This window comes from Haliotis rufescens, unplaced genomic scaffold (assembly GCF_023055435.1).
Source record: "Haliotis rufescens isolate VD_foot unplaced genomic scaffold, xgHalRufe1.0.p SCAF_1, whole genome shotgun sequence".
In the NCBI taxonomy this organism is placed as follows: Eukaryota; Metazoa; Mollusca; class Gastropoda; order Lepetellida; family Haliotidae; genus Haliotis; species Haliotis rufescens.
Genome location: NW_025963779.1, coordinates 19,180,185 through 19,324,363, shown reverse-complemented (window position 1 = coordinate 19,324,363; position 144,179 = coordinate 19,180,185). Strand labels below are relative to the sequence as shown.

The 144,179-nt window shown below is 42.8% G+C and overlaps 7 protein-coding genes across 9 annotated transcripts in view; 4 read left to right on the top strand and 3 right to left on the bottom strand.

Annotated features, from left to right (window-relative positions):
* The window catches only part of LOC124113383 (beta-hexosaminidase-like), a 16,224-nt gene extending 2,865 nt beyond the window's left edge, over nucleotides 1–13,359 (top strand). The window contains exons 4-12 of one of the 2 annotated variants that reach the window (XM_048392567.1): nucleotides 2,158–2,434; nucleotides 2,853–3,012; nucleotides 4,205–4,323; nucleotides 5,313–5,931; nucleotides 7,215–7,455; nucleotides 10,257–10,509; nucleotides 11,786–11,892; nucleotides 12,128–12,170; nucleotides 12,303–13,359. In XM_048392567.1, the coding sequence (XP_048248524.1) occupies nucleotides 2,158–2,434; nucleotides 2,853–3,012; nucleotides 4,205–4,323; nucleotides 5,313–5,931; nucleotides 7,215–7,455; nucleotides 10,257–10,509; nucleotides 11,786–11,892; nucleotides 12,128–12,170; nucleotides 12,303–12,360 (1,877 nt within the window). In that variant the 3' untranslated portion in view covers nucleotides 12,361–13,359. Of the gene's footprint in view, nucleotides 1–2,157; nucleotides 2,435–2,852; nucleotides 3,013–4,204; nucleotides 4,324–5,312; nucleotides 5,932–7,214; nucleotides 7,456–10,256; nucleotides 10,510–11,785; nucleotides 11,936–12,127; nucleotides 12,171–12,302 lie in introns of both variants that reach the window. The other variant, XM_048392561.1, reaches the window with a different exon arrangement.
* A 6,067-nt stretch (nucleotides 13,360–19,426) lies between these two features.
* LOC124113382 (protein fem-1 homolog B-like) lies at nucleotides 19,427–24,259 on the bottom strand. Its single transcript, XM_046473686.2, has one exon. The coding sequence runs from the start codon at nucleotides 24,164–24,166 to the stop codon at nucleotides 22,259–22,261; it is 1,908 nt and encodes a 635-aa protein (XP_046329642.1). The 5' UTR covers nucleotides 24,167–24,259; the 3' UTR covers nucleotides 19,427–22,258.
* Nucleotides 24,260–30,528: 6,269 nt separating this feature from the next.
* LOC124113361 (arrestin domain-containing protein 2-like) lies at nucleotides 30,529–54,385 on the bottom strand. Its single transcript, XM_046473658.2, has 7 exons — nucleotides 53,539–54,385; nucleotides 42,232–42,378; nucleotides 36,924–37,147; nucleotides 35,058–35,237; nucleotides 34,177–34,356; nucleotides 32,383–32,659; nucleotides 30,529–31,252 (listed from the first exon to the last, which is right to left on the bottom strand). The coding sequence occupies exons 1-7, from the start codon at nucleotides 53,654–53,656 to the stop codon at nucleotides 30,879–30,881; spliced, it is 1,500 nt and encodes a 499-aa protein (XP_046329614.2). The 5' UTR covers nucleotides 53,657–54,385; the 3' UTR covers nucleotides 30,529–30,878.
* A 7,033-nt stretch (nucleotides 54,386–61,418) lies between these two features.
* LOC124113381 (protein rolling stone-like) lies at nucleotides 61,419–71,097 on the bottom strand. Its single transcript, XM_046473685.2, has 4 exons — nucleotides 70,908–71,097; nucleotides 64,121–64,328; nucleotides 62,879–62,989; nucleotides 61,419–62,328 (listed from the first exon to the last, which is right to left on the bottom strand). Exons 1-4 carry the CDS (start codon nucleotides 71,058–71,060, stop codon nucleotides 61,922–61,924), a joined length of 879 nt encoding a protein of 292 aa, XP_046329641.2. The 5' UTR covers nucleotides 71,061–71,097; the 3' UTR covers nucleotides 61,419–61,921.
* Nucleotides 71,098–75,415: 4,318 nt separating this feature from the next.
* Nucleotides 75,416–92,513, top strand: LOC124113380. Its single transcript, XM_046473684.2, has 6 exons — nucleotides 75,416–75,566; nucleotides 78,655–78,851; nucleotides 79,197–79,378; nucleotides 81,209–81,303; nucleotides 82,020–82,146; nucleotides 85,825–92,513. The coding sequence occupies exons 1-6, from the start codon at nucleotides 75,427–75,429 to the stop codon at nucleotides 85,885–85,887; spliced, it is 804 nt and encodes a 267-aa protein (XP_046329640.1). The 5' UTR covers nucleotides 75,416–75,426; the 3' UTR covers nucleotides 85,888–92,513.
* Nucleotides 92,514–93,563: 1,050 nt separating this feature from the next.
* On the top strand, nucleotides 93,564–108,431 carry LOC124113379 (angiogenic factor with G patch and FHA domains 1-like). 2 transcript variants are annotated; one of them, XM_046473681.2, is made up of 13 exons: nucleotides 93,564–93,634; nucleotides 94,633–94,945; nucleotides 95,730–95,782; nucleotides 97,078–97,215; nucleotides 99,598–99,816; nucleotides 100,358–100,964; nucleotides 101,930–102,090; nucleotides 103,241–103,342; nucleotides 103,591–103,747; nucleotides 105,481–105,563; nucleotides 106,441–106,571; nucleotides 107,341–107,440; nucleotides 107,587–108,431. In XM_046473681.2, exons 2-13 carry the CDS (start codon nucleotides 94,660–94,662, stop codon nucleotides 107,854–107,856), a joined length of 2,307 nt encoding a protein of 768 aa, XP_046329637.1. In that variant the 5' UTR covers nucleotides 93,564–93,634; nucleotides 94,633–94,659; the 3' UTR covers nucleotides 107,857–108,431. The 2 variants fall into 2 exon arrangements, with proteins under 2 accessions (XP_046329637.1, XP_046329638.1); XM_046473682.2 differs by lacking the exon at nucleotides 100,358–100,964 and adding an exon at nucleotides 100,234–100,318.
* Nucleotides 108,432–117,260: 8,829 nt separating this feature from the next.
* On the top strand, nucleotides 117,261–130,938 carry LOC124129158 (multiple epidermal growth factor-like domains protein 10). The gene is made up of 15 exons (XM_048392498.1): nucleotides 117,261–117,307; nucleotides 120,332–120,416; nucleotides 120,825–120,929; nucleotides 121,103–122,668; nucleotides 123,634–123,727; nucleotides 124,342–124,442; nucleotides 125,065–125,306; nucleotides 125,581–125,668; nucleotides 126,385–126,461; nucleotides 126,732–126,768; nucleotides 127,447–127,544; nucleotides 127,662–127,787; nucleotides 128,739–128,890; nucleotides 129,286–129,421; nucleotides 130,320–130,938. Exons 2-15 carry the CDS (start codon nucleotides 120,344–120,346, stop codon nucleotides 130,401–130,403), a joined length of 2,979 nt encoding a protein of 992 aa, XP_048248455.1. The 5' UTR covers nucleotides 117,261–117,307; nucleotides 120,332–120,343; the 3' UTR covers nucleotides 130,404–130,938.
* Nucleotides 130,939–144,179: the final 13,241 nt, after the last annotated feature.

Sequence of the window (144,179 nt, the reverse complement as noted above, 5' to 3'; positions counted from 1 at the left end):
TTCCAGTTTTAGTGAGATATCTTTGGTTTGTTAACAACCACTGCTAACCAAAAACACTTTTGTAAAGAATAGGAAAATATATTTTTAGAATCTTGCAATACAGTAACGATAAGGGGCAGTAAATCACAGGGACAATGGCGGAAGTTTGTACATTCAGATGCAAATCGTTTCCTTTTCAGACCAAAGTGCAAGGAAAAGAAAATTTGTCAGAGTTGAAAAACATTGTTTTTTCCTACCGAGCTTAATGTTTTTGGGAAAACTCCAAAAACTGACGGAAAAGTAGGCCTAACACTCCAGATCTCCAGATCAGCTGCATATTTGCGTAAAATACTAAATAAAAAATAACCATTACTCAATTAATTTTGAGTTGCTTGAGTAGAAATAAGGTAGAAACAAACCAAGTTTTAAAACTTATTCTATCACTCACTATACATTTCTTCCTTCTTCTTTCCATACTGATGTGGAAACGTGCTTGAACAGTTTCCAGCTTCAAAAAACATTACACTCAGACACATCACAGCATCACCATGGTCACCACCTACACAAATGGGTCAATCATTAAAATCCTGTGCATGTGACCTTTCACGACTTTATCACCTGTCTATCCCTGCACATCATTCCCTTTCTTATTGCAACCCTGTGGAGACGTGTATTGAGTTCTGGAAAATACATTTTTATTTTATGGCGTAAGCTACCTCCTCCTTTGTTATAACATCTATGACACTAACTGAAGAAGAGGATGGAAACGGAACATGAATAATGCCTAACCTGTATATATTGCAGCCGTACTTACATAGGATCACTGCTGATCCTCATGATCAGTGCTGTGATTGTCGCGGCCTTTGCTCCAAGGACCACAGATGTTCCCAGTGTTCTCATCTCTTGGAGGAGCTATTCGTTTACAGTTACGCACATGCCACAAGCGTAATGTTGACCGCCGGTCTAAATCTAAGAACTGGAACACAGGCCTTCATCTGCCAAGAAGCCCAAACATGTCATCAAGCCGTCTGTCCCTTCCAGCATAGCGGTAGCTAAACCACCTCCTACGTCTATCATACCATCCTTGTCGGTTGACGGCAACATCAATCCGGCTGTTATGCTTCCAACGATTGCAGATAGACTTCAGTTGAAGAGTAGTACTTCCGTATTTTGTCATACCCAGCGCCGGTTCCTAGGCCAACAGGCTGCCTCCCAGAACCCTCCTGTCTGATGTTGCTAGTAATTTGGACAAGGCCTTTGCTACCTTTTGACGTTTACGAGATTGCCTTCAAACTCCTCCATTTAACTCATGATTTGTCTTCTACTGCCGAATGGGATGGTGATATTGCTACTATCTGCCCCAAGCGCTACATCTTCTGTTGTGGATGATCAAGATCTCGCCCATTTGGATCCTACCATCCCGCTTATTACAACCATCCGGTTGGCAACAGAAGCCATCGCTGCATCTGTGTCGCACACCAAGTCCTCCGAAGTGCCCTTATTAGAGGTTCCATTGCGCTGATTCACGAGAAGTTTATGGGTATCATGGATCTCATCTGGCAACGTCACAGCTCACTGCTGCTATGACACCATCCAGCATCTACAGTTTATAGGGGCTCGTCAAAGCTACAAAGTCTGAGACGACTTCCAATCAGTGTCTTCATTTCATCGGCTGTGTTGACGGGGGTGCGCATTGTACACGCCATAATGAGTTTTGATTGGTTTTACCCCCCCCCCCCCCAAAGACTCCAGCTTAGTTTACGAGAAAGTACATACGCAATCTCAATCTCTGAATGTAAAACAATGCCTAGCAGAACAGAAAATACAATTTAAATGGTAAATCAACATGTCTGGTGATTTTTATCTCAAATTTCAAATTTGTACTAACCAAATTTCTTATCGCCCGTTCGTTTACCTGAAGGGGTATGGTGTAGTTTTTTTCTGTGCATAATACTCGTAAAATCTTCATTCTGAATTAATGAATACCCTAGAGGGGAATGTGCATTATACTTCGGTGCGCACTATACTCAAGAAAATAAGGTATATCAATGACTTTGATTTCAGATTTTGTAACCCAGTCCGATTTTGTACTTAAAATAACATGTGATATAACTATGATAACTGAGAAAATTTCAAGGCAGAGTTAAACCCAGCTCACTCACTCATGGACTGTTACAGAGTCACTTGGCCTGAACTTGGTAGAGTGTAGTGAGGTGGAGGTAGCTGGGCGTGACAGAACTGTGTTAGTGATGCTGGGCTCCGTGGCTCCTCCGGATCCCGAGTCTGCTGACAACCAGGAGGCCTACAGCCTGGACATTGGCTCCAAGTGTGTGAGACTCCTGGCTCCAGCATCAGCAGGGATCTTCTATGCTGGACGGTCTCTCCTGAGTCTGCGGAGCTCTGATGGAACTCTCCCACTTGTTTCTGTGGTGGACTTTCCAAGGTTCCAGTACAGGTAGGTCCTAGAGTAGTTGCCTCAGCCAGCAATGACTCCCCTGATGCTGGAAGGCTATGTATTTCACTTCATGTACATTGGGGGCTTGGGTAAAGTTGGTAAAATGCTTGTCAAGCTGAAGATCTCACACATGGGTCTATCCTACATTCAGCAAGGGAATATTTTGGAGCTTTATGGCTAATAATTAATAATCATCTGTTTGCTATATATATATTCATATATTCAAATTATTAAAGGAACTTTAAAATTGTCGTATGTCTATTTGTATTTGACTTTGGTAAATCTTTCTGACATTTTATCAAATATGAGGCAAGAGTATTTTTACATTATATTTCCGGGGATTTTCTTCAATGCATTTTTAAAATGTATAACACATTATTCATTAGAACCTGAATCATGGGATGTGTTTCATGTGCAGGGGGATGCATGTTGATGTGTCCCGCAACTTCCACACCAAGGACGAGGTGGTGGCCCTGCTGGATGTCATGAGCTGCTACAAGCTGAACCGGCTGCATCTCCACCTGACAGATGATGAGGGATGGAGACTGCAGATTCCCGGACTGGAGGAGCTCACTCAGGTGCCTCAGCTCTCTCAGGCTCAGATTAGAGGACTTCTTGTCTTGTGATGTAATCAGGCTAGGACTAGTGGACTTCTAGTGTTGTGATGTAGTCAGGCTACGAATAGTGGACTTCTAGTGTTGTGATGTACTCAGGCTACGACTAGTGGACTTCTAGTGTTGTGATGTACTCAGGCTACGACTAGTGGACTTCTAGTGTTGTGATGTAGTCAGGCTACAACTAGTGGACTTCTAGTGTTGTGATATATGCAGACTAAGACTAGTGGACTTCTAGTGTTGTAATATATGCAGACTAAGACTAGTGGACTTCTAGTGTTGTGATATATGCAGACTAAGACTAGTGGACTTCTAGTGTTGTGATATATGCAGACTAAGACTAGTGGACTTCTAGTGTTGTAATGTAGTCAGACTAAGACTAGTGGACTTCTAGTGTTGTGATATATGCAGACTAAGACTAGTGGACTTCTAGTGTTGTGATGTAGTCAGACTAAGACTAGTGGACTTCTAGTGTTGTGATATATGCAGACTAAGACTAGTCATGTTCACAAGTAATTGATTCCATGGCCCTTGAGTACCTGGTATTCACATATGGTATCATGTTGATAGGGTAATATACATGTTCACATTCAAAGTGCATTGTCTGATCCACATGAGCATCAGAGCAACCAACCAGCCAATTACTGCGGAAATCATGTCCGAGGTACGAGAAGTATGGTTGCAGGCAATGTGGTTGATAACCTTCTAGCGCCTAACAGGCACCTTGGGTTGTATACTCCCCAGGGAGCTGAGAATGATGTTTGAGTGCACACTGATCAGTTGACCAGGGAATTAATGTCTAAGCGCATAGAGCAAGCTTATGCATGGAGTACATCCATATAAATGGATTATTATTATTATTATTATTATTTCTGGTGACCCCCACCGTGATATTGCTGGAATATTGCTAAAAGCGGCGTAAAACCATACTCAGACAGGATATTATTATTATGAATGAGATAACTATGCAGGGAGTATCCAATACAACTGTAGCGACAAGAACATGTTCGTCATACAACTGTTTGATATGTATAAACATGACAGTGGAAACAGAAGGATGTATGGATCCCAACTCAAGGAAGGGAAGTTGGTTTCTAAACACTCATGTTGGGTGATGGTTTGGAGAAAAATCATAACAAGCAGTTTTGCTCCGCAGGTCGGAGGTCGGCGAGGTCATGACCTGGAGGAAAAACAGTTCCTGCTTCCCGTCCTGGGCTCCGGTCCTGCTCCTGACCTGTACCCCGGCTCGGGGTTCTACACAGTACAGGACTACAGGTAGGAGGGTGGGGATGAGTCCAAATTCACTAGCCGGGCACACGACCCCCTATTACCCGACCCTACCCGGGTACCCGCTGTAGGTCTCGAGTTGGGATCAAAATGTCTGATTGGGAATTGTTATACTGCAGCCATGGCTAATACTATTTAGATACATGTATCAAACAATCAGATAATGCATACACTGAAGGTGACTGAAGCTTTACCTTTACTCAAACAAAGACAAGTCAAAGGAATGTGTGCATCGTCAGAAAGAATTGCGAACATTAGCGACTTGTGAGATTTTGTAATTAAACAATATTTCATGCAATCTCAGTAAAATCAGATCTTAGTACTTGCTTCCACTAAACAAGTGGTAGCGAGAACTAAGATCTGATTTTAATGAGATTGTATATCACGTGACTAACCATGGGTCCGGGTAGTACAGTGGGTACCCGGGTCCTACACAGGGCCCACCTGACCCAAGTTACCCGTCCCTAGCCCCAACAGGTAGGGTTGAGCTATGTTGGTCAGATCTGATTTCATGTGTGCATCATCACGTCACGTCACCTATCTTGGGTCAGATAGATCAGCAAGTACGCTTCATGTATCACCATTCTAAACAATCCTTGAAGTTTTTCTATTAACTCCATGTCTGTTGACCAGTAATCTCCTTTATTACACTTTAAAGATTTTATTTGTCTTTCCCCTTCAACAAAAATCTATGAAATATGGTAATAGGAACACTCCAGGAATCATGGTAAAAAATGAGACAGTTTGTCAGCATCACACCTGTGCTCGGTGGGTTTCACCGAAGTGGTAAACGTCTGAGATCTGCATCACTTCGGGCTTTCCTCCCACATTAATCTGACATGCCGTGATATAACTGGAATACTGTTAAAAGCGACGTTAAACCCAACCCAACTCACTCACTCACTTGTGATGATGGTAGATATATCTTCAGCGGTGGGATGAGGCATCTGACAGTGTTTTGAAATGTGGTATTACAGAGAGATCTTGAAGGAAGCGGCACGTCGACACATCGAGGTCATTCCTGAGATTGATATGCCTGGACATAGTCATGCTGCAATTGTTGCCATGGCAGCCCGATGTCGCCGTCTGAGGAAAGAAGGTAGACCTGAGGAAGAAATTTGTCAGTATTTGCTGTCCGATATTGAGAACCCATTCAAGGTTCAATCGGTACAGATGTTCTCAGACAATGTCCTTGACCCCGGGCGTGAATCAACATACGCATTCATTGACAAGATTGTGAAGGAAGTGAAGGCGATGCATGAGGGTGTTTCCCCTTTGAAGATGTTTCACCTTGGAGGAGACGAGGTTCCGTATAAAGCGTGGCTGGAATCCCCGGCCTGTCAGGCAAGAATCACAGCGGGGGAAGTGTCCTCGGTCACAGAGCTCATGGGATACTTCGTGAAGAGAGTGGCTCAGATTGTGAAGTCTCATGGCCTAGATGTTGCTGCGTGGCAGGATGGGATTGTGATGAAGAAGACGGAGCTGTTTGATCGATCCGATTTTGACAATGACAATGTTGTGGTTTATGCTTGGAAGAATGTTTGGGAGACAGGCATGGCCTCGGACACGGTAAAGCTGGCCAATGCAGGCTACCAGGTAGGTGAGCAGGGTGTCCTCATCGGTCTCCACTGGTTGGTACTGCTGATGTCATAACAACTGTCATGCTTTGTCTGTTACATTTACTTGTGGTTATAAATATCTATAAAATCAGTTATGGAGTGGTAAAGGTTTATGTATATTTGTAGGTAATCTGCCACTAAACTTTTAACCACCAGCTGATACTTTGCATGATGATCCCAACAATGTCCTGTACTCATAGCAGGGTAAAGCTAAGGCTAAAAAAATAATAGTCTTGGTTCTCAGGCACCGCCCACATCATCAAAGTTTACTGCACGTTTCGTTTTTATTTCCATTTTTAAAAAACAACCCCAAATCCTTAAATATTCCAATGGTATTCAAATAATGTATTCCACATGCCATTGCCCCCCTTTTCTGACTCTAGCACCTTTTGAAGTTCACTTCCAGACCCTAAAATTTTCTTTTAAAAGTCCCATCGCGAAATAATGCAAGTACGCTGTATTTGCTAGTTGTGCTGAAGAACAAGCCAATGAATTGGCCACATGTTCGCTGGCCTGTATCTGCAAGGGAGGTAACAAAAGTAAAATAGTAATTGTCAATAGCACTCCCTCACTTGGTGAACACTCAGTTGTGAAACAGACATGAAGTCACACTGGAATGCTATGACATCACGATACAATGCTTTGACATCACGATACAATGCTATGAAATCATGCTGTAAAGCTATGACATCACAATATAATGCTATGAAATCATGCTATGATATCACGATACAATGCTATGACATCACAATACAATGCTATGACATCACAATACAATACTATGAAATCATGCTATGACATCACGATACAATGCTATGACATCACGATACAATGCTATGGAATCATGCTGTAAAGCTATGACATCAAAATACAATGCTATGAAATCATGCTATGACATCACGATACAATGCTATGACATCACGATACAATGCTATGAAATCATGCTATGACATCACGATACAATGCTAGCTTCCATCATGCTTAAACCCACCTGGTTAGCAGAATGTGGTAAAAAACAATAAATTAAAGTTATTCTGGTGAATATTGATATAATATATATGGCATCCATTTCTCCTAACCAATTATTTCAAATTTGGAATTGAGAAAGAAAAGGATACCAATCAAGAAAAGTGTTCATATGCAGTGAAAAGTGTGAAATATTTTCAGGATCCAATCCCATTAAAAAAACAATCAGATTACAGCAACACTACGCTTTGTTTTACAATAACCTTTCCTGATGTTGTCGTGTATCTGTCCCAGGTGGTGATGTCCCAAGCTACACATCTGTATTTTGACCACCCCTATGAGCCCCACCCCGAGGAGAGGGGTCTGTACTGGTCAGGGCGCTATCTGGACACGCACAAGGTGTTCAGCTTCATGCCCGACACACTGTATGCCAACGCTGACCGCAAGATGACCGGGGAGCCTTTCACGGAGGCGGAGCTGAAGAAACTCTCCCTTGAGGATGAGTGCATGCTTACAAGACCTGAGAATATCATTGGTAAGAAGTGTGTTGGCTGGATGATTTCAACTTGATTTGCACATTTTGTGTGAAAAAAATGTGGTCGGTAGAAGGGAAAAAAATAGGAAAGACTTTTCAGATTATCTTTTTATAGTGTTTTGTCTCACTGGCTAACCTATTGAAAAGATAATTTTTAAAGTTCTCCTATCTCACACGATGCATTTCTTGCTTCTTCTTTCAATCCTTATGCTTGAACAAAGTTTCCAGCTTCTAAAAACATTTTGCCGGAACACATCCCAGCATCACCTAGTCACAACCACAAGAAGAAGTCCACAGTACCCCATGCTGTTTCTATAACACTCCCTCCCTTGTAGAAGTCCACAGTACCCCATGCTGTTTCTATAACACTCCCTCCCTTGTAGAAGTCCACAGTACCCCATGCTGTTTCTATAACACTCCCTCCCTTGTAGAAGTCCACAGTACCCCATGCTGTTTCTATAACACTCCCTCCCTTGTAGAAGTCCACAGTACCCCATGCTGTTTCTATAACACTCCCTCCCTTGTAGAAGTCCACAGTACCCCATGCTGTTTCTATAACACTCCCTCCCTTGTAGAAGTCCACAGTACCCCATGCTGTTTCTATAACACTCCCTCCCTTGTAGAAGTCCACAGTACCCAATGCTGTTTCTATAACACTCCCTCCCTTGTAGAAGTCCACAGTACCCCATGCTTGTTGTATGACACTCCCTCCCTTGTAGAAGTCCACAGTACCCCATGCTGTTTCTATAACACTCCCTCCCTTGTAGAAGTCCACAGTACCCCATGCTGTTTCTATAACACTCCCTCCCTTGTAGAAGTCCACAGTACCCCATGCTGTTTCTATAACACTCCCTCCCTTGTAGAAGTCCACAGTACCCCATGCTGTTTCTATAACACTCCCTCCCTTGTAGAAGTCCACAGTACCCCATGCTGTTTCTATAACACTCCCTCCCTCCCTTGTAGAAGTCCACAGTACCCCATGCTTGTTGTATGACACTCCCTCCCTTGTAGAAGTCCACAGTACCCAATGCTGTTTCTATAACACTCCCTCCCTTGTAGAAGTCCACAGTACCCCATGCTTGTTGTATGACACTCCCTCCCTTGTAGAAGTCCACAGTACCCAATGCTGTTTCTATAACACTCCCTCCCTTGTAGAAGTCCACAGTACCCCATGCTTGTTGTATGACACTCCCTCCCTTGTAGAAGTCCACAGTACCCCATGCTGTTTCTATAACACTCCCTCCCTTGTAGAAGTCCACAGTACCCCATGCTTGTTGTATGACACTCCCTCCCTTGTAGAAGTCCACAGTACCCAATGCTGTTTCTATAACACTCCCTCCCTTGTAGGAGTCCACAGTACCCAATGCTGTTTCTATAACACTCCCTCCCTTGTAGAAGTCCACAGTACCCCATGCTGTTTCTATAACACTCCCTCCCTTGTAGAAGTCCACAGTACCCAATGCTGTTTCTATAACACTCCCTCCCTTGTAGAAGTCCACAGTACCCCATGCTGTTTCTATAACACTCCCTCCCTTGTAGAAGTCCACAGTACCCCATGCTGTTTCTATAACACTCCCTCCCTTGTAGAAGTCCACAGTACCCCATGCTGTTTCTATAACACTCCCTCCCTTGTAGAAGTCCACAGTACACCATGCTGTTTCTATAACACTCCCTCCCTTGTAGAAGTTCACAGTACCCAATGCTGTTTCTATAACACTCCCTCCCTTGTAGAAGTCCACAGTACCCCATGCTTGTTGTATAACACTCCCTCCCTTGTAGAAGTCCACAGTACCCCATGCTGTTTCTATAACACTCCCTCCCTTGTAGAAGTCCACAGTACCCAATGCTGTTTCTATAACACTCCCTCCCTTGTAGAAGTCCACAGTACCCCATGCTGTTTCTATAACACTCCCTCCCTTGTAGAAGTCCACAGTACCCAATGCTGTTTCTATAACACTCCCTCCCTTGTAGAAGTCCACAGTACCCCATGCTGTTTCTATGACACTCCCTCCCTTGTAGAAGTCCACAGTACCCAATGCTGTTTCTATAACACTCCCTCCCTTGTAGAAGTCCACAGTACCCCATGCTGTTTCTATAACACTCCCTCCCTTGTAGAAGTCCACAGTACCCCATGCTGTTTCTATAACACTCCCTCCCTTGTAGAAGTCCACAGTACCCCATGCTGTTTCTATAACGCTCCCTCCCATGTAGAAGTCCACAGTACCCCATGCTGTTTCTATAACACTCCCTCCCTTGTAGAAGTCCACAGTACCCCATGCTGTTTCTATAACACTCCCTCCCTTGTAGAAGTCCACAGTACCCCATGCTGTTTCTATAACACTCCCTCCCTTGTAGAAGTCCACAGTACCCCATGCTGTTTCTATAACACTCCCTCCCTCCCTTGTAGAAGTCCACAGTACCCCATGCTGTTTCTATGACACTCCCTCCCTCCCTTGTAGAAGTCCACAGTACCCCATGCTGTTTCTATAACACTCCCTCCCTCCCTTGTAGAAGTCCACAGTACCCCATGCTGTTTCTATGACACTCCCTCCCTTGTAGAAGTCCACAGTACCCAATGCTGTTTCTATAACACTCCCTCCCTTGTAGAAGTCCACAGTACCCCATGCTGTTTCTATAACACTCCCTCCCTTGTAGAAGTCCACAGTACCCCATGCTGTTTCTATAACACTCCCTCCCTTGTAGAAGTCCACAGTACCCCATGCTGTTTCTATAACACTCCCTCCCTTGTAGAAGTCCACAGTACCCCATGCTGTTTCTATAACGCTCCCTCCCTCCTGCAGGGCTACAGGGGCAGCTATGGAGTGAGCTGGTGCGGACGCCAGGCCAACTGCAGGAGATGATCACACCTCGCATCATAGCACTGGCAGAGCGGGCATGGCACAAGGCATCCTGGGAGGACGTCACAGACCGATCCCAACTGGAAGTTCTAAGACAGAAGGACTGGGCAGATTTTGCTAGCACCCTGGGTAGCAAGGAGCTGCTTACACTGGAGGACATGAACATCACTTACTATCTGCCACCACCAGGAGTTAGGTAGGTTCCCTCAACTGTTTAGATTGAAGATAGGATTTGGTTGGTTCATTTGTTGTTGACCACGTGGATATATATACCTGATGGGGATATAATCATGCAGAAGTTCAATCTACGTAATGGTTGGTTGGTTTGTTGTTTAACGCCGCACTCAGCAGTATTCCAGCTATATGAGGGTGGTCTGTTACTAATCGAGTCTGGACCAGACAAACCAGTGAATAATATCATGAGCATCGATCCACGCAATTGGGATGGATGACATGCATCAACCAAGTCGGCGAGCCTGACCATCCAATCCCGTTAGTCACCTCTTATGACAAGCATAGCTGCCTTTTACGGCAAGCATGGGTTGCTGAAGACCTATTCTACCCCGGATCTTTACGGATAATATGTATGTACAGTGAAGTGAGGGAAATATCCTGTAACACAGGGCTGCTACATCAACAGCATTTAATGACAAACACAATACAACTGGAATTCAAGGAAGCTGATTTGTCAGTATTGGGTTGTTTTTAATAATTTGAACATGTTAAATTGCAGCTTTTATTCTTGGTATGGACATAATCAAATGAAACTTGTTCTACTGTGACTGTAGTTGTCTGCAAAAGATGAACTTCTTATCAGTCTGGTTTCATTTTTCATTTCACGATTGTCTAATGATTTTTGTTCCATGTTTGTGGTAAATGTTTTGGTATTAGGTTGATGTTTACGTCAGTGGCTTGATGGCTGCTTTGACTTATTGTTTGATTGAAAATAAAAATGCTTGCTACAAAATTGTTGCATAAGAAATTTTTCAATATGCCAGTATCTGTTTGGCAGATGAGTTAGGGAATTGCTACAATGGCAGCTAAGGATTTCAATAGATGAATACTTACAATTCTGTTTCATGAACAGAAGACCTGTTAAGATCCGGGTAAAGAATATTTTTCAGCAACCCACGCTTGCAATAAGAGGTGACTATGCTTGTAGTAAGAGGCTACTAACAGGATCGGGTGGTCAGGCTCACTGACTTGGTTGATGCATGTCATCGTATCCCATTTGCGTAGATCGATGCTCATGATGTCAATCAATGGATTATTTACAGACCACTGGAATATTTCTGAGTGCAGCATTAAACAGCCAACAAACAAAAAACAAACAATCATGATCAGAAATTGGATTGTCCCTGGGACTGCCTCCCTCAGCATATACAAGGTCATGGTGTTCTTGCTAATTCAGTAACAGAACTTGGATAACCTCGGGTTCAGCTGTAAGAGCTGATGTGTTTGATGTGTTGCAGGCTGTTGGAAGCTGGTCGAGTGATGACAGCCAACTGTGCCTACCCTGGCCTACCCATGTACTACAGCTGGGACGGCCGCAGCACCTGGCACCGCTACTCACAGCCAGTTGATGTGCCCCCCGACTCCACGGAGGTCACCCTAATTACAAGGTGAGAGATTGATAGGACAGACACCTCCCTGGCTGGAAGTTAAATACTTACTGTAAACAGCTACTCACAGCCAGTTGATGTGGCCCCCGACTCCACGGAGGTCACCCTAATTACAAGGTGAGAGATTGATAGGACAGACACGCTCCCTGGCTGGAAGTTAAATACATACTGTAAACAGCTACTCACAGCCAGTTGATGTGCCCCCCGACTCCACGGAGGTCACCCTAATTACAAGGTGAGAGATTGATAGGACAGACACGCTCCCTGGCTTGATGTTAAATACTTACTGTAAACAGCATGACAGGAGTGGATGTAAGGAGACTCAATCGTAGTTAGTGTCAATAGTCACTACATGTTTCTGTTTCAGGTCCTTCAATGGGCAGCGGTCAAGTCGTGAGGTGACTGTGAACCTGCTGAAGCCTTGATGAGTGAAATGGACGCCCTTCCAGTTCAAGAGCATCTTCCCGAGACAAGGGTGTTAACTGACTATAAAAGTCCAGTTTCTACCCTTGCCGAACTAGGCTGGAATTATGGAGTTATGTTTTGGCTGGACTAACAAATCTGTGCATAGTCCAATCAAAATTGCGTAAAAAAATCAACATCCGGTTTGTAAACTGCTGTGCAGACTTCGGTCAATTGCGAGATTTGCAAAGGATGGGTACCATCAACTAAGCATCAACAGTTATTGTCCAAATCTTTTCATGTTTTTAATTAAGATGCTCAGGTGATTTGATGTGATTTTGCAAAGTAAGATCTGTCTCATTACAATATAAATTTTAATTATCGATCAGATTGTCTTCACTGGGCAATGCCATTTTTTTAAAGCAAAAGCAAGTTATGTCAGAGGGGGTATCTGATTGGTCAATAGGAGGAGAGACATAGAAGGGACTTAACTCATAATAGCCTCTGTTGGCGCTACGATCAAACCAAGAAATTCCGGCCTAGTTCGGCAAGAGTGGAAACTGGACTTTTACAGTCAGTTAACTCCCTTGCCTCGGAGCTGCTTCAAACTGATGCGTCCACCTCAAGGTTCAGTAGTCCAGTGACAACATCAAGAAGCCAATCGGTCACTCCAGTCAGTTGATGCATCTACTTGCACAATGGTCTCAATTCATTCGCTAACATGGTCACAATGGCTCAATCTCAACTACTTGTATCCCAGTGATAACCCCAACATGCTTGTTAGTGTGTTATGTTGAGGTATGTTTGAACAGTGTGTTCCAGCACTTAACAGTTGACACAACCAAAGAACTTGTCAATGCAAGGATGTGATCCATTAAAGACAATGCTACATTTCCAGTTATATTTCAATGTACCTGGGGTACGAGTTTCAAGAGTGTACATGTTGATTGACAAGATGAAATCAATAGTTGCTTTGGCTGAATAAAAAATGTTCTTTTGCTATACAAGGAACATCACACTTCTGTGGGGGTTTGTTGTGAAGATACTGGAGTAAGTTACACAGAAGGATTTATTTGTTCGTGTACATCAATATGGTTCTGTAATATCAAATCATTTTGCTCGCTACCGCTACACAAATATCTGAGGACATCCCATTACAGGTCACGCCAGAACAACCTTTCGTTAACTGTGACCAACCAATGAAATTACTGACAGGAAGTCAATGGTCAGTTAGAAAGCAGCTTTCTCGAGCATTACGGCACTAGTTTCAAAGAGGCGACTACCATTACATACTACTTTTTAAAATATATTTTGACAAAGTTCTCTATGCAAAATTTGAAAACTGAACAAACAAAAATTTTGGAATGTCTAATTGAGATTGTATGGCAGTACTTCCCATGGGTTATGGAAAGTCCCTACCGTTTCAAATGTTTATCCCATTGAACCGAGATATATGAGGATTTTTACGGAATTAGTTGTGCTGCCTGTAATTGTCGTTTGGAATAACTTGAGTCAATCTTTTATGAGGTTGCATGATTAAAAAACATTCTGAAGTGACCTTTAGTTGGGTTGTCCTCAGATCAACGCGTAACATTAGCGAGCACTAAGAGCTGATTTAATGAGATTGTGAAACATCAAGTTTCATATACTGAACAAAATAAATATGGGATAATGAATAGTTTGGGATATGTTTATGAAATTGTGTGCTCAGCCTTCACTACAAAAAATATATATCCCAAAAATATTCATTATCCCTAACTTATTTTGTCTGCAAAGTAGAAGTAATATTTTCGTGAACTCTTTGATGCACATGATACCACAATACTGAGGGCAGGCTCACCACGAACTAATTTCACACATCCTAACCACATGGGAAATCAGACCTGGGTCACCCTGACACGCCCACAAGTATGTTATTATACATCTGCAGCATGACAGACTCACTGGATTGTTTTATCCCACAGGATTCCATGGGACATAAGAAGTACTTATCACCACTGTCAGTGGTACATCATGTCATGTATTGCAACCTGCCTACAAGATCTTGGAAGACTGCCAAGATTCTTTCTTTTTTAGTCTGCTGCATGTCTTAACGTTGTAGTACAATACATATCCAGATTAAAAACCTAAAAATAAAACATTTCCAACTACAGGATAATGCTTGCAGACATAACCAGGTAATGCTTGGATGTAGTTGATGTGTATTTTGGACATCAATGATGTTTTACCGTGCTTGACACAGAGTTTTAGCTGTACCCCCGGGCCAAGTCACCCCTTATACTAAAAATAAATGCTCAGTCCCTTATCCTAACAGCTGAAGCAACAACTGAAATAAACAATTCATTCATAAATATTTATTTGTTTATCATCATTCTCCAGTAACAAAAGAAGTATAAGCAAAATATGAGCATCACAGAATCACTTGGATGTAAATGTTATTGCAGCAGGTGTTCACAAACCAGTCAGTTACTAAAGCTACAGCTCTTGGAGACCCCCCATGCGGAGATGACAGGGAGGGTGGTACCACACTCCATCAATACAGTATCTACACAACAGGACTGCAGACATCATATTATGTGTCATCTTAAAGCGCAGATATTCCCATAATTGTCTCCACATTATTTTATATTAACTGAAGTCATGGTGGGTGGTAAGTGCATTTAAAGATATATGTTATTGGTGTAGATTCATTCATCTTCATATCTTTATCAATTAATAATAAATATACTACTCAAAAGAAGTTAAGGATCACCTGATTCTTTCATATTACTATAGTTAATCTCATGTCATGACAGATTAACTTTACCATTATGAAAGAATCGGGTGATCCTTAACTTCTTTTGAGCAGTATACTTAATAAATTCTGATTAACTCTGCCCAATTCATGATGACTTAACGGTGTGTCCCTTTCATTATGATACAAATGGTGCCGACATTTTGAAGGGCCATTCCGATCAGCTGGTTAGAGTATGTCATAAATACTTGAACCTGTGCAATTTCATTAATAGGTTAGAAAGTTTCACACTTCTTGAAGTTCACATAACTGAATCGTTAATTACTTGTATATACAAAGGCTGACAATGATGTAGCATCAGACTACATATTGTATCATTATACGCCATATTCAGTGATCAAATTGTAGGCTGATATACTGAACTCCCCACACAACCTATGACCAAGCAGATATACAGACATGTAGCATGTCGATGAAGTTGTGACATCAGGCAATATATCATATTTTAGTTGGGTTAGGAGACTGACCGACAAAAAATATATAACTTTGGACAATGTTTTGGAGATGACTGTCTTACAATCAAATGAAATGAAAAAACACTAGATTTTTTCTATCACTGCTGTTTGTAAGGAATGATGAATAACATATAAAAATCAATATATTTCAGTATTGCTTTGCAATCTTACTTCTGTGATTGTGTGACCTACGAGTTTGTTTTTCATTCACTAGTAGCAGTACTGATCTGCAAGTTGAAAATTATTCCGAAAACTTTTTCAACCTCCTACATTGACTATTAGGCTAAAGAATTGGTAAATAATAATAATAATAATAATGCCTGAGCCACAATTTGCTCATCTCAGCTTCATGCTGTCACCTAGTTTACATCATGATGCAACTCGTGAAGATCCGGGGTAGAATTGGTCTTCAGCAACCCATGCTTGCCGTAAAAGGCGACTATGCTTGTCGTAGGAGGCGACTAACGGGATCGGGTGGTCAGGCTCGCTGACTTGGTTGATGCATGTCATCGATCCCAATTGCGTGGATCGATGCTCATGATATCAATCACTGGATTGTCTGGTCCAGACTCGATTACTTACAGACCACCGTCATATAGCTGGAATATTGCTGAGTGCGGCGTTAAACAACACACCAACCAACCAACTACATCATGATGCAGATGGACAGATAGAAGTACATATTTGTGTTTTACACCAGTTGACAGATGCTGGATTCAAGCCGGGGCTGGACCATGTGGACAAACTAGTGGTTGATACAATGTACTTCCTTCTTACAACAAGAGTGGTGGAAACCTATTAGTTTTTTGTTAGTTTGTTTGTTGTTTAACGCTGCACTCAGCATTATTCCAGGTATATGATGGCGGTGGACAAGACAATCCAGTGGTTGACATCACGAGCATCGATCCATGCAATTGCATCAACCAAGTCAGCGAGCCTGACCATCCGATCCCGTTAGTCACCTCTAACGACAAGCATAGTCACCTTTGGGTTGCAACATGAGTTGCTGAAGACCTATTCTACCCTGGATCTTCACAGGCCGAGATACCTATTCGTAAACTCCTTGACATAAAGTTAGCTGTGCACTCTAACATGCTGATGGATATCACTGGTTTTCATAATACTGGTAATTGAGTCACTGAATTTGTTTCAACACTGCTTTGAACAGTATTTCAGTTCAATCATGGCGTGTCAAAAACTGATGCAGGTCACCATTTGGGTGAAAAACACGAACGTGACTATGGTGCCAACAATAAAAACACACGATCAGAGCGAAAATGGAATTCAAACGCCTGATCATAGGTTTCTAGGGGGTGGAACTGAACTGCAGCACCTCGGACGAGGCGGCCTACCGACTCCCAGTGTTGGCAATAGGTATCATGGATCAACCCTTGATAGAACTTATCAGCCGTAACTTCTTGTATTAACAGCTTCGTTTGCAGAGATGTTCATGTATTTGAAGAGTGAGTGAGTGAGTATGGTTTTACGCCGCTTTTAGCAATATTCCAGCAACATCACAGCAGGGGACACCAGAAATGGGCTTCACACATTGTACCCATGTCGGGAATCGAACCTGGGTCTTCGGCTTGACGAGCGAACGCTTTACCCACTAGGCTCCCCGACCGCCCTGTATTTGAAGAGATACGTTTACATGATACATGTATCACAAACTAGAGGCAGCTGACCAACCCCAGCCAATGAAAACTAAACAATTACGAATCTTAATTAGGAAGATTCTGCCTTAAACTCCTAGCTACCAATATAGTAAAACTTAAGTCAATAGATTGGAGACATTGAAGATGCTTGTTATTATCTTAAAATGTGATAATCATGAAAATCATTTCTACATATACCACTACTCCCCTATTCAAGGTAACAACATTACCAGGTAATTTTAACCTGATCAGTCTGGAAATACTGCCTTCCAGGAAGGATGGTGATTCAAAGGAAGGAACAAGTTCTCTATTCTTCCAAACCTGAATACAGAATTGCTCAGACAATGCAGTCTGGAGCCACGATAACCACAAACTTTTTTAGCAGGCAATAGTAATACTGGTCTGGTTGGGGCCAAATTCATTTGTGTGTTAGCACCATGAAATTGGCTCAAAGATAGCTGCTCAATACAGTTGAACTATTTTGTGATATTGAACACTTTTCATTTAGAGTGAGTGAGTGAGTTGGGTTTAACGCCACTTTTAACAGTATTACAGTTATATCGTGGCATGTCAACTTAATGTGGGAGGAAAGCCCGAAGTGATGCAGGTCTCATCTCTTCGGTGAAACCCATGCGCATGGGTATGGTGCTGACAAACCTAGAAACATAATCCAGTATATGAACCCGCAATCATAGGTTTCTGGCGTGCCCAAGGGACGCAACTCTGCACAGCGAATCGCAGCGCCTTAGACAACTGGGCCACCCGTCCCCGTTTCATTTAGAGCAAAGTGGTGACAATGGTGATAATTACCCTATACACAGGGTCTTTAAATGCTTTAGGAACCCACTTGTACCACTGAACAGGTACAAAACATGCCATATGTTCAAATGTCAGTAATGTGAGGCACGACTCTCACTCTCATCATGGGAGAGTGAACGAGACAAAAAGAGATGCAGTCCTGGAAAAATCATGGAGAATCAGTCGATAACAGTCATAACAAAGACTGAGCAGGAACACGAGAGCAGAGCTTGAGCAAAGGTGGATATGTAGGAAGTACAGTCAGTGAACACATACAGACACTTATACCACACACCATGAATGATCATGAGTGAGGAATCATTGAAATGCATTAACATGTGGATCTGTCAAATTTAACATGCACAGGACTTCCATTATCATCAGGCATGAAGAACATCATGTATGATCATCAAGAACATCAACTTATGTACACTCAACATACCGTATTCGACGTAATAAGCGCCCCGCTCTAATAAGCGCCCACGGCGATATTTGCTAATATATTGGCTAGTGAACAAACCCAATTAGCATCCCTTCCGATTGATCAGTGTACACAAGACTTATTTATTTGCGTATAATACGCACTCGTGTGTTATATGCACCTTAAATATGGGCAATTAAATTCTGTTGTATATAACCATTTCAGGCTGTCAACATAACCAACGAAATTTATCTTTCAACTCTGTTTTTTTCCACCAAAATAATATTCTAATAAGAGCCCCCATATTTCAAATTTTGAGAGCGCCCTGGGTGCTTATTACATCGAATACGGTAGTTGAGGTTTGGTTTCTACTCCATTCTACATTCAGTTTTCTAATTGTAAATAACTGCAACACACAATGATAAATCTGTAACAAATACAACATGGCCAAACCTCTTCTATGGTCTAATCCAATTATGCTACTGTAAAGTGGTACTCAATGATTCATAAGGTCAGATAAACAAACACAACAAACTATGTCTTTTTGCTTCCCTCCTAAAGAAGGCTAATGACTATGACATGTACGCACTGGCACTAGACATGTGAGAAGTATTGACAGCTTTTTAACAAGCCATATGCCTGCTACCTGAGCATGTCGAACTTCCTCCTCAGAGGCTGCAAGCACTTTCCATCTCACACTGATGGTTAATTCTTGTGAACATGATGAAAACCAGCTACCGTATTCGACGTAATAAGCGCCCCGCTCTAATAAGCGCCCACGGCGATACTTGCTATTATATTGGCTAGTGAACAACAATCCCAATTAGCACCCCTTCCGACTGATCAATGCACAAAAGACTTATTTATTCGTGTATAATATGAACTTGTGTGTTATATGCACCCTTAATTATGGGCAATAAAATTCTGGAAAAATATATCTGTCGTATGTAAACATTTCAGGCTGTCAGCATAAACCACGAAATTTATCTTTCAACTCTGTATTTTTCACCAAAATAATATTCTAATAAGAGACCCCATTTCTAATTTTGAGAGTGCCATAGGCGCTTATTACGTCAAATACGGTATTTCTTGGAATATGAAAGACTCACTGTCCAAGCTTCTAGTGTCTAGGTTCCAGGCATTCAGCACAGTAAGACAATGGCTGCATACAAACAACAGACCAACATCACTATCTGCCATCATGGACATCAACAACAAGATATTTTGTTTCAAATTACATTGGAATGGGTAAATAATAAGTAGTAATGACATTGACAGATTGTACCTACTGTAATGACTCACTGAAATGTGAATAGGTCTGATACTTTCTGCCACATTTTGTGTCGGGTATTTCGACATGGTCAAGTCTCATAGCACTCACCACTGAACAGTACCGGTATGTACATGTTCAGGAAGACAAACACAATAAAGGGAAGACATGTTTCAATGGCATACAGATATACACTCAATATTCTGTGTAAAGAACTAGACAAGCATTGCAAAGAAGTTATCCAATTGACAGTCAATACTTATTAAACCCAGTTTTCAATAACTCTCGGAAAACTGCACCTTACAACCAACAAGGCATACATTTTTTGTTTTCAATTAGCACTGCATGGAGGATTCAACTTGCAGTGCCAGCTTGAAGCCCAGCTAGACTAATGAGTAATCTAATTAGCCAACACTTTATCACACTATCACAAATAATTAGTGACTGTTTACATAGTAATTAGCACCCAATTGATTACCAAATTATTTTTGATTAATTCGTTAAAAGAGTTGAGATAGTTTACCCACACCCCAATCAATTAACCACTAAGGATCATAAAGGCGTGTTTGGCAATGTGTGGCCAATCCTAAGGATTGTAAAGGCATGTTTGATTGGCTATGTGTGGCCAATCCTAAGGATTGTAAAGGCATGTTTGATTGGCTATGTGTGGCCAATCCTAAGGATCGTAAAGGCGTGTTTGATTGGCAATGGGTGGCAAATCCTAAGGATTGTAAAGGCATGTTTGATTGGCAATGGGTGGCCAAATCTAAGGATCACAAATGTTGTGTTTGATCAGAGCTATACCTAACACAACTAACCCTAAGGATCGAAGTGGCATGCGAGTTCCACAGCCTGCACCCAGAGCCAATCAGCATTAAAAGCTGCTGTGCCCAATAAACAGTCTTGCTCAACTTTCATAATCAATCATATTGTATTTGGCATCATGCAAACAACAAGCCTAACTGGACCTGTACAGTATGTAGAATGTGTGTCTAGACAATCATATTGTGATGATTTGCAGACATATCAAATACAGCATGGAATCAGATACAGAGAACCTCTGGTTCAATACTTAGACAATTGAACTGGAAAACTTCATAATTCAGTTACAACTTACAAATATAATGAATGTATATTCATACATGTAAATCTACATCTCAATTCATGTGTATCAAATGAGAAAGTTGTTCTGCTTGGAGCAATATAATAGTCAAGTACAGTAAACTTAATTGAACCAATAATCCCATACTTCAGGTGAGTGAGTGAGTATGGTTTAACGCTGCTTTTAGCAATATTCCAGCAATATCGCGGCGGGGGACACCAGAAATGGGCTTCACTTATTGTACCCATGTCGGGAATCGAACCCGGGTCTTCGGCGTGACGAACGAACGCTTTAACCACTAGGCTACCCGCCCGCCCCTCCATACTTCAGGTGGTCCAACTAGCTAGCAAATGGGCTAGTGGAAAATATATGAATTGTCCGTCTCATCGTCAAGCTTATTGCTGACACATAACAGAATGACAGACAAAAATTGGTAGGAAAGTGTAGGAAAAAGGTGTGAAAACTTTGCATGATGTTTTGTAGTCTAGCCAATTATTTGTTGGACAAGTGTTTTAGCAAAGCATTGTCATGTTGGCTTCCTGAAAAAATTAGCTTATTGAGCCCTGCACTACAAGGGTCTTGAAACTGTAACCATGGTAACAACAATAAGCACCGTTTCTCTACAAGACACGGCAGAGTAATGCCAAACAATGTATTTAATTTCTTGTCCAATTTTGTCTTCTGTTATGTCCAACATTCATATCATCTGTCTATATACAGCTAGCACCATCCATAAACCAAACATGACAACAACATTGACATGAAATCTATTAGACTGTGGAAATATACACCATGTACACTCTGGTCATCTTCCTGAGGCAAGGGAGTTACATGTGTTAACTGACTATAAAAGTCCAGTTTCCACCATGCCGAACTAGGCTGGTATTATGGAGTCATATCTTGGCAGGACTAAAGAGTCTATGCAGAGTCCAATCAAAATCCTGTAACGAAATTGACATAGAAGGGACATTAATCATAATAGCAACTGCCGGTGCTACGATAGAGCCAAATAATGGAAATTGTGGAAACTGGACTTTTAAGTCAGTTAACTCCCTTGCCTTAGGAAGATGCACTCTGGTTTAACATTTATATTGGAGTGTCAGATTCATATTAAAATTTTAAAATTCAATATGAATCAGAAAAAGATTAGAAAGTTGGAACAGATTACATAGTCCATATACACTAAAATTAGACTCTGTCAACAACGTCAACAAACTTTCCATGACATTAGGAGCACTCAGATATGCTAATGACTAGTTGCATTCACATGTGTGTAAAGTGGCAATAACAGCACATGTGCAGAAATCAACACTGTCTGTTTATATTGTAATTCATGGCTATTTTAACAAACTAAACAGTCAAACTAAAGCAGTCACTTTCAGCTACTACACCAGTATCACAATATGAAGACAGTCATTCCGAAGTTTCAATGCAGTTCAATAAACTCTTCCAGAAACTGAGGAATAAGACCCTTGTAACAGATGTTGTGAACCCTTACAGCAGTGGCTGCTAAACATTTGAGAAATATCTGATTGTGTTGTCTGAGAATCACCTCTGCCACTCCAGTTGTGGAACACTGCATTGGTGTTTTCCTTTCCGAATTACGCATATCTAGATGAGATCCTCCACGAATCAGAGACAGTATTATCTGGTGAAGCGTGTCAAAGTCATCTATTGGGTCATTGTAGCGTACTATAACATGGAGAGGTGTGTTGCCTACATGATCCTGTGCATTGATTTCCGCTCCACAGCGAACTAACAAAGCTGCTAGTGGTGAATTTGGAAAGGACACAACATCGTTGACATGGAAATCATCAACAATGCTTGCGCTATCAACAACCATGTGAAGAGCTGAGTAGCCATTCTTGAGAGCAGGTTTCAGTCTCAAAAACCTGTACACCAGTTGGTGGAGCTGATGTAATTCTTCTTTGGTCTTGGTTACTTTCAGTGCTATTACAAGCAGATAGAGGCAAGTATGGATGTTAGTTTGATAAATTTCAACCAGGGCCAGATAATCTTCATCCTCTTTTCCCATTCTCTCCATATCTCGCTCAATCTCCTTCCCTGCATGGTCTAGCACTTCCAGGATGGGGGAGAACTCAAGTCTTACTCCTATATGGACCATCTGTGAAAAGACCTGGGAGAAACGAAGTAGATCCTTCGGAATGGCTCTGTTATTTCTCTGCCTTAGTTTCATGGCATGCATCCATAATGCAATACACCTGTCAAATCTGGCGCTGTCTGCAAATACAGCTCCGCGAAATATCACTGGATGGGGAACCTCTGGGTTATCTGCACCAAGAATTCTTTCACGGATGGCCAATGATTCCATGTGAAGGGCTCCATAATTTTTTTCTATCGCCTCAAGTGCATCCATTGTTTTGCATTCTACCCAGTTGTCATATGCTGGGACAGGAGGGTAGTGTGGCTTATGAACAATATTATGTGGATATCTGTACCTTTCTTCCATTGCTAATTTAAGATAATGATATGCTTTTGATATATCATAATTTTCTTTGTCATTAGCAAAAGATGCACCTAAAACCTCTAAAGCATCTATCTTATCTTTCTTTGAGCACTCAGGTAAAGAGATGAGATACTTCACAACTTGACTCTTTCCACATTCTGCAGCAACAATAAGAGGGGTCATTTTATGGTCATTTTCAGTTATGGATGCCCCAAACTTGATGAGCTCTTTAACAATTTCCAAGTGACCACATTCAGCAGAAAAATGTAAAGCGGTTGCCCCACAATGAGCCTTGCAGTCTGGGTTTGCCCCTTTCTCCAGCAGGAACGTCACAACGTCACGGTGGTCCTTGTAGCAACTGATCATCAAGCAAGTGTTATTGTACTTGTTAGCTATGGTCAAATCGGCACCATGTTCAACCAAGTACCGAACTATGTCGAGGCGACCATCAAAACATGCTGCACGCAGTGGCGTTGAATTTGTAAGCGTTGGGTGATTCACGTCGGCTTCGTGCTCCACAAGAAACTTTACGACGCCGAAATGGCCTGCACCAGCTGCACACCATAACGCTGTCGCACCTTCGATCACATAACCTTCGAACTTGACAGTTCCCGTCTGCTCGTGATCTACACGGAAGTTGCTGAGAAGAACTTGTACAACTTTGTCCTCACCGTTTCTGGCTGCTATGATGAGGGGCGTTGTTTTCTGCCCGTCCTCTTCTGTGTAATGATTGAGAACCGTGTCGACGATCTTGGCATCCAGATTCCACAGCATTGCGAAAATGCTGATAGCCATTCCATCTCTTGCAGATGTAAATACCTTTTGTTTCAGAGACTTCACCATCTCTGGCGAAAATTCGGACGCCATTTTAGTGTATATGTATAACAACAAGCCTTTCAATGTCAAGATAGGAGGCAGTTTGACAGGCTGTTTGTTATGCTATCGGCCATGATGAATGAAACGCATGCGTACTCATTTGTGAACGGTAACTCTAAATATTGTAAATGCACACCGCTAAAAACTGTTTAGAGTTGTTTGAAGCATTCATAATATACTTTCAAAAGCGATTATGAGGTCTTGACTTGTATTCGACCATCTTTGACTCAAGTGTGTCAATAAAATTTCATTTTCATCGCGTCGTCAATTTATCCATGTTTTGTTTATGTCGTTCATCGATCTTATACTGAGTGTTGTTAAAGATATTTTGTAATAAATAATTAATGTATTTGAGGTTTCGATGTGAAATGGGGTGTAACGTCGCGTTCAAGATTATTGCATTAATATAGCGACGTGAAAGCACGCGTGTATTTGCCCGTTTGTACTAGTAAGGACTAATCTCGGTTGACGCACCAGTCAATTCAGGGTAACAGGTACCGCTTTTAAAGTCTTTTGGCATGACGCGAACGGGCATCGAATCCCCGACCTCCCGCTCCCCGGGCAGACGCTCTATTCATTCGACCAAAGAGGCGGTCTAATGCATTTGACCTTATTAGGATACATACGTGAATGTGAGAACGGTTCAATGGCTCAATTTGGCTCAATTACCGTTTGTTTTGTAACCTGAAGCGTTTTGTATTCGTTCAGGGGGTCTATACAGAGAGTTTTACAGTGTTATATATTCTTCATTAATCCCCCGTGTTGGGAGATTGCAATAACATGATTAGGAGTTTATGTAGTTATGTACAAAATTGGATGTGACTTATCTTACTGGCACATTGTGTCAATGCTTTTTATTTTGTATCAGTGCAGCGAGTTCCTCTACACATCAGTTGTACGTAACTCACCAAGGCCGTAGTAGTTTTTTGACAGGGGGGAGGAAGGGGGGCAAATATTTGTTCAAGTATCACTTGTCCCCAACTTGTATTTTCATGATTCAAATAAAACTGTTTTCTATAAAAAAAAATCCTGGGGGGCCAACTGCCCCCCCCCCCCCCCTACGGCACTGCTCACGTACACAGAGATGAATTGTTCAGGCTCGTCTTCGTTCAGTCCGTAGTCAGGCCTTACAGGACAGAGGCATAGCACAAGCTGAATAACAGAGGGGCTTTGGAGATATACACTAAAGCCTATCGGTCCAATACCGATCAGTTCACACGGAAGTTGATCACGTATATCATTAAGGTCATCACAGTAAACAACTGCCTGGACATGGGTCTGTGTGGGTTCTACCACATTTCTCACAAAGGAGTGTCACGTCGTTAAGATTTCATATAGAGGCACAGATATGGATCAGGAAGTCAGATATGGAGTCCTGCAGGATTTGCCTGGGATTTGCCTGGGCCAGCTCCCATGCTGGGTGAACTATAATTTTCTTGCGCATCAATGAGAACCAAAACAGTTCTCCACCCTTTGCAATTCGTTCACACCAAGCTGTCTCATGGAACCTTATAACAGCAGCTTTTACACTTTGTTTCCGCATCTTTTGACTGGGAAAGGCGCCCGTGGACAGGCACTGGACTCATCTAGTACATTACGCAGGACCCGTGAAGATCCGGGGTAGAATAGGTCTTCAGCAACCAATGTTTGCCGAAAATGGCGACTATGATTGTAGTAAGAGACGACTAACGGGATTTGGTGGTCAGGCTCGCTGACTTGGTTGATGCATGTCATCGATCTCAATTGCGTGGATCGATGCTCATGGTATCACTCACTGGATTGTCCGGTCCAGACTCGAATATTTACAGACCGTCGTCATATAGCTGGAATATTGCTGAGTGCGGCGTTAAACAACCAACCAACCAATCATTACGCAGATTGGACTTCTGCGTGACTATCCACCCATCAGGTATATATATCCACGTGGTCTCTCGCATAGGCTCAGCACATAACATAGTAGTCTGATAATGAATACCTGATGAAGACGATATGTCTGGTCCTTATTGATGAGGTTATCAACAAAAAGAAAAGTTTGCATTTATCAATCTCGGCCTTAAAGGGTAGTAGTCCCAACAGGCAAATGCATGCATCAGTCCATATTGTCTCACGGTGACTTTGGTCACATGTTGATGGGATCACTCAAGTATAAGGATTTCAGCAGAACTGGTAGAGTCCCACAACTGGCATCCAAAGAGATACTTCAGTAGAGCCACAGTCTTGATAAGTCTCAAACAAGACTGACAAAACTTGGACCTAGTCCTTTGCGTGACATGGAATACACACAAGACCTTAGCTTATTGCTCGCTTCCAGAGTCCTCTCAATAGAGGTGAAGTCATCAGTCAGTATAACACCAACATGCTTGACTGACTTGGCTGTAGGTATAGGGTACCCGTAGAGCATTATTTCCGCCTGATGCTTGCGGAGACCAGTATCGGCCAACCAGTCCTTGTTTAATGCCCCCTTAATGCCGAGCGCCAGGTGATGCCAACGTTGCAAGTACCGCTATTAACACCTTTGGCATGACGCGAACGGAGATCGAATGTCCGACCTTCCGCTCTCCGGGCAGACGCTCTAGTCATTCGACCAAAGAGGCGGTCTAATGCATTTGACCTTATTAGGCTAAATACGTGAATGTGAGAACGGTTCAATAGCTCAGATAGACTCTTTACCGTTTGTTTTGTAACCTCAAGCGTTTTGTATTCGGTCAGAGGGTCTATATAAAGATTCTTTATAGTGTTATATAATGATACTTACTATTGGTTACTATTTGGCTTATAATATAGATCGAAACAACATATTGTAGTCAACGAGCCAATATATATATATATATATATATATATATATATATATATATATATATATATATATATATATTAGAAATATGTACTTTAGAAAATATACATACACTCATGTGTGGCCTATATCATCTACTAGGAATATAAAATACGTATAATTTCGCCGCATGTTCGCATAATACAACTTATATCCCTAATACGTCATAGTCATGATACGGAAACACACTCAGCTAATCACAGAGAGTGTCACGCACACACGCGCGCATGCACACACGCACAGTCATACACACAGACTTACACATACACATACTGACATAGTCTCCCTCTCTCTCTCTCTCTCACACACACACACTGGCAAACACACACACGCAGTCATACACACAGACTAACAAATACACATACTGACACAGTCTCTCTCTCTCTCTCTCTCTCTCTCACACACACACAGAGTCACACAGCAGTCAGACTCATTTATCTTCTTCGAGTTCTTTTTCCATTACATTATTGATTTCAATATTCTCTGTTGTCATTAAACTGGCCTCTTTAACTCCGCGCAGAAACGAAACACTAAATGAAATACGAAATACCATTTGGAGAAAAGCATTATGCAGTAAGAGAAATGTTGATAACATTGAATGAAAACTTGACTATTTCCGACGTGATCAAAATTTGGCTCGTCCGTACGTATGGGCAGGTACGGTTTAACATGTGCGCCCTGTCTGTGTGTATTGACAGGCATGCACTGTTTAACACGATCAACGCGTCCCGTCTGCATGCTGTGCATGGAACTATTTCACCTTGTTACGTCAAAGTAGGTTTTGTGTAAATATATTTATTTGTTGTAATTGTTAGTGGCAGCAAAATATTGAAATACTAGTACAAAATATCAAAATCTGTGGTGGCCAGATTTGAACTGCAGCCAACAGCGTCGGCGAGAGAAGCGTCCAGATGTCATCTTTCCCTTGCTGATTACCTGACACAGCAGACTTGATCGATGGAGACGTTTCGGGTTGGGGCAGTTTCTAGAAGGCTAGCTGTACCTATGTAAGAGCGACACGATAGCGTTTCGAGGCTTTTCCAATCTGCCAAATGTAAATTTTGGCATAAACGATGGAATTCATCTACCGTATCAATATCAAATTATAGAGATATATGCCCGCAACTGAGTTACAATTTAACGTCGCATCGGAATTATTTCAGCCATATAACGTCGAGGTAAATGACAATACAGGCCAATTATGTACTTAGTAAATCGAGTGAGAGTGTCTGTCGCGGTCTTCTTGTCTGAACCAAAAGCGTATTTAAGGATGATAAACCATTTATTGGCCATTTGCTTGATAAAAGGCAGTACCCGGATGTTCCCATTCTTAAAAGCATCCGCTGACATACGAGCTGTGTGTGGCTGGGCGTCTACGGTCAACAACCCACCGGGCAGACGGTACCATCACTGGTGTCCAAACATCGTCATGGTAATATGACCCCTCTGTGAGTCGACTATCACAATAGATGAGGTCTGTCCCATAGCTGTAAGTAAGTTATGCCACGCCACCGATGCGCCGCCATATCGTGCTGTGTTTTTGTACTGAATTCTGGTAACTGCCTGACCATTAAGGGTATTTTTTTTAGCCAGGATAACGCCAGTGTTCAAGGTTATATTGTTTTATGGTGTTCTGTTTGAATCATTTAATAAACAATTAAATTGCGACACATCCAGTGAAGTAGCTAACGAGACTACATTTGTTTACCACACAGGGTAGAATAGGTCTTCAGCAACCCATGCTTGCCGTATAACAGGCGTCTAGGCTTGTCGTAAGAGGCGACTAACGTTAACGGGATCAGGTGGTCGGACTCGCTGACTTGGTTGGTGCAAGTCATCGTATCCCAATAGTCGGACATCAAGCGTTCCTCTTCCTTGTATATATAATGGGTCATTTGGTTCGTTTGTTGTTTAACAATATTCCAGGTTTATGAACGGCGGTCTGTAAATCATCGAGTCTGGACCAGACAATCCAGTGATTGATATCATGAGCATCGATCTACGCAATTGGGATACGATGACATGCATCAACCAAGTCAGCGAGCCTGACCACCCGATCCCGTTAGTCGCCTCTTACGACAAGCATGGGTTGCTGAAGACCTATTCTACCCCGGATCTTTACGGATTTAATATGTATGTACAGTGAAGTGAGGGAAATATCCTGTACCACATGGCTGCTACATCAACAGTATTTAATGACAAACACACTACAACGTATATGTACAAATAATTCTACACACACACAGTATACAATGTATGAAACATTTGCCTCTGTAAACACGGAAAATCAGAAAGGTATAGATTACAAATTTCAGAAACATTGCCATATTGTTCATTGCATAAGAAGGTTCTTCCACCATGACAGGAGCAAATCTGTTATTAACACTAATAAAGGACCCGTAGATAGTGTGTGGTTTCAAATGTATTGACGATTCACAATAACAAGTAAGATAAAATGAGTACTGTCATTAAACTGCCAGTTGCGTGTCCATGCAGTACTGCCCCTCTGAGCCACAAGACCGCCTCCGTGGTCTAGTGGTAGAGCGTCCGCCCGGAGAGCGGAAGATCCGGAGTTCGATCCCCGACCGCCACATACCAAAAGACGTTAAAAGATGGAACTTGTTGTTACCCTGTCTGGCGCTCGGCATTAAGGGGCTAAAACAAGGACTGGTCGTCTCGGAGTCAGTATACTGTGTCTGAGTAGGGTATTCATGTTAAACTTCGGCATGGTATCTCAGTGAGCTAGCACTATAAATCGGCATCAGTCCGGTCTAGTACAAGCACACACACACACACACACACACACACACACACGTGCATGCACGTCGCTATATAAGTGCAATAATCTTGGACGCGACGTTAAACCCCATTTCACCTCAACTCATATCTGAGCCACAAGGCAATGAGCAGCACATACTGCGGAAGCCACATTTGTTTGTGGTTTTATGATGCCGTCGTTGTCCCCAATGTGACGGCGGCCTGTATTTAGTCGAGTCTGGGCCTGTGGTGTATAGCATGACCAACGCCCCGTGGAGTCGGGGTGCAATGACACACAATCAGCCAAGCCTGACCACCGAATACCCATTTTAGAAGTATGTCACCTCAAACATGAGGTACTGAGGGCCAATTCTGATCCTGAATGGTAGGTCAACTTCCAAGAAATAGAGAGGCAAGGAAGATGTTGGTTTACTTGGTTTTGGCCGCTATAATGCAATCCATTTGTGTTTAGGCTCGCCAAAAAGCTTTTTTGAAAACAACACTGTTCCGACATAATCATTGTCATTGTCGTTACATTGTTGAAGAACTATACGAGTTTTGTTTGTATATTGTTTAACTCCGCACTTAGCAATATTCCAGCTATATGACGGCGGTCTGTAAATAATCGAGTCTGGACCAGAAAATCCAGTTATTGACATCATGAGTATCGATCCACGAAATTGGGATACGGTGACATGCACCAACCAAGCCAACGAGTCTGACGTTAGTCGCCTCTTACGACAAGCATAGTAGCCTGGGCAACTGAAAACCGATTTTACCCCGGATCTTCACAGATCTTCACAGTTCCTGTGAGCTCCGAATGCAAGCTTGTAATTTACTGGGGTGGTGGTGGTGGGAATGGAGGTTGGGTGTGTTGGTTTCATTACAAAGTGTTGCGTACGTTGGGTAACTGTGACACATAACCAGCTGCTGATAACATGATATTGCATGCTGTCCGATGAGAATAGAAATAAACTCAACCGTGTTGACCTTCATGTTGTACGACCACAATCACTGGACTATGATTGTTAAGGTAGTTGACTGGGGAGCGTTTTTTACTCAGTCGTTTTCATCCTCATCTTTAGGTCACAGGGAAGACTTAACGTGTCCACCCTATACTCTCCCATCGTCATCTGCGTGTAGTTCATTGACACTAGTGTCAAACCTCACGGTCATGTTTGTGCCTTGTCTCGCGTTGAGTGTAACATTTACGTCACTTTCTGTAGTCCCAGAATCCTTAGGCTGTTCCGGTTCCGGTGTTGCGCCGTTTTCAATAACGACCTGAGTGTTGACATTGCCGTCTGTCTCGTCCCTCTCCATCATCTGGTCACGTGGTGGATGATGCGCCTGCTCCTTCATCCGTGCCATCAGCTGCTTCCAGTTGTAGAACGTGTACTGAGGCGTGAAGGCGTCTCCCGACGTCGCTACGTCGTCGTCATCAAGCTTGCTACCCTTGATGTGGACGCATTTAGCATACACAGGGGGTGCTGCGTTGTAAACAGAAAAATAATGTTTATAAAAATATATCTGTATCAATTGTAATTATCTCCCCTTTGACGTTATGTGTCAGCGTTAGTATAAGACGTATACGTTTAAATGTAATCTTTTTAACTAACCTTTTTAACACATTTAGCATTTACTACGAAATGAACAAGACGCGTATCATGCATTCCACTTCACATTGCAGGATCTCGTCCTGCTTCGGGAAGCATACCATTCGAATCTTCGTCAAGTAGCGTCACGTCATCTTACCGTAACGTCCCCATTCTTTCCCCTCGCCTTTTCCCGTAAATTACAAGGCTTGGATCATCTTCCCGAGGCAAGAGCGTTAACTGACTTTAAAAGTCCAGCTTCCACCCTTGCCAAACTAGGCTGGAATTCCTGGGCTCGATCGTAGCGACACCAGTGGCTATTACGAGTTATGTCCCTTCTATGCCTCTCCTATGGACCAATCAGATTCCACCTCTCGTATCACTTGCTTTTGCTTCAAACAAAATGGCGGCTTACAGTCAAGACGATCTGATCGATAATCAAGGTCTATAATGTGATAAAACGGGTCTGGCATCGCGAAGTTCATCAAATCACGTGAGCACATTGATTAAAAACATGAAAAGATTTGGAAAATATCTGTTGACAACGAGTTGGCGGTGTACATGCTTTGCAAACCCTGCAATCGACCGAAATCTGCATTTCAGTTTACGAACCGGATTTTGATTTCAGTGCGCGATTTTGATTGGACTTTGCATAGACTCGTCAGTCCAGCCAAAATCTAACTCCATAATACCAGCCTAGTTCGGTAAGGGTGGAAACTGGACTTTTATAGTCAGTTAACTCTCTTGCCTCGGAAAGATGGGCTTGGATCGGAATAACACAAGTTGGTCACAAATGTTCACCATTGGTCGTGTGTTCGAATCCAAAATTCTTTCCGAATGTGACATTTTGTTAGAACTCTTGGATTTCCCCCCAAATAGTTAACGCCTGCACTCTTCACTTAGGGTTTTCCTCTGACGCTGTCGCGCCATGAGATAAGTGACGTAGTGTTGGGAGAGGTTTTAACACTAACACTCATTCATTTTTCACACTCATCATGTGCTCCAGACATGAAGATGGGTCTTACGCATTGCTATGCTGGCGAGACTCGATGTTGCTGCTGGCACAGTTAGAGAACCTGGGTCCTGGATGGGCGTGGCTCCCGGCCCCGATGTGCCGTTACATGGAAAGGGCGTGGCGCCCGGTGAGGGGATATCGTTTTGCTCCCGGCCACCAGTAAGGTTGAATAATCCTTCTCCACCCAACATCCGGACCACCACGTGTCGTAGTGGGATTGTGCCGATGAGGATCTCGTCGTGGAACTCGATGCTGTCACAGTTGCAGCCGTCAGGGACTATTTTCAACTATAGAAGGCAATAAGACAATAGACAATGATAAATAATCTGTTGTAATTTGAGTAGAGAACACAGTATAAGACAACACTAAAATAATTCATTCAAAGCTGATACATATACTATAACAAAAAGGTAGGGGTGTAACGATACGGTGGGGTCGCGATACGATACATATCCCGATGCTATGGTTGTGATACGATTCGTATCCCAATACAGTACTGTTATGGTTATAGTAGATATCGTTGATATTCTTTCTTTTTGCAAGTGAATCACAACCCTGAAACATTTGTTATTACATTTCAAGAGATCAAAGATGGGATATTGTAAGGCAGAAACATATTGGTAGAAGGCCTTGTGAATGTTATGCTTTGTATGTCCAACTATGAAATACTAGAGACTGTCACCATGCTGTGTTTCGGAGCTTGATTTCCTCTGAAATATTCTTGCCATATAAATCACTTTCTTCATTGCCAGACATTTTTGTGTGTGTATTTTTCTGTAGTTTCACCTCAAAACAAAATCCCCCCCTACCGTTTTTGCATAGTATATAATTCCTTTACATCCTTATTGCGTTTCCATATTCCTTCTGTGAGGCACTACGTATTTTACTATTGTACGCTTACCACTTGTTATTTAACGCCGCAATCAGCAATGTTCCAGCTGTATGACGGCGGCCTGTAAATAATCGAGTCGGGACCAGACAATCCAGTGATTGATATTGAGTGCAACGACCCACGCCATCGGGGTAGGATGACAAGCCATTAACTGTGTCACCGGCCACCCGATCCATTAAGTCCATCACAGCATAGAATGTTGGGGACCTATTCTTACCCGGGTCAGGTTAGATCCCCAGCACCCAAAGAGGAGACTACTTGGGAACCTGGGAACGGCGGTTCATGCATCCCGTCAATGCTACTACTACTACTACTACTACTACTACTACTACTACTACTACTACTACTACTACATCATTTCTACTGCTACTATTACATTACTGCTACTATTACTGCTACTACTACTACTGCTACTATTACTGCTACTAATATTACTACTGCTACTACTATTACTACTGCTATCAAAGCTACTACTACTACTGCTACTATTACTGCTACTATTACTGCTACTAATATTACTACTGTTACTACTACTGCTACTATTACTGCTGCTATTACTACTGCTACTACTGCTGCTGCTACTATTACTGCTCCTACTATTATTGCTGCTACTTTTACTACCGTTATTACAACTACTACTACTACTACTACTGCTACTATTACTGCTACTACTACCACTATTACTGCCACTATTATTATTATTATTATTATTATTACTACTACTACTACCACAACGACCACTGTTACCACTTTCACTGCTTCTGTAGTTATGCACCATCACTGTGTATTATATGTATTAATTTATTTCAATCAGCATCAGAAAAATATATTGTAGAGGAGATGCTGCTTCTGCAACCCCTCAGCCACCTTCGGCATTACAGCTCTGACTTGCTAGTCTACAAACGACCGTACCCTGATGATGTAGTCCACGTCGATGATGTTGCAGCCCATGAGATGAGAGGGTGGTGTAGGTGGGATGTCTACCGTGGTCTTCAGCACCCCCGAGCTGTGGGCGGTCACCGGGTCCATGTCGAACCTGTCCAGTTCTTCCTCCTGTTTCTTGGAGTCATCGTGGGCGAAATACGTCGTCACCTAGCAACACGCAGTTTATGTGCAGTACACTGTCGTACACGGACACCCCGCTATCCGGACAACTGTATTGTATTGTTTATTCGGTAATGGGGACACCGGCCCATTGTACAAGTATATATTCACATTATATATATGACAACCACTGGAACGTCGCCACACAACCACTTATCGTTAATGTGGACGGGGTTTCAGTGTATACGAAAACAGTCAGAATCATTTTGGTGACGTCAAATTGTACGTATGTATGACTCAGTTAGTGAGTGAGTATAGTTTTACGCCGCTTTTAGCAATATTATAGCAATATCACGTCGGGGGACACCAGAAATGGGCTTCATCAGAGACCATACGGTCTCTGGCTTCAAACATTGAATACCTATGTAGGGTATCGAACCGGGTCTTCGGCGTGATGAGCGAACGCCTTAACCACCAGACGACCCCATATACGACCTTGTGAGCCCTTGAAGGAGCCAGCGTAATTCCTATATAAAGAAGATTATACTTGAGCGTATACTAGCACATTAAGTAGTTTTAGGAGCCTTAGAGCGCAAAATCATAAACCTGTTACTTACACAACGCTGAAGACGCTCAAGATGCTGGATAGCGCTATCGCAAAGGGCAGTAGGGTAGAGTGGATAACACAGCGAGTCGTATCAATACTATTCACTTACACTATTAATCATACTGGCGGTCATAGTACAAACCATTTTGAACTTGACCTCTGACAGGAGTCTGCTGTTCGACTTGTTCTTCACCTCCACTGTGAGGGGGATCTCCTCTCCGGGGACGAAGCCGCGGCGGTCGATGTGGTAGTTGAGCGAGAAGTAGCCGGCCCTGCAGCACCCGCAACACACCGTCTGTTCCGCAGTGTGAACGATGGGCTCCTGCAAGTTGGTAGATATGTGCTTAGAAGGACTTGAAACCAAAACTGTGTTCTACAGGAGATATCATCTGGGTGAGATCAAGCGATATCCACTAGGAGATATCACTACAATGAGTGAGTGAGTGAGTATGGTTTTACGCCTCTTTTAGCAATAGTCCAGCAATATCATGGCGGGGGACACCAGAAATGGGCTTCATACATTGTACCCATGTCGGGAATTGAACCCGGGTCTTTGGCGTGACGAGCGAACGCTTTGACCACAAGGCTACCCGATCCCCCTACTACAATGAGATTGCATCATAATGCTTTGCAGAATATTGTGATGTCATTGATTACCATGACAATGAAATCTCTCTGACACTGAAGCTGGTTATCTGTACGTTTTACACTAAAGACTATTGTTTACAAATTGAAAAAACTTGATTTTAGATACTTAATAGAATCTTTACCTCGTATCTTTTGATATAAACATATCAACATTCGTTGAAAAAAGGTTAAAATCCTCGGGTAGCCTCGGAGTTTTTAACTTTTATCGATTTTTACACTCGGATGCGATTCTCTATTTATGTTTGTGTTGTGGATGCGGTGTTTCGATGTTAAATACTGTCAATATTGGAAATAATTTTTCTCCAAACGTTGGCTCTCAAACAGTGTGAATTTAACCATCTTCCCGAGGCAAGGTAGTTAACTGACTATAACAGTCCAGTTGAAACTGGATTTTTACAGCCAGTTAAGTCCCTTGGCTCGGGAAGATGGAATGTATCTGCATGATTCAATGAATTAGTTTTTTTGTTTTGTTTGTTTGCTTGTTGTTTAACGCCGCACCCAGCAATATTCCAGCTATATGACGGCGGTCTGTAAAATAATCGAATCTGGACCAGACAATCCAGTGATTGACATCATGAGCATCGATCTACGTAATTGGGGTCGATGACATGTATCAACCAAGTCAGCAAGCCTGACCACCCGATCCCGTAAGTCGCCTTTTACGACAAGCATAGTCGCCTTTTTACGGCAAGTATAGGTTGCTGAAGACCTATTCTACCCCGGACTCTTCAGGGGTCCAATGAATTAGTACCGGGGCCGGGCTAACTCATTGGTTAAAGCGGTGGTCGGCACGCCTTCCGTGAGGACGACGGATATTGCTTGTGTATTGCTAAACCCGGTGTAAAACAGACTTAACAAACACATATGCCATGGCTGAATAAAGAAATGTATGTCGCCTGGCCGAGGCATGAGTAGGTTAACGTCATGTTATCACACCACCATACAGATTACTGGAGTTAGTGTCTCTCTATAGCAGGTTGGGCCCATATATGGCATTCTATGTGTTTCCGTGACACGTGATAACCCCCAAAAGCTAGCCATTACCGGAACCGGAAGTCGTACCTGAGACAAGCATCACTGGACACGCTTACCCTTTTCGCTATCTCTTGTTTGTCAGTGATCTCTTCATATAATTTTCATCGCTATTTGATTTTTACAGCCCTTGTTATCTTTTTTCGGCAGGTTCTTTTTCAACGTTGACGTTTTAATTTTATATTGGTTAAGATTAAAAACTTAGAAGTCAAGTTATTAAACGCCGTGGATTCGTAGCTGCATTTATCGAGCGAGCATTGATGGCATTAAACACCATGGAGTACAAATTTGGTGATTAGTGAGAGTAAGGATAAACGTGATTACTGACGCTGGCGTGGGGGTCGTCGTTGAGGTCGTACATGCCGAGGACGGTGAAGAATATCTTGACGTTGTGGTCTCTCTTCCACGGCTTGTCTATTGTGGCCTTGACCTTGTAGTTGACGCAGCCATGATCTCCCTCAAAGGAACATGGGAGGTTTTTAGGAAGGGGGACACTGAACGGGAACTCGTAATGTCCGGCGGGGAGATGTGCCGAGAAGTCCTTGTCAGAATCTGGAATGGACGAGTGACCATTTGATGGCTGCTGTCACACAAGCAATGAATGTATGTGTCTCCCCACGGCTGTATCATATCTGCTAGAATACACACTGCTCCGGCTAATGACGTCATCACATCACATCACAGATGTACCTGCCCCGTCCTATACATATAGTTATATGTTCTTTCCATCACATATGTACCTGTCCCGTATCTATCTAGTATCATCATCCTCTCATCATTGATGTACCCCGTGATGTATCTAGTTATATCTTCTTCCCATCACAGATGTGCCTGCCCTGTGATATATGTAGGTTTATCTTCCTCCTATACAGATGTGCCTGCCCTGTGATATATCTAGTTATATCTTCTTCCCATCACAGATGTGCCTGCCCTGTGATATATCTAGGTTTATCTTCTTCCCATCACAGATGTGCCTGCCCTGTGATATATCTAGGTTTATCTTCTTCCCATCACAGATGTGCCTGCCCTGTGATATATCTAGGTTTATCTTCCTTCTACACAGATGTGCCTGCCCTGTGATATATCTAGTTATATCTTCTTCCCATCACAGATGTGCCTGCCCTGTGATATATGTAGGTTTATCTTCCTCCTATACAGATGTGCCTGCCCTGTGATATATCTAGTTATATCTTCTTCCCATCACAGATGTGCCTGCCCTGTGATATATCTAGGTTTATCTTCTTCCCATCACAGATGTGCCTGCCCTGTGATATATCTAGGTTTATCTTCTTCCCATCACAGATGTGCCTGCCCTGTGATATATCTAGGTTTATCTTCCTTCTACACAGATGTGCCTGCCCTGTGATATATCTAGTTATATCTTCTTCCCATCACAGATGTACCTACCCCGTGATATATCTAGGTTTATCTTCCTTCTACATAGATGTGCCTGCCCTGTGATATATCTAGGTTTATCTTCTTCCCATCACAGATGTACCTACCCCGTATTATATCTAGGTTTATCTTCTTCCCATCACAGATGTGCCTGCCCGTGATATATCTAGTTATATCTTCTTCCCATCACAGATGTACCTACCCCGTGATATATCTAGGTTTATCTTCTTCCCATCACAGATGTGCCTGCCCTGTGATATATCTAGTTATATCTTCTTCCCATCACAGATGTGCCTGCCCTGTGATATATCTAGTTATATCTTCTTCCCATCACAGATGTACCTACCCTGTGATATATCTAGGTTTATCTTCTTCCCATCACAGATGTGCCTGCCCTGTGATATATCTAGTTATATCTTCTCCCCATCACAGATGTACCTACCCTGTGATATATCTAGGTTTATCTTCTTCCCATCACAGATGTGCCTGCCCTGTGATATATCTAGTTATATCTTCTTCCCATCACAGATGTGCCTGCCCTGTGATATATCTAGGTTTATCTTCTTCCCATCACAGATGTGCCTTCCCTGTGATATATCTAGGTTTATCTTCTTCCCATCACAGATGTGCCTGCCCTGTGATATATCTAGGTTTATCTTCTCCCCATCACAGATGTACCTACCCTGTGATATATCTAGGTTTATCTTCCTTCTACACAGATGTACCTACCCCGTGATATATCTAGGTTTATCTTCTTCTCATCACAGATGTGCCTGCCCTGTGATATATCTAGGTTTATCTTCCTTCTTCACAGATGTACCTACCCCGTGATATATCTAGGTTTATCTTCTTCTCATCACAGATGTGCCTGCCCTGTGATATATCTAGGTTCATCTTCCTTCTACACAGATGTACCTACCCCGTGATATATCTAGGTTTATCTTCTTCTCATCACAGATGTGCCTGCCCTGTGATATATCTAGGTTTATCTTCCTTCTTCACAGATGTACCTACCCCGTGATATATCTAGGTTTATCTTCTTCTCATCACAGATGTGCCTGCCCTGTGATATATCTAGGTTCATCTTCCTTCTACACAGATGTACCTACCCCGTGATATATCTAGGTTTATCTTCTTCTCATCACAGATGTGCCTGCCCTGTGATATATCTTGGTTCATCTTCCTTCTACACAGATGTACCTACCCCGTAATGTATCTAGTTATATCTTATTCCCATCACATATGTTTGTGCCCCTATCTAGTATTACTATCCGCTCACCATTGATGATATAACTAGCTTTATCTTCCACCCATGAAAGATGTACATTTCCCGTGATATATCTAGTTTTATCTTCCTCTCACCCCAGATGCACATACCCCGTGATATACACTGTATCTAGATTTCCCCTCTTACAGATGTACATACCCTAGCGCTGTGATATGTCTAGTTTTGTCTTCTTCCAATCATAGATGCACCTACCCGTGATATATCTAGTTTTATCTTCCTCTCACCCCAGATGCACATACCCCGTGATATACACTGTATCTAGATTTCCCCTCTTACAGATGTACATACCCTAGCGCTGTGATATGTCTAGTTTTGTCTTCTTCCCATCATAGATGCACCTACCCGTGATATGTCTAGTTTTATCTTCCTCTCACCCAAGATGCACATACCCCGTGATATATCTAGTTTTATCCTCCTGCCATCACAGACGCATCTACCCCGTGATATATCTAGTTTTATCCTCCTGCCATCACAGACGCACCTACCCCGTGATATATCTAGTTTTATCTTCCTCTCACCCAAGATGCACCTACCCCGTGATATATCTAGTTTTATCCTCCTGTCATCACAGACGCACCTACCCCGTGATATATCTAGTTTTATCTTCCTCTCACCCAAGACGCATCTACCCCGTGATATATCTAGTTTTAACTTCCTCTCACCCAAGATGCACCTACCCCGTGATATATCTAGTTTTATCCTCCTGTCATCACAGACGCATCTACCCCGTGATATATCTAGTTTTATCTTCTTCCCATCATAGATGCACCTACCCGTGATATATCTAGTTTTATCTTCCTCTCACCCAAGATGCACATACCCCGTGATATATCTAGTTTTATCCTCCTGCCATCACAGACGCATCTACCCCGTGATATATCTAGTTTTATCCTCCTGCCATCACAGACGCATCTACCCCGTGATATATCTAGTTTTATCCTCCTGCCATCACAGAAGCACCTACCCCGTGATATATCTAGTTTTATCCTCCTGCCATCACAGACGCACCTACCCCGTGATATATCTAGTTTTATCCTCCTGCCATCACAGACGCACCTACCCCGTGATATATCTAGTTTTATCCTCCTGCCATCACAGACGCACCTACCCCGGCGTGATATATCTAGTTTTATCCTCCTGCCATCACAGAAGCACCTACCACGTGATATATCTAGTTTTATCCTCCTGCCATCACAGACGCACCTACCCCGTGATATATCTAGTTTTATCTTCCTCTCACCCAAGATGCACATACCCCGTGATATATCTAGTTTTATCCTCCTGCCATCACAGACGCACCTACCCCGGCGTGATATATCTAGTTTTATCCTCCTGCCATCACAGACGCACCTACCCCGTGATATATCTAGTTTTATCCTCCTGCCATCACAGACGCACCTACCCCGGCGTGATATATCTAGTTTTATCCTCCTGCCATCACAGACGCACCTACCACGTGATATATCTAGTTTTATGTTCCTCTCACCCAAGATGCACATACCCCGTGATATATCTAGTTTTATCTTCCTGCCATCACACACGCACCTACCCCGTGATATATCTAGTTTTATCCTCCTGCCATCACAGACGCATCTACCCCGTGATATATCTAGTTTTATCCTCCTGCCATCACAGACGCACCTACCCCGTGATATATCTAGTTTTATCCTCCTGCCATCACAGACGCATCTACCCCGTGATATATCTAGTTTTATCCTCCTGCCATCACAGACGCACCTACCCCGTGATATATCTAGTTTTATCCTCCTGCCATCACAGACGCACCTACCACGTGATATATCTAGTTTTATCCTCCTGCCATCACAGACGCACCTACCCCGGCGTGATATATCTAGTTTTATCTTCCTCTCACCCAAGATGCACATACCCCGTGATATATCTAGTTTTATCCTCCTGCCATCACAGACGCACCTACCCCGTGATATATCTAGTTTTATCCTCCTGCCATCACAGACGCACCTACCACGTGATATATCTAGTTTTATCCTCCTGCCATCACAGACGCATCTACCCCGTGATATATCTAGTTTTATCCTCCTGCCATCACAGACGCACCTACCCCGTGATATATCTAGTTTTATCCTCCTGCCATCACAGACGCACCTACCCCGTGATATATCTAGTTTTATCCTCCTGCCATCACAGACGCACCTACCCCGGCGTGATATATCTAGTTTTATCTTCCTCTCACCCAAGATGCACATACCCCGTGATATATCTAGTTTTATCCTCCTGCCATCACAGACGCACCTACCCCGTGATATATCTAGTTTTATCCTCCTGCCATCACAGACGCACCTACCCCGGCGTGATATATCTAGTTTTATCCTCCTGCCATCACAGACGCACCTACCACGTGATATATCTAGTTTTATCCTCCTGCCATCACAGACGCACCTACCCCGTGATATATCTAGTTTTATCCTCCTGCCATCACAGACGCACCTACCCCGTGATATATCTAGTTTTATCCTCCTGCCATCACAGACGCACCTACCACGTGATATATCTAGTTTTATCCTCCTGCCATCACAGACGCACCTACCACGTGATATATCTAGTTTTATCCTCCTGCCATCACAGACGCACCTACCCCGGCGTGATATATCTAGTTTTATCCTCCTGCCATCACAGACGCACATACCCCGTGATATATCTAGTTTTATCCTCCTGCCATCACAGACGCACCTACCCCGTGATATATCTAGTTTTAACTTCCTGCCATCACAGACGCATCTACCCCGTGATATATCTAGTTTTATCTTCCTGCCATCACAGACGCATCTACCCCGTGATATATCTAGTTTTAACTTCCTCTCACCCAAGATGCACATACCCCGTGATATATCTAGTTTTATCCTCCTGCCATCACAGACGCATCTACCCCGTGATATATCTAGTTTTATCTTCCTCTCAACCTAGATGTACCTACCTTCCCCCCAGAGCAGCTTCCTGTGGTTGATGTAGATCTCCTCTGCGTTGAAGTGGACCACGACGGTCTTCTTACTGTCGTCGTCGTCCTGATTGGCCGTCTCCTTCCAGTTGACCCCTGCCTTCCCTTGAAAGGTCACTCGTATCCCTGAATTGTAGAGGGCTCTTGTCTCTTTTACACTTGTTACCTACTACTATAGACTAACAATTAGTCCCAGAAATAAAGTTATCTGAGTTAAAAAATATGTATCTACAAAATAAAAATATAATCCAAATGAACTTGAGTTGGATTCCCTTTTTTAGATTATTCTCTAGGGTCTGGAAGACATACTACCCTAATGCTGCGTGGACCAATACTAACTTGGACAGTCCTTCCTGGAAATATAACAGCTGCTTCTTGGTACTTTGTATGTAAATAGCCGACACAATCGGCATCGTGACATATTCCCATAATAGACAAGAAGACAATAAATGTCATAGTGGACATATATGCCAGATAATAATGTAGGATTTATTTAGAAACAACATTCTTATATTTGTGTACTAGTGTTTTAGGACTATAGCCAAAGGCGACCTTACCTTGAAAACAGCCCCACCTTCATACATACTACTATCTGTATTACTAACAGTCACCTTGAAAACAGCCCCACCTTCATACATACTACTATCTGTATCACTAACAGTCACCTTGAAAACAGCCCCACCTTCATACATACTACTATCTGTATCATTAACAGTCTGTCTGTATTCGCATATTGAATGCGACGTCTAAACGCTTTAAATGGTACCTGTCTTGAACAATTACATGTTTTAAATGATATACACCTCGAGAGAGAGAGAGAGAGAGAGAGAGAGAGAGAGAGAGAGAGAGAGAGAGAGAGAGAGAGAGAGGGAGAGAGAGAGGGAGAGAGAGAGGGAGAGAGAGAGAGGGGAGAGAGAGAGAGGGAGGGAGAGGAGAGAGAGAGAGAGAGAGAGAGAGGGAGAGAGAGAGAGAGAGAGAGAGAGAGAGAGAGAGAGAGAGAGAGAGAGAGAGAGAGAGAGAGAGAGAGAGAGAGAGTTCTTTCTGTGGGCAAAGAAGCCGTTATACCCTGGGCACACATGGCAGTTTTTTGTCAGTCTTTAAACGGTATCCGAGATTCTGTCAATCAGAACACGTTCACAACGAGCTGGTTATTACCGGAAGACGTGTTATTGGCTGAGTGCCCTATACTTGTGTAGTAGCGATAAGGGGTTTGCTATCGGATGTTTTCAGTAGTAAAGTCTGATATCGGAATAAATCTTACTCGTATTTATGTCATGGATATAGGACGCTATCTATTTAATTGATGAGTGATGAGAAACTGAATCAGAAGTCCAATCAAGTTTTAGTCCGGTCCACTAAACGCCATGACCTGAAGCTTCCTAATCCATATTGTATATATTCGCAGGCAAGGGGAAAACAGTACATGGGATAGAAATAGATGTCTACACAATTGTTAAATATTGTCTTTTTTTATTCTGTTGAGTTGATCTGTGATAAGGTTTATATATTATGCTGCTATATTGCTCCCTGATGTCCGCTGATACCGGTGTGTGGTGGCGTGCAATTATGTGGTGTTGAGATTGTGACAGAGTGGTGATTTAATACCTTAATAGCGTTCTCCTGAGAATACACTCGATAAACACTGGCGTGACACACTAAACACGGGGGGCTGGCGTTAACAGGGCTTGTAGATTTGCTTTTATTCTATAAATGATTCATGTTGTTATATAGTGAATCTATGGATTAACGCACAAACTTCTACTTCAACCATTCGCCCGACAATAATTCACATAAACCATAACTACAGTAAACTACGCTTAAAACGAACTCAAAGGGACCACTAATTTTAGTTCGTTATAACTGTAGTTTGTTATAAGCATGCATACAGCATATATGAAACAAATGGCAGGGACTAAAAATAAGTTCGTTATATCGATCAGTTCGTTATAAGCGTGTTCGTTATAAACGTAGTATACTGTATTTCTCTGTTAGACGATGAATCTACGTGTTTTTTTTTATCTGAGTGGTGTTATTCACTATGGTACTATCCAGCTTGAAATATAATCAAGAAATTCTTTAAAAGTTAATGAGTCAGTGTGAGAGCAAAGGGTACTTCATATTTTCAACTTAAGCTCAATCAAACTGTGACATCGGCTGTAGTGCTCAATTAAAACGTTGCCAGGACTCACTCCTAACACCCAGCTTTTATATCACTTTATCGTTTTGGCTTTCGGAAACGGCATCCAATGTACAAAGCTCCAGCTTGCGACCTACCGCATCGGTGCTACCTTTCAGAACCCAGCGATCAGGTGGTACGTCTGTAACAACGCTTATTGTGGCGGGGTTGGGTCGTGGGAGAGGGGGTAGATAGGGGGGGGGGGGGGTATTTGGGTGCAGTGTGTTTTGGCTCCAGTATGTCTTTGCTCCAGCCAAAAAGCTATACACGCTACCTACACAGACGCACCATGGATCTCGACTAAAGCACATGTTTTGCAATAACTACAGTTTGCAGAATCGTGGCTGATATGATCAAATGTGTAGTATTTTTTGGCAATATATGCTCAAAATAATCAGCAGTTCCACAGATTATTTTCTTAAAATATTTACGTTCATGATGCGTTGATAAACATTGAAATGTTTTGGTTTTTTTTCAATAAACTACTCAAAAGAAGTTAAAGAGCACCCGAATTTCTTAAATGACTGTACAGTTAATGATTCATGACAGATTTACTCTATGAAGAAAGGCTGTGTTCTTTAACTGGTAGAATAGGTCTTCAGCAACCCATGCTTGTCGTAAAAGGCGACTATGCTTGTCGTAAGAGGCGACAAACGGGATCGGTTGGTCAGGCTCGCTGACTTGGTTGATGCATGTCATCGATCCCAAATGCATGGATCGATGCTCATGATATCAATCACTGGATTGTCTGGTCCAGACTGGATTATTTACAGACCGCCGTCATACAGCTAGAATATTGCTGAGTTTGGCGTTAAACAACCAACCAACCAACCAACCAACCAACCAACCAACTTTAACTTCTTCTGAGTAGCATATTTAGAATAACTGCTAGTTAAAGGGCAAGAGTAATCTTCATTATTAACAGTCAAGTGATTTATAAATGTTTACAAATAGGCCATTTTCACAAATCAATAGCGCTTTGTCCTGGGCCTATTGCTGAGTGAATGAGTTAAAGGCCTGTACGTCACACCTAGCTGATTTGGGTCGCCGGAGCTATACCGGAGCACAAATTTGGCGATTTTAGGGGATCGGTACTAGCACGGCAGCGCAACGGTATCATATCGCTAAGAACGGTAGTACATCCTCAGGACATCGTCGGAACATCGGCAAAAAAATTAGCGACGGCAAGCGACGGTAGTAGTTTTTTCGCTGCCGGAGCGAGCAACGGGACTACAACGGCAGTACAACGGCGTATTCGGTATGGCTTCGTTAATGTCGGTAGAGCATCGGTAGCGTCCCGTAATGGATCGGCGGCTCTCCGGTGGCCTCAATGTGTCCCGTACTGGTACCGATGTGATACCGTAGTACTACCGAATACCACCGAAGTAGTACCGATGCGCCGCCGATGTGATACCGGAGCTCCATCGTCACACCGGTAGTGCATCGGCACCGCAACGACATCACTCCGCTAGAGCTCCAGTCAACGGTGATACATCGGTATAACATCGGCACCACAACGACATAACGCCGCTACAGCTCCGGTCAACGGTGATACATCGGTATAACATCGGCACCGCAACGACATAACGCCGCTAGAGCTCCGGTCAACGGTGATACATCGGTATAACATCGGCACCGCAACGACATCACTCCGCTAGAGCTCCGGTCAACGGTGATACATCGGTATAACATCGGCACCGCAACGACATAACGCCGCTAGAGCTCCGGTCAACGGTGATACATCGGTATAACATCGGCACCGCAACGACATCACTCCGCTAGAGCTCCGGTCAACGGTGATACATCGGTATAACATCGGCACCGCAACGACATCACTCCGCTAGAGCTCCGGTCAACGGTGATACATCGGTATAACATCGGCACCGCAACGACATCACTCCGCTAGAGCTCCGGTCAACGGTGATACATCGGTATAACATCGGCACCGCAACGACATCACTCCGCTAGAGCTCCGGTCAACGGTGATACATCGGTATAACATCGGCACCGCAACGACATCACTCCGCAAGAGCTCCGGTCAACGGTGAAACATCGGTACAACATCGGCACCGCAACGACATCACTCCGCTAGAGCTCCGGTCAACGGTGATACATCGGTATAACATCGGCACCGCAACGACATCACTCCGCAAGAGCTCCGGTCAACGGTGATACATCGGTATAACATCGGCACCGCAACGACATCACTCCGCAAGAGCTCCGGTCAACGGTGAAACATCGGTACAACATCGGCACCGCAACGACATCACTCCGCTAGAGCTCCGGTCAACGGTGATACATCGGTATAACATCGGCACAGCAACGACATCACGCCGCTAGAGCTCTGGTCAACGTGTGATACATCGGTATAACATCGGCATCGCAACGACATAACGCCGCTAGAGCTCCGGTCAACGGTGATACATCGGTATAACATCGGCACCGCAACGACATCACTCCGCTAGAGCTCCGGTCAACGGTGATACATCGGTATAACATCGGCACCGCAACGACATCACTCCGCAAGAGCTCCGGTCAACGGTGATACATCGGTATAACATCGGCACCGCAACGACATCACTCCGCAAGAGCTCCGGTCAACGGTGAAACATCGGTACAACATCGGCACCGCAACGACATCACTCCGCTAGAGCTCCGGTCAACGTTGATACATCGGTATAACATCGGCACCGCAACGACATCACGCCGCTAGAGCTCTGGTCAACGTGTGATACATCGGTATAACATCGGCACCGCAACGACATAACGCCGCTAGAGCTCCGGTCAACGGTGATACATCGGTATAACATCGGCACCGCAACGACATAACGCCGCTAGAGCTCCGGTCAACGGTGATACATCGGTATAACATCGGCACCGCAACGACATCACTCCGCTAGAGCTCCGGTCAACGGTGATACATCGGTATAACATCGGCACCGCAACGACATCACTCCGCTAGAGCTCCGGTCAACGGTGATACATCGGTATAACATCGGCACCGCAACGACATCACTCCGCTAGAGCTCCGGTCAACGGTGATACATCGGTATAACATCGGCACCGCAACGACATAACGCCGCTAGAGCTCCGGTCAACGGTGATACATCGGTATAACATCGGCACCGCAACGACATCACTCCGCTAGAGCTCCGGTCAACGGTGATACATCGGTATAACATCGGCACCGCAACGACATCACTCCGCTAGAGCTCCGGTCAACGGTGATACATCGGTATAACATCGGCACCGCAACGACATCACTCCGCTAGAGCTCCGGTCAACGGTGATACATCGGTATAACATCGGCACCGCAACGACATCACTCCGCTAGAGCTCCGGTCAACGGTGATACATCGGTATAACATCGGCACCGCAACGACATCACTCCGCAAGAGCTCCGGTCAACGGTGAAACATCGGTACAACATCGGCACCGCAACGACATCACTCCGCTAGAGCTCCGGTCAACGGTGATACATCGGTATAACATCGGCACCGCAACGACATCACTCCGCAAGAGCTCCGGTCAACGGTGATACATCGGTATAACATCGGCACCGCAACGACATCACTCCGCAAGAGCTCCGGTCAACGGTGAAACATCGGTACAACATCGGCACCGCAACGACATCACTCCGCTAGAGCTCCGGTCAACGGTGATACATCGGTATAACATCGGCACCGCAACGACATCACTCCGCTAGAGCTCCGGTCAACGGTGATACATCGGTATAACATCGGCACCGCAACGACATCACTCCGCTAGAGCTCCGGTCAACGGTGATACATCGGTATAACATCGGCACCGCAACGACATCACTCCGCTAGAGCTCCGGTCAACGGTGATACATCGGTATAACATCGGCACCGCAACGACATAACGCCGCTAGAGCTCCGGTCAACGGTGATACATCGGTATAACATCGGCACCGCAACGACATCACTCCGCTAGAGCTCCGGTCAACGGTGATACATCGGTATAACATCGGCACCGCAACGACATCACTCCGCTAGAGCTCCGGTCAACGGTGATACATCGGTATAACATCGGCACCGCAACGACATCACTCCGCTAGAGCTCCGGTCAACGGTGATACATCGGTATAACATCGGCACCGCAACGACATCACTCCGCTAGAGCTCCGGTCAACGGTGATACATCGGTATAACATCGGCACCGCAACGACATCACTCCGCAAGAGCTCCGGTCAACGGTGAAACATCGGTACAACATCGGCACCGCAACGACATCACTCCGCTAGAGCTCCGGTCAACGGTGATACATCGGTATAACATCGGCACCGCAACGACATCACTCCGCAAGAGCTCCGGTCAACGGTGATACATCGGTATAACATCGGCACCGCAACGACATCACTCCGCAAGAGCTCCGGTCAACGGTGAAACATCGGTACAACATCGGCACCGCAACGACATCACTCCGCTAGAGCTCCGGTCAACGGTGATACATCGGTATAACATCGGCACAGCAACGACATCACGCCGCTAGAGCTCTGGTCAACGTGTGATACATCGGTATAACATCGGCATCGCAACGACATAACGCCGCTAGAGCTCCGGTCAACGGTGATACATCGGTATAACATCGGCACCGCAACGACATCACTCCGCTAGAGCTCCGGTCAACGGTGATACATCGGTATAACATCGGCACCGCAACGACATCACTCCGCAAGAGCTCCGGTCAACGGTGATACATCGGTATAACATCGGCACCGCAACGACATCACTCCGCAAGAGCTCCGGTCAACGGTGAAACATCGGTACAACATCGGCACCGCAACGACATCACTCCGCTAGAGCTCCGGTCAACGTTGATACATCGGTATAACATCGGCACCGCAACGACATCACGCCGCTAGAGCTCTGGTCAACGTGTGATACATCGGTATAACATCGGCACCGCAACGACATAACGCCGCTAGAGCTCCGGTCAACGGTGATACATCGGTATAACATCGGCACCGCAACGACATAACGCCGCTAGAGCTCCAGTCAACGGTGATACATCGGTATAACATCGGCACCGCAACGACATCACTCCGCTAGAGCTCCGGTCAACGGTGATACATCGGTATAACATCGGCACCGCAACGACATCACTCCGCTAGAGCTCCGGTCAACGGTGATACATCGGTATAACATCGGCACCGCAACGACATCACTCCGCTAGAGCTCCGGTCAACGGTGATACATCGGTTTAACATCGGCACCGCAACGACATCACTCCGCTAGAGCTCCGGTCAACGGTGATACATCGGTATAACATCGGCACCGCAACGACATCACTCCGCAAGAGCTCCGGTCAACGGTGAAACATCGGTACAACATCGGCACCGCAACGACATCACTCCGCTAGAGCTCCGGTCAACGGTGATACATCGGTATAACATCGGCACCGCAACGACATCACTCCGCAAGAGCTCCGGTCAACGGTGATACATCGGTATAACATCGGCACCGCAACGACATCACTCCGCAAGAGCTCCGGTCAACGGTGAAACATCGGTACAACATCGGCACCGCAACGACATCACTCCGCTAGAGCTCCGGTCAACGGTGATACATCGGTATAACATCGGCACAGCAACGACATCACGCCGCTAGAGCTCTGGTCAACGTGTGATACATCGGTATAACATCGGCACCGCAACGACATAACGCCGCTAGAGCTCCGGTCAACGGTGATACATCGGTATAACATCGGCACCGCAACGACATCACTCCGCTAGAGCTCCGGTCAACGGTGATACATCGGTATAACATCGGCACCGCAACGACATCACTCCGCAAGAGCTCCGGTCAACGGTGATACATCGGTATAACATCGGCACCGCAACGACATCACTCCGCAAGAGCTCCGGTCAACGGTGAAACATCGGTACAACATCGGCACCGCAACGACATCACTCCGCTAGAGCTCTGGTCAACGTGTGATACATCGGTATAACATCGGCACCGCAACGACATAACGCCGCTAGAGCTCCGGTCAAGTGTGATACATCGGTATAACATCGGCACCGCAACGACATAACGCCGCTAGAGCTCCGGTCAACGGTGATACATCGGTATAACATCGGCACCGCAACGACATCACTCCGCAAGAGCTCCGGTCAACGGTGATACATCGGTATAACATCGGCACCGCAACGACATCACTCCGCTAGAGCTCCGGTCAACGGTGAAACATCGGTATAACATCGGCACCGCAACGACATCACTCCGCTAGAGCTCCGGTCAACGGTGATACATCGGTATAACATCGGCACCGCAACGACATCACTCCGCAAGAGCTCCGGTCAACGTGTGATACATCGGTGCAACATCGGCACCGCAACGACATCACTCCGCTAGAGCTCCGGTCAACGGTGATACATCGGTATAACATCGGCACCGCAACGACATCACTCCGCTAGAGCTCCGGTCAACGGTGATACATCGGTATAACATCGGCACCGCAACGACATCACTCCGCAAGAGCTCCGGTCAACGGTGAAACATCGGTACAACATCGGCACCGCAACGACATCACTCCGCTAGAGCTCCGGTCAACGGTGATACATCGGTATAACATCGGCACCGCAACGACATCACGCCGCTAGAGCTCTGGTCAACGTGTGATACATCGGTATAACATCGGCACCGCAACGACATAACGCCGCTAGAGCTCCGGTCAACGGTGATACATCGGTATAACATCGGCACCGCAACGACATCACTCCGCTAGAGCTCCGGTCAACGGTGATACATCGGTATAACATCGGCACCGCAACGACATCACTCCGCAAGAGCTCCGGTCAACGGTGATACATCGGTATAACATCGGCACCGCAACGACATCACTCCGCAAGAGCTCCGGTCAACGGTGAAACATCGGTACAACATCGGCACCGCAACGACATCACTCCGCTAGAGCTCCGGTCAACGGTGATACATCGGTATAACATCGGCACCGCAACGACATCACGCCGCTAGAGCTCTGGTCAACGTGTGATACATCGGTATAACATCGGCACCGCAACGACATAACGCCGCTAGAGCTCCGGTCAACGGTGATACATCGGTATAACATCGGCACCGCAACGACATCACTCCGCTAGAGCTCCGGTCAACGGTGATACATCGGTATAACATCGGCACCGCAACGACATCACTCCGCAAGAGCTCCGGTCAACGGTGAAACATCGGTACAACATCGGCACCGCAACGACATCACTCCGCTAGAGCTCCGGTCAACGGTGATACATCGGTATAACATCGGCACCGCAACGACATCACTCCGCAAGAGCTCCGGTCAACGGTGAAACATCGGTACAACATCGGCACCGCAACGACATCACTCCGCTAGAGCTCCGGTCAACGGTGATACATCGGTATAACATCGGCACCGCAACGACATCACGCCGCTAGAGCTCCGGTCAACGTGTGATACATCGGTATAACATCGGCACCGCAACGACATCACTCCGCTAGAGCTCCGGTCAACGGTGATACATCGGTATAACATCGGCACCGCAACGACATCACTCCGCTAGAGCTCCGGTCAACGGTGATACATCGGTATAACATCGGCACCGCAACGACATCACTCCGCTAGAGCTCCGGTCAACGGTGATACATCGGTATAACATCGGCACCGCAACGACATCACTCCGCAAGAGCTCCGGTCAACGGTGAAACATCGGTACAACATCGGCACCGCAACGACATCACTCCGCTAGAGCTCCGGTCAACGGTGATACATCGGTATAACATCGGCACCGCAACGACATCACGCCGCTAGAGCTCCGGTCAACGTGTGATACATCGGTATAACATCGGCACCGCAACGACATAACGCCGCTAGAGCTCCGGTCAACGGTGATACATCGGTATAACATCGGCACCGCAACGACATCACTCCGCTAGAGCTCCGGTCAACGGTGATACATCGGTATAACATCGGCACCGCAACGACATCACTCCGCAAGAGCTCCTGTCAACGGTGATACATCGGTATAACATCGGCACCGCAACGACATCACTCCGCAAGAGCTCCGGTCAACGGTGAAACATCGGTACAACATCGGCACCGCAACGACATCACTCCGCTAGAGCTCCGGTCAACGTTGATACATCGGTATAACATCGGCACCGCAACGACATCACGCCGCTAGAGCTCTGGTCAACGTGTGATACATCGGTATAACATCGGCACCGCAACGACATAACGCCGCTAGAGCTCCGGTCAACGGTGATACATCGGTATAACATCGGCACCGCAACGACATCACTCCGCTAGAGCTCCGGTCAACGGTGATACATCGGTATAACATCGGCACCGCAACGACATCACTCCGCTTGAGCTCCGGTCAACGGCAATACATCGGTATAACATCGGCGGCGCATCGGTAACACTAAGGTGACAGGAAAAGTGGTATTCGGAAGCACATCGTCTCTTACAACGGTAGAACAACGGGAACGCCGGTACTACATCGGTATTGCTACGGTCGATTTTAAATTTTCAAGCGCTTTCTCGCCGGAGCTCCGCCGATTTTCACAACGTTGTTAAATTTATTGCTCCGTTAAGTCCCGGCGAGGTACATGTGTACATCGGTAGTGTGTGACAGGCCCATTAGAAAGAACCATTGTCGGACAGACCAAGCACCGGTCCGCTGTTGATGTAAAAATTATCAAACATTTTAGTCAGCTGCTGCGACTAGTGGTACTTCAAGTCAGGATTTGAGTTGATAAATAGTTTTAAAATATATATTCCAGTAACATTACATAGTAATAGCGATGGAAGCGCGTTGCCATTAGCGCCGAGGGTCCATTAGCGCACGGTACCCATATGGATGTGCTGTTGATACAACAGTTGCTGTCAACCCCTTTTCTATAGAAAAGATCATGTGTCGCACTGAACATCGAAATGACAAAGGTGTGATGATTTGTTTATGATAGTATAAACAGTTTGTTTCAAACATTCTAACATACACAAATTAATGGTTTAGTTAATACACATGATATACGTATTTAAAACATTAATTGTTATTCAAATTAAGTAACGTCGGATGCAGATAGAACTTCGGAACCCATCAAAGAACATACCTCTCATTTTCATGGGCTCGCTGATGGTGACGACGACCACGCCCGACACCACCTCCCCCGACGTGTACACAGTCCTCGAGTTGTCAAGTCGTATACAGAACTCCTGTAACTTGCCCATGATGCTGCTTCCTGGCGCCGACAGTAACAACACTTGGCGGAGACGTCACAGAGTATCTACCATTACACTCAAGGTAGCTAATATAATCACCATGCGAAGGCCATGTCGAAGAGAAATATTTCTGATCTATTGATAGGAATAGATTAATTTACGTTCTTTCAATTATACGTCAGTTTAGTCGTACCCGTGACAAAGACACATCGCAGAAACGTTGACAACATCGGCGTCACCGCCTCAGCAACAGCAACATATCATGTTAAAATGTCCTTCTATCCTCGACCAATGCAGTTACCACAGCCGTTCCTTCCCGCGTGTTTCATGCGAATGACTCTCACGTAGCAGCCGTAGTAAAACTATTCCAACTTACTTAAATCGTTGGCAAATTGTTAAACATTCAAATGGTCGTCGATAAAGCACATTCGGAACAGTCTCACAGACGCACACCACGGAACATGGTGGGCTACAGTCCCGGACCGAGTAACGTCCAACGCCCGGTACTGATAGCTCCAGCGAGGATGTGAAGTCAGTCAGCTGCCTCTATAGTGATCTACAGATTCACCAGTTTGACACCGGCGGGAATTATAAATATGTTTACCCAAGTGGATCAATACTGATGCTTTTGTATCGGTTTGAGTAGCATAGACGCTGAGTTACAGCGCTATCGGGACATTGTCCCGGGTACAGTCGAGTACTCAGTCTACTCCACTGTTCTGCACAGGAGGCATTTAATTAAGCTGCGGTCATCTACCAATCAGCCACGATGGCGACTATGCGAGGAATAGTGATAGCTGGTGCGATCATATCGAAATAAGTTAATGACTGACAACTAGCTTCCAATGCTACGCGGCGTGGGCGGTGGGGCATGTTTGTTTGTTAAAGCAAACAGTGATAACGACAACATTATGCAGTGACCGCGGCCGGCGTCAGGATGTTTTCATTTAGATGTGCGGAATCACGGAATAATCCCCTTCTGAATCCCTGGAACAAAGACGATTGAACTTTGAAGTTCCTACCAACGATGGCACCAAAATTAAGTCAAATGGTTCTGAAAGCTGAACTTAGATTAAATGATAATTGGTTTAAGTACTTTCTTTAATAAAACAACAAAATTCATCATTGACGGCAGTCAACATGGTCAACTTCAGATGTTGTCGACTATGTCGCAATACTCTTTGTCATCATCATCGTCATCATCATGATCATGATCATCATCAGAACCTGGAGGACCAAAGTGCTGAATTTATGAAGATGAATCACTTCACCTGAGATCGTAGTTTTTGTGAGGGCTGTGAAGGTTTATTTTAGTCTCATGCAGTCAACATTTGATTTATAAGGTGATTAAACAATAAGCCTTTCTGTCTGTCGAGCTGTTGGTAGTTTTTATATATTTATTTATTTACAGACCGCCGTCATATAGCTGGAATACTGCCGAGTGCGACGTTAAACAAGCAAACAAACACACACAAAGACACACGCACGCGCGCGCACACACGCACACACACACACATGCGTAGATCGATGATCATGATGACATTCTCTTGATTGTCTGGTCCAGACTCGTTTATTTACAGAACGCCGTCATATAGCATATATGCTTAGTGCGGCGTTAAACAACAAGCAAACAAACACAGACACACAGACGGACAAACAAACACACGCGCGCACAATCGTGTATGCATGTCGCTATATATAGGTGCAATGATATTCACCTCCACGTGGTAAACATCCCGACTACCGAGCGGTGAGACCTGCATCATGATCTGAGTGCGTTTCCTGGTTGAGTGCGTTTAAGTCTGCCCTATCACAGGATACATTAAGCAAGCCTCGACACTCATGCGTGTAATGTCAGGTACAGGGGGAGGATTCCAACACGCACGAACTGTATCAAGCAGGGTCGAGGGAGACATCAATGTGTTTCTTTATGAATAACCCTACAACAAAACGTCATGCGATTTAAATATTGTACGTGTTTGTAGTCGACGCCGCTGTACTATATGGCATTCTTCAGTGCACGGAGACATACTTCAGTGCATGGAGACATACTTCAGTGCATGGAGACATACGTCAGTGCATGGAGACATAAGTACTCGTATGTCTCCACGTGAGGAAGTTTCCATGCACTGAAGTATGTCTCCGTGCACTGAAGTATGTCTCCGTGCACTGAAGTATGTCTCCATGCAGTGAAGTATGTCTCCATGCAGTGAAGTATGTCTCCATGCAGTGAAGTATGTCTCCAGGCACTGAAGTATGTCTCCAGGCACTGAAGTTTACTTCAGTGCATGGAAACTTACTCACGTGGAAACATACCTCAGTGCATGGAGACATATTTCAGTGTATGGAGACATACTTCAGTGCATGGAGACATACGTCAGTGTATGTAGACATACTTCAGTGCATGGAGACATACGTTAGTGTATGGAGACATACTTCAGTGCATGGAGACATATTTCAGTGCATGGAGACATACTTCAGTGCACGGAGACATACTTCAGTGCATGGAGAAATACGTCAGTGTATGGAGACAAACTTCAGTGCATGGATACATACGTTAGTGTATGGAGACATACTTCAGTGCATGGAGACATACTTCAGTGCATGGAGACATACTTCAGTACATGGGGACATACTTCAGTGCATGGAGACATACTTCAGTGCATGGAGACATACTTCAGTGCATGGAGAAATACTTCAGTGTATGGAGACAAACTTCAGTGCATGGATACATACGTTGGTGTATGGAGACATACTTCAGTGCATGGAGACATACTTCAGTGCACGGAGACATACTTCAGTGCATGGAGAAATACGTCAGTGTATGGAGACAAACTTCAGTGCATGGAGACATACTTCAGTGCATGGAGACATGCTTCAGTGCATGGAGACATACTTCAGTGCACGGAGACATACTTCAGTGCACGGAGACATACTTCAGTGCATGGAGACATACTTCAGTGCACGGAGACATACTTCAGTGTATGGAGAAATACGTCAGTGTATGGAGACATACTTCAGTGCATGGAGACATACTTCAGTGCATGGAGACATGCTTCAGTGCATGGAGACATACTTTAGTACATGGAGACATACGTCAGTTCATGGAGACATACGTCAGTGCATGGAGTCAAACGTCAGTGCATGGAGACATACGACAGTGCATGGAGACATACTCCAGTGCATGGAGACATACTTCAGTTCATGGCGAACGGGTTATGGACGTCGCAGCTGCTGCAGTCACATGGCGCGATGAGGCAATATTACCTTGGTATTACCAAACACATACAAACCCCAACAGTTGGCTAATAAACATTTCCATAAAATAAAATAACACTAGAAACATGTGTCTTGTCATGGTGAGTTATTGAATGTTTCACGTGAATTTAGAATAATCAAATACAATCGATGGCTATCTGTGAGACTGAGCGATATATAAACTGCCAGGCAAAAGAAAGTATACACGCATGTTTGATGGTGAAATGGTTATTTGACGGTGATGTATTTGATACGGGTATCCTAGTTGTGTTTTGGACCTTAAGTATGAAGTGTTTCGGCGACTGTTTTAGCCTAGTGACGTTTTGATAACGGTTATAATTGTTTGGTCAAAAACAATTTTCAAGAGCATACTTTCTTTTCCCCGTCAGTTTATGTTGCAATACTTACACAGTACTGGGTTATACTTTCAATGTAGGCATAATGCGTGAAACCCATTTGTTTCAGTATGGTTGGAATAACTGTGCTAAACGTGGGAAAAGTCAACTCCCTCCTCAATACATTTATTCTACATTCTTGTATTTCGCAGGATTACACCAATAAGGCACAGTGAGCGTTATCTGCAGCAACTGCAAAGTTGAATACTACCGCGTTCTCTCGTCTCTATGCAAGTTAATAAAAGCGATAAAACACTTTAAAGCCACAAGAAATCTCGATTGTACGATTCCGATTGTATCACGAGCACGACGGTCGTGTTTATGAATCAAACAGTGTTCTCTCGTCACTATGCACGTTAACCCATGTCTCGTCATGTGCATCATCATTGTCCGACCCTCAACATGACAGAATCGGGTCAGAGATCCTTTTGGTCGTGGAAGTTATTTTCAAGGGATAGAATTCACTGTAAGTTTATTCGAAAAGAGTATGTTCTACCTTCCAAGTTTTCTTTAACCGATTACGAAGTAGATTTGTAATTCTACAAATGAAACAACACAATGTGTGATTCGTCGATTTCAAATCGTTATTTTAGATTCCATGTTTTGGGATATTTAGAAAAGATTTCGAACCACAAATTTAACATTCTCTGCAATTAATTTATTTTAAACGGTTTCGCAAATAACAGGCAATAAAGCCATCGCGCCTTGGTATGTCCTGAGAAGCGATAAGGCCATCACGTCTTGGTATGTCCTGACAAGCAATAAGGCCATCACGTCTTGGTATGTCCCGACAAGCAATAAGGCCATCATGTCTTGGTATGTCCTGACAACCAACAAGGCCACCACGCCTTGGTATGTCCTGACAACCAACAAGGCCACCACGCCTTGGTATGTTCTGACAACCAACAAGGCCACCCCACCTTGGTATGTTCTGACAACCAACAAGGCCACCACGCCTTGGTATGTTCTGACAACCAACAAGGCCACCCCACCTTGGTATGTTCTGACAACCAACAAGGCCACCACGCCTTGGTATGTCCTGACAAGAAATAAAGCCATTACGCCACACAAAACTTCATCTGCGGAAGCCAAGTCCTACCCACAACCCTCAGGTCTATGATTTAGGAATGCAGTTGTTTGCACACCGGCGTCATACATATAGAAGAGGTCAGAGGACACTGAATATTCATGTGTGTCCCTAGGGGTAATTACACTGACGCTTTTGGCCTTGCGCTCTACATCCCGCACAGAGGTTAATAAGGTCACGGATCTCTCTGCCTCCAGATCTCACGACCTGTCATAATATGTTCAGACCTTCGTGTCTCATAACCAGTCTCTACACGTACAGAGCTCAGAGGACCGCCTCTGTGGTCTAGTGGTAGAGCGTCAGCCCGGGGAGCGAAAGGTCGGTGGTTCGATACCCGGCCTCGTCATGCCAAAAGACGTTAAACCATGGTTCTTATACTTATTGTTACCGACCCGTGAAGATCCGGGCTAGAATAGGTCTTCAGCAACCCATGCCTGCGGTAAAAGGTGACTATGCTTGTAGTATGAGGCGACTAACGGGTTCGGGTTGTCAAGTCACCGACTTGGTTGATGTATGTCATCGTAACCCAGTTGCGTGTATCGATGATCATGATGTCATTTACTGGATTGTCTGGTCCAGATTCGATTATTTACAGACAGCCATCATATAGCTGGAATACTGCCAAGTGTGGCGTTAAACAACAAACATACAAACAAACATGTACAAATAACCAGATGGCGATTGTGAGTTTTTGATAATAAGTTGTTAGCTTGAAATATCATTCAAACTTATATCTCCCTTTTCATTATCTCCGTTTGTTTGGTCCCTAGAAAGAGATTATTTACAGACCACTCTCACAGAGCTGGAGTGTGGTGTAACAACCAACAAACTTTCGGAAACAGTGCCGCAAAATTCGCTTCAAAGGGGACACTGATGGCACAGTCGAATTATCCAACGTAGGCCTAGACATCAGTACAAATATTTTAATCTGACTTCATTTCGTCAAGCTGAACGCTTTACACAAATCAAACTGAGTGTCGCGAAAGACCAAATTCATTGATAAAACCCATAACAGGAGACAAAGCGACACGCCCTAAAAACAATGTCAATAGGGGTGTGACCACCATTTGCGTTGATACAGGCGAGGCAACGGCGGCGCACTGAAGACACTATTTCATTGAAAACAGCCTGGGGAATGTTCCAAATGTCAATTGAAGATTGGCCCGTCTGGTTCTGGTCCTGTCGTAGGCGTCGATCCTTCTCTTCACAGACATCTTCATCTTCCCTTGGCAAGGGAGTTACCTGACCATTAAAGTCCAGTTTTCACCCTTGCCGAACTAGACTGGAATTATGGGGTTATATTTAGGCTCGACTAACGGGTCTATGCATAGTCTAATCAAAATCGCGTTACGAAATCGACATCCGGTTCGTAAACTGCCATGCATATTTCGATCGATTGCAGGATTTGCACAGCATGTGTACCGTCAACAGATATTTTCCAAATCTGTTCATGTTTTTAATCAAGGTGCTCACGTTATTTGTTGCACTTCGCGAATTAAAACCCGTTTTATTACAATATAGATCTTGGTCATCGATCAGATCGTCTTCACTGAGCGCCCCCATTTTGTTTGAAGCAAATGCAAGTGATATGAGAGGTGGAATCTGATTGGAGGAATAGGAGGGCATAGAAGGAATATAACCCGTAATAGCCACTGGTGGCGCCACGGTCGAGCCCAGAAATTCCAGCCAAGTTCGGCAAGGGTGGAAACTGGACTTTGACAGTCAGTAAACTCCCTTGCCTCGAGAGGATGAGACATGTTCAATGGGGGAGAGGTCTTGAGAAACAGTCGGCCATGGCAGTATAGCAATGTTCTACTGCCTCAAAAACTCTGTTACAACCGGTTGCGGACGGTTCTACCACTAATTGCTCCCAACCCAGGAATTGTCCGAGCAGTTAATGTGGCAGTATTGTTTCGAAACCGTAGATGCACCAACCGAATATGGTTGTCTAGTTGACGTGACGTCACGCGTGGTCGCCCGGCCCGTGACAAGTCCTGAGTGTTACTCTGCTGTAGATATCGTCTCCAAAAAGATAAAATTGTGTTCAGATGAACATTAAAATGTCTAGCAACTTCTTTTTGTGCCATTTCTGTTTGCAGCATACCCACAGCGCTGATTTCCAGCAAGCCGTGGCATTCTGTAAGCGGTATCTACGGCTAAACAACAATGGGTAAAAATAGCTAAACAATCATTTTGTGCAGTTCACATTATGAAGCCACGTGTGTGAGCTAGTATCATGCTCCACACAAACACTCTAAAATCCAAATTGTACGGCGTGCAATAACATGCTGGTACAAACTGTGAATGACAACCTTAAAATCCTCATAAATTTACTATCAAAATAAATATATATTTATTGAACTTTATACAGTTACATTCTTCCGGCAGTATACATGGCAGATGTATGTAGCTAGTTTTATATAATGTCTATAGTATACCTATGCATAATTAATATAGTTAATGGGTGGGTGAGTTGGGTTCAACGCGCAACTAATATAGAATGCATGACGAATATGTGACGAGCTTGTTTGTTTTAATAAAGTGTTAAATTGTCAAAAATATATCGTTATTGTTTATGAATGTTTATGTAGAAGTTGCAGCATGAGCTTTCATGTGTGACCTCAGCGAAGTCAAGGTTATCCAATCAAAACGGATTAAATGAGTTCAACCTTGTATGACACACATATGACGTACGGGTTTATTATCTCATCACCTGTCTCTTGGCTTTCGCTCGGTCAGTTACCATAGAAACTCCACTCGTTTCCTAAAAATATAATTGTATCTGACGAGAATAAGTGCAGTATTTTCTTCAGATTGTCTCTAAGTTGAAAAGACTTTCCAATTATCTACATAACTGAGTCAATTGTTGCCTCTAATTTGAAATTTGAGTGAGTTGGGTTTAACGCCGCTTTTAACAATATTACAGTTTAATGTGGGAGGAAAGTCCGAAGGGATGCAGGTCTCAGACGTTTACCACTTCGGTGAAACCCACGAGCACGGGCATGGTGCTGACAAACCTAGAAACATAATCTGGGCGAACCGGGATTCGAACCCACAATCATAGGTTTCTAGCGTGCCAAAAGGGACGCAACTCTGCACAGCAAATCACGGCGCCTTGGACGACTGGGCCACCCGTGCCCCCGAAATCATTAAAGACCAGCCCTTTCGATGCATTTGCTGTGAATCATGATTTGGAACACGTCAGTTTCAATGTTTTTTCCCTATGACGTCAACTTTGATATTACAAACGTCACTTAACCGGAACACGGGTTTGAAATGAGTATCAAGGTATTTAATACATCCTATATTGTTAGAGTCTAGTCCATTGTGCGATTCCGACTATGTATATCTATCATAGGCTCGTTTTTTATGAATCACAGTCAAATAGTGATGATATCAGGTGTTCGCAAAAAGGTGAGGTTATCCCGTATTTTTTGAAAGCTTTACTAATTCCACGAATGTTGTAACCCCCTTATGAAACATTTTTTGATCAAACAACTTTTGATCAAGAGTCAAATGAAGACACATAAATATTCAGACATCGGTGGCGGACGACTGGGTTGTAAGGGCTATCAACGTCTCCGGGATAGCCTCTCCTGCGCCGCAACATCTGTTCCACAAGGCCACGCGGAGCCTGTACAGCCCGTACATGAGGCAGTGGACGAAGGGGGCCGCTGCTAGCGTCACCGAGAACACGAATATCATAGCAAAGCCAGGGTCCTCCGAGTAGTTAAGGACAGAATACACATAGGGGCGACCCAGGTGGTTAGTTCCCCCTGTCGACCAGTAGATGGCGGTGAACGCAGAGTAGGTCGTGAATAGGCACATACTAACGTAGAAATGGTGAATTCTGATTGGATAGCGAGATATAAACAAGTCGACGACAACAAGGGTGAGGTTGATGGCATGGGTGTTGGCGCTCTTGAAGTCCACGCCTCCACCTGGAACAGAAGGTGGAGATATAAAGATAGTAAAACAATTATTGATTTAAAAACACTAGTAACTAACCGACCTGAGATAATGGCTGATCAAAAATCCAAAACAACCAAACTTTATACGTCGATGTTATATATGGCTCACGGCGATAAATGTCAAAACATTGTAAATATAAATTAAACAATTACGCCAAAGAGTAACCAGTCTCGATTATCCGCCGAAACAGATTCCATTGGGCGTTAAAGGCAAAATAGTGGTGACAATTATATGAATGGATCACTGAAAATCAGTGATGACACCAGGTGTTCGCGAAAAGGGTAAGCAGGTCCTTCTCTACCGGCAGCACCCGCCATTCACACAATTTACTTTGGAAAAATGGTATCCACTGTGTTGGGAACTTTCATCTGTGTCGGACCAACCGCCAGTCCCAGAAAGCGATCTGATCATTATGACTGTCGTACGTCTATGCCACTGGGCCACAGCGACCCAGTGACTGATTCACAACACGAACCTTGACTTTCAATGGTGCGCCAAATGTAAATGGAGAATATTTACCTTGATACTCCACCGTCCAGAAGAGCACAGACACTATTGGGGCTGCTGCACACGTCAGCGTCTGTAATACCCACTGTAATTGTAATAGTCGGTCCGGCAGACGCAGACGATCTGTGGGAAGGAGAAATTTAACTCAAGTTGTGTGTTTATGCTTGGAATAAAACTGTTCGTCGAACGAACGTCAACAGGTGACCGTGGACCATGGTTGGGAGAGGATCAGGGGAGACAATCGACTGGTGTCAGCATGGGCGTGTCACTGTGCCCTATGGGAATGGAGGAATGGTCACGAGATCACATAGGTTGGGCTTCTCCGGACCTTGCTAACATTACTGATAGAGCCCATTAAAACTGATTCCCCATTTAAATAGCGTCAACTCCTTTCCTTTACACACCTCACGTGGTAGGGCGTCCGCCCAGAGTCATACCAGAAGACGTTAATAGATGGTACTTGTTGTTACCCTGGCTGGCGCTCGGCATTAAGAGGCTAAAACAAGGGCTGGTCGGCACGGAGTCAGTATACTGCATCTTCCCGAGGCAAATGAGTTCACTGACTATAAAAGTCCAGTTTCCACCCTTGCAGAATTAGGCTGGAATTACTGAGCTCGATCGCAGCGCCACCAGTGGCTATTACCAGTTATGTCCCTTCTAAGCCTCCCCTGTTGACCAATCAGATTCCATCTCTCGTATCACTTGCATTTGCTTCAAACAAAATGGCGGCGTCCAGTCAGGACGTTCTGATCGATAATAAAGATCTATATTGTGATAAAACGGGTCTTACGTCGCGAAATGCATCAAATCAGGTGAGCACCTTGATTAAAAACATGAAAAGATTTGGAAAATCTCTGCTGACAACGAGTTGGTGGTGCATATGCTTTGCAAATCCTGCAATCGATTGAAATCTGCACTACAGTTTACGAACCGGATTTAAATTTCGGTGCTTGATTTTGATTGGACTATGCATAGACTCGTTAGTCCAGCCAAAATGTAACGGGATCGGGTGTTCCGGCTCGCTGACTTGGTTGATGCATGTCATCGAATCCCAATTGCGTGGATCGATGCTCATGATATCAATCACTGGATTGTCTGGTCCAGACACGATTATCTACTGAGTGCGGCGTTAAAGAACAAACAAAACAAAAAATGATAAAAACGGCATTAGTCCGGACTAGTACAAGCAGACACACACATACAGACACAGACACACAGACATACACGTACACGCGCGTGTGAGATATAAATCACCTTTATCCTTCTGTCCATAGACATGAAGCCACACGGTGAGAGCTCGGATGAGGAAGCCAGTTGCCAGGATGTAGTATGACCAGTACGTCAGCCAGATGAAGATCTTCACCCCGTATTCATTGTTGATGGCCGAGTACACCACCACGCCGATAGTGTAGAGGCTCACGAGGCTTCTATACAGGGCGAACAGTATAGGCCGGTCAGTCCACTGTCAATACACACAGGAAGAACATATTACATGATATTCTATCATTTACCAGGGCCTCATTGTGTCAAGCTGTGTCAGCATAAAAACTTGATTATAATTAGGCCCCGGCCCCCTTTTCAGGAATGATCGCAGCACTACCATCTTCCCGAGGCAAGGGAGTTAACTCACTATATAATGTCCAACTTGACTTTTACAGTCAGTTAACTCCCTTGCCTTGGGAAGATGCAGCGCTTCTGTCCAACTTGTGATTTTCTTTCTTTGTTGATTAAGTCGCACTCAGCAATATTCCAGCTTTATGACGGCTGCATGTAAATAATCCAGCCTGGACCACACAATCCAGTGATTGACATTATGAGCATCAGACCCGTGAAGATCCGGGGTAGAATAGGTCTTCAGCAACCCATGCTTGCCGTAAAAGGCGACTATGCTTGTCGAAAGAGGCGACTAACGGGATCGGGTGGTCAGACTCGCTGACTTGGTTGATGCTTGTCATCGTATCCCAATTGGGTGGATCGATGCTCATGATGTCTTTCACTGGATTGTCTGGTCCAGACTCGATTATTTACAGACCGCCGTCATATAGCTGGAATATTGCTGAGTGCGGCGTTAAACAACAAACCAACCAACCATGAGCAAAGACGTAAAGACAAGTAATGGCCGGGCGTGAAGGTTGAGAAGTGAAGCGACAACTCCCGAGAAGCATTTCTTTCTGTTGATTGGTTTTAAACTTACTAATCACCCTCTCTATAGTTCGCGGGGGCACGAGAGGCCAAGCAGTCAGTCACTGACAAATGAGAATTTGACCGGCTGACCGTTCGCATCCCGGTACATACAGTTGACCACGGGAATAAACAACGTACAGTCAAACATCGAACACCAGACGCCATAAGTACTTCTCGGTTTACTGTTTCAAAAATAGATGCACGGGTGACCCAGTCTTCAAAAGCGCTGAAATTGGCTCTGCAGAGTTGAGTACCTTGGACAACGACAGAAACCTATGGTCGTGGGTTCGAATCCCGGTTCGCCCCGATAATGGTTCAAGGTTTGTCAGCACCGTACCCGTGCTCATGGGTTTCGCCATAGTGGTTAAAGTCTGATATCTGCATCACTTCGGGGTTTCCTCCCACATTAAGCACGCCGTGATAAAACGGGACTCACTCTATAGTTCGCATACTATTCAGGACCAATATAGTGTTAACAGTTCCAGTAGCGCTCTTCCTCTTCCCTTTGGTGAATATAGGCTCTAACCCCATCGTTGCAACACTGCCCCACTAAAGTGTGGATTATTGGTCATAATGTTTCTGGTTGGGCATAAAGTTAGAGTTATTTAAAAGATGTTATAATAATATGATACGACAATAAACACATGTCTATCAGCTTAATACGGGTACCCGTGAAGATCCGGGGTAGAATAGGTCTTCAGCAACCCATGCTTGCCGTAAAAGGCGACTATGCTTGTCGTGAGAGGCGACTATCTAAATCGGGTGGTCTGGTTCGCTGACTTGGTTGATGCATGTCATCGTATCCCAATTGCGTGGATCGATGCTTATGATGTCTTTCACTGGATTGTCTGGTCCAGACTCGATTATTTACAGACTTCCGTCATATACCTGGAATATTGCTGAGTGCGGCGTTAAACAACAAACAAACAAACAAATAATACGTGGAGGGAAAAGATGCAGGTGCTAAACATATAACACTTGGTGCAGATAAACCATGGATAATTGTCACTGGGACTGGGACAAGCGAACCATTATACAATTCACTGACTATGGCATGTTTATAATGTGATCGACCTTTTTGGGTCAGGGTGATCACGTGACATGGAATGTGTACTCCTGATGTCTGTCAATCAACACCTACATGACATACAAGTTGATACATGTCAATCACTGACAAATGAAATGTTTCATCATCTACATGGTAACTGAACTGGCCGACCGTTCACATCACGGTACATACAGTTGACCGCGTCACTAAAGAACATACAATCAAACATCATATATCATGCCTGACGCCACAAGTACTTATCGGTTTACTGTTTGATAAATAGATGCACGGGTGACCCAGTAATCACAGGCGCTGCAATTAGCTCTGCAAAGTTGTGTGCCGAAGGCGTTCAAGAAACCTAAGATTTCGAGTTCGAATCCCAGAGTCGGCTCATTATGATTTTTGGTTTGTCACTACCATACACTCGTTCTCGCGGGTTTCACCAAAGTGGTAGGCGTCTGGCATCTGCATCACCTCGAGCTTTCCTCCACATCAAGCTGACACGCCGTGATATAACTGGAATACTGTTCAGAGCCCACTCAAACCCACTCATTCACTCTTTAATAAACTGACAGATAGATGTCATAAGATTTCACATTGCTGCTATCTCCGTAATAATGTATTCATATCAATTAAGTTATACAATTGGTATCTTGTTACACTTTAGTAAGTGTAAATCTCGGATGTGACGATACGTTCTGTATGTTCAGATTACCCAAATGACGTTTAGTATGCACGTGTTTATTTCCGATTTCCCTCACGATACATTGACGGCAACTTTCCGTTCGACGTCCACTGACGTCCGTCCCTATCCTACAGTTCAGCAGTGGGGAGCGTCGTGCACTTGTAATGAGCGAATCAATCAGGAAGAGCAACTACTAAACCATGACGTGGTAACAACAGTGTGTGTCAATATGTACTCGTTCTAACAACGCAGTTCCTTTAGCTGAAACTAAACATCTCCGATTATACGAGGGCTGTTAAAAAAGTTCAACTATGGACCATTACAAAGTGAATAAGTCAGTGTAATATATTGTTTGAGTAGTTCATGTGTTTATGGTTTGAGTAGTTCAAGTGTATATGGCCTGTTGAGGTCGTGTGTGTATTAGTGACAGCCAGTTGAGTGAGTGAGTGGGTGAGTTGGGTTTAACGCCGCTTTTAACAGTATACAGCCAGTACCGAGCCGTCATCAAGTTTTTTACTTAAGAGAGAAGTACTCCCCAAGAACTTTGGGCAGCTATGTTTAAGGCTGGAAGAACAATCCTTGATGATGAACCGTTGTCTGTTTCAAACGGCCCCCAACTTCCATCAATGAAAATTCAACCAAAGAAATAGAAAACTTATAATGTTAGACAGACGTATTACCTTTGCTGGACCTGAGGAAGACACAGGCCCAAGTCATTGATCCATTGAAACTATTATTCATGAACATGTACAGATGAATAAGATATCTGCTCGTTGGGTGCCAAAGTTTCTAAATTCTGATCTTAAGGAAAAAGGGATCTGACACTGCCAGAAAAGTTCTAAGCTAATTGGGGGGATTGCGTCAAATTAAAAAAGAGATTAGTAACGGATGATGAGACATGGGTCTACCACTATGATCCCGAGTCATAACGTCAATCCAAGAAATGACAGCATTCCACTTCTCCCGCACCATAGAAATTCAAGTCTTTACGATCAGAAGAAAGTTATTGCCACTGTATTCTGGGATGCAAAGGGCGTGCTCCTTGTTGATTACTTAGAAAGTTAAAAGCGGGGTTAAACCCAACTCACTCACTCACTCACTCTCACACCTCTCGACTTGCAAAGGCTGCTGTGTGACAATGTTGGTTCGAAGAGCTTCCTCACCCTCCATACTTGCCAGACTTGCATCAAGTGATTTCCACCTGTTTCCTAAACTTAAAGAACACCTTCGTGGAAAGCGCTATGACGACCTTAGAGCTGCCGTGAATGGGTTTTTCAGGGTGGCTTCGAAAAACTTCTTCCTGACTGGAATTGAAAAGCTTTACTATCGATATGAGAAGTGTATTGAAAAGCAGGGAGATTATGTTGAAAAGTAAAGTTAAAAACACTTTCACAATTGTTGGTTTTGTTTGTAAGGCTTAGAAATTTTTAGCTCAGCCCTCGTAGGTATGAATTTGAACGCTGAAATTGTGTGTGGAATACCTGTATTTTTTCAGTCGTTCAATCAAGTTCAGTTCTTGTGTTCCTACCTTAGGGAGCATTTCATTTTCGGAGGGTGAGCGGGATATTTTCTATAAAAATAATCAAGCCTTAGCCTTCCTGATTTTTGTTTAAACATAACGCGCACTGTAAGAAAGAAATAACAAAATGCTCTTTAAAGTATCCAAAGGATGCAGGTAATTAATTCCATGTAGGAATATATAATTGAGCACCTAAACATTAAAGACAAAATGCTGATCTCAAACTACAACACCCCCCCCCCCTCCCCCCCCCCCCCCCCCCCACACACACACTCCATATACACCCCTTTAAAAATCAAATGCTCCCTTATAATGGCTGGATTTGGTCGGATGTAATCAAGTAATATTAAATTGTATGTACCAACTCAACCATATACGATCAATATCAACAAGACCAAAGATTACAGTACATAACTATCAATCAACGTTGCAATGCCCAAAACTTTTTCTTTATCTCGATCGCGTTACACCCAAAGCTCGTGCGTTCCTTAGAATACCACACATTCCACGAATACATTTCGTTGATCCGTTTCGAGCACGCGTTTATTGGTCAATGTTCTTGATTTATGAGCATTTTCCAAAGCTGTAAGTATTTAATTGGGCCTGTGTAGTACCACTTAATATCCCGCTACAGAGTATACACGTGTACAGATATATGAGGTGGTAAGTGAGTGTCTGTTGAGAAGGGAGGACTGTCGTGGCAGGTGGTGAAGGTGTTACGCGTGGGCGTAATCGGAGAACAGGTGGCTAGTTATACAACCAATAACTCAAACGCTAGCACAAAAAGTTCGAAGTCCAGTCCTTCTCACACAGCGGGAGATGACACTGATCCCGTGTTTTTGTGAAATTTTAGAAAAATATGTTTGTACTATTTTTGTCTTGCCATCAAACCTGTTATGAATTTTCACTACTTACTTTTATACTTAACACAAAATAAATTAATTAGCTTTTTTAACGTTGTTACCTGTGATAACTGGTGAATGTTACGTGTGTATGGTATCCAGTCCCCGTGTTGATTTGCCCCCACACGTGGCCCATGTTGCACGCGCTGTACCGAGGCAGGGAAATGGCGTGTGTGTGGTTATATACGCTCAACATAGCTAATCATGTCAAATGATTTCAGAAAATACCTGAAAAGCAAGCAGATATGTCCACGCGTAGCACACCCACGAGTGAATCAACATCTCTCATTTCAGGGGGTATTTTATTCAACCAAACATTTTATCCAAATGTTATTAACCATTGACATTACAGTCGCAAATGTCAGCACTTCGCTGCCATGTTTATAAAATAAATAGATAGTTGCGAAGGTGGTTGTGATATGATGACAGAAAGCTGGAATATGATGTGATCTGTGTGAGTTACATGCAGTATAATTAGTTATATGATGAATAAATATTTTCTCTGACAACCCCTCCCCTCTCTATTTTAATTATTACTGTCGAACTCTCCTCACAGGTACTCCTTCTTTCCATGTTAGTATTCTTGCCACTAGCTCATACAATCGCTACCTGAAATAATTCAATAATTTTCCAGAACCCCCCACCCCACCCCACCCCCGACCACATTCGCCTCCCCTGTCTGTAATCTCCCCTTCTTTTTTAAGTATTCATTCCTCTTATTTCTGTCATGTCAGCGTCTCACTATGACAAATGCACATTCCTTTGAAATAAAACACGCACCCAGACAATTAAGACAGCTGTACATGAAGTGACAGTCGACTCCATGGGTTGAGCGGGTTTATAATCCAATCTAACCCCATCTGAACACTTCTCACAGATATGGGACGTTTGTATTTCCGTATTCTGATTTTTTAATTTGTCATTTATCTTTCTGACCCAAATAGCCCCTCTGATTACACCCCAAAAAGTTCCTATCACCTGAGAGCTATCACGTGTACAGTATACGCTGTTATCACACTCGCAGTATTATTAATGGAGGAATGTCGACAAGATACTTGCTCTTCCTAATACCGCTAATGGTATATGTGTATACACTTGTTATTTCATAGCAATTAACAATACCCAAACTATTTAATAATAATTAAAAAAAATAAAAAAATAATATTAATAATAATAATGCTATTTATATAGCGCAAAATCCACATCGCTGAGGGACATGCTCAATATTTCCATTATCCTATATTACAATTTCACTCCACACACCTGAAATATTGCTGAGTGCGGCGTAAAACAACCAACCAACCAACCAACCAACCAACAATACATCTAGCTACAGTGTCGTTGAATATTCAATAATTCATCCGCCATTTTAACATGCTCTTTAATAAGATTAATAATATATAAAATGACAATAGATTGACAATTTTAAGTTGACCGTGGAAGCTGAATTACAGGTAGATCCATATCGTGCATTAAGACGATATGAGGAACCAAGTTGATTCAATTCAGTTAAAACCCATTTGGTATTTTACTTCATATTTTATATATATCAGTCAGTTATGAATAACCTAAGTACACGGACACAATTTATTAACATAACTACAACATTAGTATCTAGAAGCACTGAGATTGACACCGGCGACCGTGTTGTCTATTTTGAACGTACTTTTGTATACTTGCTTCTAATATACGTATTGATTTACCTGAGACAAGACGAATTCTGTTTTACTCTGTTCTTCTACATGAAATCCAAATAAGTGTCTGTGACAATGACAGGCACATACTGATCTTCTCTCCATAGGCACCGATATGTGAGGATATAGCCAGTAAAATCCACACTGACATATATAACTCATGCACTCTCTGAGTGGACCCTATTCTCTGTAAGGAGCTCTTTTATACCGATAACGTAGAGGCGTAGTGCAGAGCTCTCAGTACTCGTGTCATAATAATGCAAGGCTTGATATGGCCAATCTGACAAATACGGATCTGTTACTTATAAATCATCACACTAACAGGATGGAGGCTGATAACTGACGTAAGATATTCATCATATGAAGGAGATGTAGGAGGAAGCTACTTTTATATATGGGGGCAAATGAGATCATGTGAGAGCAATATGTCACACTGTACTCTACACCACACACGATAATAATAACAACAACGACGACGACGATAATAATAATAATAATAATAATAATAATAATAATAATAATAATAACAACAGGCTATTTATATTGCGCATATTTCCACACTATTCATTGGCTTGCTCAAAGCGCTATTATTACCCCGGTCACTGGATCAATATGCACTCAAGAATCATTCTCAGCCCCCTGGGGAGTATACAACTCTGCCTGTTAGGCGTTTATAGGTTATTACGATCTCATCCTACCGGGTACCCATTCACTGCTTTGTGAACAGAGGCAAATTTCGAACAAAGTCACTTGCCCAAGGAGACGCCACATGTGTTTAATGTGCTTCAGTGTGGGGCAGGACCGAAGCCTTTTAAATCGATTATATGTGCTTAAACGTTGCAATTTTATCCAAATTACATCGTTTAAAAAATATCTCAAGTAATTTAACAAACACTAAACATTCATGATAACAAAGATATGATGTAACTATCGAACCAGAACATTTCGACAAAACATAAACACATATTTTAAAAAACTGTCTTGCATTGTTTTAATGTTTCAAATAAATAAATATATTATACTTTGTAAACCTACTCTAATGTATTCTGACACTCTCAATAGTTCACCACGGTTCACATTAATAAAGGTAATTGCATCGGACATTATTTTTGTCACTGATGCGCCAAATTGGAAATGTCCTCCACATGTCTACCATAAAACATTTTGTAATACTTTACTGAGTCCCTGAACGTCGTATGACGCTCTTTGAAATTTCACTTCGACGAAGGAGATGATACGTACAAGAATGTATGGGATTGTATTTACATTGACACTTAACTCTTCTGCACATTGTGTGGGTGGCGGTTGCTACCGGTAGGGAAGGTCGTGCTGACCCTTTTCGCGAACACCTGTTGTCACCACTGATTATTAGTTCCACGTTCATCTTCTTTTCACGGATATCTTGACTTTTGCGCCCAACGGAATCCGTCTCGATCGATAATCGAGAGTAATTGTTGACGTCTTATGTTTATTCCAGCTGACTGGGTACATATTAAGTGTTTTCTGTTTAATGTGTTTTCTTCATTATTCAAGCCCATGTCGCATGTGATTCTTTTGTCTTATCTTTTAGCTTCACTTATCAAAGAAAACGTGTTTTTTTCTCTTATCCAGCATGTATAGCATGTGTGAGACCAACAGTGATTAATTTTCAATGTCTGTGAAATGCCGACTGAAAATACTGATAAAATGGCATTTATTAAGTAGCTCAGAAAACTACCTTTTGCATTTCAAGAACTAATGTTTCGAAAATGAATTTAACACAGTGAATGGGAACAACAGTGATTAATTTTCAATGTCTGTGAAATGCCGACTGAAAATACTGATAAAATGGCATTTATTAAGTAGCTCAGAAAACTACCTTTTGCATTTCAAGAACTAATGTTTCGAAAATGAATTTAACACAGTGAATGGGAACAACAGTGATTTATTTTCAATGTCTGTGAAATGCCAAATGAAAATACTGATAAAATGGCATTTATTAAGTAGCTCAGAAAACTACCTTTTGCATTTCAAGAACTAATGTTTCGAAAATGAATTAAAAAAACTGAAGCTATGGTGCCAGGCAGTGTATCTTTAAGTAATAATTGTGAGTTGAAATTGTTTTCATTCGACCTCAGCCTCATCATGATCTCAGCTAATAATTAGTCATCGGATATGACCCTAGATTCTGTCTTTCTATATTATAGATGTGGGCACTGAAGTAACTACTCTTAAAACATGTTTAATCCTTGTTAGATAATTCAAACGTGTTTTGATCCCAAAATATGTTTGTATCCCAAAACTTTTTAGAATTGTTTTAAATGCAAACACTTACCAATACCAAGTAACCTGGTGTATCTGCCGCGTTACATCAAAAGACGTTAAACGATGGTCCTTGTTGTTAATGCGCTCGGCATTCAGGGGCTAAAACAAGGACTGGTCGGCTCGGAGTCAGTATACTGTGTCTGAGTGGGATATTCATGTTCAACTGCGACATGGTATCTCAGCGAGCTAGCACTATAAATCGACATCAGTCCGGACTAGTACAAGCAGCCACACACACGTGTGCATGGACGTCGCTATATAAGTGCAATAATCTTGGACGCGACGTTAAACCCAATTTCACCTCACCTCCAAGTAAAACACAGATCAGTTCAGATTTATATATATAAGTACACCTCTAACTCGCTGTTGTAATTATCAAAGCGAAATGATACATTATTCGGAGACTCCAGTATTTATAATGTCTATATACATGTGTTAGATCGGACGCTATTTCTAGTATTAAAATAAGAATATTTGGTTGGTCACTTGAAGACTTAAATGGAATTGCACAACAATCGACATTTCTTTTCTGAATAATGCTTGATTTTCATTGCCCTGAGATTAAATTCCTCACAAGAACGGCAAGTAAGGGAGGTTTAAGAATGTTTGTTTGTTTGTTCGTTGTTAAACGCCGCACTCCATGCAGCTATATGACGGCGGTCTGTAATTAATCGAGTCTGGACAAGACAATCCAGTGATTGACACCATAAGCATCGATCCACGCAATTGGGATACGATGACATGCATCAACCAAGTCAGCGAGCCAGATCACCCGATCCCGTTAGTCGCCTCATACGACAAGCATAGTCGCTTCTTACGACAAGCATAGTCGCCTTTTATGGCAAGCATGGGTTGGTGAAGACCTATTCTTATCCCGGATCTTCACGGGTCGGTTAAGAATTGATGACACCATTCCGATCATATCGGATGGGAATAAAACACGCAAAGCCTTTGTTCTCTTTCAGGGACTTAAACATAACTTATAAAAATGTTTAGATAGTGATAATTATAAATATGTGACCTTTTCAACATATACTTTTTGTCAACACAACATATACACCATACACGCTGGGACTGGCAGTAAAACCATTTCCATGAAGATCGAGGAAAACAAAAACTTTCCCTAGATGTATAGTGGGCAGGAGTGGACCCATCTTCCCGAGGCAAGAGCGTCCACTATAGCCTTTCATTCAAAGTCCTGAAACTATAGGCTTAAATATAGGCTAGTGGATAACCTTGCCTCGAGAAGACGTGGTGGCCCAGTCGTTGGTTTGAATCCGCTCGCCCCGATTATGTTTCTAAGTTTGTCAGCACCATATACCCGTGCTCGCGTTGGTTTCACCAACGTATAAAACATCTTTCAGCTTTCTCCCATATTAAGCTGATATGCCGTGATATAACTAGTCTGGAATATTGTCCAAAACGGCGTTATATTAATCCTACGCACTCAGTCACTCGGTCTTGACATATAATTCTCTTGTGAGTGAGTGAGTGAGTTGGGTTCTACGCCGCTTTTAGCAATATTCCAGCAATATCACGGCGACACCCGAAATGGGCTTCACAGTAATTCTCTTGTGGTTTTAGTGTACATTCCACAACGTCTGAGGTACAATCGAACATGCACTTTCTACCACGATTTCAAAGAGCGTAGAACTGGTCCAAAGTTGCTTGATCAAGGTTCATAAATACAACAGGGCTTAAAAATAAAATTACAAGTAAAGCTTCCATTTTAAGGTAGACATGTGGAGGGCATTTCCAAATATGCAAATTTGACGCATAAATGACACCAATGATGTCAAATTTGTAAATTTGACGCATAAATGACACCAATGATGTCAAATTTGCAAATTTGACGCATAAATGACACCAATAATGTTCGATTCCCTATTTTGACTTGTACCATATGCTCCCGTGTTTCGTCATGTCGGCAAATGACTTGCAATATTGCTTCTGCGTGTGTTTGTGACGCTCACCTTTACGCGAACACTCAAATATTTGATAGTGATTCATAAACACATGCACATGATACAGTCGTAGAATCGTACAATGGACTCTGCTTTTGGCAGGGATTTCTTATGAATATGGTAAAATGTTTTTGTCGTTTTTATTTATACATCCAAAGAGAAAAAAGAACGTCGTTTCCGCGAGCATTCTGACCGGAAACTGATGACTGAAACGCAACCAAAATAAGGTCATTCTAAAAATAGCTGTCACATGATGAAACATGGCGGTGCAAATGAAAAGTAGACGAGAATGCAGGCTTCTGCTATTTCTATCTTCTGTTTGCTTGTTTTGTTCAGTTGATGCAAATGATTGTTCCTCAGGCCTAATGGGATACGACATGCTAAATTTGACTGGTGCCAGGTAAATCAACACATTTGCATAACGTCGATTGCTTTCAGCAGGATATTCCCAAGATATTCTCTGTTACAGAGTCCGAATATTACGGAAGTTTTGATGTAACAGTCGTTCTACCACTTTGCCTTTTTACTTAACTCACCTATTAATTGTGGTCATATGTAGGCAGTATATCCACCAAGAGGGCCATTATATCTCATCTAACTCTCGAAACAACGACCCCAGTGCAGCAGATCTGACCACTGATTGTGTTGCTATCTCCATAAACAATTTGATTTAGTTTCAGTTGTTTTACATGAAATACTTGTCTGCTTGTTGTTATAAGAATTTGGAGTAGTTCAACTTGTTCTGTAAGTGAGTGGGGGCACGGGTGGCCCAGTCATCTAAGGCGCCGCGATTCGCTGTGCAGAGTTGCGTCCCTTGGGCACGCCAGAAACCTATGATTGTGGGTTCGAATCCCGGTTCGCCCCGATTATGTTATTATGTTTCTAGGTTTGTTAGCACCATACCCGTGCTCATGGGTTTCACCGAAGTGGTAAACGTCTGAGACCTGCATCACTTCGGGCTTTCCTCCCACAATTAAGCTGACACGTCGTGATATGACTGGAATACTGTTAAAAGCGGCGTTAAACCCAACTCACTCACTCTGTAAGTGAGTGCATATTATTGATTGGTGCAGCCAAATATTAATGTCAGCAGTGAAGTAAAGCTCACATGATAGACAGCTCTTTTACCATGTTTACTATCCTACATTTATTGGTCTCCAGTCCAATGACATTGGAAGAAACTAGGGCTGGGAAAAGTCCAAATTTACTACCCAGGTACCTGACACCCTATTATCCGTCCCTACCCGGGTACCTGCTGTTGGTCTCAAGAGTTGGGTACAAAATGTCAGATTGGGAATTGTTTTAACAGAGCCCTGTTAAAAGGTATTTAGATACACGTATACCAGAGCCCTGTTAAAAGGTATTTAGATACACGTATAAAACAATCTATGTAGTTATGCATTGTCTGAGGTTGACGGAAGCTTTATCTTTATTCAAACATGTGTGCATAGTCAGAAAGTTATTTGTAGTGTAACCATGGAGTTATATTGAGTTTTCGTCATTCAACAATGTATCACATGACTATCCACGGGTCCGGGTAGTCCTGTGGATACCCTACCAACCCAAGGAACCTGAGTTACCTGTCCCAGGCCTTAAAGAAACATTGGCAACATTGCAGTTTACTGGCACCAGCTATATACATGATATGGCCAATCTTTAGGATTAGCTGTTATCATGGTTATGGGTATACAATATACGAAGGTATATACTAGAGGTTAATGATATGGTGCCAGGGGTCACAATATGATATGTATGAAGATACTGTGGGTGCAATACGATTTGTATTTGTATGGAGGAGTAAATATATACTCCTAAAAGTTGTGTTCCTCATAATAAAGAAGTTGACATCCATAAATTCTCTTCCTCATTGCAATACATGGGTTGTAAATCAATGTATTTTAGAGTGGGCCTTGTTTGGCGACACAATACTAGATCACCGCATCGTCACACCACTAGTATATACAACGATGATATTGGTTACTCACAGCTGCGAAATCATTGGGATGTACTGCTCCATGTTTAATATATGATATCTACTCATTGCTGACAGTAATATCATGGATGAATAGCTGTAAATTTGAGGATACAAAATGTTACCCCTTACAATCATTAGGGTTAGGTACCCTTATCATTCAAACACCCCTTGCCAAGCCTTAAAGTTACTTGTGAGTTTGGGCTACTTATTTCACTTCTTTTAATAAATGTTTTAGAAAGTAATCCACCAAGTGTAACCCGAGTTAAATCAATGTTTTTTTAATCAAGGTAAAAAGTGAATGTCATCCCTACTGTGCATAAGCTCATGACTCAATTGTGTTTGTGCACATGTGGTGTAATCAGGAGCTGATCATTAGGTAAATGTGCACTCATATGCATCATATGCATGATAGCACCTGTGTTTGTTCTTATGGTCGGGACCCGTGAAGATTCCCGGGTAGAATAGGTCTTCAGCAACCCATGCTTGCCGTAAAAGGTGACTATGCTTGTCGTAAAAGGCGACTAGCGGGATCGGGTGGTCAGGCTCGCTGACTAGGTTGATGCATGTCATCCATCCCAATTGCGTGGATCGATGCTCATAATATATATCACTGGATTGTCTGGTCCAGACTCAATTATCTACGGACCGCCGTCATTTAGCTGGAGTATTGCTGAGTGTGACGTTAAACAACAAACCAACCAACCAACTTATGGTCGGTGTTGGCCGATATTATAAGCTCCATTGTCTAGCCCGCCCAGCTTCAAGCTTGCATTTAAATACATTTAAAAATGATTCCACACAAACAGACAACATTCCCAAACTTTGTGTTGTTTTATATGAGACCTTGTGTGTTTATGTATCCATATATGACAGTCAGTGTATGAAAACATTGTATCCCAATGGATCGATGCTCATGATGTCAATCACTGGATTGTCTGGTCCAGACTGGATTATTATACAGACCACGGTCATATAGCTGGAATATTGCTGAGTGCATCGTTAAACAAAGATAAACGAACAGTATGAATATATATATTAAATACCATAAAATGAAACTGGTATGAATGATATGTCATAGTATGTTCAATTTTAGTTTAACACTCAAAAAGACAGATGATATTTTTTTATACCAATAGAGGTAATCCTGTTGGACATCTTTGGCAAGTAGTGTTCTATCACTGATCACTGAACAGGGGGCACGGGTGGCCCAGTCGTCTAAGGCGCTGCGATTCGCTGTGCAGAGTTGCGTCCCTTGGGCACGCCAGAAATCTATGATTGTGGGTTCGATTCCCGGTTGTCCCGATTATGTTTCTAGGTTTGTCAGCACCATACCCGTGCTCGTGGGTTTCCTTGAAGTGGTAAACATCCGAGACCTGCATCACTTCGGGCTTTCCTCCCACATTAAGCTGACACGCCGTGATATGACTGGAATAATGTAAAAAGCGGTGTTAAACCCAACTCACTCACTCTTTCACTGAACATGCTGAAGGTTTGGACTTGCTTGTGTTTTCAGTTCATGGAAATTCAGCAGCAATGGGACAAAATGCGTGTCAAATGGAACTGTAGTGGACTGTGTGAGTGAAATGTCATTCTGCCAACCCTTGACAGGAAGCACAAGTTGTCAAGATGCTAGTGTTTGTCAAGTCAGTGTCGGCAATGACTACAAATTGGCTGGTTTCTCAACGACACCATTCACAACATTACCAGACCGTGAGTATGACCTGAAACTTAACTCGTGCCAGTTACTGCCGCTGCAAGTGTGACCATTTACTGTTATTCAGGTCATTCATCAAGACAATGTCATCAGTTCATACACAATACAGAGGTCTTATTTCATTGTCTGTACCTAAAGTGAAATACAGCCAAATAACTTTTAATCTTTAGCCAAAATATTATCTTTGTCAGTAGTGCAATTTGTCGCATCCTCCATAGTTGTCAGCAGTCCGTTTTGATTTATTTTTTTAGCTGACACTCAGGGATACAAATGAAATTCTGGACAAAGCTGTGTAGATGTTTGATAGATGTTCAGCTCACTTGCTTGTGTTTGGTTCTCAGCTTCTCTTGGGTTCAGGACCAACTTCCCTCTCGGTGATGACTTTACCCGCAATAACAGTACCTGTAAGCTGAATACCACCATCAATTTCCGATGCAATTTACAGAAGCCTTGGCCAGCAGGTGCAGGCCAACAGAAGGTTCCATATGAACCTGAAATTAAGTTCATTGCTGAGAAATGCCTGGTAGGTTATACTGGAAGTGAATATACACACAATCAAATCTCCAAATGATCCCCATGGTATAATATTATCAACAATTTATGGATGTCAACTTCTTTATTATGATCGAGGAACACAACGTTTCGGAGTTTATACTTACTCCATCAGGTGAATAAATGCTATGAAGCAGAGAACAGATATATGTGCCTGTAAGAACAACAAAAATTAATAAGATAACATAGGTGGAAACTTAACAAGGGAAGCCAACAGATAATTGGTGCTGATAGGAGATTAGTAATGGACAAAAGGAAAGGTTTGGCTTCCTCATAACAAAGAAGTTGACATCCATAAGTTCTCCTTCCTATGTGTATCGCTTCTAAATGCCTTTCAAAGACTTAACTCTCTGTTTGTTTTGAAAAAGAGCTCGATATCAGTATATGTATTCCGTAATGTTTTCATTGCGGCTGTATGTGTGTGTCTGGGGTATGATACATATACAGTCAAGTCCTGTTAATCAACATGGTTGGTTGCCTATGATTATGTCAGATTATTGAGTATGTCGGATAAACAAAATTAAGTAGTATCAACGTTCGTGATCGAAAACTGAACAGCTACATGATAGATAATACAAACACGAATAATAAAATATTCATGTTGTTATGTTATATTGTGAACGGAATATGTTTTCTATTCATGCAGGGGCGGTCGGGTAGCCTAGTGGTTAAAGCGTTCGCCCGCCACGCCGAAGACCCCCGGGTTCAATTCCCGACATGGGTACAATGTGTGAAGCCCATTTCTGGTGTCTCCCGCCGTGATATTGCTGGAATATTGCAAAAAGCGGCGTAAAACCACACGCACTCACTCTAATCATGCAAGCTCTAAAGCTTAACACAAATCTACAGTTATGAGCTGTATGACTGAATCAAAATACAGTAAACAATGGTTATAACAAACTTAAAGGGACCACTAAATCTAGTTTGTAATAACTGTAGTTCGTTATAAGCACATGTACAGCATAATAACAGCAAATGGACGAGGCAAAAAAACAGTTTGTTATATCCCTCAGTTTGTTATAAGTGTGTTTGTTATAAACATAGTTTACTGTATGTTAAGAAGCGAAAGTCTGGAATGGAAGTCGCCAGTTTGAAACTAGTGCCCGCAAGCTCAAGAAAGCTTCACATTTTAGTGGCTCATGTTGACTTCCTGTTAGTCATTTCATTGGTCGGTCAAAGTTCCTAAAGGTCGTTCTGACATGTGTCGGAGTGCAAGAGTCCAGCGTTAGAAATTGGCACTAGTCCTGTAGTCCTTGCCAAACTGCCGAATAGTTAAGGTATCCCTTTTTAAGGGTCTTACTATATGTAATCATTATAAGGACTAGTGGACTAAAACTGTTAGTTTCTATCGCTGGAGACCAATCTATTTAGAACTGATTCAATCGGTTCCCATCATTTGTGTCAGATATAGCTGATTGCCGGATTAATGAGACTTGACTGTAGTTAGTTATAAGAGTGTTCATTTTAAACATAGTTCACTGTAATAACATTGATATTAAGCAAATGAAGTTAACTAAAATTAAACATCGCATTCAATATGATAAAAAAGTTGTATATCCATAGAACTCTCTGACTTGTACAACTAAATGTTTTTGCAAACACAGCTTAGCACAAGTTAGAATTTATATGAATTATGATGTAGTAATGAGTAACATGAGTAATGCAGGATAAGTGTACAAATGCAAAAAAATATTTAGATTTTACTAATATTGTTAAACATGTTAAAAGTGGGGATCATTTCAACTCACTCGCTTTTTATTGAATGAAATAACCTTGATCATGTGAATTGTTTCTTTGGCAGTACAACGTTACATTTGATTTTGCTGGAGCATGTCTCAGAAGTATTCCTGCAACAGTCACAAACCAAATGAGCGCCGGGTCGGTCTTGGTTATAATGTAAGCTGTGGATCTCTTGACCATTTTGTCATAGGATAATAAGCATCTTATGATTTCCTTGTCATGCTTATAGACAGTTCATGGTAGAGCTTTATCAATTTCATTTCTGTCTTCTGTTTTTGTAATTATGGCAACATAGATTTCCACAATACCATTTCCCAAAATGATCATAACACCATAATATGTGGAGGTTTTGTTAGTTGTGAGTCTTGTGACCATGGTGATAATCATTTTGTGGAAGAGGGTCATGGACTGTTTTGTTCTGACAGCTTGTATAGGCCAGTGCAGTTGATTGCATATCAATCCATGGCTTTCATGTTTTCCATGTGAACATGAATTATTTTAGAATGTACCATAAAAATGATCAAGAAATAGTCACACAGCCAACGTCATCAAACAGAAAATTAAAATAGATTTCGTTCCATTGAACTGTTTACTGAAATGCAAATATATAACTGATATGCTGATGTTTAAATTGATATCAGGGGCGGTGGGGTAGCCTAGTGGTTAAAGCATCGGGTTGTCACGCCTAAGACCCGGGTTCGATTCCCCACATGGGCACATTGTACATTGTGTGAAGCCCATTTTCCAGTGTCCCCTGCACATGATATTGCTGAAATATTGCTGAAATATTGCAAAAAGCGGCGTAAAGGCACTCACTCACTCACTCACTCACTCACTCACTCACTCACTCACTCACATTGATATCATTTCAGATTCCTCGTGTTTATGGTTTCCTACTTTGTGTTTGGTGCCATGTGGAATATTGCCTGTCGTGGGGCCCGAGGGAAGGAGGCGGTGCCAAACCTCGAGTTTTGGACAGATCTGCCGGTGTATATTGCTGTAAGTTATTAGCAGAGATTTACCCTGCTGTAAATAATCCTTCATCTTGTTTAGGACTTAAGATATTTTTTTACACTCTGTACGCCATTGAATTGTAACAGCTTTCAAAGATAATTCAAATATACTCCGGTTAATGTACAAGTCACCATGTTGACATCACCGAGTCAAGAAAAATGTTGTGATCTTTAGAATTCAACATGTTAATAAATAAATAGCTTCTAAAAACAAATCACCTGAAAACATCCGAGCATCACCATGGTCAACACCCAAACAAATTGATCACGCACTGTAACCCCGTGCTTGGCGACCTACACGACCTGATCACGTGATTACCCCTGCCATACCATTCTCTTTCTCATTGTCACACTGTGGAGATGTGCTGTGAGTGTTCAGAGAATACATTTTGTTGTTGTTGTTGTTGTTGTTGTATTAACCACCAACGTCTTGCGGACTTTATGTTAATGTTTGAAGGAAGTTGAGTACAGCTAAGAAACATTGCCCGGCCTGTCTTGAGTGTAGAAATATCTTTTCTACTTCGGACCTTCAGAAATTATGCTGTGACTGTCATGCCGTGGCAGAACTGACAAGCGCTCCTGTGTGCCCATCTTACGGAAGAACTCTTCAATGGTTATCTACACCAGTGCCACAGACAGGAAATTGACCGGCGCTTGAAATTTAGGGACTTGGAACATGGGCCATCTTCGCCTAAGAACTCAACCAAACCGGCTGTCTCCACTTTGTCAAACCACCTCTGGAATCCATCTTGCCTGCTTTATCAGTGGCCGATGACAGCTTTTCTTAAAGTTTTCTTTCAGAAGAATTCCCTTTCCGTGCTGGTTAAACAGTCCGTTCCTGATGCGTCTGTGCCTCCGTTGGAACAACCATTTACATCGGATGTTCACAAGTTTCCCTCTTCCGTTGAATCATCCAAGCCTGCTTCAACTACTTCTGGTTGACCCTCTTATCACTCCTTGAACGTCTGTCACTGCTTGTGTGTTAGGCAGACGCTCCCTTTCATTACCACTATCTTCTTGACAACTGAGGCCATTTCAACTTTGGTGTTCCACGCTAAGTTTCATGAACAGGCTTTAATTTGAGGATCTTGTCATAATTCAGGATATGATCGCGACCATCTTGCACCTTCTCTCCAATCATGCAAGACCGGCCACAGACCTTCACACTCGACGTTTCCAACAATGTCAGTGTGAAGATCCCTTTAAGGTGCACTTGTACCAGCATCCTAGGTCAGCTCGGTTTCTCTTTGCAAACCAGATGCAAGGGATCGAGCAGGACATGACATGTGACTGTCGATCTCCTTTGACTGCATCTAGAGGAGCAGCAGAAGAGAGAGTGACGATGTCCCCAGTTTTATTCTGCCCAGTGTGATGTCATTCATTCTCCATCTCAAAGGATGGCAGCAATTCTGCCAATGCAGGCAACATTGCCTCCATATGACATACATCAACTTCAGGACAACGGGGAACATATGTCTCCAGATGTACCCATCATAGACTCTCCGGTAGGCAGAAGATTCAGTCTCTTTGCAGCCAATTGGTCCATCCAATTGAAGTTTAAGGGTTCCACATTGGCCACCTATCTTGCTGCGATCAACTCCGGCATAGCTACTACAACCAGATGGAAGATTTCTCTGGTTGCTGAGCTACAGTCCCTCATTCGGTTCTACATGTTAGCCGACCAGCCATCCCATTTCAACTTGCCAACTTGGGATCTCAACGTCATTCTCAGTCATTTGACTTTGGCTGAGTATATATGAAGCGCTTGCTGACAAGGATTTTGAGTCGATCACCTTCAAGACTGTCTTTCTTCTTCGCCCTTGCTACTGCTGCACAGATTAGCGAAATCCCTGCTCTGGATGTTAAACAGGGTCCAGTTTGAGAGGTTACAGAATGTGAAGATTATTCTGGGCATTTGTTGGGATTTTTTTCGTGAAAAATCAGCTTCCAGGACAACCATATCGGCTGTTTACCATCCCATTGCTGGCAGCCATCTCGAGCCCTGAGGACCCTGAAGATATCTCTTTGTCCGGTTCAAGCACTCTGAATCTACATTGAGGCTGCGAGACCACTTTTGCAATCCCGGAAGAGACTATTTCTACGGTGGCTACAATGGAAGTCTCCCATACTACAGTCTCCTTTGGCTTCGTTCGAAGATCCTACTGGCCTACACCTTCTCTGTATTGCCACCCCCTGTAACATCCAAACCACATGAGACTCAAGCCGCTGCCTCTTCCATGGCCTTGCACAGCAACTGCATCCCAAGGCTCTCCGCCATAATGGATGGGTGCTTCTGGAAGTCATATATGGTCGTGGCTTCCCACTGTTTCTGTGACTCACTGTCTCGTGTATGTCTCACGGTTGAAGTCTACTACTGGCTGGGGCATTTGCATCCCATCATCCAACCTTGGGATATATGCATAGTGGGAGATAGGATATGTACCTATCTTTATCACACACACTATTTGCCCTCAAATCCCGGCATCACAGAAACTAGCCTTTTAGCTGTAAGAAAGAGAATGATGTGGCAGTAGTGTTCACATGATCAAGTTGTGTAGGTCGCTAATCACGGGATTACAGTGCATGACCCTTTGTTTGGGTGGTAACCATGGTGAAACTGGGATGTGTTCAGATGATTTCTTAGAAAGGTGGAAACTGTTCAAGCATGTTGAAAAAAATGCATCGAGTGAGATAGGATAAGTATATACACATTAAACAATTAAATGCAAAATTTACAAAATTACTTCCTGTCCCATAATTTGTTAAGGCTGGCAGGGTTTGTGAAGACCGGATTACTAGTATCAAGTCCAGTTGTAGTTGTGACATTGGCATGATTTTTGAAGTCATGATTTGACATCCAAATATAAGTCAAGTGTTGTTTTGTTTCCTTGTTCACAGATCATTCCAAGGTCAAATCCTTATTTCGGAATGTTATGATGAACATACAGAAAATAAATAAGATATTTCAGATATTCTTTTCTTCTTCAAACATTATCGAACTACGTTGCCATGTGAGCAGTGCTTGTTGGGTTGTCTCCTTCACCTTGCTATTAAACCTACTGTACAATTTGTCAGGATGAAAAGGTAGGGTGTTTTTTTTAATAAGCATAATTTTAGGGCTGACAGAATAAAATAAAAAATAAGTCTCACCCAATGATTTTAAGTGTGACATTTGTAGCAGATCATGGAGTCATCCCACAAATGACATCCTCACCTTGTCAGCTTGCTGATGGGGTTAACCTTCTTTGTCATGTGGACAAGGTGTCCGACCTCGGATGAGAAGGTCCGTGGTTCAAATCCTATCACGGGACTGGGAAATTTTATGGCCTCTACATTGGCCATGAACGTGGGGCTGCGCACGTACACATTAGATTGGAGCAAAATAAGTTTCAATACCCTACTATTGGGTCCGGGACGTGCCTTCTGTTGACAGTGGAGTATGTAGCAGGGTGTGGAGTCATCCCACAGATGAGATCCTTACCTAGTCAGCTTGTTGACACTTTGGTCACGTGGACATGGCGTCTGACCTCAGATCAGACGGGCCGGGTTTCGAATCCCATCATGAGAATTCTATGTCCGCTACATATTTATGAAATAAGGAAATTGATCCAGCTATCAGATTGTGTCATATTTTCAGAGAAATAACTTGCTTCTTTTGTTTCAGGATGGGTTTTTATTTACATTCCGCTGCGGTCAAGTCGAATCTTCATCGTATGAGAGTATTTGAGAATGCTGCCTGTTTTGTGAAAGAAAAGTGATGTTGGCCTGTCAAGAAGATGCTCAAGCAAGATGGTCATTTGACAGGAAGATTATGGTATAACAGGAAGCAGAATATTATATCTATGAGAAGTTATTCTGCTAAAATCTCACCCAGTGACATTCTGTGATAAGACGAATCAATCTCCAAACAGCAATATGTACAAATCTGTTGGAAGATAATACACTTCAGTTACACAAACACATACCACTGCCCCTGTGGAGAATACACTTCAGTTCCACAAACACATACCACTGCCCCTGTGGAGAATACACTTCAGTTCCACAAACACATACCACTGACCCTGTAGTGAATACACTTCAGTTCCACAAACACATACCACTGACCCTGTAGAGAATACACTTCAGTTCAACAAATACATACCACTGCCCCTGTAGAGAATACACTTAAGTTCCACAAATACATACCACTGCCCCTGTAGAGAATACACTTAAGTTCCACAAATACATACCACTGCCCCTGTAGAGAATACACTTCAGTTCCACAAACACATACCACTGACCCTGTAGTGAATACACTTCAGTTCCACAAACACATACCACTGCCCCTGTAGTGAATACACTTCAGTTCCACAAACACATACCACTGCCCCTGTAGTGAATACACTTAAGTTCCACAAATACATACCACTGCCCCTGTAGAGAATACACTTAAGTTCCACAAATACATACCACTGCCCCTGTAGAGAATACACTTCAGTTCCACAAACACATACCACTGACCCTGTAGAGAATACACTTAAGTTCCACAAACACATACCACTGACCCTGTAGTGAATACACTTCAGTTCCACAAACACATACCACTGCCCCTGTAGAGAATACACTTAAGTTCCACAAACACATACCACTGACTCTGTAGAGAATACACTTCAGTTCCACAAACACATACCACTGCCCCTGTAGTGAATACACTTCAGTTACACAAACACATACCACTGCCCCTGTGGAGAATACACTTCAGTTCCACAAACACATACCACTGACCCTGTAGTGAATACACTTAAGTTCCACAAACACATACCACTGCCCCTGTGGAGAATACACTTCAGTTACACAAACACATACCACTGCCCCTGTAGAGAATACACTTCAGTTCCACAAACACATACCACTGACCCTGTAGTGAATACACTTCAGTTCCACAAACACATACCACTGCCCCTGTGGAGAATACACTTCAGTTACACAAACACATACCACTGACCCTGTAGAGAATACACTTCAGTTCCACAAACACATACCACTGACCCTGTAGAGAATACACTTCAGTTCCACAAACACATACCACTGACCCTGTAGAGAATACACTTCAGTTCCACAAACACATACCACTGCCCCTGTGGAGAATACACTTCAGTTACACAAACACATACCACTGCCCCTGTAGAGAATACACTTCGGTTCCACAAACACATACCACTGCCCCTGTGGAGAATACACTTAAGTTCCACAAACACATACCACTGCCCCTGTGGAGCATACACTTCAGTTCAACAAATACATACCACTGCCCCTGTAGAGAATACACTTAAGTTCAACAAATACATACCACTGCCCCTGTAGAGAATACACTTAAGTTCAACAAATACATACCACTGCCCCTGTAGAGAATACACTTAAGTTCAACAAATACATACCACTGCCCCTGTAGAGAATACACTTAAGTTCAACAAATACATACCACTGCCCCTGTAGAGAATACACTTCAGTTCCACAAACACATACCACTGCCCCTGTTGTGTGCCTATGGTAAATACTACAGGACAAACCACTTGGTGACACTGATAATCCTGATGTTCATTTTCCTTTTAGACTGTTGAGTATTGGTTTGCCCAGGCGTTGGTGTACAAGATGTTAGCTACTTCAGGCCTATTTATGACAAGGTGTATGGAATTAATGCTATAGTTTTTCTAAATTCTTCAGACATTTGGTGACAAGTTAGTTTATGACACTTGTAAGATGACCAGACCTGTAATATCTGACATGGGGATAAGGATGAAATACTTGTAAATAAGGGACAAAGCCCTGTCCACATTCATGTCTTCCAAGATGTTGGTGATAAAATCTGAAATTTGCAGTGTATTTGAGAACTGTTGTGTATGTGTTGTAAATACTCCCTCACTTATGTGCCTTTATATCACTGTGTGCATTGAGATTCTGAAAATATTTTCATAATTTCATGAATCTATGGTCAATACAGGACAGCAAGTTAGGCACGGGAAAAACATAGGAATTAAGTGAATGAGTTTGTTTCCTACACATTAGTAGCATAGCTGGCTTTCGCTATTGTTCATGTTAATCGTGCATTAGGCATAGTAAATGAACATATGACAAATGGATTTTGATACATATCCAACTATAAAATAGCTAGATTTGGGGAAAAACAAGTCCCTTTTGGGGTTCATTAGTCTCAGACTAACGGACTAGTGACCGTGTGTGTTGATATATCTAAGTTGACAGTTCCGTTAGCACTTTGACTGCCATATGAAATAACAGATCAGATTTCATGATAGAAACATTATTTTACTAATTAAAGTGTGTTTTTTTCAATGTGTTATAGGCAGTCACAACACTAAAGAGTTTTGACATCTTGAGAATTTAAAAAAATATTTTTGGTACCAGGTATATTATCTCAGGAAAGTTTGTTTGTCATACAGACATTAAAATCATTGTCATGTTTGTTCCTATTCATGTTTTTCACCATGAAATCCTCTCTGTGTGTTATGCAGATTCTGTTCTAATGTTCGAGTAATTCCATTGCTACTGATAGGCATTATATTTGTTCATTGGTTTACAAAGCTTGTGGCCTTCAATTCAGTGTGGGTGGTTTGGGGATAAAAATCATTGAGTCATTGAGTCTCATCTACCATGTCCACCTTTACCTTCCCCCCCCCCCCCCAAACAAACAAAACAACCAAAAACTATCACAATTAATGATTTACTGCTGATTGTGATCAATTCCGCCCAGCAGGCTCAGTCTGACCCAGAAACAGATTGTTGTATCAAACTTTACATGGCTAAGTGACATTGTAGGATGAAGTTGACGCGGATGATGCAGAGGGTTTAATGATCTCTATTTTGCTATGCTTGCCTGATATAGATCTTTTCGTGTGTTTGATTATGAAGTAATATTTTCAGCACTGACATATTTGAGTTTGAATATTAAGGCAAGACCTTTTTATGTGATTTACGGAAAAATTAATCTGAAAAGCACTGTTATATTTTGCTGAACATGCTGAGTGCATTGTCACCACAGGAGCATAGGGCCCACAGTAGGTTAAACTGCAAGACTGATGTGACAGGCTTAACTTTCACAGCAGTATATTCAGACTACTTCTCAAGAACCAACATAATAATCTGAAATGTGTTTTCTTATTGTCTGTTTCCCTCCCAGCCAGGATTTTTCACATAAATATCTGCTTACCAAGAAATATAAAGACGTCGAGCCGAACCTGTTTATGTATTTGCAAGTTTATGTATCCTGCTACAGTGTAACTGTACACTTTATTCAGATGGGGACAATATGTCATAGTTAAGTGAATCCCTGTTAATCTTCATGACATAGTCCAAGATTAACATATATTATACCCACAACCTAATAGGGCAGGGGTATATAGTTTTACCAAGGAATTCTGTCCTTCATGTCCTTCCGAGGACATTTTTGTGTGTGTGACCTATAACTTGAAAACTACTTAATAGATTCTTTTCAAATTTGGTGGACACTTTTTATATCTATAGGAGACGTGCAGTGCGAAGTTTGATTTCAGTATTTGGATTTTCTGAGAAAACCCCCCAACTTTATTTCATTTTTTTACTTGGACTGTTTTTACTTAAAACATTTGTACGATCTATAACTTGAAAGCTACTTCATGGATTCTTTTCCAATTGGGGTTACAGTTTCTATAACAATAGGAGAGGTGCATTGCAGGTTTTGTTTTCAATGTTTGGATTTTCTGGTCAAATACAGCTATTTTTCATTTTTTAGCTAGAAAGTTTTTACTGAAACATTTGTGCAACCTATAACTAGAAAAGTTTATTTTCTGAAACACATATGATTTTTTTTCAGGTTTTGCAATTAGAAATATGTTGGGAGACGAAGACGGGGGTTTTAGTGAGCCCTGGTCACTGTTTGTCTTGTTTGGATTTAGGAATCCTGGATACAGAGTAATGTCCCTTTGATTATGTATGACTGTATTCCTGCTGCCCTTCTTGGGTTTGCATTAACAGAGTTCCACTGTACATAGCAGATTGTAAAGCATTTGTCATACTTCAGGATGCAGTCAATGGAAATTGAAATAAGACTTTTGGTGTGTAAGATACCCCTGGAAGGAAGTGCTGATTGATTATCATGGCTTAATATAGGATCATTTCTGTATATGAAAACAGTATTCGTTTTAGTTAATGTAGGTAGTTTATATTCTGTGGAGTATATTTGACATGTTTTATGTTACACATTATCTTTTAAAGTATGCTTTTAAGTGTATGTTTTTTATATGTTCATTGAATATTGAATTTGCATAGAAAGAAGATTGAAGATGGGACACATGCATCAGACTCTGGTGCGCCTGGTCCAGATTGGATTATTTACAGGCCAATGCAATGTACCTACATTATTGCTAACTTTGGTGTAAAACATCAAATAAACAAAGATTATGTTTAATTATGTCATAATTTATTTCTAGCAATTATGTAGGCATGGGAAACGTGGAGATATGTTTTGTTTATGATGTTTGGGCTATGTCTGATTTTCACATGGTCTTCTCATCAGTGACCGACATAGTCACAATGCAGTGACATACATCATCCAACAGTGGATGATATCATCCAACAATGCAGTGATATCATCCAACAATGCAGTGATATCACCCAACAATGCAGTGAAATCATCTCTCTTCTCCCCCCCCCCTGCGGAAATGAATGATTGTTGACTAAATGAAATTGAATGTATGATGACTGAAATAGTTGATTCATGCTGCACATCCCACGGCTGAATGATGACGCTAAATATGTGGAAAAAGTTTACAGTCATAGACTATGGAAGCCAAAGCTACTAGTTACCTGGGTAACAGAAACAAGTCAATGCATTCTTTTAAAGAATTTTGCATATTTTAATGTACACTTAAATGACATTAACCAGATGATTTCACCTGATAATAAATAAATTGTTTGTTCTTTATGTTAAAGTATGGGAGTTACAATCACCTTCGTGCTACGTTACCATTGTGGAATGGATTCCTTCATTTTAAAAGTGACCGTTGTATGGCATTGTATTAATATGTGTCAACTTTTAATGTGTTTGAAGTATTATTCTGTTAAACTCAATTTGATTGTGTTCTGGATTGCGAGATGTCCGCCTATTTACACATGACAGTGAAGTGTTTTAAAAAAAGTTATAAACAGCAAATAATAAATAGAATACTAAATAAGCTCCTGTGTAATACCAATTTTGTGAAACGAGTGAATAGTTCTTGTATCTGACGAGCGAAACTTCAAATATGACTGTAGTTTTTGTAACAATAACATATTCCTGACATGATCATGATGATGGAGCCTAATGACATTATTGGTGGTGGTGGTGTTAGTCAGGGGAAGAAAGTCTGAGAAATAAAGGGTAAAACTACATTACTTAAAAACACAATCTCATTGAATTCAGATCTTTTACTTTGATATGATACCACTTCATGGAAAAGATCTTTTTTCAATGAGATTGGTTCCAAAACTACAATGGATTCTGTTTCAAAAGGGCTTATATTCCAAAAAATGTAAATTGACCCATTTAAATTTGTTTTTGAATTAGCTACAGCTTACTATCTGTTGTCTTTTAAAAGTTTGACTTTACATACCTAGAGCTTATACGTTGACATGATATCCATTCAACAAGTAATTAAACAATATTTGTACAAATGTTTGATTTGAAATGTGTTTAATTTATATCTAGATGCAGTTGGAGTGTGTGGATGTCCATGGTATGAGGGATTGTTGCGAAGTTTACAGTCTATACTGCTATTTGTAATTTATCTAATGTAAGGCTTGTGTATGTCTTGGTATGCCCTGTAAACAAGTCCAGCTGTTCACCTTCTTAGCTGTTATATTATATGTGAAGGTTTTTTTAATTGGTCAGAATAAAGCTTGATTGTAAAAAAGTGTATGTTGTGTCTATAAATTGTTGAGAGAACTGAAACGTTCAATGTGCTGTTGAGGGTGTCTGATTGCCAAATGAAAGAGTTATCTCCCTTTCCATGCCAAGCACTTTTGGTTTGTTTTTTTATCACTGAATAATTATTTTGTTAACATTTGTGAAATTCAGCAGATCCTTTTACTAAGTAATATATAACCTGCCACACATTACCCTTCATTATTCAGTGGGTGTGGTGAAGTCCATGTAACTTTTGAATGTAGCAGTTTACTTTGAACTTTATGATAATCCCACACTACACCAGCTTGCAGTGTTTGTGTTTGCACAGGATTCAGAAGGGTATCGATGTTTACTTGTGTCAATGACATCTTTTTCTATATCACTTTGTATTAAACTGGTTATATTTTCATGATTTTGTAAATAAATCATTCTTATGCGCAAATGTTTTGTTGTTATTTTGGCTCAACTTGCATCATCAGAGTGATCATGGTGTAAATGTCACCTATTCATCTCTTGTCAAGGGGATTGGGTTTGTGAATAAAAGTGACAAAATGCTTTACAGAGCCTCAAAAAATCTCTGCTAAAAGCAGAATATTTTCCACTTTTGCGACTGTATTTCAGCATGTGTTGATGAATCACTATAAAATATTGATTATACCAGCTGTTCGTGAAAAGATGATTGTATCCTGCACCACTGGTGGCACTCATCAGAAACACATGCAAAGGCGTGTCAATTGTTGACCTGAAGAAATGTGGGAAATTGATACAAAAATATGAGCAAATAGAGTCAGTCTCAAGGTTCATGCTTTGAGATATAACATTTCTGATATGGGAAGAAAACATCATGGCATATCTCCATGGCATGGCATGGCTGCCATTTATGATCACACTATTAATTTCAGTGACTGTTGTATTCCATTTGATTGATGGAATCACATAGAACTTGGGACATGATGGATATATGTCATATTAAAGTAATCATTCAAAGTGTGAATTTTGTTATGTAATTGTTCTCCACAATTAAATGAAGGTACTTTACACATAGTAAACATTAAGTGGAACAGCAGATTTGGAATATTTCAAGTTCATTGTTTTTTCACTAATTGTTTTTAGATAGATATTTGATGGAGGCTGTAAATTTCGCAATACAAAATATGATGATTAGAGATGTTATATCTTGGTATGATCTGTCTGTCCTCTAAAAGTTGATTTTATTGAATTTAAAACTTTTTTTAATATATAAAACATTTTGACAGCCATCTGAATTGTCCAGTATTGTCACTGGCATAATTGCAATTAGTTTAAGAATATATTAAGAGAATGAAAAAGCCACAAGCCTGCCACTGCCGTCACTTGCTTGACCAGTACCTGCAATGAACAGTCACGAACATTAACCGTTACACGAAAGATTATACTGTCGATTTAACAGTACCGTAAATAGTCACATTTTTTAGCGAGTGATTCATTTGATTGCTCGCAAGTTACCTCCCTTACAAATGAGTTTGTGGCGAAATGAAAGCGACATGTTATCATGTCGGTTTGAACGTGCTTTGAACAGGTACGATGTTTTGACAGATAAAGACAGTTAATTAATTATGAACGATTCACTTTGTAGACCACATGTTATAGAGTGTTAGAGAACACACCGTGAACACTATGTTTCAAATTAAATTCGTTTGTAGATAGACCTTCAATTTTCGTGCACACAGTGCTTTGTGTTTGTAATTCTGGTTAAGATATTGTGAATACATTTTAGATGATATATACATGACTTAGCGACATTGTCACACATCCACTGCGTTTCACCTTTGAAAACCATGGCTCCATTTTGCAATATGTGTTCTGGTCCACGGCAGTAACAACAACACATGACTTGTCAACAGTATACATCATGCATGGTGTTTACATCATTCTTCATATCCGCAACTGTTCTAACAAGTTAGTGCATTACGTATCCCCTAAAACAACGTATTTTATCACCAACCATATCAAAACCAGGCTATTGTTCTATCAATTCATGTTGGTAGATATCATGTAGGTCTGGGACGAGCTCAAATGTCTACACGGATACAGGTGATTGTTAGATTGGGAATTGTTTAACTCAAGCCCGGGCAAAAAATATTTAGATACACATATATAATGATCAGGCTATACATACACTGAAGTTGATTGAATCATCATCTAATTCAAACAAATAAAAGTCGTCAGAAAGAAATGTGAACAATAGTGACTTGTTCTGTAACCATGGAGTTATAGTGAATTTTTGTCATTAAACAATATATCACATGACTAACCACAGGGTCTGGGTAGCCCTGTGTGTACTTGGGTCCTAACAGTTATCACCCGAACAGAGTATCCACTCACCACTTACTGAATGATCCTCTTGTCCTCAGTCTGGATATACTTGGGGGCTAAAAGCACAAAGCCCTACCCCAGAATTATCCCTGAACACTCCTTGTAAAAAATAGTTCATTGGCACTACCAGGGTCATGCAGAGGTCATTAGCTAACCTCACAAAAGTAAATCTATGTGAAACTATCAACCAAATATTTACAGTATTTCAGGACTCCATAAAACCTAGCCATGGCAGGTGATGATATGGAGATTGAGACATTAAAGGCAAAGGTCCTGGAACTGGAAGCTGAGCTCTCAGCAGTAAAGCAGGAACTAGAAGATGCCCACAAAGAAATAGAGAAAGGGGCAAAGGCTTTGGAAAAGAAAAAACGACAGCTCGAGACAGCCAATACATACAATGATGATCTTCGTGAACAGATGACAGCCTTGAGTCGGGAGATTCAGGACTTCCGAGACAAACGGCGAACTAGGAAGGAGATAGGGCTCCAAGCAGTTGCAGAGGAGATTCTTACTGGTATTGACATGACTGACTGCCTTATGAAAGTTGTGGGTGGGTGTGGTGTGAAATGGGTTTTAGGGAAAGTAGTGAGTAAGTTGGGTAGAACACATCTTCCCCAGGCAAGGGAGTTCACTGACTTTAAAAGTCCAGTTTCCACCTTGCTGAATAGGCTGGAATTCCTGGGCTTGATCATAGTGACACCAATGGCTGTTACAAGTTATGTCCCCTCTAAGCCTTTTGCTATGGACCAATCAGATTCCACCTCTCATATCACTTGCATTTGTTTCAAACAAAATGGCTGCGCCTAGTCAAGACGATCTAATTGAGAATCAAGATCTATATTGTGATAAAACGGGTCTTACATGACGCAGTGCATCAAATCACTTGAGCACCTTGATTAAAAACATGAAAAGACTTGGAAAATATCTGTTGACGAGGTGGCCGTAAGCATGCTTTGCAAATCCTGCAATCGACCGAAATCTGCATGACAGTTTACTAACCGGATTTCGATTTCGTTGCACTAGTTCTGCAAGGGTAGAAACTGGACTTTTATAGTGAGTCAAAGCCCCTCGGTAGATGGGTAGAACACCAATTTGAACAGTATTGTTGTATATCACAGCATCAGGATAAATATAACAGAAAATAAAATAAACAACTGATTTGTTCAATCAGCACTAGTTTATCAGCTGTTCAATGTAGTAGAAGGATATCTACCAGTACCACTGTTTTCTTGTTCTGTAAGTTATCTGATGTACTTGTGTCATGTGCGTTCATTGTCTTGTGTGTATATTTTCCACAGAGCTAGGAGATAAGCCACTGCCAAGTTGGGAAAATGGAGGAACTACCACACTGGTAATTTGACTAATTTTGATCACATTGAGCATGTTTGGTTTTGTCAACAGTATGGCAATGGTCCCTGTGGGGCTCTGGGTTAGATTTGTTCCCCAGCAACCTGTGCTGGTTGAAAGAGGTGACTTAATGGATTGGGTCGTCTAACTTGGTGACTACGTATTTGCGTGTCTTCGAACCCTGAAGGGCTGGATCGTTGCATGCTCACAATATCAATCTCTGAATTGTGTGGCCTGGACTTGACTGTCTACAGGCCGCCATCATAAAGCTGGAAGATTGCTGAGTGCAGCATTAAACAACAAACAAACAAACAAAAACCTTTGTCAACCTGTTTAAACATGATAAAGTCATAATTCTCTGAGTTTTAAAATACACTTCATGCTTGTCTGCTTGACATTTGTAGCTCCTCCGCGCTGCAATCCAGAGTGAGTGAATCTCATTGCCTGTGTAGTGAGTGAGTATGGTTTTACGCCGCTTTTAGCAATATCCCAGCAATATCACGGCAGGGAACACCAGAAATGGGCTTCATACATTGTACCCATGTCGGTAATCGAACCCGGGTCTTCGGCGTGACGAGCGAACGCTTTAACCACTAGGCTACCCGACCGCCCTCATTGCCTGTGTAAATATTTTAACTCCTGGAACACCTTGACTAGTGAACATGGTGAATCGTTGCATTCATAGTCAACTCATTATGTTACCTCAATGTGTGACCCGTGACAATCCGGGTTAGAATAGGTCTTCGGCAACACATGCTTGCCGTAAAAGGCGACTATGCTTGTTGTAAGAGGCAACTAACGGGATCGGGTGGTCAGGCTCCCGGATTCGGTTGCTGCATGTCATCACATCCCAATTGCGTGGATCGATGCTCATGATGTCAATCTCTGGATTGTCTGGTCCAGGCTCGATTATTTACAGACCGCCGCAACAAAGCTGGAATATTGCTGAGTGTGGTGTTAATCAACAAACAAGCAAACAAACAAACACATCTCAATGTGTACTGATCCAATGTGGCTGCCATGGTAGTATGTCAGTTCCAGTTTTGATGGGGCTGTCGGATAGCCTAGTGGTTAAGGTGTTTGCTCGTCACGCCGAAGACCCGGGTTCGATTCCCGAATTGGGTACAATGTGTGAAGCCCATTTCTGGTGTCCCCCTCTGTGATATTGCTGGAATATTGCGAAAAGCGGCGTAAAACCCTACTCACTCACTCCAGTTTTGATTGTATTCTAAATTCATGAAAGACATGGACATTTCTCTTACTTGTGTTTTTGATGGAGTTGTTCTGTGTTTGTTACAGGAGGGCACAGACAAGCCAGTCTCTATAGCAGAAGCCCTGAAACTGACGGCAGAGGCAACTCTGTCCCAGTCAGGGTTTGTGTTCGATGACGACAGTGGACTCTACTATGATTACAACTCTGGATACTACTACAACCATGTGAGTAGGCTTGCATTGGAAGAATCCAACAGTGGCATGCATAGCAGAGTTAGGATACGACTAAATTGATGATCGGATCTAACCTGTCTACAATGGTCTTAATGAGGCTGCATCTGTAAAGATCCGGGTTTAAGACCTACGTCTTCATCAACTCATGCTTGCTGTGAAAGGCAGCTACTAACGGGATCGGGGAGTCAGACTCTGTGACTGGGTCAGTGCATTGTATCCCAAATGCGTGGATCGATGCTCATGATGTCAATCACTGGATTGTCTGGTCCAGACTCGATTATTTACAGATTGCCATCATATAACTGGAGTGCGGTGTTAAAGAACAAACAAACTTAAAGAGACTAACACAGTCTGTGACTTTAGCCACTTGTCCAAATCTTAGTCTAGTAAAATGTATTCAGATCTAGGAAGATCAGTTTAGGCTAATCTATCTACCAAGATTAAAATCTGCTGAAATATTACCAAAATACTATCGCAATTGTTAATTACAGTCCGTTTGATTCCATTTGAGACCGCTGAATTGCTCACTTACTCAAAATCTAATAATTGCAACAAAACCAAAATGTGCACAGCGACATGAATTGGACAGACCAAATCTGATGGTTTGTCTCATAATGTTGGACACCCGAATAAAAAAATTGTTTAACAAACGATCATCATATTGTTGACATTTTTCGCCATCCCATACCAGGGAGGACCAGTCGCTCATAGAACAGACAGGTGGGCGAGTTTCATGTGCGAAAGTGACGTAAGGCTTGCTGAGCAAACCATAGATGCGTGATTGCTATATCTGAAACAATGAGAACATCACTCGACGCGAAGTCAATTATTTGCAACGTCTACAATTTTTTTTAAAAGAATGTGAAAGAGGTAGACCACAATATGCTTTGAAAAAGTATCGTTTACGAACTGCACGTGCAGTTGGGATAACAGAAGGGAAGTTAAAAACTATGTTCAAAAAGTGTACTAGCTAAGACAGCTGCCTAGGTGCTAATACTTATAAACTGGAAACAAGCCATTCCAGCGGTGAGAATATTACTTGCAAAAAATTGCAAAATGCACTTTTCAAGAATGATGTATTTTATAAGTGATAAACCCCATCATTGAGTTTTGATCACATGGTTACAATCTGGGTAAGGCTCGGCAGTCAGGTGACTGAGAGCAGTTATATTTAGCAGTGCGTTCATCGCGAACTAGTATAGGTCAGTTGTGTATTATTATTATTATTATAATTATAATTATTATAATAATAATAATAATAATAATAATAATAATAATAATAATAATAATAATAATAATAATAATTATTATTATTATTATTATTATTATTATTATTATTATTATTAATACTATATCTGCACTAAGAAAAATTCTACTGACTTAGAGATGGACTTGTGTTGTAACAAGAACCATGCCTGTGTTGTAATTGCGATGGTAACTGTAAATCTGGATAAGAATTTGAGCAGAGAAGTTTCATGTCCTGGTTATTTTTGCAAAGTGAGACCCACTTTCAACAAAGAGAGGAAGGACGCATCCTTCCTTAGTCACTTGCACCCATTGTGTTGATCATCACAGGAGCAAGGCCTGTATAACACTTGTGTTCCTTATCACAGGAGCAAGGCCTGTATGGCACTTGTGTTGATCATCACAGGAGCGAGGCCTGTATAATACTTGTGTTGATCATCACAGGAGCAAGGCCTGTATAACACTTGTGTTCCTTATCACAGGAGCAAGGCCTGTATGGCACTTGTGTTGATCATCACAGGAGCGAGGCCTGTATAATACTTGTGTTGATCATCACAGGAGCAAGGCCTGTATGGCACTTGTGTTGATCATCACAGGAGCGAGGCCTGTATAATACTTGTGTTGATCATCACAGGAGCAAGGCCTGTATAACACTTGTGTTGATCATCACAGGAGCAAGGCCTGTATAATACTTGTGTTGATCATCACAGGAGCAAGGCCTGTATAACACTTGTGTTGATCATCACAGGAGCAAGGCCTGTATAATACTTGTGTTGATTATCATAGGAACAAGGCCTGTATAACACTTGTGTTGATCATCACAGGAGCAGGGCCTGTATAACACTTGTGTTGATCATCACAGGAGCAAGGCCTGTATAACACTTGTGTTGATCATCACAGGAACAAGGCCTGTATAACACTTGTGTTGATCATCACAGGAGCAAGGCTTGTAAAACACTTGTGTTGATCATCACAGGAACAAGGCCTGTATAATACTTGTGTTGATTATCACAGGAGCAAGGCCTGTATAATACTTGTGTTGATCATCACAGGAACAAGGCCTGTATAATACTTGTGTTGATTATCACAGGAGCAAGGCCTGTATAACACTTGTGATGCTTATCACAGGAGCAGGGCCTGTACTACGACCCAGCGACTGGAACCTACTTCTACTACGAGGAGGCGAGTGGAGAGTACAAGTTCCACTCCCAGGTGGAGCCACTCCAATACACGTGTCCCCCTAGCCAATCACAGCCCAGGAATCCCACAGCAGAGCCCTCTGGTAGCAAAGAGAAGGTGAAGAAGAAGAAGAGTAAGGATAAAAGGAAGAGAGAGAGGGAGGAGACAGTAAGTTCAATCTGGGAGAACTAGTCTTGGTTTTCTGTAAAGGTCAAATGTATCTGTTGATTCTATTTGTAGCCTCACCTGTAACAGTTTGGCCAAGAAATTCATTTTTTTAATAAATGTATTTGATAGGAGAAATTATATGTGTAACATATTCATAATGTTTCAAGAACCCCAAGGGGTTTTTGGGGGGCAGATTAGATTACTAGTAAATCTGTTCGGTATAAGAGCTTACCAAATAGAGGATAGCAGAGTATGACACCATACGACACCCCCTTAAGAAAACCATAGTTGATGATAATTAGCGTGTTTGACGATATTCTTAGTCAACTTCTGGAACCATCTCTGTCAGATCCGTGGAGACCCTGTTCTTGTCCTGCTGCTATTTGTGCTGTTACCTCTGTCTTTGTATTTCTCCAGATTCCCACCAACCAGTCCGACGTGGACGAAGTGACCTCTGCCCTGCACAAACTGGAAATAGAAAACAGTCGACAACAGGCAATAGGTAAAACCTAAACCTCACAAACTCTTTTTTCTCTTTCAGGAGCAAAGCAGGAAGAAAAGGAAAAAAGAAAAAGATGACAAAGAAAAATCCAAGTCGAGGAGAAGGAAATCAGAAAAAAAGAAAACAAAGAGAAAGAAACATAGATCGCATCACAGAAGGGGAGGCAACTGTCGTGGGTCAGAGAAGGATGATATGCAATCTGTTGAGGAGCCAGGGTCTGACTCTGGTAGAACCAGTAGACATCATGGGGACAAGGAGAGGGGTAGGAGGGAGAGGATGGCTGATAAAGATCGGAAAAGAAGTAGACATTCAAAAGGAAGGAAGAAAACAGTAATGGAAGACTCAGGAAAATTAAGTGATGCACAAAAGAATCAACCCGAGTCTGATGTTGAGATGGGTGAAATTGTTGAGTCTTCTCAGGAGCCACCTGATATGAAGTCTGTGGAGTCTTCGCCAGAAGGAGTGGTGCATCTGAGTGATGGTGAAGTGTTGTCGGACAGTTTTGCCTCTGGGAGGTGTGACCTGGAGCCGGGGGAGCTGACGTCAGATACAGAGTCCTCCTCCACCCTCTCCTCCATCAGTGAGAGTAGTGTGGAGGAGGAGGAGGAGGAGGAGGAGGAGGAGATCATAGAGGAGGAGCAGGAGGGTGGGCAGCATTGGTTGTCATGGTGAAACTAAAGTTAACTGCAGAACCTTTCTGTTGAAAAGTTCTCAAAGTTTATTGATATATATAAATTTATATATGTGAGCTTAACACGTTTCTTGTTGAAGCGTCTTTTTATCATTCAAGTAACAATTATGCCATCAACATATTTTTGTGTATTTTGATTTGATTGAGTATCTTATTCAAGATGACAGCCACTTTTGTAAGGGTGCATCATACATAGCATTGCCTTGAGAATGGGGCTTGTGCAGTACACCCTGTCATGACACACACAATTGAAACGACCGCCTGTGGTCTAGTGGTAGAGCGTCTGCCTGCGTCATACCAAAAGACGTTAAAAGATGGTAGTTGTTGTTGCCCTGTCTGGCGCTTGGCTTTAAGGGCCTAAAACTAGGACTGGTCGGCTCAGACTCAGTATACTGTGTCCGAGTGGGGTATTCATGTTAAGCTGCGGCATGGTATCTCAGTGAGCTGGCACTATAAATCGGCTTCAGTCCACCAGTACAAGCAGAGAGAGTCACCTGACCTTATCGCAACTGAAACAGACAGATTGTGTCTCACCGTTCCCTGATGATTGGTGTACCTGGCCCGGACTTGACACATCTACAGCCTGTGGGGACATTGCTTGGAAATAGCTGACATGGCATTAAATAACACCCAGTAACTCAATTGTCATTTAGTTGTGTAAAAGGCGACTAACGGGATCAGGTGGTCAGGTTCCCTGACTTGGTTGATGCATGTCATGGTATCCCAATTGCGTGGATCGATGCTCATGATGCCAATCACTGGATTGTCTGGTCCAGATTGGATTATTTACAGACTGATGTCTTATAGCTGGAGTGCAGCATTAATCAACACACAATCAATCAATTATTTAGTTGTGCTCCAATACCTCAGGTACAGCCCTGCTTGATGCCTCATTGTCATGTTCCTGTGTTCCATGTCAGAGGTCTCCACCAACTGGCCGCCCTGTATCCGCGTGATGGTCACAGAGTCGGACTGTCTGCCTGAAGCTACGCTGTTTATTGTCACCTGTGATGGCGCCAGCATTGGCCGGGAGAAGGACATGAACAACCTCATCAGAATACCTGACATCAATGTCAGCAAGGTAGGTGTCTGATCTCATATCTTGTCTCAAGGTAGGTTTCTGATCTCACATATCTTGTATCAAGGAAGGTGTCTGATCTCACATATCTCGTCTCAAGATAGGTGTGTTATCACAAATATCTTGTATCAAGGTAGGTGTCTGATCTCACATATCTTGTCTCAAGGTAGGTGTCTGATCTCACATATCTCGTCTCAAGGTAGGTGTCTGATCTCACATATCTTGTATCAAGGTTGGTGTCTCATCTCACATATCTTGTATCAAGGTAGGTGTGTTATCACATATATCTTGTCAAGGTAGGTGTGTTATCACATATATCTTGTCTCAAGGTAGGTGTCTGATCTCACATATCTTGTATAAAGGTAGATGTCTTATCACATATACCTTATCTCAAAGATAAAACCGAAATAAATACACATAATTACATATTTTCTCAGCACACCAACCCATTTATATCGAATGACAATACATATTCTTGAAGATTTGAATCACGGTGTACTTGTTTACCAGTAATACTGTGCCGTCTTATGTGGGAAACCTCAAACCTTTTTCTGTTAAGGACACTGCGCAAGTCCTAAATTCTTTGGCCTTAAATTTAGTTTTGTCAGGTCTGTAACTATCATGATTCAACTACCTTCATAGCTTGGCTTGATCTCTGATCTCAAGTATCCTGTGCTTGTTGCGGATGACTTTTACTGGAGACGCCATGTCAAAAACAGCTTCCATTATCATATGTTTTGCTTATCCTGCATTACTCCTTAATGCATTTACTGCTTACCTTACGACAAAGAAGACAGCGCCTTGCTTCCATTAACGCTACTGTGTCCTGGGGCGGTCGGGTAGCCTAGTGGTTAAAGCGTTCGCTCGTCATGCCGAAGACCCGGGTTCGATTCCCGACATGGATACAATGTGTGAAGCCCATTTGTGGTGTCCCCCGCCGTGATATTGCTGGAATATTGCTAAAAGTGGCGTAAAACCTCACTCACTGACTCACTCACTACTGTGTCCTTACAATTTCTCACAAGTTCCTGTCCAGCTGACTATCGTCTGTGTCAACACCCCTGTCACTCAGCACTGTTATTGCCAGTTGTCCTGACTTACACACTTGCCACTGACACTCTAGACAACAGCTGAATGAGATCTTTATTTACAGGTGCATGCTGGGATAACGTATGACTACAACCTGCAGAGTTATGTCATCACCGATTCTGGGAGTCAGAACGGAACATTCCTCAATGATGCTCGAATATCACAGGTCAGATTGCTACAAGTTGTGACATTTTGACGCATGTTAAGCTTATCATTATGCTTATGTTGTGATAATTTGAATAAAACTGAAAAAAATCATTCTTACACTGTAACCATGGTAACATCGTTATCCATGGAAACAAAATAAGAGATGTGTACTGGGATTTCCGAACGATGAATATTGTATTCAGACTGTAGGAGTGGATGGTGACCTGTCTAAGTGATAATGTTATATCATGGTATTCTCCCCTGAAGGTGAAGGCTGAGGGTACAGTGGTATCACATGGTGATATACTTCAAGTGGGCAATACGACACTGTCCCTGCACATCCACCCTGGCAGTGACACATGTGATGAGTGTGAGCCAGGACAGGTCCTGGGCAGGCTGCAGGCCGAGGAGAAGGCTAATCGAGGTCAGTGTAGCCATTGTTGTGTTGAGGTCAGTGTCTGGCCATTCATGTGCCAAGGTCAGTGTCTGGCCATTATTGTGTCAGTCATTGTTATATCGAGGTTAATGTCTGGCCATTGTTGTGTCGAGGTCAGTGTGTGGCTATTTTTGTGTCTGGGTCAGTGCTTGACCATTGTTGTATTGAGGTCAGTGCCTGGCCGTTGTTGTATGAAGGTCATTGTCTGTCTATTTCTGGATTGAGGTCAGTGTCTGGCCGTTGTTGTGTCGAGGTCAGTGTCTGGCCTTTGTTGTGTCAAGGTCAGTTTCTGGCTATTGGTGTATCGAGGCAAGTGCCTGATCGTTGTGTTGAGGTCAGTTTTTGGCTATTGGTGTATCAAGGTGAATGCCCGGCCATTGGTGTGTCAAGGTCAGTGTCTGGCCATTCATGTGCCAAGGTCAGTGTCTGGCCGTTATTCTGTCTAGTCCTTGGTGTGTCGAGGTCAGTGTCTGTCCGTTATTCTGTCTAGTCCTTGGTGTGTCGAGGTCAGTGTCTGTCCATTCATGTGCCAAGGTCAGTGTCTGGCCGTTATTCTGTCTAGTCCTTGGTGTGTCGAGGTCAGTGTCTGGCCATTCATGTGCCAAGGTCAGTGTCTGGCCGTTATTCTGTCTAGTCCTTGGTGTGTCGAGGTCAGTGTCTGGCCGTTATTCTGTCTAGTCTTTGGTGTGTCGAGGTCAGTGTCTGGCCATTCATGTGCCAAGGTCAGTGTCTGGCCGTTATTCTGTCTAGTCCTTGGTGTGTCGAGGTCAGTGTCTGTCCATTCATGTGCCAAGGTCAGTGTCTGGCCGTTATTCTGTCTAGTCCTTGGTGTGTCGAGGTCAGTGTCTGGCCGTTATTCTGTCTAGTCCTTGGTGTGTCGAGGTCAGTGTCTGGCCGTTGGCGTATTGAGCTCAGTGTCTGGCCTTTGTTGTTGAGGTCAGCTTTGTGTCAGTGTAATTGTCTTGTCTTTGGTGTGTCAAAGACAGTGTCGTGCCATTGTTGTGTCAGGGGTTAGTGTTTGGCCAGTGGTGTGTCGGGGTCAGTGTTTGGCCCTCGTTTTTTCAAGGTCAGTGTCTGGTCATTGTTGTGGGTGGTCAGTGTCTGGTCATTGTTGTGGGTGGTCAGTGTCTGGTCATTGTTGTGGGTGGTCAGTGTCTGGTCATTGTTGTGTGGTGGTCAGTGTCTGGCCATTTCTGTATTGACGTCATGGTCTGGCCTTTTAAATGTTGTGTTTCAAATGTGCACTTTGGAGTCTGGATGCTACTCTGAGTTGAGAAAGCTGTGCTACACCAGCATGTGCAGTCACTGTCATAGCCCCTGCATGGAGCAGTCTGATGGATAGGACAAGTAAAACTGTGTGCTTTGTAAGAGATTCTACATAGTGACAAATAGGTACAAAAGTGCACAGATATTTTGCTGAGACAGCAAGGATCATTCCCAGGGCAAAACAGGCATTCAAACACATCAGCTGATCTTGGCCTAGACATTTGCTGTATTTTAGACCACTTGGCTAACTGTGCCTCTTCTTTTTGAGGGACTTGCCTAGTTTTGAAAGCAAAGAACCACATTGATCAAAATAATGGTACAAATATATCCGTGTAAGATACCTGATAAAAGTTGGGAGGATGTCTGTATTGTTATTGTATGATATTGGAGATTATGTAGGTCAGCTGGCATTGTTGGGATGAGAGTCTTCAAGTAATGTGATGTGTGTGTTCCAGAGGTGAAGATTGTGAGTCGGGCAGACCGGTTGAAGGAGCACAGACAGCAGCTGAAGCAGATCAAGAGGAGATATGGTCTGGAGGTGAGCTGTCCACCACGAGGGGATTCCAGGGCCCCATGCTGGTAGTTGACATGGGTGTCCTTGCTGACCCGGGGTGACCCAGCTGACCCAGACTGACCGGGTGTGACCCGGGGTGACCCGGCTGACCCAGACGGACAGGTGTGACTTAGACTGATTCAGACTGACCTAGATTCACCTAGACTGACCAAGACTGACCCAGACTGATCCAGACTGACCTAGATTCACCTAGACTAACCAAGACTGATCCAGACTGACCTAGATTCACCTTGACTAACCAAGACTGATCCAGACAGACCTAGATTCACCTAGACTAATCAAGACTGACCTAGACTGACCTAGATTCACCTAGACTAACCAAGACTGATCCAGACTGATCTAGACTAACCAAGACTGATCCAGACTGATTTAGACTGACCTAGATTCACCTAGACTGACCCAGACTGACCAGCTGTGACTCACGCGTGGATATTCAACATTCACTCACTCAAGCTTTATCAAGTCAACTGAATATAAATAAAAGCAACAAACCATTTTCATATTCATAATAAATCTCTGCTTAAAGCAGAGGCCAGTGTACGATTTTGACTATGTCATTATATGAGTTTATGATGGATTATCAAATAGAGATGATACCAGGTGTTTGCAAAAAGGTGAGTGTATCCAGCCCCACAAACACATGCAAAGGCAAGTCAACTGTTCACTTGAAAAATTCTCAGGAAACGTCCGACCAAAGAAGACAGATTAATGATGACTATAGTATACAAATGTTCCTGGTTTATAGAACTGATCCAAGACTGTCTGTGTTTGGTATTCATTTGTCTACCAGTGTCAGTCTTTCGCTGTTGGTTTGAGCTACACCATCCATGACCTGTTTCAGAACTGTGCCTACATAGACAACACAACAGCCATCCACAACCCAGCCTATGAAGACAAGGCAGCATCCAGGCGGCGCACAGTCGGCAGTGATAACCCACATGCTCCAGACGAGGCCCCAGCCTCTGTCATGCAGTAAGACGCAGCTATTACTGTGTTTGCCTTTATAGTATTTTACGGCAGTTCTGTGCCTGAATCGAGAGGTTATTCAGAAGTTCTGAAGCCACAGGCTCATAGATATTTAAAGTCATGATGTTTGGCATATCAATGAATACATACATATAACTTACTAATCCTTACATGTGAAGCGACATTTTAAGTTTCATAAAGTGATATATATATATTATATAGCCAATTAAAACTGCGTTCAATCTTACTCCGCTTATTTAATTATAACTATATTGTGCCTTAGAGTTAGAACTTTACTGTGCTTTTTCTATATATATGTATATATTGAGACAATTGATTAATCATACGTTTACGATTTAACGACATACACTTAACAAAATTGCTTCAAGATGGATTACTGAAATGATGCGAGTTCATAATTCTGAATATTGTTGGCATACTAACAAGAAATGGTATTCATTTTCGACATAGCCCAATCCCAAATTTACATAATATTTTCATAAACGTTCTGGATCTCCACCTTTATATGTCTTCCTGTCTCCATTGTGATCTTATGACAACCACAGCAGAAACGAGTTAAAGATATCCTGTAAGGTTTACAGTCCGTGTACTTTAAGTAGAGTTAGGTGCATGTGCCAGTTGTGACATTCTGAAGTCCTGTTGTATGTAAGCTGGCAGCCTTGTCCGATTTGTCCACATGGCAACACATTACATATAAGTGATAACAGATGGCTTGAATTGATAGTTCCACTGATATCATTCGTCATGTTTTCAGACCAATCTCCACGGAGAACAAGGGCCGCAAGCTGCTGGCCAAGATGGGCTGGAAGGAAGGTCAAGGTCTGGGCAAGGACAACACAGGAATAGCAGAACCGGTCAGTGAAATAGGTTGTGATGTGAATATAAGAAAATTGACAAAGTGGTAGAGTGAATTATGGGCTGAGGCTGATAAAAACATCAAATATTTCTCTTCACGCAGTCATTCAATTTTGAAAGACATATGACCTTGACCTTGTTTCAGATCAATGTGATGCTGAGGACCAATCAGGCAGCTGGATTAGGATCTGGGGCGGCGGTTCAGAAGAGCCTGGATGATGTGCAGACTGCAGGGAAGAGTCGGAGATGGCTGCAGGCACAGCAGAGATACAACAAGCTGGATAATCAGCCTGTTGACCTCAGCAAACCCACCAACATGACCCTCTCCTTCAAGAAAGGCCCAACTGTCAACCTCCAGCCAAGGGTTGACCTTGGGGCAGGAGAATCCGATGAGGATGGAGACAAGGCGGGCTGAGTTGGTGGACACAGTATGTGCAGGACTCCAATCAAAGCTACCCAACAAACCAACCCATGCCATGACTACAGGCATTGTTCAGATGTCACTGAGATAAGCCGACAGGTAGAACAGACAGCGTCACTGTGTGTTTCTGCCCCTCCTACAGGGAACTTTGAGCCTGAAGGACTCTGTCCAAGGGAGGGTTTTGAAAACAGGAACTTGAGGGCACAAGGAGTGATGTAATGTCCTCTACACAAGCCAGGAGGTGATGTTGCGATAAGCAGTTTCTCAAGGCTGTTGCTTCTCAAGAGGGAAGATTCATTGTGACTCATTATCAAGAAAATTGGATGTGCACTTATTTATTTATGATCTTTTCTTGAGTTATGCCTTGTCACATTGGCAACTGGGTATTTCCAGGCTAGATCTATTGTGTTAGGAAACAACAAGACGTTTCCAGGATAGTGAACTTGGTGAGAGGAGATAATCCCTTGATAGTTACTGGTATTGCTGGATTAGTTGTCCAGGACATTGTTGTATTAAACTTGAGTGATACCGTATGTTCATCTGTCATTAAACCTCCATTAACTAATTAATTTCGGTTTTATCAAACTTTTTATGACGCCATGTTTACATTACAAAGCCATTATGATATTGGAGGTAAAGCATTAGGCCGTAATTAAACTAAACTTGCCTTATGAAATGTACAAATTTAAGAGAGCCGTGCGATAAACCGCAAAGTACAATGAAGAACAAAGCATGGTTTATTATCCCCCGCCCAACGAAGTTGGCGGGGATATAGAAACGGGCTCCGTCCGTCCGTCACGTTTTGTTTCCGGAGCATAACTCATAAACCGTTCAATATTTTTTCATCGAACTTGGCAGGTCTGTCAGGTACATGCTGAACTGGTGCCTTTTGCTATTCCACCTCGGTTGAAAAAGGTTAGGGTTTGTTTAGATTCAACTATGTCATAAATTCTGCAACTGGGGCGGGGGATATAGCCACGTTAGTGGCAAACTCTTGTTTAAAAAATAAACGACGAGTGGGAGTTGTTTATCATACAGTAAAACACTGCAGGGTTTTATTGTATGATAAACAAAGACCACAATTCGTTTATTTCTTATATGAGATATCAACATTTTGTACAGACTCTTTAAGGATGATGATAAAATGTACAAGCTTCAAAATATTTACTTGTATTTTAATCATGATGACTCCCCGAATAGAATCTGACCTTAGCAACCATTTAATGCACACTTCCTGCATATTTTCACAATCCTCACGTCGATTACATGTAGCTTTTCTCCCAATACCGATTGTCAAATATCTCCTGCTTTTGGATGTAATCATTTGGCCATCATGTTTATCTGCATTGCCCAGCTACATCTATGGGGAACAACTCGCTAGACTCCCCTCTAAAAAATAATGTCCTCCAATGTATGACGTCATCAAGTGGGGAGCTCATGTTCAAATCTCCAGAAATGACGTGATGATACAGCAATGTTTCATCGTGAAATAAACCACGCTTCATTCTTTATTGTTCTTTGTCTTGACGTCAGTTCTGGAGATTCGAACATACGCTCGCAACTTGACACCGTAAATTGGAAGACGTTATTTTTGAGAGGGAAGTGTCTTGTGAGTTGATCCCCATAGATGTAGCAATGCAGATGAACGCATTGGCCGAACGTTCCCATCCAAAAGTGGGAGAGATAAGACATTCGGTATTGGAAGAAAAGGTACTGATAATCTACTTGAGAATTGTGAGAATATGCAGAAAATACCTAACTTACCCCCCTGTTCATAAAATGGAGAGAGCAGAAGGTCCGGGGTTCGATCCCCGGCCGCGTCCTACCAAAAAACGTTAAAAGATTGTACTTGTTGTTACCATGTCTTGGATGCGACGTTAAACCCCATTTCACCTCACCTCATAAAATGGACTCGTCCGACATTGCTAAGGTCAGATTGTATTCAGGGAGTTTAATCAAATTTAGGGTAAAATATTTTTAGAACCTGTAGATTTTATTGACATCCTTAAGGAGGCTGTACATGATGTTGATATCTCACAGTTTATTCTCCCTGAAATGTTTTATTGTAAGATAAACAACACCCACTCATCGTTTATTTCTTAAATAAAAAAAACTGAAGAACATGTGTCTGAATAAAAATCTTTACATTGAAACTGTCAAAACAAAAATAACAACACAAAGTGAACATCATAAGTGATGCATATGGCAATTATGACTTTCGAATATTTAGAGTCGAGGAATGCTATCTTCATTATCAAGCTAACACATTGCAGAGGATAGCTAACAAACGGCAGTTTGCCGACAAGGAATTGTTGGGAAATTACATGGAAATACCCTAATTTAACAACACCTTCATGAAAATCTTGTACTAAAAAAATCTTTAGTTAATGATAGATTAATGACCGCTTTGTACCCGTTTTACTGTTGCCATTAACTTATGAAACATGAAGGGTTTTATGAACCCGTCGTGTTTAATGTGCCCAGTGGTTAATGAGGGTTTGATACAAGTGTGTCCAGATGACATGAACAGTGCAGGTGGTACATTCACTCACACTTTGTAAAGTAGGAGGATGAAATTTGTTTTATTGTTTGAGAAGATCTTAATCAACTCGAGCTCAAGTGAGGACAACCTTGTGACAATCAGTTGTTTTGCATATTGTCGTGTTTTTGGCCCATGGTCAGATTATGTATTATTAAAAAACACAATTCTGAATTTTCATTGTAAGTGTTTGTTTAGATAGGTTGCCTCTTGGAGATGTACAGACATGTTTCCTCTAAAGTAGCCGAAATGTTGTGTTAAAAGTATTGGAACATATTGACATCATCAGTGTTGATGAAAAGGTCACTTCACTGAAAACAAGTAGAGTAAGTGTTAACAAACCAAGGATTCTAATCAGGCGTCTGATTTTGGGATTCGCAACCTTGTACCCTGTGTCAACTGAGGGACGCATCTCTCCATCACGCATTGCAGCGCCTGTACCATTGGCCAAGGATGCTTTGGCAAGATGGCCTGGGAGGAGGGAAATCGAACATTGCCTTAAATACAATTCCTGTCTTTTTGTGAGGCCAGATCTTGATAAAAGCTGTGTTAAACATTCAATCAAGAGACGTTGTTAGTGCCGTTACATTGCATGACTTGCTAAAAGCCGTCTTATTATTTTCTGGTCTTGGCTCATCACCAGCCGCCCGGAAGCCGGATTTGTTCCAGTGGGTAGATCAGACTTACCTGAAGATGTGTGTGACGTTACTGGCATATATATGACAATTGACAATAACACTGCAGTTCAGCCTTGACACATTCAATTGTCTTTTTGAAATGGCCGCCATGACAGGGGTCTGAAATAGGTGTTAAGTTATTTAACCATGGCTCCTTTGTCTTTGACCGTGGTCTAACTAACTGAATTGTTAGTTAAACATCACTTGGCAATGACGGAACTTTCCCCCTTATAGGCCCATCAACATGGGCAAGCAATATTTAGGTCATTGATGAATGTGCTCGAGTTGGTCCAAAATGAATAGTACACTTGCCCCGGGACATGCATTTCATAACCCAAATCGGCGAGGCGCACGTGCGAAAGGCTCGGGGAACACATTTCACGTGCTTCACGCAGGGCCGACTCACACAGTGTTCTCACAGTTGAGCATAGAGCTCCTGAATATATTTCAAAATACCTTTCTCAAAAGTTTCTAATAGTTGAAATGGTTAATTAAACAACTCGGCGCTGCGCGCCTCGTGAATTAATTAACCATTTCAACGATTAGACACTGGGTCCTCGTGGTCTAACCTATATATAGTTCGCGGGCTGGTCCAAAAGTTCTGAGCCTAACTTTCAACTATGGGCCAAGACAAAGTGAACTAGTCAATGTTGTACATTGTTTGAGTAGTTCATTGCAACATGAAAATGAACAAGTACCGAGCAGTCATCAAGGGTTTGACTTTAGAGAAAAGTAATCCCAAGAAATTCATGACCGCATGTCACAAGTGTATGGGGACAAGTGCCCCAGCTATTCACTGTTTTACGTTGGGCAGCTATATTTAAACGTGGGAGAACGAGCCTTGATGATGACCCTAGGCCTGGACATCCCTCAATTTCCATCAATGAAGATTAAATCAAGAAGATAGAAACGCTTATACTGTCCGATAGACGTATTACTATTGCTGAACTTGAGGAAGACACAGGTATGAGATACCCGTGAAGATCAAGGGTAGGACAGGTCTTCAGGAACCCATGCTTGCCGTAAAAGGCGTCTATGCTTGTTGTAAGAGGCGACTAACTGGATCCGGCTCGCTGACTTGGTTGAGGCATGTCATCGTATCCCGATTGCGTGGAAAGATGCTCATGACGTCAATCTCTGGATTGTCTTATCCAGACTAGATAACTTAAAGGCCGCCGTCATATAGATGGAATATTGGGTGCGGTGTTAAACAACAAACAAACAGATACAGGTCTAAGCCATGGATCCATTGAAAATATTATTCATGAACATTTAGAGATGATTAAAATATCTGTTCGTTGGGTGCCAAAGATTCTAAATTCTTATCTTTAGGAAAAAGGAACTGACATTGCCATTGAAAATTTAGAGCTAAACATGGAGGATTTCGTCAAATTCAAAAAGAGATTAATAACTGGTGATGAAACTAGAGTCTACCACTATGATCCCCAGTGAAAACGTCAATTCAAGGAATGGCACCATTCCACTTCTCCGTCACCAAAGAAATTCAAGTTTTCAAGATCAGAGAAGAAAGTTATGGCCACTGTATTCTGGGATGCAAAAGGTGTGATCCTTGTTGATCACTTAGAAAGTCAAAAAGACCATTACTGGTGCCTGATTTGCTTCATCGCCTGAGAGATTCTATTAAAAAAGCGGCGAGGAATGCTGACTGCTGGAGTTCTACTGTTTCATGACAATGCCTCTTCTCACACCTCTCTAGCTGCTATGCGACAATGTTGGTTCGAAGAGCTTCCTCACCCTCCATACTCGCCAGACCTGGCACCTAGTGATTTCCTCCTGTTTCCTAAACTGAAAGAACACTTTCGTGGAAGCGCTATGACGACAACGATGACCTTAAAGCTGCCGTATAAATGGGTATTTCAGGGTGGCTTCAGAAAACCTCTTCCTGACTGAAATTGAAAAGCTTCGCTATCAATATGAGAAGTGTATTGAAAAGTAGGGAGATTATGTTGAAAAATAATATTAAAAACACTTTCACAATTGTTGGTTTTGTTTGTTAGGCTTATATGGAAGTTTTTGAAAGATGAAGTTTAAACAGGACGGGTTAGGAAAATAAGCAAGGTATTAAATGCTTCTATAAAATACACGATAAGAACGTGTGAATATGTGTGTATTATTAATAGATTTACTTATGAAAATACTAGTATATATGTAGGAACTCACATTAAAATGTGTTTGAACGACTGGATTGTCGCATTTAATGAAATATTACTGCTTTGAAGTTTCCCATGACATTCAGTACAAGTGTCTAATCGCTGTATAATATATACCGTTTCGTAACTTCAATTAGGAGATAATAAAACCTTCCGTGTTTTCAATTATAAAGTTTCGAAACCAAAGTCGTCAGTTTTTAACCCTTCGTAAAGTGTGAGCCTCTGTACCTCTGGTACTCTGGCTTTATTATATATTTTACAGACAACTATACTCCGCAAAGTGTGCCGAGGATCACCCCTTTTAAATCTAGTACGTCAAATTATGTGCATCTGATGAAATAGCGAAAGACAATATTGCGAGAAGACTTGTTTAACGAACAAAAAACCGTTGTCATATGCCACCCAATGCCAATAAACAACATGTGGCCACTAATCAGTCAGATCACCCGTCAAAATGAGAGTAAAAAATTAGGTGTGTCGGAGTCGGAGTGCGAGAATGTAGGATTAACGGGACTAAATAGCACTGAATCAATCGGTTCCAATCATTTGTGTCGGATAAAGCCGAGTGTCGGATTAACGAGACTTGACTTACCAAACTTTAATGAAAAAATCACAAAAACAAATTCATTGTCAAAAACAACTCTCAGTAGCACGTATGTGGTGCGATGACAGCCTGGCATTGTCGCATCATGATCCCAATAAGTATGTGGATGGTTTGGTTGCCAAGGGAAGATTGTTCCACTCTTCAGTTAGAACATTGCCGAGTTCATGCGGAGTTGCCAGAAGGACAGCGCGTCATGAGAGAGTGATCTGTAGCTCGTTCAACATGTGTTCGATATGGTTGAGGGCTGGTGACTGGGCTGGCCACTCCATACGGAAAATGGTAGGTTTCAACGGCCCTAGCACGATAAGGTCGTGCGTTATCGTTCATTAGGATGAAGACTGGCCCGACTGCACCAGTATATGGTCTCACATGCAGAATGTCATAACTGTATCACACACCTGTCACCGTTCCCCACTGTAGGACATAGAGATCGGTGTCTTCTAGTTGAACTTGAAACTGTAACTGTAATCAGTTTTCAGTTTATGCAGTTACCCGCTATTGTTCCTTTTACGTCAAGAGGAATCTGTTTTGGCAGATAATCGACACTGGTTAGTTTCTGGCGTTTACGTTTTAGATTTCCGATAATTCAATCCTATTATTCGTGATGGAGTGGGACATCAGCCCATAAACAGTAATACGGCCCACCCTACAATCCGCAGTACGAAGATCGATTGATAAGTTAGCCTCTTATAAGAAGAACATGTGGACACATGCTGTCACAGAGGTATATCAGCAAAAACTTGAGTCAATTGAGCATATTATTTCGTTGTGACAAGTCAGTAATATAAGCAGGAGTCTGTGACCTTTGGAAAATGGACAAACTTGAGGAACGTTCAGTGATCAAGTCCTTAAACATTTCTTGCAATTACAGACTTTGGTAGAGCGAGTTATTTGTTGACTGGAGCAGTTTCAGCTCCATGAATGTTTATGAAGAAGTCAGAGCTTTTAAATATTTTTCACAACCTTGGTATGACTGTGAATACAAATATTATATCACGCTCTGTGTACTTCAAAATTGTGAAATGTAAACACATGAATTGGATGAAATTTTTAGTGATGTTTAGAATTCTCTATCACGCAAGAACAAACATTGATGGAAAAAATAAGGCAGTAGGTTCAGACGATCTTTCCAGATTTGTTTTAATGTGCCAATGAAATAATGGTGTCTTATTTCGAAGTTTTGCTTAATGCCCGGTATCGACTTCACATTTTCCAAACTCTTGTACTGGTGTGTTTGTTCCCTTGCATAAGAAGGACAGTATTTCAAAGCAAAATAATTATAGAGGGATCTCCCTCCCAGAATGTTCAGTAAAGTTTATATATACTTCAGTTTTGAATAACGATTGGTTTTTTGGCCCGATGCATACAATAAAATAGTCGAGGCACCACCTGGTTTCGGAAAGGGCATGATACTTGGCTGATGTTTTAGTGTTACAGTTCGTAATACAAAGATATCTTAGTAAAGAGTAAACATTTATTCAATTTCACATCAATTTCAAGAAGGAATTTAATTGTGGAAATAGAGCCGATTATAGTATGACATTGGACCCCGAACTGGCCTAATATACTGAACATCAGCGTTGTCCTTGTGTACACGTTCATCCAGTTTTGGTCCAATTACTTTTACTTTTGTTTGCAGATGAGTGAGTGAGTGAGTATGGTTTTACGCCGCTTTTAGCAATATTCCAGCAATATCATGGCGGGGGACACCAGAAATGGGCTTCACACATTGTACCAATGTCGGGAATCGAACCCGGGTCTTCGTCGTGACGAGCGAATGCTTTAACCACTAGGCTACCCGACAGCCCCTGTTTGCAGATGATGTGATATTCATATGTGATGCTGTTTTTGGCTTACAAAAACGTATGAAAATATTTTGCGAAAACTGTAAGCTATCTATAAATTTTGACAAGACGAAGGTTGTAGTGTTAAAGAATGGTGATGTTTTGTCAAGATATGAACAGCATCCTGTAAACGGTTTTTAGGTGTTAAAACTTCTGCACCTAATCATGTGGCATATGGCGCATGTGGGCATATGTTTTCATACAAGAATTATTTAATATTAGATAAGATTATTACATTCATGGGCTTTAGATATGTTAAACTTTATGATAACTTACTTTTGCAGCCTGTTAAAATGAACTGGGTATCCAAGGTTAAGCTGTTTCTTTGCTCCAAATGGTTTAGCAACAGTAGAATAGCTCATCTTATGAAGAGGAGCAGCACAGGTCTTTGGCTAAAAGTTCTAAAACAAATACATATAGAGAATCCCAACCGAGTGTCTTTTGATATCAAATATATCAACACAAGTTGATAAAAGCGGAAACATTCCGAGGCTTGCCGAGGATTTTTGCCGTTTTTATCACCGAGTGTTGATATATTTGATATCAAAAGGCACGAGGGTGAGATTTTATTTATCATCCAATATCATTCTTCCAACTTTTTCAATTTGTAGACAGTAAAAGTACTGCTAACAGCTTCAGTAGCAGAGCCATTAGTGATGTCATTTGATTGTGACGTCATGGTAACCAGTGACGTCACAATGGTCTGCAAAGCATTGTGATGTAATTTCATTGCAGCGATATCTACAGTGTAGATATGGCTTGATCTCATCCAAGCGATATCTCCTGTGGGAGCCAGTTTGGGATGATAAATTCTATTTTTTAACTTTCATCCTGCTATGAACCGTATCTTAAATATATACTATTTATATAATAAATTTAGGAATGCTTTAGCACGATTTAGATTTACATTGAAGATGAATATTACTTCATGTATATTTATATTTTTGATTGCGATCTGAGGAAAACATATATTCAAGAGAAGTATTACAAACACCCAATCTAGGCATACATTTGTATTACGTTGCTATCTCTAAGTGAGATTTGTGATATAAAATATTGTAATGTTTATTCATCATGGAATGTGACCCGCGAGGATGCCGGGTAGAAAAGGTCTTAAGCAACCCATTCTTGTCGTAAGAGGCAATTAACGGGATCGGGTGGTCAGGCACGCTGACTTGATTGATGTATGTCATCGTGTTCCAATTGCTCATGATATCAATCACTGGATTGTCTGGTCCAGACTCAATTATTTGCAGAGCGCCGTCCTTAAAATGGAATATTACTGAGTGCGGCGTTAAACAACAACAACAACAACAAAACAAACATCACGGAATGTGCAAAAAACCCAGTATAACTGTCTGTTTTGTGAATCATGCCTCATTCTCCATGTAACCATTGTTGTCATAATGGACCTATGACCTACACAACTGTGCAGAATAAAGAATAAAGACTGTATGCGTTTTGCAAGCTATACAAATAGAATCAAGTTTTCCCCACTTTTTCTTCCGGGTTGTTTGATGTTTGTTACGTACAGGGAAATAGAAAATATGATTCACTCGGTCACTGTGTTTTGCTCCATTCTAGTCCTGCTTGTCACACTACAATAGAAGGTAAAGTAGTTTTGCCTTACATGCTTTTGAAAAAAACATGAACATTCTGAGTTGTCAGCCGATCTCGGGGGTATATGGTGTGATGTAGTGTTGTTGCTTTAAGTGTTTTAGAGGTTGCCTTCTGCCTAACCAGTTTCGGCTGACTTGTCCCTCTTTGGGACACATGTGTGTGAGTAGGTTACACATATTTATTGGGAGTTTTAGTATTGATAAAATATCTGTTTTTGTATTTATAAGATTTCTATTTTCGTATATTGATATGATTTCATTTTTTTTTTATCTTTGTCTGCTCTGTTAATATGTTCGAGTAGCTGTTACTCCCTGAAGTAGAGTTAGATTGGCCTTCGCTATTGCATTTCTTGGCTTTAGGAGATCTACGACAGTTAGCGGATCTAACTGCGACCGAGACTGCGGCGTGAGAGGGCTACTTCCACTTTCATTTCATTTGGGTATGGATAGGGCTTATGGTGGATCTTGGGTAGGATTTTGTATCGGTAGATCGCACTTGCGTCCCACTGGACTTGCCATCTTTGAGCTATGGAATTTGCTTGCTATCTCTAGTTCACTGAAAGGAATAGGCTGTATCTTCGCTCTGTCTTGAGCCAGTTTTGCCAGTGTGTTCTGCTTTTTCATTTCCATGAATATCTATGTGAGAAGGGATCCAACACAGCTCCGCCTTTTACCCGATAGTTTTGTATATTCGTAAAGAACAATATTGACTTGGTCTAGAGTTTGAGCTTCTGCCGATGAAGCCTTGAAGTGCACTTAGTCTGATAGGATAGACCGCCTTCGCTTCCGGAAGTTCCGGTAAGAGCTTGAGTGCATGATGAATTGCCTCCAATTCAGCAGTGAATATTGACTGGCCGTCAGGCAGGAGAACAGAATTGGTTTGGGGTTTGAATCTATAGACATGGATCCCGTAACCAGTGTTGTTGATTCTTGGATCCGTCAGTGTATAAATGGGCCCAGCTGTCCCAGGTAGTTTGAATTTGAATGATAGCTACTGATCGTCAAGAGGTTAGGTTTTCTTTTTTAGTGACAACGATAATGTTATCTTATAAACGAATATTTAGAAACACGAAAGAGGATTACAATGTTTCATATTTTTACGGTTACGAATTTTCTCGGGGTACAACATTTCTAGGGTTATGGATTCGCTTGGTTTACGAAATTACCGCAACCCATTGGCTGACAACATACTGCGTTGAGAAAATGTCAGAATAAGCCATACAGTTATTACTTAATGCCAAGCTCGGTGTGATTTAATAGTTCTTTTAAATTTGTGTTTATAGTGAACTATAAGCTATTTTATTTTTGGTAATCCCTTTATCGACACATGAAATGCTTCTGTAGGTTCCCTTCTTGTCGACTACAGGTTAGACGATCGATCCATTCAACTATTCGGGGGCACCACAACGCACTCGTTCTGACAATGTGCGGATTGGCGTTCACGGAATGTACTGGCGAATTGAGAGATAAACCTTCTGTGTTTTGAAATTTGATGTAGTCCAACTGTAAATTAGATACCTCTTATTTTAATTTGGAATCGGGTTTCAAATGTAAAAATAAGAGCTATGTAATCCACAGTGAGACACAAAGTTTACAAACAAGGTTATTCTCCATTCTTCCGTGAGGACAAGAGCGCTTTGAAAACGATGCTCTCTTGGAACGCGTAATTACACATAGTTCAAAGGTCTGTTATCTGAGAACATTCCGAAAGGTGGTTTCAGGTATATAAATGTAATAAATATTGCTAAAGTTTGAAATACTCATAGTCTTCACTGGTTAAAATAACGGTTCAAAATGCATAGATTTTCAAAAAGTAGTTGTCAAATAGCCCTCCAAAGATATATGTTCTAATTTCATCGCAACCTGTTGTATAGTTGCACTGTTGCATAGTTGCACTGTTGGATAGTTGCACTGTTGGATAGTTGCACTGTTGCATAGATGCACTGTTGCATAGTTGCACTGTTGGATAGTTGCACTGTTGCATAGTTGCACTGTTGGATAGTTGCACTGTTGCATAGTTGCACTGTTGCATAGTTGCACTGTTTGGACTCAACCAAGTCATAACCTGGAAATCAACGTCCATTCGTTATTTCTTATAAATCAACACGACATCCCATTGTTGGAGTGACAGGATGTTGAAATGGTGTACAAAATGCAGAAACTAATTTGTTTCTCCATCAAACTTTATTAAATAACCAGATTTAAGTTATTGGTAAGCTGTACTCATGTAGCAGTTGGTTTGAAATAATTCCTCAACACTAATACACTGACTCTCCACCCGACAACAGACGACAACACGAGAGATATGTTTGTGACCGCTGATTATATATCGCTGGCACAATTGTTCGTTTGTGTTTTACTGAACTGTGCATTTTCTGAAATAGATTTCAAGACGTTTGACAGGGTATGAAACTCCCAAAAATTTCAGCCAGACCACAGGACTGGCTAGCTGAAATACTTGCCAGCCCTGACCAAAACCTGCCTGCCCACTATAATCATATGTTTCTCAGGATAAGCTAACGGGGTTTCTTTTTGGTTACATTTTATCATTCATCTTTACATGTGAATTAATGCTTATCATCGGGAAATATTTTGAATATTTTCACATATGAAATATAACCCGACCGTCGGGCAGGGGGATGAACACTGCGTTTGATAAGTTGTTGTTCATATATAGAAAGTAAACAACATTCTAATGTGTTATTGGCAGCCAATTTTATAAGCATCGATGCGAAGGCTGCCCATGAATCGATGTTTTCATACGCACGTTTTGGTGTGTTGTAAGGCTTAATTTAAAAGTGGTATCAGTAGGAAAAAGGATACCTCTTTTTAACTAATCAGAATCAAGTATTCTTCAATGTCATGGTAGAAAATCACCAGAATAAGCCATGAATTTATTACTTCATGTGTGATTCATAGTTTGTGTTTGAAGATAGATATAAGCAATTATAGTTCCGGTAATCGCCGTGTCGACTTATGATATGCTTCTGTAGGAAACCTTCTTGTCGACTACAGGTTCGAGGATTGATGCATTCAACCATGTGGCACCACAACACGCTCCTTCTGGCAATGTGCGGGCTGGCTCTCACACAATGTACTGGTGAATATATTAAACACCTATCCAACGTATATATTATGTAACTGACATGTTCGCCGTTACACATGGCATATTTTGAATACACTGGGGCAAACATTGAAGTGTCATAGTTATCATAGCAGTGGTTAAATGTCCGACATGTCAATAAGATATGAAAAGATGTGCTAACTAATCAGTGGTTATGGCAGATTCTTTATCGTGAATCATGAAGTATTAACGTTTAGTAAGGTATCAGGTCCGAACAAGGAATTAAGTTATCTGGGATAAGTGACCTCTCCAGTTTAATTTGCAACAGTAGTTCATCTTTAGATCAGGCCTGAGAACATTAAATAAAAACGATTTAGCACCTCATCGATTCACGCATGCTTAATCTTGGAGACAATAACGTTCGCACTGACTTCATTGTTGCAGCCTTTCCGCTGTGCCAGGATATACATTCCAGTTGTAGAGAGTCGAACTGTCTTCAGCCAGGTATAGACTCTTTCTGCAAGAAGACATGCGGCCTTTGTCAAGAAGGTGAGAGGCAAATCTAAGGGAAGACAGCTGAACTGTTCTCATGTTGATAGAATGTTCTGTGCAATATTCTCAATATTCCAACAGTCCATTTATCTACTGATTGATCCCTTTATCTGGTATTTGTTTTAAGTGACCTGATAATAATTGTTAATATTGAAACATTCTTTCCACAGAGTGCAAGTCGGGATATTTCCAGGATGGCTTCTCGTGCAGACAATGCAAGGATGCTGTCGATGTACAGTCAGTCGAATACACAGATGCATGTGGTGTTCCCTGTAGCCAGAGCCACATGTGGGGTGCAGATTGTCTTACTCCATGTAGTACAGGATGCAGGAATCAAACATGTGACCGGTGGGAAGGGCACTGTCTTCAAAACTGCCTGCCAGGTTACTATGGACCTACATGTGATTTAACTTGTGACACGTGCAGGTCGTGTGGAGACGGTGTTGAGACGTGTGACAATGAGGGGATGTGTCTGTGTGGCTGCAAGACAGGAAAACTAGGAAACAAATGTGACCAAAACTGTCCAAACTGTGAAATGTGTACAGGAAAAAACTGTACATGTCAAGAAGGATTTCGGGGTGCGTTGTGTACAGAGAGCTGTGCGAACTGTAAAAGATGTAATGGAGACAGTTGTACATGCAAGGCTGGATTCCATGGAGATGGCTGCACCGCCCCCTGTCACCTGCGCTGCCTCTATAACGTATGTGGTCTGGAAGGAGAGTGTACACGGGGATGTGAAGTAGGGTGGTATGGACGTTTGTGTGAAAAACAGTGCAATAACTGTGTCAGAGAAACATGCTCATTCAACGGGACATGTACATCAGGGTGCAATAGCGGGTGGTCTGGTGACAAGTGTGACGAAGCCTGCAATGTCAACTGTGAGGACGAACTGTGTTATCGTAACGGAACCTGTGAAAGATGCAAACCCGGTTTCCATGGAGACCAATGCAACAGCCCATGCAGCAGTCACTGTAATAACCAGAGATGTGACAGGAATGGAACTTGTGAATCTTGCAGAGTTGGAAACTTTGGGGAAATGTGTGAGCGACAGTGTGGTTCCAACTGTATGAATCATGCCTGTGAACAAATGTCAGGAAAGTGTATCCAAGGCTGTACCACAGGCTGGTACGGAGATACGTGTCATCTGGAATGTCCCGACCAATGTGCCTCAGAGTCCTGCTACAGAGAGACTGGTTCATGTAAGTCTTGTATGCAGGGATTCAAAGGCTCCCACTGCAACGCTTCGTGTCCACAGTTCTGTACTAAATGTGAACAATATGTTGAAAAATGTCTCTCTTGTCAACAACAACTTTTCGGCAAGATGTGTGACAAACGTTGTTCATCCGGATGTAATGGAGGCACATGTCACCACCAAACTGGAATATGTTCACAAGGATGTATTGGAACTTCCTTTGGCCATTACTGTAACAATTCGTGCAGTGATCACTGTGTCAATGGAAACTGTCATACAGTTAACACTGATGTAGATACGCCCCAATGCACTGGGGGGTGTGACGACGGATGGTGGGGGTACTACTGTGACAACACGTGTCTACAGCACTGTGTGAGATGTGACAGACATCATGGCCAATGCCTGGCGTGTGAAGCCAACAGATACGGCGAGTCCTGTAACTTGACCTGTAACACTGCCTGCCTGAAGTCGCAGTGTAACATGACAGGAGTCTGTATAAACGGGTGTGAGGACGGGCGGTACGGAAGCCAGTGTTCTGAAATAGGTGAGGTGAGGTGAGGTGAGGCGAGATTGGGTTTAACGTCGCGTCAAAGATTATTGCACTTATATAGCGACGTGCATTCACGTGTGTGTGTGGCTGCTTGTACTAGTCCGGACTGATGCCGATTTATAGTGCTAGCCCACTGAGATACCATGCCGCAATACCCCACTGAGACACAGTATCATGACTCCGAGCCGAACAGCCCTTGTTCTTGCCCCTTAATGCCGAGCGCCAGACAGGGTAACAACATGTACCATCTTTTAACGTCTTTTGGTATGACGCGGCGGGGATGGAACCCCGTACCTTCCGCTCTCCGGGCGGACGCTCTACCATTAGACCATGGAGGCGGTCTGTTCTATAAAGATGCCCCATGATGTGCAACACATGTCTGTATGATGGTGCCTGCCTTACTTGTCCTGATGGCTGGACGGGAGAACACTGTAATGGTAACAAAGTTTAACGTAGTCGCATATAAACAATTGTATTGGTTATTCATAATTGAACGCCATAACAACTCACTATGTTATCCCTAGTGGTGGTTCCACGTAAGAATGAGTCCCCAGGTAGGATTGGTTCGTCAAGTACGGCGACTTACAGCTTTTATAGCGTGTCACCGTACCCAGACCGCGTAAACAGGTGCTTACAATATCAGTCACATGTTTGGCTAGTCAAGACTCGATTATTTACAGGGTAAGCCATATAGCTGGCAATCTGCTGAGAGCGGTTTAAAACAACAATCAATACAAACATAATGTGATTCACAATGCTTTCAACTTTCATCTCGTTTAGGGCTTTTCTCCAACCTTAAGCTGACACGCCATGATATAACTGAAAAACTGTTTAAAGCGGCGCTAAACCATAGTCACTCACTCAACATTTCTTGAGAGTTATGATATGGTCAACTGACAGTTCGACCTCGCTGTTTACTGCTGAATATATATAATATGTCTTCTTTTTTTTATAAAAAGAACCAAGAAGAAATCAGACGCAGTTGCTGTGGGTTGTGATTCCATGTCTACTAATAGCCAGCCTCGTCATAATGGCCGCTGTCGTCTTGGGGAGGTCAGTTGAATAATACTTATCCCAAGGGATAGAGCTAGTGGCATTTAATTGTTGTACTTTTGTATCCGTGGCAATTCTTGATTAGAATAGCCCCTATCAACCTACAACCTTTATTCCAGCTATATGACGGCGGTCTGTAAATAATCGAGTCTGGACCAGACAATCCAGTGATTGGCATCACGAGCATCGACCTACTCAGTTGGGATACGGTGACATGCAACAACAAAGTCAGCGAGTCTGACCACCCGATCCCGTTCGTCGCCTCTCACGACAAGCACAGTCGCCTTTTACGGCAAGCATGGATTGCTGAAGACCAATTCTACCCCGGATCTTCACGGGTCGTATGCTGGTTGTTAGACTGACGCGATCGTATAGACAGATTCGGCTAATTGGTTTATGGTGTGTCTTCGTTTCTCATGATATCAACCACCGGATTGTCTGGTCCAGATTATGCACAGGGCGTCGTTATGTATATAATAGTGCTGTGTTGCGTTAAACAACAACAAAAACAAGTAAATGTGATGATTGCAAATTAAAAAGTAATGAAAATGGAAGCTAAAAATATTCTATTTCCCTCTATAAATATAACCTATCCTTTGTTTTATCTTGTTTAGAAGTAATGTGAGACATTCAAAGAGAGTAAAAAGACTCGGAGGGCCACGCAGTTCCTCCTTAGTGTGCATACTGAACCCATCCTATGAAGAATCTCCAAGAGGTAACTCACCATGTCTCTGTTTTACATTCCAACATATTCGACCGCCTCCGTGGTCTAGTGTTAGAGCGTCCGCCCACAGAGCGGAAGGTCTGGGGTTCGATCCCCGGCCGCGTCATACCAAAAGACGTTAAAAGATGGTACTTGTTGTTACCCTGTCTGGCGCTCGGCATTAAGGGGGTAAAACAAGGACTGGTCGGCTCGGAGTCAGTACACTGTGTCTGAGTGGGTATTCATGTTAAATTGCGGCATGGTATCTCAGTGTGCTAGCACTATAATTCGGCATCAGTCCGGACTAGTACATGCAGCCACACACACACACACACACACACACACACACACACACACACACACACACACACACACACACACACACACACACACACACACACACACACACACACACACACACACACACACACACTCACACACACTATATGAGTGCAATAATCTTGGACGCGATGTTGAACCAAATTTCACCCCACCTCCAACATATTCATCTCAGCCACTGATATGTTAAACACTGATCGATATTTAGCAAAGAAGTATTACAGTCTTTTGGAGAGACTGACTGCCCCCGTTGTTTGATAAGTAGTAGTGACAGCCTACTGTGTATCATTTAAAGGTTCTACAACCCCTGTCGACTTAGAACCCCTGGACCCCGTCGAGGACGCAGTTATGTCCCCTTGTGTTGACGACAGGACGAGAGAGGGACAGAGATATCAACACTCACATTCTTTAGCATCCGGTCACGTGACTGACACCGCAATTCCTGACTGGGTTTGGTCAACGGAAGTGACAGTACAGAATCTAGGACAATATGTTGGAAAGATGAAGAGGGAAGGCGGTTTTACTTCCCAGTTTTACGTGAGTATAATCCTATAGGCGATTGTTGTCCTGGAATAGTAGGACCCTGAGGGATATATGTGTCTGTCATCCATTTGTTTCCTCTTTATTGTTTCGGGGCGGTCGGGTAGCCTAGTGGTTAAAGCGTTCGCTCGTCACGCCGAAGACCCGGGTTCGATTCCCGACATGGGTACAATGTGTGAAGCCCATTTCTGGTGTCCCCCGCCGTGATATTGCTGGAATATTGCTAAAAGCGGCGTAAAACCATACTCACTCACTCACTTTATTGTTTCAGAACCTGCCCAGTGGGAAGCTAGGTTCCTGTACCCAAGCCGAATGGCCAGAAAATGCCTTCAAGAACAGATACAGAAACATACTACCGTGTAAGTGTCTATAGTATTTATCTTTCATTACATATACCACAGCAAAAGGTCTGCCACTTAAAGAAATAGGAATGTTTGCATGAATATTCTAAGAATATGCGAGACCACCTGGAATGCATCTTCACATGTCTTCACACGTCTTCCTTCATAAGAAATGAGGCTAATTTTGAAATCATTGACATGTCATGTCATGTAGGAGATAGTGCCCCATATGAGCGTCAAGGGAGCTCTGGGTGACATTCACTTGCTCCTGTGGCCTGTCTATTTCACAAGCCTGCTGTCGTAGGCGATCACCTCCCTACATTCTGGTGACTTTGTTATCAACTGTGATGTGCACACTCAGTGTTAACTGGGGGCGGTCGGGTAGCCTAGTGGCTAAAGCGTCCGCTCGTCACGCCGAAGACCCGGGTTCAATTCCCGACATGGGTACTATGTGTGAAGCTAATTCTGGTGTCCACCACCGTGATATTGTTGGAATATTGCTAAAAGCGGCGTAAAACCACACTCACTCACTCACTCAGTGTTAACTGAAAGCGTCAAGGCCCAAGGAGTATTGAATCTCGTATCTCTGTTACTTCATCAGCCTGGTTCCCTGGGTAACTGAAGCGCCAGCGCAGCATACCCAGGGAACCAGGCTGTTACTTTATGTGCAAGATGTGCATTTGATATTACAATTAGTTGCATGCATCGTAATGAGTCCTCCCTGCTTTCTCCAGATGATCACAGCAGAGTCAAACTATCCCATGTGCCGAGTATCCCTGGTTCTGACTTCATCAACGCCAACTGGATCAATGTAGGTTATGTGTAAGAACGAAAAGACCCACGCATAACTCAATGTCATGAACACATGTTAATACATGCATCATCCTTTCCAACGTTTTAACATCCAGTGATTTGAATTAAAGTTGAAGTCAAATCGATTATAACAATGACATTCCTTTGTATGCTTGTTTTTTAAAAGAAAACATACCTGATTTCACCATGATGCATGGCGATTAATGATGCGTCACGAGGTATGTTAGTGTATATGACCGTTGCCTATAATAATGTGTCCCTATTTCAGGGATACGGGGAACCGCGAGCATTTGTGGCTACCCAAGGTAATACATTACAGCTCGTTCGTTTGAAATCGTCTTCAAAGTATTCCAGGTTGCTTGCTTGCTTGGTTGGCTGGTTTGCTGTTTAATGCCGCACTCAGCAATATTCCAGCTATATGACGGCAGTCTGTAAATAATCGAGTCTGGACCAGACAATCCAGTGATTGATATCATGAGCATCGATCCACGCACTAGGGATCGATGACATGCATCAACCAAGTCAGCGAGCCTGACCACCCGATCCCGTTAGTCGCCTTTGACGACAAGTATAGTCGCCTTTTACGGCAAGCATGGGTTGCTGAAGACCTATTCTACACCGAATATTCACGGGTATTTGAGAGTTGAGGGCTTGAAAGAAAGCGAGCGATAAGTCAGTATTGTGTACACCGCTTTAAGCACTATACCAGCCACACCAAGGCGAGGTTGCATGACTGGGGTTGCACATTTGTACCTACATGTATGTGTGGGAGCGAACCAAGGTCTTTAGCGTTGCGAGCGAAACCTGTAAGTGAGAAAGACCTATTCTACCCCGGAATATTCACGGGACAAGTATCCCAGGTAACTCGTATCTGAATATACACTCACCAACAGCTGTAAAGCTAAATGTTCTTCAACGTTCATTAAAGTATTCCTGATGATCTACCCTGTACTTAATATCCATCCTGCCTACGTACATTCCAGGCCCCTATGCCGCTGTGATGTGGGATTTCTGGAGAATGCTATGGGAAACGGATGCCAGTAAAGTGATAATGCTGACGAACTTTGTAGAGAACAGAAAGGTCAGACATTGCGTGTTATTGCCAGATTTCTACCGTTTACTCTTCACATCCAATATTCACGTATCACTGCATTCGATGCAACTAAGGGTTAATCACAAAGGTAAATGTGTTTTCCAGGCTAAGTGTGAGAAGTACTGGCCCGACTTCGGCTACCAAGGCTCCAACTATGACGATGTCCATGTTCAGTGTTTGGCCGAGGAGGAAATGACGGACTACACAGTCAGGACGTTCTCTATACACATGGTACGCAGAGGTGAAATGGGGTGTAATACACAGGGCACGGTGAGGTGAAATGGGGTTTAATACACAGGGTACGGTGAGGTGAAATGGGGTTTAATACACAGGGTACGGTGAGGTGAAACGGGGTTTAATACACAGGGCTCTGTGAGGTGAAATGGGGTTTAATACACAGTGTACTGTGAGGTGCAATGGGGTTTAATACACAGGGTACGGTGAGACAAAATGGGGTTTAATACACAAGCAACGGTGAGGTGAAATGGGGTTTAATCAAAGTGTACCGTGAGATGAAATGGACTTACACAATGTATGAAATTGGTTTTATTACACAGACTACGGTAAGATAAAATGGGTTTATAAATGGGGTTTAATACAGAGGGTAAGGTTAGGTGAAATGGGGTTTAATACACAGGGTACGGTTAGGTGAAGGGGGTTTAATACACATGTTACGGTGAGGTGAAATGGTGTTTAATACGCAGGGTACGGTTAGGTGAAGGGGGATTAATACACAGGTTACGGTGAGGTGAAATGAGGTTTAATACACAGGGTACGGTGAGGTCAAATTGAATTCACGAAGGCACTATGTAAAGGTCATTTAATATGTTTCCTTTGTTTAAGAGTACAAGGTTCAATGACATTCGCATCAGTGAGTGAGTTGTTTATACGCCGCTTGTGCCAGTATTTCAGTCATACCATGACGTCTCAGTTTCATTTTATAGACACATGTTGCAGGCTGCGCTCTGATCCTGGTGCGACTAAGAAATGCAACTCTGCATAGCAGAGTTTCGGACCAGTACAGAAATCAAGCATTAGGAAGAGACATGTCTATGGAGTATTTTCTTCTGCGTGTATATGCCACAAACGTGGCGCCAGTCACTCATCTTGAATCAACAGTTGTAGGGAACAATACTCAATGTTGTCTGTAATTTCCGTTTATACACAACCATTGTTATACAGGAAGGGCAGTCAGCGAGGACCCTGACGCAGTTCCACTTCACTGCATGGCCAGACAAAGGGGTGCCACGAGGAGTTGGGGCACTTGTTGAGTTCTACAGACTTGTCAGGAACTCCCCATCAACAAGCCACGGCCCAATGGTCGTCCACTGCAGGCATGTAGCATACATTTACATTAGTGTATGTACAGGGGAACTAACCCTGGGGCCCGCTTCACAGAGCTATCGTAGCGCTAAAGTTATTGTAACTCCCATACTTTAACATAGACTTAAGACTCTCTTTGCGCTACATTCGCTTTGTGGAACGGGGCCCTGATCTGTCAATACGGGCCATTTACCCTCCCGAATGCTACGCTATTTTGTCAAGTACACTCTGACTAAACCGGACTTCCCTCTCCGGATTCCGGACTGAATTTGAGGGACAAAGGGCAATTTTATCATTTATTTGCTTCTTCCTAAACAAAGAAGATTATTTTCATGAATGTACTTTGTACTTTGATAAGGTTCAGTTGGTATCCAAACACAAAGCGTTGTTTCATGGGTTTTTTCAGTGCTGGAGTGGGCCGCACGGGAACATTTATTGCTCTGGATTATTTGATTGCACAAGCCAAGGCGGAAGGCGCGGTAGATGTCTGTGAGTGCATTGTCAAGCTCCGACACCAGCGTATGGATCTCATACAGACAGAGGTGAGAGGTCATGGAGATAAACTTTTCTGTGAGAGGAGTAGTGTCGTATTTGTAATCAATCTAAATCACTTTGTGGTGATTTCTAGACTGATTTCTAGACGTATTTTCTCTCCCTCCACACAAACTAAAAGGATAATGCAAAACATGGCTCATAATCCACGATGTGAATTCCAAGCAGACAACTGTGCAATGAGTTGGCTCATTTCTGTTTTTGAGATGCTCACTGGTCAAGCCGAGTGCTGGTCAGCGTTGGTACCAGTAGTCAAGCCGCGTGCTGGTCAGCGCTGGTACCAGTGGTCAAGCCGAGTGCTGGTCAGCGTTGGTACCAGTATTCAAGCAGATTGCTGGTCATCGTTGGTACCAGTATTCAAGCAGATTGCTGGTCATCGTTGGTACCAATGGTCAAGCCGACATTGTTTGTTGTTTTGACGCCGCCATTAACTCAGCTTTATTCCAGCTATATGACAGCGGTCTGTTAATAATTGAGTCTGGACCAGACAATCCAGTGATTGACGTCATGAGCATCGATCCAAACAATTGCATCAACCAAGTCAGCGAGCCTGACCACCGATCCCGTTAGTCGCCTTTTACAGTAAGCATGGGTTGCTGAAGGCCCCGGATCGTCACGGGTCTCATCCATTAGAAGTAGCCGGGCAGACAGATGTACAGTCGACCCGTTGCGGGTATTGCACCATTGTAAATGCGGGCCTGGGGCTGGTGGCGCCCATATACTGGCTACATATAGCATGCACTTGTCATTCTACCGCGGAGGTTGAACCAGTGCGACTGACAAACTCTAAGACTGTGCATAGGAAATGGAAATATCTGCATGCGCTTTTAGAATTAATGTTACGGATAATAATAAAGATTTTTAAAGGTGACTACTATCTATTTGTAGGCTCAGTACATATATCTACACGATGCCTTATTGGAAGCCCTTCCTACGTGTGACAGAATGAGATCGACAAGAGGAAACCTGTGAATACAAGGTCATGAAGGGGGTTGAGTACATAACACTATAATTACAATGACGACAGGGATGTCTTATGGATTTCAACTATGAACAGTTCAAGTAATATAGAAGTTGAAATGCATGTCAGCTTATGTGATGTCACTTACAGATATTTCGTCTCCACTTTGTTTTTCCGAACAAAACATATGCATGTAATTTGTTGAACACTTACATTATATTTAAGCTCCTGTACAGTTGTATATAATATTTTTTTATCTTTACATGGACCGTTTGAGCGACAATCAGTCGACCCTAAAACATACCCAGAGTGTCTGGGTAGAGAGTGTCTTGGTTTATGAGAGAGTCATCTTACCGAGGCAAGAGAGTTAACTGACTATAAAAGTCCAGTTTCCACCCTTGCCGAACTAGGCTGGTACTATGGAGTTACATTTTGGCTGGACTAACGAGTCTATGCATAGTCCAATCAAAATAGCGCACAGAAATCGAAATCCTGTTCGTAAACTGTCGTGCAGATTTCTGTCGATTGCAGGATTTCCAAAGCATGTGCACCGCCAACTCGTTGTCAGCAGATATTTTTCAAACCTTTTCATGTTTTTAATCAAGGTGCTCACCTGATTTGATGCATTTCGCGATGTAAGACCCGTTTTATCACAATATACATCTTGATTATCGATCAGATCGTCCTGACTCGGGCGCCACCAGTTTGTGTGAAGCAAACGCATGTGATATGAGAGGTGGAATCTGATTGGTCCATAGGGGAGGCTTAGAAGGGACATAACTGGTAATAGCCACTGGTGGCGCTACGATCGAGCCCAGCAATTCCAGCCTAGTTCGGCAAGGGTGGAAACTGGACTGTTAAAGTCAGTTACCCCGAGTGGAAACTGGACTTTTAAACTAAAGACTTTTAGAGAGTATGCATCTCTGACTTTCGAGGAGTTTGTGTATTTGAGTGTTTGTGTATATAAAAGTCTGAATTTATTAGTCTTATTATGTGAGTGTCTGAGTGTCTTTGAGTTTGAAAGTATGAGAGACTGTATGTCTGAGTGCCTGTGTGTCTGTAAGCCGGAGAGTCTGAATGCTTTTGGGTCTGTTTTATCATGACACGTTATTGGATGTACATGTATTAGCAACATATAAGGCAATCAAGTGTCACAAAAATACCTGGCTTTAATCACGCCTTACAACCCTGAAATGAATTATTCGTTCACTGTCATTTGATCACATACATGAAGAATAACATTAATAACAGCCACACACTGCCCACAGATGACATGTAGCTGCTAATTTACCAAATGTAGGCTAAGAACGATAATGTTATCGTGTATTGTATCCTAACTGTGAAGTCTCGGCTGCTGCAACTGTAATAGATGTTTCATTATGTACAGAAATATAACATGTTGATTCTATTGTTATTGATTATAACCAATCTCATTAAAATCAGATCTAAGTTCTCCCTGCCGCTAAACAAAGCTCAGCGATAGCCAGAATTAAGATCTGATTTGAATGAGATTGGATTATGATATTCTGTATATTCCATAAAGTAATAATTTACTTTTGCTGTTGATCTTATATAACGACGTCATGTGTCAATAGTGTAAATACGTGTCTTTTTTTTATAGAAAACAGTTAGCTTTACAACGTGTCTATATTTCAATACTTTGTACATATAACATGAAATGTATTCCGTAATATGTAATGTATTCAAGCTTTAACAAATAAACAATTTAGACCAAATAAATCTGAATTATTTTTGTCTTACGTTTTTCTCTCAGATTGTATATGGGTTTTAAAGAACGAATGTGTTTGTTACAGAGAATATATGTAATCAGGAACCCGTTGTAATCCCTTGACATTACAGGGAACATGTGGAATGTCTGATTCCCTTGGGGGATATGTATAATCAGAAACATGTTATAATCCCTTGACATTACGGGGAACATGTGGAATGTCTGATTCACTCTGGGGGATATGTATAATCAGAAACATGTTATAATCCCTGGACATTACAGGGAACATGTGGAATGTCTGATTCACTTTGGGGATATGTATAATCAGGAACATGTTATAATCGCTGGACATTACAGGGAACATGTGGAATGTCTGATTCACTTGGGGGAATATGTATAATCAGGAACATGTTATAATCCCTGGACATAACAGGGAACATGTGGAATGTCTGATTCACTTGGGGGAATACGTATAAACAGGAACATGTTATAATCCCTGGACATTACAGGGAACATGTGGAATGTCTGATTCACTCTGGGGGAATACGTATAAATAGGAACATGTTATAATCCCTGGACATTACAGGGAACATGTGGAATGTCTGATTCACTCTGGGGGAATATGTATAATCAGGAACATGTTATAATCCCTGGACATTACAGGGAACATGTGGAATGTCTGATTCACTCTGGGGGAATACGTATAAACAGGAACATGTTATAATCCCTGGACATTACAGGGAACATGTGGAATGTCTGATTCACTTGGGGGATATGTATAATCAGGAACATGTTATAATCCCTGGACATTACAGGGAACATGTGGAATGTATGATTCACTTTGGGAATTTGTTAAAAATCACTGAGTTATACATCTATGCAATGAAGCAGGCATTACACATATTCCCTTACGTTTCGGGGATTATACATATTCCCTGTAACATTAATAATTAAATTTATCCCTGCAAGATAACGTGGTGATCTTTGTGGCAAAGGTTAAACTCCCGGTCTGTTCACACAAGTCCTTCATCATGTTTCTTGTGCGGTTTCCACACACCTGTGAATTCCTCATCATTGTTGTCTTGTCGAACGTTCCTTGTTTGTTTAGGCATAATGAATGACTCAGGTTGTATGTCTTAGGACGTATCAAAGGGAGATAATAGAAGTTGTTATTGATACAGGTGAGACAGTTGGCCTCCCAACATGAGCACAAACATCTTCTGGAGTCAAGGGAGTTAACTGACTGTAAAAGCCCAGTTTCCACCCTTGCCGAACAAGGCTAGAATTCCATGTTGTAACATTTTGGCTGGACTAAAGAGTCTATGCATAGTTCAATCAAAATCGCGTAACGAACTAGACACCCGGTTCGTAAATAACATGGAATTCAACGTCCAAATTTCGATCGAATGCATGATTTGCAGTCTTGCTGCAAGACAAATGGGAAAAGTCCTGACGTAAGCAGGTCGACTCTATCGGGAACACCGACAAACTCCCATGCCCAAAATACTCTTTATACTGATAGTTTCGTAAACACGAAAAAGCGTATTTCCCGGTAACATAAAACAAATAAGTTGAAACAAGTATCGAAACTACGGGACGTATTTTGTTAATGTCCCAGTTTCCTATTCCCGGGTAATAGTTGATATGGAGGAGAAGAAAGAATGCGGTATGCTAATTTAACAAGCGAGTGAATGTGTGAGAGAATGTTTTATGTCGCAGTTGGAAATATTGCAGCTGTCACGACAGCCCGTTAATAATCGAGTCTGGGTCAAGCAAACCCTGGATTGAATACATGAGAAACGATCTAGTAGAACCTGACCACCCGGTTCATTTCAGTCGCTTGTTACGACCAGTAGCGGGTATCTGACAGCATAATGTCGGCCCGACAGACCATAGCGAAAGGCAAGTTCGCAACAGTTGATCTACTTTCTACATTGTACAAGGCATGTCAATACATTATATTGTCAAAACAGCACTGAAACACTACTATCTACTAATTATATTATACAACATATTATAACAAATCATTTTATTGCAAAAACAACGAAATGGAAAAGAAACGGTTTTTTTGGTATTATGAAATTCTAACGCAAACACTAAGCAGATAACTTGGTTTTAGAACACATAAGATCAGATGGCGAACTATTGGATTAGATTTTGTATTGTAGATACAATTACAAATAATTAAACTGGGATTGTGTCCTGCATGATCATCGGACACTCCACAGCCCTGTTCGGATCATGGCAGCATGTTTGTTTGTTTGTTTGTGTGTTTGTTGGTTTACACCGCACTCAGCACTATTCCAGGTATATGACGACGGTCTTTAAATAATACCGTCTGGACCAGACAATCCAGTGATTGACATCATGGGCATCGATCCACGCAATTGGAATACGATAACATGCATCAACCAAGTCAGCGAGCCTGACCACCCGATCCCGTTGGTGTCCTCTTACGACAAGCATACACTTTCTGTAACAAACTCACCCAACGAATTACTGAGAATTCGTGATTCATGTGTACTCGTAAACGCATAGCGTATATTCCGCATAAAACCTACACTCATGCGAGGCAGAACGAGTACATATAACCACGTACAACAGTGAAAAAATAAGTCATCGTACACAGTCACAAAGGCCAGTTTCTTTTTCCCTGTTACAACTAGTTTCATCAACATACACCCGACATTGTTCAACGAGCATACCTCGGAAATGAAAATGTGGTGAAATGGGGTTTAACGTCACGTCCAAGAATATTGCAATTATATAGCGACGCGCGTGTGTGTGTGTGTGTGTGTGTGTGTGTGTGTGTGTGTGTGTGTGTGTGTGTGTGTGTGTGTGTGTGTGTGTGTGTGTGAGCGCCAGGTAGGGTAACAAAAAGTACCATCTTTTAACCTTTTTTGGTATGACGCGGCCGGGGATCACTCCGGGCGGATGCTCTACCACTAAACCATGGAAGGCGGTCATGTTAATTGATGATTACATATACATACCATACAAGAACAACAAATTATATAATATTAATAAAAAATGTCTATTTATCCTTATTCTTAATGTTGTTTGACGTTCTGTTAACTTTCTGACCACCTCCGTGGTCTAGTGGGTAGAGTGTCTGCCTGGAGAGCGGTATGCCTGTGGTTCGATTCCCCGTGCGCGTCATGCCATAAGATGTTTAAAGATGGTACTTGTTACCTGCCTCACATAAAGGAGATACCAAAAGGACAGGTCAGATGGGAGTCAGTGTACTGAATCTGAGTGGCATGTCTTAGTGGGTTAGCACCAGGAAACCGGCAACAGCAGTACAGAAGCGTACACGCAGCCAAATGAAACCACACTCACTGTGAAACAAACAACCCGGAATAATACAAGTAGCAATAGGGATTAGGGAAGAAGAAAGTATGATTCACAAAATCCAATAATTATGTTTCCAGGTAGAGTTTATTCATTTTTGTTCTACTTTTTTGAACGATTTTTAGATTCGCATGTTCGGCACATATAAGGTTACAACTACATATGTGTATCCTTGCAATCGACGCCATTTTGTTGTTTTTGGAACAGGCACTACCCTACTGGTTTGGGAGATGTGACATCTGCTTGTACATACGGGTTCAAAGGGGGTCGAGGGGGTCCGGACCCGTCCCCTCTTGAAAACCAAATGTAGGATGTTGTAACCAGGGGGGATTTTGATATTTTGGATCCCTCCATTTTAAAAATGATGGATCCGCCCTTGGGCATACTTTTAGAAGCAATCACTGGAGATCAGACAGTAAGTCAGTAAAAGTGAGTGAGTATGGTTTTACGCCGCTTTTAGCAATATTCCAGCAATGTCACGGCGGGGGTCACCAGAAATGGGCTTCACACATTGTCCCCGAAGTCAGTAAAAGGAGCGATGGAGAGATCGATTTACACATTTAGGAAGGTAGATATGTATTGCTTCAGCCATATTATGACTTAACAAAAGGCGCAACATGAAAGGACAGAGCGTCGTTCTGCCAGGTATTGCTGAAATCTGTCGGACGACGTGTTGTGGACTGCCAGGTATTGCTGAAATCTGTCGAAAGCCCTGTTGATGCCATTCAGGTATTGCTGAAATCGGCCGGAAGACGTTCTTGTGGACAGCCAGGTATTGCTGAAATCTGTCGAAAGCCCTGTTGATGCCATCAAGGTATTGCTGAAACTGCCTGAAGGCGCGTTTTGGACATCCAGCTATTGCTGAAGTCTGCCGGAAGACGTGTTGTGGACAGCCAGGTATTGCTGAAATCGGTCGGAAGACGCGTCTTGGACTGCCAGGTATTACTGAAATCTGTCAAAAGCCCTGTTGATGCCATCAAGGTATTGCTGAAATCTGTCGAAAGCCCTGTTGATGCCATCCAGCTATTGCTGAAATCAACCGGAAGACGTGTTGGGGACAGCCGTCTTTTGCTGAAATCAACCGGAAGACGTGTTGTTGACAGACAGCTATTGCTGAAATCTGCCGGAAGACGCGTTATGGGCAGCCAGCTATTGCTGAAATCTGCCGGAAGACGTGTTGGGGACAGCCGGCTATTGCTGAAATCTGTCGGAAGATGTGTAGGGGACAGCCGGCTATTGCTGAAGTCTGCCGGAAGACGTGTTGGGGACAGCCGGCTATTGCTGAAATCTGTCGGAAGATGTGTAGGGGACAGCCGGCTATTGCTGAAATCTGTCGGAAGATGTGTTGGGGACAGCCGGCTATTGCTGAAGTCTGCCGGAAGATGTGTAGGGGACAGCCGGCTATTGCTGAAATCTGTCGGAAGATGTGTTTTGGACAGCCAGATATTGCTGAAATCGACCGGAAGACGTGTTGTGGGCAGCCGGCTATTGCTGAAATCTTCGGAAGATGTGCGGTCGCTGCAATTTAAATGGTTTCTGCCACTTTGCGTCTATGTCGAATCATGTTAATAAAGTGATGTATCAAATGGGTGACCAAATGAAGACGAGTAGTAAGATGCATAACGTATCACGATTTGCTGATAAGATGGGTTGCTGTAGACATGATGCATTGTATGGTATTATAATATAAACAAATTCTATTTTTTGTCTTCTGACGGTAGGGGATAAGTCAATTATTGTAATAGCCTCCACGTGTGTAAATGCCATAGTTATACCTTAAAGTTTGTATTTAAGAAATAAAAATGTTACAAGGTTGCCGGGAACAATATCGTTTATGTAGACATGCATGTTACAAGGTTGACTGGGACAGCATGGTGTATATAGACATGCATGTTACAAGGTTGACTGGGACAGCATGGTGTATATAGACATGCATGTTACAAGGTTGACTGGGACAACTTGGTGTATATAGAAATGCATGTTACAGTGTTGACGGGGACAACTTGGTGTATATAGACATGCATGTTACAAGGTTGACTGGGACAGCATGGTGTATATAGACATGCATGTTACAAGGTTGACTGGGACAGCATGGTGTATATAGACATGCATGTTACAAGGTTGACTGGGACAACTTGGTGTATATAGAAATGCATGTTACAGTGTTGACGGGGACAACTTAATGTATATAGACATGCATGTTACAAGGTTGACAGGGACAGCATGGTGTATATAGACATGCATGTTACAAGGTTGACAGGGACAACATGGTGTATATAGACATGCATGTTACAAGGTTGACTGGGACAACGTGGTGTATATAGAAATGCATGTTACAGTGTTGACGGGGACAACTTGGTGTATATAGACATGCATGTTACAAGGTTGACAGGGACAGCATGGTGTATATAGACATGCACGTTACAACGTTGACTAGGACAACTTGGTGTATATAGACATGCATGTTACAAGGTTGACTGGGACAACATGGTGTATATAGACATGCATGTTACAAGGTTGACAGGGACAACATGGTGTATATAGACATGCATGTTACAAGGTTGCCGGGAACAATATCGTTTATGTAGACATGCATGTTACAAGGTTGACTGGGACAGCATGGTGTATATAGACATGCATGTTACAAGGTTGACTGGGACAACTTGGTGTATATAGAAATGCATGTTACAGTGTTGACGGGGACAACTTGGTGTATATAGACATGCATGTTACAAGGTTGACAGGGACAGCATGGTGTATATAGACATGCATGTTACAAGGTTGACAGGGACAACATGGTGTATATAGACATGCATGTTACAACGTTGACTGGGACAACATGGTGTATATAGAAATGCATGTTACAGTGTTGACGGGGACAACTTGGTGTATATAGACATGCATGTTACAAGGTTGACAGGGACAGCATGGTGTATATAGACATGCATGTTACAACGTTGACAAGGACAACTTGGTGTATATAGACATGCATGTTACAAGGTTGACTGGGACAGCATGGTGTATATAGACATGCATGTTACAAGGTTGACTGGGACAACTTGGTGTATATAGAAATGCATGTTACAACGTTGACGGGGACAACTTGGTGTATATAGACATGCATGTTACAAGGTTGACTGGGACAGCATGGTGTATATAGACATGCATGTTACAAGGTTGACAGGGACAGCATGGTGTATATAGACATGCATGTTACAAGGTTGACTGGGACAACATGGTGTATATAGACATGCATGTTACATGGTTGACTGGGACAACTTGGTGTATATAGACATGCATGTTACAAGGTTGACTGGGACAGCATGGTGTATATAGACATGCATGTTACAAGGTTGACTGGGACAGCATGGTGTTTATCCCGCGATATGCCAAGGAGAGGCACGGGCCACCGAGCCGTGGATGCCCGTGCCTAAAATAAAAACAGAAGATGAGATTGGGTTAAATGGCCGAGGGTGTGCAGGTACTAGTGGGCTACTTAGCTGCTAATTGTGTATACCAAAATGCTACCGTTGCCATGGCCACGCGCGTGGCCAACGGCGATTGCAGCTAGCGCTGCTGGCCTGAGACTGCTTCCGCTGTCCGGCCCCCACGGTAGCATATTTAACCGCTACCATTGCTTGGCAACTCCCACGCTGCCAAAAGCAGCTCCACGCTGCTGGCCTAAGTCAGACTACCGCTGCCCGGCCCCAGGTAGCCGGCCAAAGCAGATCCCACTGCCCGGCCCCATTAGCAAAACCATTGTGCGGCTCCCACGCCGCGGACCCAACTGTCAGCTACCGCTTGACAAGACGACTTCCGCCGCCGGGCCCATATACGTGGCAATTGTTTGCCCCAACGTATGTTATTTTACGATTCCCCGGCTGAAAAGTCGGGAAAGACAAGGTTCCCGCTGAGAAGCAGGTAACCCCGGAAAGGTTCCCGCTGAAAAGCAGGTAGCCTTAAGCACGAGTATTAATTTGGAAGCAAGTTAATTTGTTACTAGCAGTGTAGCCCACAAGAACCCCGCACACCTCGACATGGTTTATTGTTGAGACAGGTATTGCATATATACATATATACAGCTATAAGGAAGTCATGTTTATTTACATATATCAGAATCGTTTAAGAGTATGTCCATATATAAAAGCGCCCTGAAAACCTATTTTACATATGTACAGGTTTATTTACATATATACAATCCGCTCTGCTGGTACCTGTAATAGAATAAACGCTGAAGAAAAGAAGTGATTAGCATTCCAGGTGAAGAGGACACGTCAGGCTGAAAAGGAAAGAAAAGGAATGGCAAGCTGGGTGGGTGGGTGGGAAAGCGATTAGATACAGTGACACACGTGTGTACTTGGGGAAGGGCTGTTCGCGAATGACCGACTAACAAAGGCGGGATGATGCTTGCGCGGGATTATTCCCCGGGCACGGTGCCGAGTGGTGGCCCGGGGTGATTGAGTTACGGGGGGTGATTGGGTTACAGACGTAATTAGCCCATGGTTTGGATACGCGCGATAAAGTCATTTAGTAGTTAGTACTAAATGTAATTATCCCGCGATATGCCAAGGAGAGGCACGGGCCACCGAGCCGTGGATGCCCGTGCCTAAAATAAAAACAGAAGATGAGATTGGGTTAAATGGCCGAGGGTGTGCAGGTACTAGTGGGCTACTTAGCTGCTAATTGTGTATACCAAAATGCTACCGTTGCCATGGCCACGCGCGTGGCCAACGGCGATTGCAGCTAGCGCTGCTGGCCTGAGACTGCTTCCGCTGTCCGGCCCCCACGGTAGCATATTTAACCGCTACCATTGCTTGGCAACTCCCACGCTGCCAAAAGCAGCTCCACGCTGCTGGCCTAAGTCAGACTACCGCTGCCCGGCCCCAGGTAGCCGGCCAAAGCAGATCCCACTGCCCGGCCCCATTAGCAAAACCATTGTGCGGCTCCCACGCCGCGGACCCAACTGTCAGCTACCGCTTGACAAGACGACTTCCGCCGCCGGGCCCATATACGTGGCAATTGTTTGCCCCAACGTATGTTATTTTACGATTCCCCGGCTGAAAAGTCGGGAAAGACAAGGTTCCCGCTGAGAAGCAGGTAACCCCGGAAAGGTTCCCGCTGAAAAGCAGGTAGCCTTAAGCACGAGTATTAATTTGGAAGCAAGTTAATTTGTTACTAGCAGTGTAGCCCACAAGAACCCCGCCACAAAGCACCAGAGTGCTACCCCACACCCACGGCCACGCGATACGCGGAGATAGCGTTGTTGCCCGGCTTGCCTATGTACTGAAAGGAAACACAAACCTGTGGAGATAACAAGCGCCAGGGCATGCAATAAATTGTCCGTAAACACACACAGTCCTTTGTCACTGAGGTGGACGCCCTCCCAGGCGTACCATGTCTTGTCTGATGCCAGGATCTGGGGATGTGGCACCATTGTACCGCCGAGCTCTTTGACTCGGTTGGCCAGTCGACGGTTGATATTCTTCCGCATCCCCTCGATCTTTAGTGGGTCCCTGGCATCGTGCCAGTAGCGCCTGTGCAGCATTGAGGATACGATGATCTTGGTGTCAGGAAGCTGGGGTTGTATTTCCGAAGGATTGATGCCACCATGTCAAGGTAGCGTCAAGTCCCGTGTAGTTCCATCCGTCACCCACTGGGGTGGCCATGCGCCGTTAAACCATTTGCCCTGCATGTAGGCCCCGAAGCTGGCGCCACCCGCTGCTTCTGAAAACAGCTGGAGGAAATCGCTGTCCACCCATAGTTGGTCCTGAAACACTGAAATGCCTTTATAACTCGTACGAAATGTTAACCACATTTGTAGGTCTTCCTTGACCCAGCTGGTAATCCTAATGTGGTGAAATGGTTGCTTACCTTTGCTAAGCAGATCGGTTAGCCTGCGGCTGAATGCCCTTGCCATTGGTATAGCCCTGCATATAAAGTTAAGCTTGCCTATGAGGGACTGCTAAGCAGATCGATTAGCCTTCGGCTGAATGCCCTTGCCATTGGTATAGCTCTGCACATAAAGTTAAGCTTGCCTATGAGGGACTGAAGGGCCCTTTTTGTGACCTTGATGTTACCTGTTGACAGGATGTCTTGGATTTCCCTTGTTGCCTCCTTGATCTTGGACTCTGGGATTCTGATCTGCATTGCAATGGTGTCGATTTCCAGCCCTAGGAATGTCAGTTTGGTTGTGGGGCCCACCGTCTTGTCGTGCGCAGTAGGAACCCCAAGCTGTTCTAGTGTATTCGCGCATCCGTTGAGGTTGTCTGAGCAGTGGCTGGTGCCTGCTGTGCCCCCCGTTAGGAAGTCATCCAGGTAATGCATGATCGGACACGTTGGAAGATGCGATTGCATGCACCATTGCATGAAGGTACTAAACGTTTCAAATATGGCGCAAGATATGGAGCAGCCAAATGGTAGGCATTTATCGAAATAGAACTCACCTTCGAATCTGATGCCTAGCAGCTCGAAATGGATGGGTGGACTGGTATAATTCTAAAGGCCGACTGAATGTCGAATTTTGCTAGTAGTTCTCCCTTTCCCAGTCGTTGAACCATATGGGTAGCTTCATCAAATCTGGCGTACGCAACGGAGCAGGCCTCTGTGTCTATGAAGTCATTTATAGATTTACCCCTTGGATAGGATAGATGGTGAATTAGACGGAATTCCTCCGCATGCTTACCCAGGTGCTGACCATATCCTGGCTGCTTCTTGGGCACCAGGCCTATTGGGGATACTTGGAGGTTGTCTAGGGGGGGGGGGGGGGGGGGGGGGGGGGGGTGTCCTTGAAGGGCCCGCCATCCTGCCAAGGTCGACTTCGTTTTGTAGTTTTGTTTCACGTAGCCTGCCGTGTCTTGGTGCGTGGCTGATCGCAAGTTTCGTGCCAGGCGACCCGTGCGGCTTCCCTGGAACTCAAGCTTAAAGCCAGAGCTAAAACCTACCCATAAATAGTTTGCATCTCTGTAATTGACCCTAGCATATTGGCGTAACCAGGGTGCCATTTCATTGAGATCCACGGGGGAAGGGGCCATTGAATTTACCTGCCTTGACGGCTGGTTTTCTGTTAGGCAGAAGGCTGATTGGGCTTGTATGGGGTCGGTTGGACCCCATTCCCTCGAAAGCAGGTCCTAGAGCTATGGGAATGTTTGCCACACTTACCGCATTTGTGAGTGTACTTACAGTTGACCCTGCTACAGCCAAACTTATTGAAATCCCAGCATACCTGACTGGCGATGTCCCCCTGTACGCGTGTCATTGCGCCCCGTCCGCCTGATTCTGGTTGTAGTACCGGCTGTGTTACCATGGACTTCAGCCACAACTCCCCGTCGATGTTGTCCCAGCGTCGTGAGGGGTCCCTTGACATTCTGTGTCGGAATTGTTGGTCGTAGGTTGACCAGGCATCCCCCCGAATCGAAGTGCCGCCGTTCTTATGGTTTCCATGTAGGACAGCAACCCCTGGGTTGTGCGGACCTCGGAGTGCCTACTAACATATATACACATGAAAATGTGGAAAGCTGAAGTCCAGCTTGCCAGGGACAGGCGCTTTGGTTGCTGCTTTATTGGTTTAAAAATTACCTAACCTGAGGAGTCGTACGCCATGGTAATCGTACCGTCCTCGTGACTTCCCTCGGTGTCTGGTAGGATTGTGCCGAGGTCGACATACTCGCCACGCCAGATTTTTTCCCTCACCGTTTGTTTGACGTGCGCGTCTTTTCCGTCCGCATGGAAGGAAAGGGAATCCCCGTATCCTGCGATGTGATTGGCTGGCCAAGCCGCGTCACCGTCGGCCTCGCTAACCGGCATGCTGTTTAAAGCGGCGTTAATCGGCTCTCACTCTGTCGTGTCATTCAGTCTATATTTTCTACGAATGTTATCCGAACTATCATCATAACCTAGGCCATCTGCGTTACAGAAAAGAATGTGGTACCAGAGATACCACGCGAATCTAAAGTTGGTGTTTTCGTATGGGATTAAGAGCTACACGTGCCTACAGTCCCATTCCGTTGTGCCAAAAATAAATCATGCACTGACACGGTCTGTTGCTCAGAAAGGGATTCGCTACAGGACTGATTACATAACATTTATAGACATAGTGAATTATACCCTTAGCCGTCTCGTAAAAGGCATACACATGTCTCGTGGTGGCAACGCCATTGTCTCTTCGGCTGTCCTTTGCTGCCATCATTATATGAATGTTTACATCTATAGCGTCAGCAGTAATTATCACCCATTCAACAAACACTCTTAAAATCACCCACACTAACTAAATCACAAACCCTAAAACCTGTCATTTCATGTCGGACAAGTATATAGCGACAGGACCCCCGGACTGCCATTCAAGTAACTAACTAACGACTGCCATTCTATACTGCCATGCACCCCGACGCACAACTCTCAGGTAAGGACATACTGATGTAGATGTACGATCGCTAACATATTGATGGATGCAATTTGGTGAATGCCTCCGTTGTCTATTTCTTGTATTTATGTCCATGTACCACTGTGAGTGGTTATTTATGGAAATAAACAATGTCAAAGTTGCACGGCTCGTTCAGGATGGCAGACAGTCCATGTACAATACTTCTGGATTAACAATGGCAATTAGCATGTCAATTTATTCAGATTCGCATCAGGCTTGGCTGCAGCGATCTTAATGCAGATCAGTATGATAGACATGTTGCATACTAAAACCTGTTCCTGTGGATAT

What these genes read in the sequence shown, in the direction of transcription:
- LOC124113382 (XM_046473686.2), bottom strand. Translation starts at nt 24,166, where the DNA reads ATGGCGTCCGAATTTTCGCCAGAGATGGTGAAGTCTCTGAAACAAAAG.
- LOC124113361 (XM_046473658.2), bottom strand. Translation starts at nt 53,656, where the DNA reads ATGGGCAAGTTACAGGAGTTCTGTATACGACTTGACAACTCGAGGACT. An exon ending in CGAGCCCATGAAAATGAGAG is followed by an intron (nt 42,379 to 53,538) that starts GTATGTTCTTTG and finishes TCTACAATTCAG; the next exon opens with GGATACGAGTGACCTTTCAA. An exon ending in TCTCGCCAGCATAGCAATGC is followed by an intron (nt 31,253 to 32,382) that starts GTAAGACCCATC and finishes TTTACAACGCAG; the next exon opens with CACCCCCTGTGTATGCTAAA.
- LOC124113381 (XM_046473685.2), bottom strand. Translation starts at nt 71,060, where the DNA reads ATGAGTTATATATGTCAGTGTGGATTTTACTGGCTATATCCTCACATA. An exon ending in CTATGGACAGAAGGATAAAG is followed by an intron (nt 62,990 to 64,120) that starts GTGATTTATATC and finishes TCCTTCCCACAG; the next exon opens with ATCGTCTGCGTCTGCCGGAC. An exon ending in CTGGACGGTGGAGTATCAAG is followed by an intron (nt 62,329 to 62,878) that starts GTAAATATTCTC and finishes CTTCTGTTCCAG; the next exon opens with GTGGAGGCGTGGACTTCAAG.
- LOC124113380 (XM_046473684.2), top strand. Translation starts at nt 75,427, where the DNA reads ATGGCGGTGCAAATGAAAAGTAGACGAGAATGCAGGCTTCTGCTATTT. An exon ending in TCATTGCTGAGAAATGCCTG is followed by an intron (nt 79,379 to 81,208) that starts GTAGGTTATACT and finishes TTTCTTTGGCAG; the next exon opens with TACAACGTTACATTTGATTT. An exon ending in ATCTGCCGGTGTATATTGCT is followed by an intron (nt 82,147 to 85,824) that starts GTAAGTTATTAG and finishes CTTTTGTTTCAG; the next exon opens with GATGGGTTTTTATTTACATT.
- LOC124113379 (XM_046473681.2), top strand. Translation starts at nt 94,660, where the DNA reads ATGGCAGGTGATGATATGGAGATTGAGACATTAAAGGCAAAGGTCCTG. An exon ending in ATGGAGGAACTACCACACTG is followed by an intron (nt 95,783 to 97,077) that starts GTAATTTGACTA and finishes TGTTTGTTACAG; the next exon opens with GAGGGCACAGACAAGCCAGT. An exon ending in CATAGAGGAGGAGCAGGAGG is followed by an intron (nt 100,965 to 101,929) that starts GTGGGCAGCATT and finishes GTTCCATGTCAG; the next exon opens with AGGTCTCCACCAACTGGCCG.
- LOC124129158 (XM_048392498.1), top strand. Translation starts at nt 120,344, where the DNA reads ATGCATTCAACCATGTGGCACCACAACACGCTCCTTCTGGCAATGTGC. An exon ending in ATGCGGCCTTTGTCAAGAAG is followed by an intron (nt 120,930 to 121,102) that starts GTGAGAGGCAAA and finishes TTCTTTCCACAG; the next exon opens with AGTGCAAGTCGGGATATTTC. An exon ending in GCCGCTGTCGTCTTGGGGAG is followed by an intron (nt 123,728 to 124,341) that starts GTCAGTTGAATA and finishes TATCTTGTTTAG; the next exon opens with AAGTAATGTGAGACATTCAA.